The 116,583-nt window shown below is 32.1% G+C and overlaps 2 protein-coding genes across 9 annotated transcripts; both read left to right on the top strand.

Moving 5' to 3' along the window:
• The first annotated feature begins 6,478 nt into the window (after positions 1-6,478).
• On the top strand, positions 6,479-82,472 carry LOC145321755 (uncharacterized). 8 transcript variants are annotated; one of them, XM_080163332.1, is made up of 15 exons: positions 6,502-6,823; positions 49,773-49,970; positions 50,473-50,658; positions 55,782-56,206; positions 64,769-65,188; positions 65,560-65,794; positions 66,103-66,328; positions 71,254-71,338; positions 74,846-74,938; positions 76,244-76,535; positions 77,160-77,260; positions 79,836-81,576; positions 81,670-81,827; positions 81,969-82,309; positions 82,350-82,472. In XM_080163332.1, the coding sequence occupies exons 2-12, from the start codon at positions 49,775-49,777 to the stop codon at positions 80,052-80,054; spliced, it is 2,478 nt and encodes an 825-aa protein (XP_080019458.1). In that variant the 5' UTR covers positions 6,502-6,823; positions 49,773-49,774; the 3' UTR covers positions 80,055-81,576; positions 81,670-81,827; positions 81,969-82,309; positions 82,350-82,472. The 8 variants fall into 8 exon arrangements, with proteins under 8 accessions (XP_080019461.1, XP_080019459.1, XP_080019458.1 ...); XM_080163330.1 differs by having other exon boundaries at positions 79,836-81,107; positions 81,228-81,387; positions 81,670-82,472; XM_080163331.1 differs by having other exon boundaries at positions 81,969-82,472.
• LOC145321756 (trimethylamine monooxygenase-like) lies at positions 37,701-39,477 on the top strand. Its single transcript, XM_080163336.1, has one exon. The coding sequence runs from the start codon at positions 37,879-37,881 to the stop codon at positions 39,232-39,234; it is 1,356 nt and encodes a 451-aa protein (XP_080019462.1). The 5' UTR covers positions 37,701-37,878; the 3' UTR covers positions 39,235-39,477.
• Positions 82,473-116,583: the final 34,111 nt, after the last annotated feature.

Raw genomic sequence — 116,583 nt, 5'->3', positions numbered from 1 at the left:
TTATTCTTGGTTTAGTTATTTTGGTGGATATTAACCATTCATAACGATGTATTGAGAATGAAAGGATATAAAACAGAGAATAATACCGACTAACAGACTAATTGATAAAGTGACTACCAAAATCTATATGTTAATCAAGAATATTTTGTAGTATCCTCATCAAGATTCCATAACTTCTAGATTCCATGTAGTTCTAGAGTGTCTAGAACACGAGAATCCAAAGGGATTCACTAAACTTCTAGATTATAGGAGCAGAGCTATAAAATAAAGTGTCATAATGAACTATACAAAAAAATAAGGAATTATTCTTAAATTATGCAACTCAAGAAAGTTTCTTCCTTGTTTTTTGCTAAATATACTTATTGCAAAAGTTATCTTGCAACGAAAAGGAAATTAATTATGAACTCTTTTGATGGTTTTTTAAAAAGAAATTAACGAAAATATACTTTTTTCATATGAAATAAACAAAATAGAAGTTATCAAATCAAAAAGGGAAATTAATTATAAACTCTTTTGATGTTTTTTTGAAAAGAAATTAACAAAATTATACTTTTATCATATGAAACAAACAAAAATAGAAGTTATCAAAAAGTCTTTAATGAATAAGTATGAAAAAATATGTAATTAGAGCAAATTTAAAAAAAATATATATAAAAACCTAAATGAATGATCATAATATTATTGAATATGAAAAAGTGTTTAAAAATAGTAAATTGAAAGTCAATAGGCAATCGGCATTCATTAAAGTGTTTCAAATTGGCTTGTCTGTATAATTGTATAATTTCCAGAGATATGGGACAATGGACTGTTTATCACACTATTTCCGAATGTTTTATAATAATATTTTCTTATTCGTTGGCTTGAAAACTTTGGGGGTTTTAGTTGATTTTGATTGGTTGATTCATTAAGTGGAGTGATCAAACGTTTCAACCGCTAATTATACTGTACAGAAGAGTAATTTTTATGTATAATAATGGGGGATGTACATCAATATATCGGTAATTGTCTTATCCCTTTAGATCCCTGAAAATATTCATAATTTATCAAGGCTTGGCAGCTAGCAAGAAAGATTTAATTTACTGCTGTATGGGACAAAGCCCAAATTGTGTCAAAAATGATCCATGGGACGTAATAGAATGAGGGAGATGAGAGGAGAAGTGGGAAAGAAAATCCCAGAAAAAGAGATGGATAATCCCCCATTTTATTACGTCGCATGGATTATTTTTGACTTAATTTTAACACAATTTGGGCTTTGTCATCCAATTTACTGCTGTATGGTATGCTTAAGATTAATACTAAGATTGTTGTATTTTTTATTGTTTAAGTTCAGACAACCAACTGATTAATAAATACAATTAGTCAAAGTATTTCATATAATTATTTGATAGCTACGGCTGCCGAGCCCTTATAATCATATGCTTTATAAATTCTTGAATAATTGACCTAAAAACACATTGTGTGTACTGTTCAAATTCTTGATTTATGTCGACATACAAATAGCAACAATTTTTATCAATTATTTTATTACAGTTGATCCTAATTTTTATGAAATATTAATTTTGATTTTTATAAAATTAAAACCTTATTTTACAAAATTATTTTTTTAATTACTTTTTAATCTATATCAAAAATAGATCTATTTTACCGAGAAAATTAAGTTTTTTAATAATTTTATCTTCAATTTAGAAATTTTCCTATATTCCATAAAAAAAAAAATATTTTTAACTTTCTGAGCAATTACTAAAAAAATGCAAAAATTAAATTATGGAAAAATTGAGAGGACAGTAATCGACAAATTATTCTACTACCTTTATCTAATTGTGCCTGTAAAAATGACGTCATACGTCAATCAAAATGTCTCTTAGCCTGCCATTGGCAATTTAGTCTTTGTATTTGCCTATCATTAGTCATTTGTATTGTTTGACATCATTTTTATAGGCACTATAAACAATTTCTGAAATTTCACAAACTGGATAAAAGAAGATTAATTTATCATTCATTGTCCTATCCCTGTAATCTTTGTTATTAAAGTTGTTATGTATTGTATACTTGTATACATATGACATACATTTTTCTTCAGGGATAAAGGAAGAAGAAAACAAATAACTTTATATATATTCTGGGGTAATACTTAAATCCTTATACTAAAGTAACAGGATGTCTGTGTGTCTGTGTGTCTGTGTATCTGTGTATCTGTGTGTCTGTGTGTCTGTACCGAAGGATCTCGCTAACCGCTGAATCGATCGGGTTCTCCTTAACAGGGTAGCTTCTCATAGGTCCCGGGAAGGTATATAACAATTTTTTTGGGGGGTGGGACACCCCCAACCCCCCCAAAAAAGGAACCCCCCCCCCCAATTTTTTATTTTTTTTATTTTTTTAACTGAAATTAAAAATAGGTTCTCATAGGTCCCGGGAAGGTTTATAACAATTTTTTTTTTGGGGGGGGGGGGGGTGGGACACCCCCAACCCCCCCAAAATTTTTTTTACTTTTTCTTTGAAAATTTAAAATAAGAAATTGCCAATTGGGTTATTAAATTTGACTCTCTCCTCCTCAAGTGTCCCTAGAGGCCTCTAGGGGCGTAGCCGCTAGTATTATCTAAACCAATAAGATCTAAAGAGATAAGACAATGCCCGAAAAATGTATGTGCATTCACCATGATGATACACAAAGTTACTCCATCTGTTAATTACAATTAGTGGCTGAAACGTTTGGACAATCAACTTAATTAACCAACTAATCCATATTTAATAAAAGTCCCCAAAGTTGTTGAGCCGTCGAATAAGAAAACGTTGCTATAAAACTTTGGGAACTATTGTAATAAACAACAAATTGTCCCTTCTCCTTCTGTATAAAAATAGCAATTTACTACTTTTGGTTAAACTACGTTAATAGACGTTTCTGTATGGAGAAGGTTCAATTCTATATTACGATAGGTATATATATTTTTTATATTTAATTAATTAATTTTTTTATTTTTATCCTTGATTTATAATGACATTAAGACATATTTTATGGATTCCAGATGCGGTTTATGTGTAATGGAAAACAAAGATATGACACAATTTTATCTTTAATTATAAACATATTATCATACACAGGGAGGGAGGGGACATTGGGCTGTTTATTACACTAGTCCCCAAAGTTTTGTGATAACGTTTCCTTATTTGTTGTCTTAACTGCTATGGATTTTTGATTGGTTGGTTTATCTAGATGAGTGTTCAAACGTTTCAAACACTAATTTTTATATACTGAAGGGGTAATTTTGTGTGTCATCATTGGTCATTGGCATTGCCTTATCCCTTTAGATCCCTGCATTATACAACACATTCTATTTAAATGATTTTCAATATTTTAAATATATATTTTATAACTTAACATATAAGATAAGGCTCGGCAGTTTTCATACAATAGACCTTTTTAATTTCAAGAATTTCAAGCCGTAGTAATAAAACATAGCCTTTATATAATAAAATAAGCAGTTAAAATGCAGAAAATATGTGGCTGGCTAGCTGCTGTTAAGCTCTGATAATTATTAAGAAATTGGCAATTGAACACTTTGCTAATGTCTAAAATACAAAATCCCCCTCTCTTCCTAATCACTGAAGGCTAACCAAACCTGTATGATCTAACTTAACCCGAATCAGTAAATATATAGATAGGCTTTTAGAAAATTGGCAAAATCACTTGTGGAATATTTTTTTATTTACTCTGAAACAGTTTGTCTTAAGCGATTTTTTAGTTTATAAAACTTACCAATAAGTAAAATTCATAGCTAAACTTTTAAATGCATTTTATCAACACGCAAATTTAAATTTTACAGTTAATTTTGCACTTCGATAATTGTTTACAATTATTCATATTTATATACAATATACATATGATATTTACATGTGTTCAAAACTGATTTGACAAGTTCATCATGTTGTTTTCTAGGCATGTATGGGGGGATAGCATCTGAATAATAGTTATTTATCGAATCTTATTTTAGACAGCTTTCGGCGGATAAAAATATGAAAGATTATAAGATTAAAACCAGTTTTCTTTGCCCTAAGAGGCCGAAGACCAGGGCTAACAAAGCTGGCATTAATTAAAAAATTTTAATTCAATATTCGATTATATATATCCGGTTATAATCTAGCGGATATTAATTGGTTTCGAAGAAATACTAGAAATATTTTTACTGCTAAAAACTTTCATATTTTGAACAATTTTCTTTTACCCCTTTTTTTGAAAACACTAATTTATTCAAGTCCTAACTTCCAATAGTTTATAAATTATGTACCTTACCCATATTATTAAACTAGTCCTAGAGTAGCTGCGCTACTAAAGTTTTATATAGATTTTTTACTTAAACGTCAGACGTTGGTCTCCAAGTTTGCTCTACATAGAGAGCCTAACATTTTATATAGTAAAACAATATTCTGAAAGATACTAATTTTTTTTACAAAGCAATTAGAGAATTTTTACTTATGGTTTCGAAAAATTTTTTCGAAAAATTATTCAATTTTTAAAATTTCATATATTTTTTTACTTATGTGCAATATTATGAAATAACTCCAAAGCTTTCACTGCGAACTAATATTGTGATGTGTCCTAGTTTTATAGTAAATTTATTGGATCTTGGGCAAAAACGAAGTAGTGGGTTTCGTCGTATTTTCACAGTAGCTTTTATCCTATTTCTAGCCCCTTCTGGAGGCTCTAACCCTGCGGGACAATCATTAACATTAACCTTACATAATATAACTTATCAAAATCTACTCTGAAAATACGACGAAACCCGCTACCTCGATATCTTTAAATGATCCATAATCATAATTTTCATATATCGTCAATTTTAAAACGATATAAAAATCAAAAGAATCCCCAATATTTACCTTTTTAAAGATTTCAATTGATTTTGATTATTTAATTTCCGCCTTTTTATATGTATTAGTTTCTTGTTGGATAATGTTAAGAAAATTATTTATCGCATCGTATTATAGACATTTTTCAGTGGATATTAAAATAAAGAATTATAACATGAAACCCGGACAAACAAAACTGGAATTGATTTTTTTGATTTTTGTTTGAATATTTGTGGATCAAATTATCTGTAATACGATGCTATGCATGATTTTTCAGTGTGGCTGAGAACTGGTTCTAATCTAGCAGATATTAATCAGTTTCGAAGCCATACTGGAAATGTATATAATTTTATACTGCAGTTTCTTGAAATGTTCCATTTTTATATTTTTTTATTAATGTTTTATGTATTTAATTATATTATTGTGTGATTAGAATCTCAACTAAGTGCAATATTTATTTATTTATTATTTATGTAAATTTGTGATAATGATGGCCAACGAAATTATAATTTTTTGTAATATTATGTAATTTAAAATCTGATTTTATTTATTTGCTTCAAAACTTTTTTGTGGTCATCTTTTAATAATTGGAAATAAATTACATTTTAAATCATTAAATGTTTTATCTATTTAATTTTAATTATTCTTTTTATCTCATATTATGAGCACGATGAAACAAGGATGACAACATCCATAAGTGGCGAATCATGTACAAAAGTAAGATAAAAAGCAGATATTTAGTGTTCATAAACAATCACTTTATAAAATACCAGCGGCTAGGCCCCTAGAGGTCTCTAGTGGCACTTTTTTTATATTTGAAATATGTCTGTGTTGCGTTGACGTTTATGTTGCGTCGAACTCTCTTTGTAAAATCGAGAAACATAAAAACAATTTCGATTTTTGTGATTTCTCTTGGGAGGGTTGTGGTACCCTCCCCTAAAATAGTTATAAGCCTTCCCGGGACCTACCCTGTTAAGGAGAACCCGAAAGGTTCAGCGGTTAGCAAGATCCTTCGATACAAACACATAGACAAACAGACATCCTGTTACTATAGTACAAGGATATATTCCTTTCTGGTAGCATTACCGTCAGACCAACGGACCAAATGAATATGCTCGTTGATATAGGACACCTACACCAAAAATTTAGCCGTCTTTCTTAAAGAAAATCACTTTTCCCCAAAAAAGAATCGGATAGACATACAGACGGTCATTTCAAATTATAGAGTAACTTATCAACTAAAAAAAGTAATATGATTGATGTGACAAGGTGAAAAACTTCGTAAAACCATATAGAAAACATCTAGATGTAAGTATATATATACAGGCAATTTCTGTCCTTTTAAGGAACAAATTTGTTTTACACCGTAACCGAAAGTTAAATTTGGAAATTCTTATAATTCTTTTGTATGAAGCTCTTTGTATTGAAATTGTTATTTAAGCATACTCTTTGCATCTTTAATCTTAATTTCAATTATAGTAAATGTTGATAAATTATGATGATTTTTTATTTTATATTAGATAAGGTATAATTACAAAAAATATTTATAACAATTGATTTATTTATCAAAATATTATCAGCTTGGTGAATTTTTTTTTATTTCATGAAAAATGGTGTAGTTTTTGTACAGTTAAAACAATAACAAAAATCAGCTGACTTCTAAATAAAACAAATGGACTCATCATTTAGGGAAAAATAAAACAGAGGGATGAAGGTCATGCGCACCAATTGAAAATTTTGAACGAAAACGAGCAATTTTTATACAGTTTTATGTTAGGTGAACTGACTTCGCCTAGTTAGGGCAGAAATGTGACCGCCGAATCATTTTGTACACTTTGCTTAGCAAGGCTTTGATTTTAATGTTTTGTACAGAGAAGCCAGTGATATTTTAAGAAGGAATCCTTTTTTTATTTAAGTGATTGTAGTGTTGTGAATTATATGTATGTGACAGTGTTGAGTTATTTGTATTGCTTTTAAGGTATGTAATATATTTGTTTTAATCCTATTATGTAAAGTAGTAAGGTTTTGTTGCATCATGAAAACAAAGTATAGTGAGTTTCGTCTTATCTTCACACATTGGCTCCTATTTCTAAACCCTGAGAGGCCAATTTCCTAACCCTAACAAGACAATTATTAACATTAACCTAACCTAAAATAACCTATCAAAAGCTACTGTGAAAATACGACTATACCCGCTACTTCGTTTTCTTTCCATGATAAGTTGTTTTGTCTAAATCAAAAGATTTCGATACTACTGAACCGATAGAGTCTTCCATTTTAGAGAAGCTTTATTGGTTTTATGCAACTTTTAAGTATTTAAGTATTGGGATGGTTTTATGTTATTTTTCTGATCCTTTCCCCATCGAATACGAAGCCCCTAGAGGTAGTACCTGGTTTTATATATATAGCACTTTTACTTATAATGCATTCTTTTTTATTTGAATGATTGTTTGTTTTGGTTAATAAATATGAAACCAAATTCTTTTTTTTTCAACTCGACATAAGATGTGTTGTACTATAGGCAAACGTGAAATAAAAATGTTATGTTGTTCAAGTAAGTAGTGCAGCTTTTTTTCCCAAAGTTCATGAAGTACCTATATGTCTGTTTTCAAAGACATCTTTTGAAAGATATTATTCAAAAAGTAAATTTTAAATTAGAAATCTATGTAATAACCAAAAAATCAGCTAAATTATCACCTTTCTAATTTAGGCTGTTGAGGATTTTTTTATCCTTGTTGCAAATCTTTCAAATTTTAGTTGTCATGCAAAGTATCATTAAACTTTATATCAATGCAGGTGTTTTCTTTAATGAATTTCTCTGTTGATAAACTAGGATGTAAATATTCAATGTAAGAGTTTGAACAAATAATAATTGTTTTTATATAATAATTAATTATGTATTATTTTGTATTATACTAGCGGCTACGCCCCTAGAGGCCTCTATGGGCACTTGAAGAGGGGGGAAGTGAATTGGAGAAACCAATTTCTTGATTTAGATTTTTAAAAAAAATGTAAAAAAAAAAATTGGGGTGGGTAAACTTATTTTTTGGGGGGGAATGTTTGTCCCCTCCCCACTCATTTTTAATATGATAAAAAAATAAATTGAAAAAAAAATTCGGGGGGGGGGTGCGTATTTTTTCTAGGGGCGGTTTCACTTGAGAGTGTGGTGGTACCCTCCCCCAAAATAGTTATAAACTTTCCCGGGAAATATCAGAAGGTACCCTTCGTTACAAACAAACAGACATAGTTCTACTTTGTATTATAGATAATATTAAAATGTATATTAGCAGCTTCGCTCTTACCCTCGAAGAGCTAAAATGAGCGGCCCCCTTCCTCTTACATTAAACAGCTTAAAACCACGAAAAGACTAAGCTTCTCAGATAAGAAAGTACTAAAATGTTTAGGATATTTTGCTTTAGACAAAAAAAAACCTTTCTAATTCTATAACAGGATTAAAATTTTTTCAAGAAAAAACTAAAATTTTATTCAGCTTATTTATTTCTTCATTTTTTTTCTTTATTTAATTAAAACAAAGTTGAATAACTTTCTTATTACGAAAAAATAAAGTATAGCAGTATCCATGAGGCTCTAGTTTCTTTTTAGCCTAAATATGCCTCTTAATTTAGTTCAGAGAATTCCTTTTTTGCATTAATGCTTATTTTTAATAAGCATGGTGATTCCTGTATTAGTTAGGTACGATTTAGAAAGCTTAGCAACTCGAATCGTTATCAGAATATACGTACGTCCATTTAAAATTTTGTTGATTTTTTAAGTTATAAATATGATATCAATATCCTATTCATCTGATTTTTAAAATACTGATTTCTAATACAACAAGGTACAATGTTATAAGCGAAGCATCTCTAAAACAAAGTCCTAAAAATGTAAGTATATCCTTGAACTGTACTCGATATCTCGATATCTGACATGACATATAGTAATTAGTTTGACATACCATAGATATAAAATAGCCATGCTGTCAACTAGATATATTATTCAGAATATTTGCAAATCAAAATATTACGTTTATTTTTTAAATAATCAAAAAGGGGGGAGCGGATGTGCCACTTTTTGAAACCAAAACTAAAAGTCAACAAAGGAACTCAACTAAAAAAAGAGTTACAGGTCTGAGATTTTGCATGGCAGTTGCTTTATAGAGGTACAATTTGGAACTGTGAAAAAACGGCGGCACAACCGCCGAAAACCGCCGTTTCCCGCCGAATTTTTTTTTGCAATTTCTCGGCGGTTTTCGGTGGATGCGCCGCCGTTTTTTCACTGTTCCATATTGTAACCCTATAAAGCAACTGCCATGCAAAATCTCAGACCTGTAACTCTTTTTTTAGTTGAGTTCCTTTGACTTTTAGTTTTGGTTTCAAAAAGTGGCACATCCGCCTCCCCCCTTTAATTAACTCATCTATCCCTAGTAGTTTTAAAATCTGACAAGTAGTGACAAAACTTTGTCTAATCTGAGTTTTGACAGGTTTTCCTCAGGTTTTAATCTGCCCGCCCCTCATCAATCAACTCTGACATTTGATTACATTTCGTCAGATTGTAATCTGACGAAACCTGTGTTTTTGCGCAAAAAGGTACTAAAACTCAGATTACTCAGGATTTGCCGCCAAATTTTTAATCTGTCAGGGGGGATTTCAGATTATAATCTGACGAATCTGACTCAATGTGAGCAAAGTTCAGGTGATTAAGATCGTAATCTGTGATTAAATTGACCCTCAAAATTTGCCCAGTTAATCCCTTATCGGACATTTGATGACAAACAGTCATACTCTAACCTGACATTTGATGACAAACAGTCATACTCTAACCTGACTTTTGATGACAAACAGTCATACTCTAATCTGTCAATTGATGACAAACAGTCATACTCTAACCTGACTTTTGATGACAAACAATCATATTCTAATCTGGCATTTGATGACAAATGGTCATACTCCTAACTGACTTGTAGTGACAAACAGTCATACTCTTATCTGACATATGATGACAAACAGTCATACTCTAATCTGACATTTGCAGACAAACAGTCATACTCTAATCTGACATTTGCAGACAAACAGTCATACTCTAATCTGACATTTGATGACAAACAGTCATACTCTAATCTGACATTTGATGGCAAACAGTCATACTCTAATCTGACATTTGATGGCAAACAGTCATACTCTTATCTGACATTTGATGACAAACAGTCATACTATAATCTGACATTTGATGACAAACAGTCATACTCTAATCTGACTTTTATTGACAAAAAGTCATACTCTAATCTGACATTTGATGACAAACAGTCATACTGTAATCTGACATTTGATGACAAACAGTCATACTGTAATCTGACATTTGATGACAAACAGTCATACTCTAATCTGATATTTGATGACAAACAGTCATACTCTAATCTGACATTTGATGACAAACAGTCACACTCTAATCTGACATTTGATGACAAATTGTCATACTCCTATCTGACTTTTAGTGACAAACAGTCATACTCTAATCTGACATTTGATGACAAACAGTCATACTCTAATCTGACATTTGATGACAAACAGTCATACTCTTATCTGACATTTGATGACAAACAGTCATACTCTAATCTGACATTTGAAGACAAACAGTCATACTCTAATCTGACATTTGATGACAAACAGTCATACTCTAATCTGACATTTGATGACAAACAGTCATACTCTAATCTGACATTTGAAGACAAACAGTCATACTCTAATCTGACATTTGATGACAAACAGTCATACTCTAATCTGACATTTGATGACAAACAGTCATACTCTATACTGACTTTTAGTGACAAACATTCATACTCTAATCTGACATTTGATGACAAACAGTCATACTCTATACTGACTTTTAGTGACAAACAGTCATACTCTAAACTGACTTTTAGTGACAAACATTCATACTCTAAACTGACTTTGAGTGACAAACAGTCAGGTTAGAATATGACAGTTTGTCATAAAAATTCATACTCTAATCTGACTCATAATGATAAATAGTCATACTCTTTATAAAAATAATGATAGCAATAAATTCTACAAAATACAATATTAATTACACAATATATATAACAACTATAAAATTAAGTGATGGTACTCTTCAAAAAATTCGGTTGTTCTAGTTGTGCAAATGGGTCAACAGAAGTAACTATCATAAAAGATTTTTTTATGGGACAATCTTTTAATTAAGTTATTCTATTGAAAATTGTCAAAATTATCTCTTTCTTGGTTTCTCATTTCTTTGTTTGTGTGTTGACTGCATCAAAAATGTTTTAATGTAGTTTTATGATTTTCAAAACCACTTCAACATCAGACAAAAAAAAATTATCAACAACCTGACATTGAAGTGATTCTAAAATTTTGTGGTTAATTATTTTTTGGCAATAGAAAAACTAATTAGAAATAATTACATATCATCAAATAATATCTAAAGGTATAGTTGCATGATTGCATTTAAAAAGTATGATGGCTAGCATAAGTAACAAAAATACCATCTAACATGTATAATTTTGTATTAAAATGAATAACAATCAATTAGGCACCACCCAAATACTGTTTTTGTGAAAGCAGGACTGCCATTTATGTTGCATATATCCAAAAAATATGATTTTAAAGTCTTGATATTTTAAAAACTACATGGTAGAAAATTGAAATTATTTCAAATATATGTCCTATAAATGAACTATTAAACATAAAAAATAAGCAGTTCACAAAATTCAAGTTTAAATGCAATTAGTGCAACTACACCTTTGATGCAAAAAAATAAGGAAAAATTAAATACTATTATTTAGACATCTATGAATATTAGCTAACATTAACTAAACAATTTATTAAACTAAATAATAATAATATATCTGAAATTAGAAAACTAACCAACAAAGAAAATACACCATTTTTTTGTCTGTTTTTGTAAATGTAGAAAAGATTAAGATTTACATAGTGCTATATTTTGAAGTAGTTTCTATATCTTTTTAATGCTAATCCATATTTATTTATTAAAATTTTTAAAACTTTCAGTCTGTATGTAAATTTTTTATGTCCCTATGACTGTCTCATGTCTGCCTATATAAGTATGTCTTTATATCTGCCTGTCCATCATATCTGACCCTCTGGCTGTCTTATGTCCGCCTATGTATGTCTGTCTTTCTGTCAGTCTGTACATCTGTCTAAATATATGAATGTCACTGTCTGTCCTTCTGTCAATGGTCTGGTTGTCTATCAATCTGTCTTTCCCCTTTCTGTAAATCTGTTAGCTCATCTGGCTGCCAGTCTGTATCTCTGCCTGTTTGTCTGTCAATATGTCTATGTATATGTTTTTCTGTCCATATGTCTGTTTGTCTGTATATCTTTCTGTCCATCTATAACTGTCCTTCTGTCTTGTTTTTCTGTATTTATAACTTTTTTTAAATTGAAATTTATTTTATACTTTCAGTCTGTATGTTCACTTTTTCTGTCCCTTTTTCTGTCTCTACATCTGTCTGTTTGTTAATATGTCTGTCTATCTGACCATATGTATGTCAATATGTCTGTCTGTCTTACCAGCTATCTGACCATATGGATGTCAGTCACTCTGTTTGTCTTACCAGCTATCTGACCATATGCATGTCAGTCAGTCTGTTTGTCTTACCATCTGTCTGACCATATATGTAAGTCTGTCTATTTCTTCATATGTCTGACTGTCTATCTTAAAACCTGTCTGACTTAAAACCTGTCTGTCTATTTGATCCTTTTGTATGGCTGTCTGTCTATTTGTGGATCTATCTGTCCATTTGATTATCTGTCTGTCTGTTAAAAGTTCTCTGTCTATCTTTGTGTCTGTCTGTCTGTATTTCTGTAAGTCAGTCTGTCTGTCTGTTTGTAGATATGTCTGTCTGTTTGTCTTTCCGTCTGTCTATTTTTCCTGGTATCCATCTTTATTGGATTTATATTATTGTTTTCTGTATGAACTAAATTTTTGTTTTACTAGTAACCAGGATCAGACGATAGATGATAAAGGGAGAAATAGGTTGTGCTAAAAATCCGTAAAGGTGAGAGTTTTAAGGTTAAAAAATAGTAGTAGAAAACCGATAATATTTACTAAATATATGTATTTCTTATTGAAAAGAACTATAGACAATTTTTTTTAAGTTAACATAAATTTTTATCATTCTACTACTGTTTTTTTACTTAAAACTACTCACAATCTTTACAGATTTTTAGCACAACCTACTCTTCCCTTCATGTAAACACCTCAGTTACAACTGAACAATAACCCCTTTTATTGGTTAGTATTGTAGCAAATAGGTTTTGATACTGATACATTTTTACACTAGGATGTGTAGCGAGGATCTCAAAAACTGCCTAACAGATATGGTTCCACTTTGCAGTTAATAGTTTTAGGTCTAGGGAAGAATTTTAAATATTTGGGAGGAGAGAATCTCCCAACTTTAGATAAAAAAAGAGCCCCCTCCCCCCCCAAAAAAAGAAGAAGAATATTTAAGAGTCTCCTAGGGGCATTTTTACTAGTTCTAATGTTAAAGTAAAAGGATCTCTAACTATGTATCTTTCAGTCTGTTTGTTAAAGTGTAGATTCTCAGAGGTCCTGGAAGTGTTTATAACTAATTTGGGGGAGGGTACCAACACCATCCCAAGAGAAATGCTCATCTAAAACAAGGATGACAACATCCATAAAAGCGAAGCACTGAAACGGTAGGACAAACGGACATTAACACTTACATAGTGTCTAAAAAAGAGTCGAAGCAAAATTGTAAGTAAACTTGTTGAAAAACTTCTTGATACAGGATAATGTTTATTGAGTTTATGGACATACTTACATTTTTAGGATTTGATTATAGAGTTGCTTCGCTTAAAATATTGTTCTTTGTTGTCCCAGGAATCAATATACCAAAAATCAGATCAAACGGATAATTAGATCACATAAAAATTTGCTGTTAAAAAATTAGAAAAATCAACATGTTTAAAATGGACGTACGGACATTCTGGTAATGATTATAGAGTTGCTACGCTTTCTAAATCGTACCTAACTACTACAGGAATCATCATGCAAAGTTTGAAATCGATAGGACAATTCTAACATGCCTAAATTAACGAATAAAAGCTATCTATCTCGGACGGACGGACGGACGGACCGACCGACCCTAATTATAGAAAAGCTTCGCTTTTAAAAATAACTCCTCCCCCCCCCCTCAATTTTTTTAAAAAACTATAACTAAAAGTGCTAGGGTTGACTTCCCGCTGGCCTCTAGTGGCGTAGCTTCTAGTATATTGTTATTGCAGAAAGACAGAATAATTTAACTAGTATTGATCCAATACTGTATCCTTTGATTTTTCGAATTTTAATGTATTTTTTCAGGGATAAGAAAATGGCCGAAAAATTGATGCACATAAATCCCAAATGATGATACACAAAATTACTCCTTCTGTAGATTATAATTATTGGTTAAAACATTAGGACACTCGAACAATAAACCAACCAATTACTAATTAATAAAAGTCCCCTAAGTTGTTGTGCCAATGAATGAGAATAGTTATTTCTTTCATCGTATTATAAACGGCTTTCCGCGGATATAGAATGTACAATTATAAGATTAAAACCAGTTTTTTAGCCCTGAGGTGCCGAAGGCACGGGCTAAAAAAACTGGTTTTAATCTTATGATTGTACATTTTTATATTCGTAGAAAGCTGGATATAATACGATGCTAGACATAGTTTTTTCGTATGGATGAGAACCGGTTCCTATCCACCGGATTCGAATAAATACGAGAAAACGTAATTAAAAACCTTTGGGGACTAGTGTAATAAACAGTTAAATGTCCCCTCCTACCCTTGTATGCATATCATAAAGTTTTAACAGGAATTCAAGGGATAGGTCAATGAAAATACATTTATTCATTTTCCCAATGATTATAAACAAGATATACTACCGTAGAATGAATTTATTTGTTAAAAAGTTTTAAATGTACCAGTTTAGAAAAAAAACATCCAAATTTAAGTGTTTGAGCCATCGGTAGAATACTTTGGGTACCAGCATAATTTAAAGTCCAATGTCCCCTCCCTCCTTATTACAATAATACCAAAATTTTGTAGTACGCTTTCTTATTCATTCCCTCAACACTTTGAGTACTTTTATTAACTTATGATTAGTCAAATAATATACTAGCAGTTTCCAAACATTTCAACCCTTCTTTAGAATAAAATTATTGGTTGAAAAATTTAGACTCTGCTAGTTAAGAAAGAAAAAAATTCAAGTGTCTGAGTCAACAAAAAATAACTTTGGGTATCAGCATAATTTTTAGCCCAATGTCCCCTCCCTCCTTGTTACAACAATATCAAAATTTCATAGCACAATTTCTACTCGTTTCCTCAACAATTTTATTGAACTTTGATTAGTTAAGTAATATACTAGCAATGTCCAAACGTTTTAACCAATAATTATATAATTTAGAAGGGGTATATTAATGTATTATCCATTGTCCTATCCCTTAATACATATATTTACAGATGACCTTGATTAAAAAAGGTCACTTTTAATGTTTAGAAGTTTCTTGAAAATAGGTTGATTCTAAGCTGTGAGGGATTATTTATAGTATTCATTATATACAGTTTACTAAGGATATTTGTTTAGCTTCGCTTCTACAAGTAAGAGCATCCTTTAAAAATCAGCCCCTCCCCTTTTTTTAAAATTATGAAATCTTTTTATCATTTATGTATGAACATACATACCCCAATTCTATAGAAGCTTCGTTTTTAACGAGAAAACAAGGATGGTAACATACAAAAAGCGAAGCTTCAAAGTGACAGGACAAACGAACATTACCACTTGTAGAGATCTAGAATAAAATTGAATGTAGATCCATAGGATTATACTATGGACGGCTGAACCAACCCCAATTATACAAAAGCTTCGTTTTAAAACAAGGATGACAACATCCATAAAAGCGAAGCATTGAAACGGTAGGACAAACGGACACTATCACTTGTATAGTGTCAGAACTGAATAATCAGAATATAAATGTATAATAGTCTAAGAAAAATTGTAAGTAAATTTGTTGAAAAACTGATGGTACAGAATAATATTTATGGACATACTTAAATTTTTTGGACTTGATTATAGAGTTGCTTTGCCTTTAATATTGTACTTTGTTGTTCCAGAAATCAGTAGATCACATAAAATTTGTTGTTAAAAAAGTAAAAAAATCAACATGTTTAAAATGGACGTATGGACATTCTGGTAATGATTATAGAGTTGCTACGCTTTCTAAATCGTACATAACTACTACAGGAATCACCATGCAAAGTTTAAAATCGATAGGACAATTCTAACATGTCAAAAATAATGAAAAAAGCTATCCGTTACGGACGGACGGACGGTCCGATCATAGTTATAGAAAAGCTTCGCTTTTAAAAACAGTAATAATAGCCAGGGATCTAAAGGGATAAGACAATGGTAGATAAATTGATGTATATCACCAATGATGATACACAAAATTACCCCTTCTGTAGATTAGAATTACAATTAGATTACAATAAAAATCAATAAAAGTCGCCAAAGCTGTTAAGTTAAGGAATAAAAAAACGTTATTGTTAAACTTTGGGGACTTGCACAATGTCCCCTCCCTCACTAAATAGTAGAGTATTTTTGCATTGATAAAATTTTTATAAGGGAAGCTTTTCTATAATTCAGGTCCGTGCGTCCGAACTTCCATAACGGATAGCTCTTTAGGTTAGTTTAGTCATGATATAATTGTCCTACCGATTTAAACTTTTCTCCTTACGATTTAAATGATTAATGTCGTCGACTATATAGCTCTTAAAATGATACTCTTGGCTGACATATTATCCACAATCTATTTGCCAGGGATATTAGAGATTCAATTTAAATTCCCTTTCCACAAACTAATTATGTTTATCCAGGGATCATAGGGGATAAGACAATGGACGGTATATTATGATATTAGAGGGAAATTTTAGACTGTCAATTACACAAATACTTAAAGTTTTAAAATCACGTTTATCTATTCGTTGGATTAAAACTTTAGGTACTTTTATTTGATTTTGATTGGTTAGTTCTTTAAAAGCTTCAAATGTTTCAACTTAAAGTTAATCTTCAGAAATGGTAATTTTGTTTATCACTTAGTTGTGTTCGTCTTATCCCTTAAGATCCATGATAAAGTTACCCCTTCTGTAGTTTAAAATTATTGATAGAAAATGTTTTTCTTGTTAAATGCGTACTTTGCTCTTAGTTTGATTTGTTTTAATAAAAAATCTAAGTTGGGTAGGGATAGATTAATGAGAAGAAAAAAATAATATTTGCAGTAAATTGTTTGATATCAATAATACAAAGTAGCTTGATGTCTGTCTGTCCGTCTGAAGCTTAAGATCTCGGTAACCACAGAACCGATCGGATTCTACTCTTTAGGGTATATACCTATTGGTCCTCTGGTGGTTTTAAGTTATTTTCTAGGGGGGGTGGGACACCCCAAACCCCCCCAAAAAATGAAAGTCCCTAGAGGCTAGGGGCGAAGCCGCTAGTTTATATATATTTGAGGTATATGCATATTAAGAAACAAACTTATTTTCTTCTCTTTTAATTACTTTAAACTTTAAAATATACCAGCGCGCGGTTGCAAACCTAACATTTAGGAGCTAGGGAAGGGAAGAAAATAGTATAAAACCATCGCAGGACTAATATAAAGTTTTCCAAAAATAGAGAACTCGATGGGTTAAGTAGCTTTAGAAGTCTTAAGCTACAGATATAACAAGGATGACAACTTCCATAAAAGCAAAGCTCTGAAATGGAAGAACAAACGAACATTAACATTTGTAGATTGTCAGAACTAAATTAGCAGAATATTAATGCATCAGTACAAACAATATTGTAAGTAAATTTGTTGCAAAACTGCACAAATAGATGATACTGTTTAAGGACATACTTACATTTTTGGGACTTGTTTATAGAGATGCTTTGCTTATAACATTATACCTTGTTGAAATAGGAATCAGTTTTCAAAAAATAAGAAGAATCGAATAATTTTAACATACAAAAATTTGTTATCAAAAAAGTTAAAAATCGACATGTTTCAAATGGACGTAGGGACATTCTGGTATTGATTATAGAGATTGTACCTAACTAATACATGAATCATCATACAAAGTTTGGAATCGATAGGACAATTCTAACCTGTTTAAATTAACGAAAAGAGCTAACTTTCTGTGACGGACGTACGGACGTACCAACCCTAATTATAGAAAAGCTTCGCTTTTAAAAACATTACTTCTTTATATAATAGGTTACGTCCCCAGAAGGGTGAGGGTGTAGTCCCAAATAGGAATTATGAGAAGCTACACTTTAAAAAAAAATCATATCAGTGAAGTGGTTTAGGAGATCCTTCGTTACACAAAGACAGACACATAGACATCTTGTTACCTTTACATGACATAAACTTGTTAATAATAACATTCTTATTGAAAGTTTAACTTTTAGTTTTTAGAATGTTTGTCTCTGCAGAAATAATTATAATAAATGCATATTGTCAAATGGTCACAAATAATGTGAAAACCTAACCTAATATTAAAACAGCGAAAACAGTAAAAGTGTCTAACTTTGACGTCAGAAAAAATTAACAATTAACCAATGAGAGGCCGCTATATATTTTACCATTGTGATTACTGGCTTCTCATTGGTTAATTGTTAATTTTTTCTGACGTCATAGTTCCGACAATTTTACTGTTTGGTATAAGATCCAAGTAGTAATATATCCATTATGCTACGATAAATTGTTGCAGCCGAACCCTGCCTTTTTCTCCTCACATTGTTACTCCCATTTTTCTAAAACAGCTAATTATACCAAAACATGTTATTAAAACTTAACTTAATTTAACTTAGATTATGGTTATGAATATGGGAACTGACACATTTATTGCAGATAATCTAAACTAACCTTTATACTTTATTTTTTTTAGAGGGTTATAAATCAGGGATACGATTTTAAACAATTTTGCATTAAATGAATATGGTTATTTTAATTTGCCTAAAAATTTATCAGAGTAAAATGTTACAGTTGAACGGGTCTACCTTCAAACTAGAAAAGGTTTGCTTTAAATTTTAAGATTTGTGACTTTATCTAATTTACTTATTTATCTAATAGTTTATGCTTAAGGTAGGGGAAAGACAATGGCACATAAAATATTTTCCAGTATGGTTTCATAACCGATTAATATCCAGTGGATTAGAACCGGTTCTCAACCATACTTAAAAATCATGTATCATAGCGTATTATATCCAGTTTTCTATGAAAATAAAAATGTATAATCATAATATTAAAACCAGTTTTGTTAGCCGGCGTCTTTGGCATCTCAGAGCTAGTTTTAATCATATAATGCGTTCAAATGCATTGTAGAACCAGTTTTATATTTATTTCTTATAATACCAGGTTCTTAACAAGCCCCCCCCCCTCCCCCCAACCCCACTTCTCCATGGTTACGAATTTAATCTGGTAATACTCGTCCCATTTCCTCATAACTATACCCTTCTATATTACTAAATGTTTGGGTTGGTATCATATTATAATATAAATCACCGCAAATATAAGTATTAAATAAATAAAATTTCAACAAAGTAATACAATTCTAACCTTAGGATTCTTTCAAAAATTGCACTTAGATTTCGTTTTAGTTTGTTTGTTTATTATTATTTTTGATCTTTGGTGAAATGGTGATTATGATTTAGCATTAAAAACCACGACATTTTTATATTCAAAACTTATTCATTATATTGATCATACAATGTCGAGATTATTATTGCTAAAATATCTTTCATGTAACTGCAAAATAAATCAATTAACAACTTTGTTTTAACATATCTGTTAAAATTAACTTTTACTTTAAACAAAACACATATCACAATCTTCGAAGTTCACGCTTTGCAGGTCAAGCCAATACTAGCCGCTAGCGTCATATGCCTCCCTTTTTACATTCCAAATCCCTACCCCCATTTAAGATGAAAGGCAATACATACATCAGAGAGAAATTCAATTATTATCAGGGATCTAAAGGGATAAGACATTAATGTGATTTAGATAACTTAAAATCAAATATTTTTTATCTACTCTTTAATTTCAGGGATCTCAAGGGCTAAGACAATCGCCGATAAATTGATGTTCATCCCCAATGAAGATACACAAAATAACCCCGTCTTTAGATTACGATTAGAGGTTGAAACGTTTGGACACTCAACTAAATGAACCAACCAATCAAAATTTAATAAAAATCCCCAAGTAAGTTAAGTCAAAGAATAAGAAAACGTTATTATAAGACTTTGGGGGCCAGTGTAATAAACAGCCCAATGTCCACTCCCTCCCTGAAATATTTGAAATATCTACCCATCCCTCTGGCCGTTCATCGAGTCTTCATTTTAAAAGACTAAAAATGTTAAAAAAGATTTTATCCCCAATTAGAATAAAATTAGCATAATATTTGAATTGTAAACCTAGATATTTAATTACATCCAAGAAAGGTCACAAGGCAAATAAAATAAAGAGTAACTGCACTGTTGATCAACAATTTTTTTGGCTGGAAAAACATAGTTTGAAATTTATAGGACAATTCTAACATGCTTAAATTAATAATGAAGAGCTATTAATTACTGACCCGACGGTTTGAAAGTCATACTGGAATAGATATTTATCTCATCATATTATATATTGCCAAGGTCTTTTAATAATATGTGGCCTAGACGAGGTGAATTAAATGGTAACTTCGTTTTGAGAAACAATAATAATTTAACTATCCCCTTTTCTCGAATTAACTTAGTAGAGAGGCTTCCTATTTGTTCATTTCCAAAGATATGGAACAGTTTTGACGACCGTGATAATATAAAAAATGCCTTAAACCTAAATCAATTTAAGAGTAAGCTAAAAAAATGCCTTCTAGCAAAAATAGACATAACATGTTATAGACTTCTTTGCCGTTCTTGCCACCTAAGAATGTAAAACATTTATTCTGTCTGTTCTACAAGTCTTCACTGATTTACCCCTCATATTAATTATAAATGTTTTTAGTCAATATTACAAACACACATCATGTTACTTTCCCCTCCAATTCCCTTCCTTACAATTCCACATTATAATCCCCATCATATATAATGCGTAAGTTCTTATTTTAAATAATTAAGCTTCATGTTATCTAATATATTTTTTTATCATTTTTTTCTTATCTGCAAAGGCTACTTAATATTACCTCGAGAGAGATTAATTAGTCCTTTGACACGAATTTTGAATGTGAATACTATTATCTTTATTATTAAACTATAAGTAATCATGATCAATTTTATTGTTTGTTTGTGATTATACCATGTAATGTATATATATTTTTTTGTATGTGTCATAAAATAAATATTTCATTTCATTTCATTTCATAGACAGACATATTTGCCTGTAATTGTAAATTATTTCAATTTGATGCTATACATGACTTTTTCAGTATGGCATAGAACCGGTTCTTATCCAGCGGATATAAATCGGTTAAGAAGTCATACTGGAATAGTTATATAGTGCATCGTATTATAGACAGCTGTCCTCGGATATTAAAATAGAAAATTATAATATTAAAACCAGTTTTGTGGGCCCTAAAGGGCCTTAGGCCTGTGCTAAAAAACTGACATTATTCTTTATGATTTTTAATCTTGGGAAAATGTAATAAATGGCTACACATGACTTTTTCAGTATGGCTTAGAACTGGTTCTTATCCAGCGGATATAAATTGGTTTGGAAGCCATATCGTATAGTTATTTATCGCATCGTATTATAGACAGTTGTCCGCGGATATTAAAATGGAAAATTATAAGATTAAAACCAGTTTTGTGGGCCCTAAAGGGCCTTAGGCCTGTGCTAAAAAACTGACATTATTCTTTATGATTTTTAATCTTGGGAAAATGTAATAAATGGCTACACATGACTTTTTCAGTATGGCTTAGAACTGGTTCTTATCCAGCGGATATAAATTGGTTTGGAAGCCATATTGTATAGTTATTTATCGCATCGTATTATAGACAGTTGTCCGCGGATATTAAAATGGAAAATTAAAACCAGTTTTGTGGGCCTAAGGGGGCCTAAGGCTCATGCTATAAAAACAGAACATTAATTTTATGATTTTTAGTTCAATAATCATAAAAATTGTCTTTAATATGATGCTATATATGATTTTTAAGTATGGCTTAGAACCGGTTCCAATCCATCGGATATTAATCGGTTTGGAAACCATACTGGAATAGTTATTTATAGCATCGTATTATAGTTAAAAAGGGATCGTATTTTAGACAGCTTTCATTTAACCCTTAACGGTTGGGGGGGGGGGGGACGTTGAACGCCCCCCTCCCCTCCAGTTTTTTCTATCTCATTTTCTGTGTGTGAAAGATAAAGAGCCCAAACTGCGTGACTTTTTAAGTATGGGTATGACTCATAACTGAGATTTTGAAATTTTTTAATATCTCCATCCTGGCGGGAGCTGAAATTTGAATTTTATATTTCTAATATAAAATTTACATAAAGATAAACATTTTCTGTAAAAAAATGTTCTTCTAGCTTCAAAAATAAGAATGTACAGTCGTTTGAAATTTTTAAGTAAAAAAGGACCTAAAACAAAGGTTCTTAAATAAAAAAGTGAAGGTAGCGAAAATTGACTTTGACTTATTTAAGGTCGGAAATTCATTATCAATCAGGGGACTTGCACAAAATTTTTTTAGCCCTCTAGCTCTAATAGGAACTTAGATAATAATTTTTAAGATTTCTCATGAAAGCGAGTGTTCCTCATTTTCAGGCAATAAAATATTTTCTGTAATAAAATTTTTGGAATGCTAATTCTTAGGACAACAAAGTACAATGTTGTAAGAAATGCATTTCTATAACCAAGTTTTAAAATGGGACTTGTATACATATTAGGGTGGGTTGGTTTTGGATATTTTTTTTCTGAGGCCAAAGCGGAGATCTGCAAATAATTTGTATAAATATAATACACCTCTGGATGATTTAAAATTTATTTTAAGTCTTAAAACCGCTGACGACCAGACATTAAATTGTATAGCTATTTGTAAATGGGAGTCAACAATTTATTGAATCAGAACTATGGCTTCATGGTGCTCCCAGTAAAGGCATTGAGGAGTAGAATCAGGAACTTCTGACCGTTTCAAAAAATCTCGTTCCTAGCCTGAGAAAATCTAAAAAACCTCTACAAATTGGACAATTCTCAATAAACCTTGAAAATTTGTGGTTTTTTAGTGATTTCTAAGGCTAGGAACGAGATATTTTGAAACGGACAAATGTTCCTGATTCAGCTCCTCAAGGCCTTTCCAGGGAGCACCATGAAGCCATAGTTCCAATTCAAAAAAATTTTGAATGTTGTCTTTGCATATTAATAAGTAATGAAATTTATTTTTTATTGGTCGCATTCTAAAACTTAATTTTTTAAAATTCTTTTTCGGTCAGAAATTTTTTAACCCTTACAGATCGGGCCCCTATTCCCACCTTAATAGATCGTGGGGGGGGGGGGGTCATATTGACCCCCCCCTCTATCTCGGCTTCTGTTACAGATAAAGACGTAAAATTTTTTTCTGGTGGTTTATGTGTATTTTTAGAGAAAATTACTTTTTCTAGTCATAGCGATCAGGCCGCTCCTTAGCCGCTTTTTAGCGGCCAGCCGCTAAATTTTAAAACAGCTGTAGAGCGGCCAATTTTGCAGCTAGGATGACCAAATTTTAGGACGAACTTTTATTTTTCATAACAAAAAAATTACTTTTTCTGATCATCGCCAGAAAACGGCAAATAACGGAAACCGCCATTTTCGGCGGTTACGGCGGTAAAACGGCAGTTGGCGGCGCCAATTAATATTTTTATCTGTTAATTATTGCTCAAGGATTTACCAAAAAAATTTATAGGTCTCTAGCTGTAATAGAAGCCACGATATTCATGATATATGTCTGTATTAAAAGCCGGACAAAAATCTGTCATAAAGTCGGTCAGGGTGCGGTCAAACGGTCATAACACCACTTTTCTCATTCACCAAAAAAATTTTAGGTTTCTACCTTATATACAAAGTCATAATGTAGAAATTAAGATTTATTTAGAATTTTTTTTAACCCTTAACGGTCGGGGGGGGGGGCGTTGAACGCCCCCCCCTCCGGTTTTTTCTATCTCATTTTATGTGTGTGAAAGATAAAGAGCCCAAACTGCTTGACTTTTTAAGTTTGGGTATGACACATAACTGAGAGTTGGAATTTTTTGAATATCTCCATCCTAGCGGGCACAGGATGCCAGCAAACCTGGCAGGGTCATCCAGTTAAAGATCAAAAATATTTTTTTTGACTTAAACAAAGCATTTTATCTTACCAAAATACTAAAATATCCTCTAGTAGTACATCCTCACATTAAATACAGGTGTTCAAGACAATTTCAGGTTCCAGGTATGATCCTGCAGGTCCTGATCCTCCAGGTCTCCAGAAATCTTTAAAAGGCTCCTGTGGCCGCAATTTTTGACTTAGAGACTTCAAATTTTAAACTTAAGCTTTTCTTACATGTCTACATAATGTATTAAAATTTCATAAAGATCTGCCGCCGTTTTCCCGCCGACCGCCGACTGCGGTGGCTGGCAGCTGCCAAGTACATCTGCGGCCGCTGAAATTTATGTTTTGATATTTCAAACATAAAATTTACATAAAAATAAACATTTTCTGCAAAAGAATTTTCTTCTAGCTTCAAAAATAAAAAAATTACAGCCGTTTGAAATTTTTAAGTAAAAAAGGACCTAAAAACAAAGGTTGTTAAATAAAAGGGTGAAGGAAGCGAAAATTGACCTTGACTTACTTAAGGTCGAAAATTCATCATAACACAGGGGACTTGCACAAAATTTTTTAGCCCTCTAGCTCTAATAGGAACTGAGATAATAGGGGGGGGCGTTGAACGCCCCCTCCCCGACTGATTAAGGTGCGGCAAGGGGCCCGACTGTAAAGGGTTAAATTTTGGTGCTACCCAACCGACTTTGACCGGACACCACGACCGACACAGACCAGATATCCTAATAAAATCAACTCTTGCCGACGTATAATTACTAAACTTAAAAAGTCATGAAGTCACAACTTTCTATCTTACCTACAAAAAAAATGACATTGAAAAAATAGACCCCCCCCCCCCCCCCCCCGATCTGTAAATGTTAAGGTTAATTTTATCTGTTGCATATCCCCTCTTTGTCTAATTCCGATATGAACCCAACCTAATACATATATATTCTGATTATTCCATTCTGACACCGTTAATGTTCATTTGTCCTATTGTTATCAGATGGACAGACAGATGGACAGACAGACAGACGGACAGATAGATGGACAGACAGATGGACAGACAGACGGACAGACAACGAGACTGACAGACAGACAGACGGACAGACAGACGGACAGAGAGACAGACAGACGGACGGACAGACAGACAGACAGACGGACAGACAGATTGACAGGCAGATGGACAGACAGAGGAACAGACAGACGGACAGACAGACGGACAGACAGATGGACAGACAGACGGACAGACAGACAGACAGACAGACAGACAGACAGACGGACAGACAGACGGACAATGCTGACCATGAATATCAGACAGGCGGATAAACAATGTATAGACTAGATGTACATATTGTCATATGAATTATCACTGAAATTTCAGCTTTCTAGCAGCCGAGAAAATCACATTTACTCACTGATCAACTGGTGGATAAAATGTATTATAGAGTAGCTTCTCTATAAATTAATCAATGAGTACCTTCATTGCTATAAATGAAAGACAATAGCTAAATTAAAGACACATAGCTAAAAATCTTGATCAAACAAACTGACAAAATACCCTTTTAAGTAGCGAGGCTTCTGTATAATTTGTTCGTTTGCCTGTCCGTTATTAACCCATTAGTGACGAACCAGGTATTAAAACCTGGTTCCACCCGGTTCCAGAAAATGTTAAAAAAACGGTTTCCAGTCTTCAAATTGCATCATTCTCAGTATGAATCCACCCTCTACTACCCTGGTTTTAATTTCCCCCTGGAGCAGGCAGTTTTGCTTACTTCCGTTTGCCGGTATAGCTCAACAAAATTTGAAAACCACGAAAATTTTGGTGAATTCAAAATACCCCTTCTAACTTTTTTGTTTTTATAGTAAAGTCGCTGATTTTTTTCGTGAAATCTGATGTTTATTGACAAGTACATCTATTTGTGAATTCGTTTTATTCAAATTATTAATTTTTATATGATTTTTTTATCGTTTTTTTACGCCATATTATGACCCGGTTTGGCATGGCCATAAATGCCCAACAGTTTTAAAACCCTGCTCGGTTTTGGTTTTATTACCCGGTTTTAACTTTTCAACCATTAAATATTTTTTTATGATTTATTATTCTTGAGCCACCCTAATCAGTATACCCTAGTAATCTCTATACGTGTCCTCCAATATTTTTATGCTGGTTTTCTGATATGTATTACCCAATTTTTATATGTTCTTTTTTTGTAGTGTGTTTGTTTTAAAACTTCAAGAGACGGGTTTTTTTAAACTGAAAACGGCGGCACCTATAGCTGAAACATTAAATTGGATATAAATTGCTTCGTATATTACCTGTAGCTCTATAGATTACATGAGGTTGTGTAGTTTTCAATTACGGATCGTTTCAAAGTTCTAAAAAGTGTTCATCTCACTTTGGGCGTTCAAAAATTACATTTTTCATTTTTTTGTCGAAAAAACCGGGTGTTTACTTCAAAACCAGGTTTTAATGCCCGGGGAAACCGCCCAAAACGGGTCAAAATGCCTGTTGTGCATTTATGGCCTTGCCGAACCGGGTTTTTTGCAACTTTCCTGTGCACGCCACTAGAGCAAAATAAAAAAATACGTTTTCCGTTTTTACCATTATAAAGCTTCCCTGAGATTTTCAGCTCGATCGGCCCATAAAAGTGGCGCTCGGCACTAATGGGTTAAGTCATATGTAACAGTCACTATGGTTACAATGTGATTTTTCCGGCTAATATTTAAGATAGACCTGTGCCACTCTAGTCTAAACATTTCATTTCCATCTGTCTGTAACTCATGCTTTAAAAGTTAAAATTATTTTAAAGGTTTCTTTGATTTTGAAAAATAAGTTATAAAGTGTATGTTTAGTAGTTTAGATGTCATAACAAAAAAAAAGAAATAGAATATGTAATAGTTATTTGATGCATCATATTATAAACAACTTTCTGCTGATAAAAAAATGTACATGGTGTTTCAAGAGAAACATCTTTTTAAAAATATTAATTATGCATTGAAAATAAAAGAATTATATGAAATGCCTTATATATTTGGAAAACCTGTTCTGGGACATTTATGTATCAAATATTTAAAAATGATTTTTTCAACAATTTATTTTGTATGCATAATTAAGATTTAAAAAAAATGTTTCTCTTGAAACACCCTGTACAATTACAAGATTAAAACCAGTTTGCTACAACAATGTGTCTTATTCGGTAATTTCCTCAACTCTGACTCCATGTCAATAAATGTCATATATATTACTTTTGTTAACAATGTGTCAGATTAGGTATTTTTCTCAACTCTGACTCTATGTTACTAAATGTCATATATGACTTTTGGTAACAATGTGTCAGATTAGGTAATTTTCTCAACTCTGACTCTATTTCACTAAATGTCATATATGACTTTTAGCAACAATGTGTCAAATTAGATAATTTCCTCAACTCTGACTCCATGTCACTAAATTTTAACATTTAAAATTATTTCCTATTAAAAACATCATATAATTAAAGTAAAAATTTGTGTGTCGACCTCTAAAGTTCTTTTGATAACTGGGCTTTTAATCTATAAGATTTAGTTGAAGTAAAAAATGACGAATGATATGATTGTTATATGTCAATTATGGAAACTTTTTATGTATACCATAATAAATGTTTTAACAGCAAAGTTAGAATAATGTGTCAAATTAGATAATTTCCTCAACTCTGACTCCATGTCACTAAATTTTAAAATTTAAAATTATTTCCTATTAAAAACATCATATCATTAAAGTTAAAATTTGTGTGTTTGTTATGTAAGATATCTTAAAAAGATTTCTAACAGTAATTTGATTTTTGCCCAAACTCTACAAGTAATGTGCCTAACAAAGCTGCAGTCTTTTTTAATGTCTCTTGTATTATTACATATTACAAAAAATAAAAACTAGCAAATGCAATACACTTTGTGCTTTAGATGCCGCGGGTTCTAGCTAGACTAATGGATATGGAATATACATGAATATTATGCCAGGGAAGAAATTGTCATCAATGTAGGCTATTCATTACTGGTCAGTTCATTTATCAAGTAAAGAAGGGATGGGATAAAGGAGGTGGATGGATGGTATCATTGTTTTAGTCCGCTGGGCTGGGAGTTTCACTTTAATTGAGAATATAAAAATCTTGTTTCATTCAAGAAATTATAAATCCATTGCTAGACTAAAGACCATCTGGAAATTTTATTTTCGTTTAAAATGTGGCATCTGAGGAACAATGCCTCCAACTTAGGTAATTTCCCCAACTCTGACTCTATGTCACTAAATGTCATATATGAATTCTGATAACAATGTGTCAGATTAGGCAATTTCCTCAACTCTGACTCTATGTCACTAAATGTCATATATGAATTCTGGTAACAATGTGTCAGATTAGGTAATTTCCCCAACTCTGACTCTATGTCACTAAATGTCATATATGAATTCTGGTTACAATTTGTCAGATTAGGTATTTTCTCAAATCTGACTCTATGTCACTAAATGTCATATATGATTTTTGGTAACAATGTGTCAGATTAGATAATTTGCACAATTCTGACTCTATGACACTAAATGTCATATATGACATTTGGTAAAAATGTGTCAGATATGGTAATTGCCCTAACTCTGACTCTATGTCAATACATGTCATATATGACTTTTGGTAACAATGTGTCAGATTAGGTAGTTTTCTCAACTCTGACTCTATGTCACTAAATGTCATATATGAATTCTGGAAAAAATGTGTCAGATTGGTAACAATTTGTCAGATTAGATAATTTCCTCAACTCTGACTCTATGTCACTAAATGTCATATATGACGTTTGGTGATATTATGTCAGATTAGGTAATTTCCCCAACTCTGACTCTATCTCACTAAATGTCAAATATAACTTTTGGTAACAATGTGTCAGATTAGGTAATTTCCTCAACTCTGACTCTATGTCACTAAATGTCATATATGACTTTTGTTAAGAATGTGTCATATTAGGTAATTTCCCCAACTCTGACTCTATGTCACTAAATTTCATATATGAATTCTGGTAACAATGTGTCAGATTAGGCAATTTCCTCAACTCTGACTCTATGTCACTATATGTCATATATGAATTCTGATAACAATATGTCAGATTAGGCAATTTCCTCAACTCTGACTCTATGTCACTAAATGTCATATATGAATTCTGGTAACAATGTGTCAGATTAGGTAATTTCCTCAACTCTGACTCTATGTCACTAAATGTCATATATAAATTCTGGTTACAATTTGTCAGATTAGGTCATTTTCTCAAATCTGATTCTATGTCACTAAATGTCATATATGATTTTTGGTAACAATGTGTCAGATTAGATAATTTGCACAATTCTGACTCTATGACACTAAATGTCATATATGACATTTGGTAAAAATGTGTCAGATATGGTAATTGCCCTAACTCTGACTCTATGTCAATACATGTCATATATGACTTTTGGCAACAATGTGTCAGATTAGGTAATTTTCTCAACTCTGACTCTATTTCACTAAATGTCATATATGACTTTTGGTAACACTGTGTCAGATATGGTGATTGCCCCAACTCTGACTCTATGTCACTAAATGTCATATATGAATTCTGGTAACAATGTGTCAGATTAGGTAATTTCCCCAACTCTGACTCTATCTCACTAAATGTCATATATGACTTTTGGTAACAATGTGTCAGATATGGTAGTTGCCCCAACTCTGACTCTATGTCACTAAATGTCATATATGAATTCTGAAAACAATGTGTCAGATATTGTAATTGCCCCAACTCTGACTCTTTGTCACTAAATATCATATATGACCTTTGGTGATGTTGTGTCAGATTGGGTAATTTCCTCAACTCTGACTCTATGTCACTAAATGTCATATATGACTTTTAGTAACAATGTGTCAGATTAGGTAATTTCCTCAACTCTGACTCTATGTCACTAAATGTCATATATGACTTTTAGTAACATTGTGTCAGATTAGGTAATTTCCCCAACTCTGACTCTTTGTCACTAAATGTCATATATGACTATTGGTAACAATGTGTCAGATTAGGTAATTTCCCCAACTCTGACTCTATCTCACTAAATGTCATATATGACTTTTGGTAACAATGTGTCAGATATGGTAATTTCCCCAACTCTGACTCTATCTCACTAAATGTCATATATGACCTTTGGTAACAATGTGTCAGATATGGTAATTGCCCCAACTCTGACTCTTTGTAACTAAATGTCATATATGACTTTTGGTAACAATGTGTCAGATATGGTGATTGCCCCAACTCTGACTCTATGTCACTAAAAGTCATATATGAATTCTGGTAACAATGTGTCAGATTAGGTAATTTCCTCAACTCTGACTCTATGTCACTAAATGTCATATATGACTTTTAGTGATATTGTGTCAGATTAGGTAATTTCCCCAACTCTGACTCTATGTCACTAAATGTCATATATGACTTTTAGTGATATTGTGTCAGATTAGGTAATTTTCTCAACTCTGACTCTATTTCACTAAATGTCATATATGACTTTTGGCAATAATGTGTCAGATTAGGTAATTTCCCCAACTCTGACTCTATGTCACTAAATGTCATATATGACTTTTGGTGATATTGTGTCAGATTTGTTTGTATTGCCAAAAATGAGCAAATAACCTGACATAATGTCACTAAATTTCAGATTGAAATCTGAACTTTGGTCAAATTTTGTCATATCTGAACTTTGGTAACAAAGAGTCATATTGAGACAGATTTAAATCTGAAATCTAGTGACTGTGGATTTCTAATCTGACCGAAAAGGGGTAAAAACTACTAGGGTATTGTATTAAAAAGCAGGGAGGGAGGGAACATTGGGTTAAGTTTTGATTTGTTGGTTATTAAGTTGATTGTTCAGACGTTTCAACCACTAATTCTAATCTACAGAAAGGGTTGTTTTGTGCATCATCATTTGGGATGTACATAAATTTATTGGCCATTTTCTTATCCCTTTAGATCCCTGATTAAAAGGATATTATGTACAATGTTTATCATTAATGAATACAAAAATCATCTTATCTAATACCAAATCTTAATCCACCCTTTATTAACTTTATTCATGAAAATTTTCATTAAAAATTGTAATCATACTTTTCATCAGAGGCGTGCAGAAATGGTGTTTTTTTTGGCCTATGCATAACTAAGGGGGGTGTTTAGTATAAACATTTAACAAGTCTACACCCCCCTCCTGGATAAATAAAACAGCTAAAGGGGTTGTCAAGGTAAAATATTATCAACCCCCCTTAAATATAAGGAGGATTATTAAAAAATGGCGCATAAATTTATCTATTAATAGGCGCTTCACTCCCTGACAATAAAATATTATCCCTCTTGTTTACAAGTATCAAACACCCTTAAAATTTGAGTTTTTAGGAGTGTAAACATTCGTAAGGTGGCATATGAAAATAAGGATGACAACATCCATAAAAGCGAAGCTCTGAAATGGTATTACAGACAAACATTAACTATTATAGAGTTTCAAAACTGAATTTACAAAATGTAAATATAAAAGTTTTAACAAAATTATACGTATATTTGTTTCAAAACTTCATAAATACAGAATTCTGTTTAAGGACATTGTGACATTTTTAGGACTTGATTATAGAGTTGCTTTGCTTATAATATTGTACCTTATTGTATTATGAATCAGTACTCCAAAAATCAGATTAATCGGATGATTATATCTCATAAAAAATTGTTGTTAAAAGTTAAAAAATAAACATGTTTAAAATGGACGTGCGGACTTTCTGGTAACGATTATAGAGTTGCTACGCTTTTTAAATTGTACCTAACTACTACAGGAATCATCATGCAAAGTTTGAAATCGACAGGACAACTCTAACATGCCTAAATGACAAAAAGAGCTAACCGTTACGGACTAACGAACTGACCGACACTAATTATAGAAAAGCTTAGCTTCTAAAAACGGAAGAACAAATGTGTCTTGGATCATAACTAACAGACTGATTGACCTACATCAATTAGTTCCAGGGTAAAATATTAAAAACCTTAGATATTCCGGCGTTTCACATAAGAAGAACTTTGTTGATCAAACAAGGATGACAACATCCATAAAAGCAAAGCTCTGAAACCTACCTACCTACGAACATTAACACTTTTAGAGTGTCAGAATTTAATAACTAGAATATAAATGTATGAAAGTCGAAAAAAAAATTGTAAGTAATTTTGTTGAGAAACTGTTTAATTACAGGATAATAATCAAGGACGTACTTACATTTTTGGGAAATTATTTTAGAGATGCTTCGCTTATATCATTGTACTTTGTTGTCCTAGGAATCAGTATTCCAAAAACAGGCCAATCGGATTATTATATCACATAAATATTTGTTGTTAAAATAGTTAAAAATCAACATGTTTAAAATGGACGAACGGACTTTCTGGTAACGATTATAGAGTTGCTTTGCATTCTAAATCGTACCTACCTGTTAGAGGAATCATCATTTAAAGTTTGAAATCGATAGGACAAATCTAACATGTCTAATCTAAGGAAACCGTTCCGGAAGGACAGGCGGACCGATCCTAATTAAAGAAAAGCTATTATATTTTCATTAGCAAAGAGATTTTCATACACGGTTTTGTTTAACTATTCATGATTTAGGTAAAATAAAAAAAATCATAGATTTATCGGCGTTTTTTCATTATATTACTTTGTTGAGCAAAAAGGGGTGAGAAGATTTTCATTTGTTTATTAATTTAGGTCAGATTAGGTTATTTTCTAAAATTTGGTATTATACATATATACCTTCTGTATTTTTATGGTATCATAAAAATGAGTGGTGGAGTCATCGAAAGGCACTATAAGGAAAAGCGCCAATTCATCTATTTTTAGATTTTAATTTTGTAAATATTTTGCGAAATATTAATATTGACTAACTAACTATAAATGATAATTTTGTTACATTTAATGATATTCTTTGCATATTAAGTATGAATATTTATATTGTGAAATGAAATGTTGTCTTAGCATCTGTTCTATAGCTGAATTTTGCGTCTGTTGAACTGTTGAAATAAAAACCTTTTACCGTGGCTCAAAACGTAGCGGGAAGATGATAGTTTCGAATATCCGCTTAACACCGCATCATAACTAAAGAGGTTATATATGGTTCCTACTGCTACTATGTCAGGGGCGCGACATTAATGCATTTGTTTGAATTTTCTACCATGTAGTTTAAAAAAAATATCAAGACTTGAAAATCATATTCTTGTGATATATTCAATTCATATAGCTGGTTTATTTTCACAAAAGCAGCGTGACGACTAATTTAGTGAAGTCTAATTGTTTGTTATTTATTGCAATACAAAATCATATATGTTGGATGGTATACTTATAACTTAAGCTCGAAATCATTTTTCTGAAATGCACTTCATGCAACTATCCATTTAACCTAGCTTTGATATCTACATTTTATTTTAATTTTACAGTTAACGTCATTTAAACTGGGATTATAAAGTTATAATTCTAAGTAAATCTTCAAAAAATGAATTTTTTTTATTTTTAACATAAAATAAAAACGTAAATTTCTTGATTAGCCTAAAAAAGTGTGTCCTTATGGCTTCGCTTACAAAAAAAATCCGTATTTTCTTAGGCTTTGGAATTAGTTTAATTTATTTTTGATGAAGTCCAAAAAAAACTTTAAAATATCATATTTTTAATTAACCATAAAAAAAGTAACTTAAGTATTAAAAGAAGAAGAAAAACGTATTTATTTGGCTTCGCTTCTTAAAAAAATACTTACCTAAAATTATCTTTCTAAAAACAACCTATTTTCATTTTTCATTAATTCCAAGAGTAAATATAAAAACTTCTAGATGTCTTTAATATTTTCAAGTGTTATCGAATTTAGATAATACACAATTGTTTGCGCATTCATTTTTCAGTTTTAAAACTTTTCTAGTCATATCTTTAAAAATCTGCAATTTAGATAGACCTAATTATGCCATGAAAGTGGCAATTTAAAATCAGAAAGCTCTTCGATGGCTGAACAGATAAGCAAATTTAGAAGTTAATAATAGGCAAAGTTACTTCTTCATAATATCCTAAAATATCTATATTTATTTATAACTGTTTATTTGTTTTAAATACAAATGCACATACAAAACAAGGGTAAAAACATCCACAAAAGCGAAGGTCATTAACTTAAAACTATATTTTTTCAAAAATTAAAGTCCTAGCTATTATGCCTCCTTACCTTACCCTTTGTATATAGAGCTCCAGATGCTTGTGGTGCAGCCACTAGAAACTACTATTGTTTCTGCCACTTTGCCTTGGAGAGCTTCACTGTTTAGTAGCGAAGCTACTCTTATTTATTCACTTTGTATGTCCGTCCGTTTGTATGTCAATTTGTCCGAAATGCTATCGGGGATTATGATTTTCTTGGCTTCTATTCAAGATAGACAGATAACTTTATCTGTTTGTCAATCCGTGTTTTTTTTATGTGCTTTGCTTCTTTTGGATGTTGACATACATGTGCATGATTTATCTATTCTCCACACATGATAGACATGTGCAATTGTATTTTTATGCAACTAACACTTGTGAATGCTTGTTCCATTAATTAAAAGCGAAGCTTCTCTAAATAATGTTGTATATGTTCATATCAATTACACAGGGATAGTTTCATAGAGTGCATTTCAGAAAATTTTTTCAAGCATAAGTTACAAGTATACACAATATAACATATAACATTGTATTACAATAAATAACAAACAGTTAGACATTAATTATTATGCCAGCTATATAAATTGCATATATCACAAGATTACGATTGTCTAGTCTTGATATTTTTAACTACATGGTAGAAAATTATACTTCTTTCAAATATATGACCTATAAACCATTGAACAGGGAAAAAATGCAATTCACTAAATTTTAGTTTAAATGCATTTCGCTTTTATGGATATTTCTATATATTTTAAGATAAATAATAATCTAGAAATTTCTTAAATCTTGTGATTTTTTTATTGCTTAAGCCGGCTTATTTGGTTACACATGTTATTAATTAGGAAGTTTCAAAATTGGATTTATTTTATCTTATATCTTTTTCTCTTCTGTTTTGTTTCTACGACTTTTTAAATTATTTACATAGTTTTACTTATAAAAGGAAAGCAATATTCTAAACAAACAAGATTGTAGATTGTCAGAACTGAATTAGCAGAACATTATAAATAAATCTACCTAAAAAGTACAAAATAATGTTTTTTCCATATTCCTACTGGTTGTATCAGAAAATAGGAAAACTCAGTTTTTTCTGACTCACCCTGTACAAAAATTTGTTGTCAATCGACATGTTTAAAATGGACGTACTGACATTCTGGCATTGTTTATAGAGTTACTACGCTTTCTTAATTGTACCTAACTACTAGAGGAATCATCATGCAATGTGACGGACGTACGGACCGACCCTAATTATAGAAAAGCTTCGCTTTTAAAAAGGATATCCATAAGTCGCACAAAAATCATGTAAGGATGGTCAAAGGGATTCAAATAGCAGATGTTCAGTGGCGATGAATCAAGAATATACTAGAAGGTTATTGGTATTTGCATCTTTAGAAAAATTGGCAGTCTATCATAAATGGCAGTCTAGAAAATAACATTTCCCCCCCATTGTGTTACGGACGGACGGACAAATTAAATAAAAGAGAAACTTCCTTAGTAAAAATCTAAAACTATCTTTTTTGAATGGTTTTTTTTAAAGACTATTTGTACGTGATTTTTTTCACATTCCATTTGTATTTGACTGAACCATTTTATACATAATCGTACTTTCATTTTAGTGGTAGAAGTTTATCTTTTTGAGTAATTTTTAGCTTTGATATTAACATAATTGTAATGCTTTATTTAGAGTAATATTGTCCTTGATATACCAGTGGTAAACTTTTTTTCAAAAACTAAATTTTTTTTGTCATTTCATCAATGCATGTAGAAAAAGAGATGTACTTTTGTCAGGGAGGGAGAGGACATTGGGCTGTTTATCACACTAGTCCCCACAATTGTATAATATCATTTTCATATTTGTTGGCCGTACAATTTTTGGTATTTTAATTGAATTTTGTTCGGGTGGTATTAAATGGGGTGTCCAAACGTTTCAACCACTAATTATAATCTACAAAAGATAATTTTGTGTATCAAAACAATTTATCGGCTCTTGTCTCATCCCTTTAGTTCCCTGAGTTTGGAAAACAACATAAAACCCTGGTTCATGTTACATAAATGTGTTTTTATGCAACTAGAATTTTTATGACTAAGTTTTAAAATTCCTTCATTTAACTAGGTTGAATTTATCCATTAAAGAATAGTCAAATCATTGATTAATAAGAGTTTAATCTGTTTTCTGAAAATATCTCGAAAACAAAATCTACGCGATAAAGTAATTTTCGGGGAAGTCAGAGGCAGATTTTAGGCTATATTAGCAGTAGGGTCCAACCTAACCTATCCACCCCCTCCCCTAAAAAAAGAGGCTATAGGCGAAATCATTAATATTATATGAAATATTGGAATTTTTATTTTTAAAACATGTTAATCAATTACTACTTCATTTAGATTGTCAAAAAATTATGCATATTTTATGAAATGACGTTTTGTTTCTAACTAAGTAAAAGTTTTGCTCCTAAAAAAATAGCAGGTAAATTTAAGGTGTGCCTTGCCGGCTTTTTCCATACTATATATGTGAAAATTGTATCAGGAATAAACAGTTAGGTAACTTGGTTAAAAAAAAATATTTTCTTTTTACATAATTTTTCAATAATTGCATATGCAAATAGCACTAAATCTACACAGAACTGATAGAAAACTATTCAAAGTAATAGGCCAACTAAAATTAAGCAGATATCCTTTAGTTAAATTTAGAGACTTTTTTTAAGATTAGTTTTTTTATCATAAGAATTTGTACATTTATTTATTCATATTTAATCGAAGAAAAAAAATCTTTTACCTTCTAAAAGTAACAATTTTATATTTCTTTGTTGACAATATTTTTCCTATGTTTTATTTTGACTTATAATTTGGATGATTTTCACCGTTCTTTCTTTTTGACGATTTATTAGAGTTTTCTAAAGATTTTACAATTTAGAACTTATCTTTAAATCTCTGTATTCTTGAATCAAATCGAATTAAGGAAAAGTGAGAATTATAGGGGCTACTAAAGGGACGTGGGTAGGATACAAATTCGGATGGAGCTTAGGAGTGGTCAAGTATTTATAGATGGGGTGGGTAAAGAGGGGGACTATATAGGGGAGGGGGGGGTGGGGGCAATAAATAGTTGTACAACAAGTTGTCAAATAGAAAATATTTCCATGTACACTGAGACCCCCCTCTCACCACTTTCATTTTGATATCACCCCCCCCCCCCTCTTTCCATATGTCCGTCGAAATTTCATTTATAGGAACATAGTAAACATGCATGGGGGAGAAGAGGGGGGGGGGGGGTGGCAATGGAAGAATCGTCTAACTTGCTACAAGTTTTAGTTCATTTAACAAGCCTAAATCCCACGTCGCGGTGAAGTTAGTTTAATAGTTGCACACATACTTTGCAGCAGATACGTTCATCAGTTCATCACTGTGACAAGTGATAGCATATATTATTGATTCCAAAGACAATAAAGCATTAAACAATGGTTGGTAAAATTTGTGTTATCGGAGCTGGGCCGTCCGGTCTGTCCGTCCTATGCTGGTTTGCCAAGATGTCCCGGGAGGGCAAGCAGATACCAGAGATTGTGTGCTATGAGAAGCAGTCAGACTGGGGCGGACTCTGGAACTATACCTGGAGAACAGGATCTGATGAGCATGGCGAGCCCATCCACGGCAGCATGTACAGATATCTCTGGTCTAATGGTCCCAAGGAGTGTTTAGAGTTCCCACATTATACCTTTGAAGATCATTATGGTAAGGCCATCCCTTCTTTTCCACCTAGAGAAGTGCTGTTTGATTATCTGAAGGGCAGGTGGGGCAAGGAGGATATCAAGAAGTATGTCAAGTTCAGCACTGTTGTCAGGGATGTTGTTTACAACAAGGCCACCGACAACTTCACTGTATCAGTGAAGGATCTGGTTAAGGATGAGGTCCAAGACAGCCAGGATTTTGACTACGTCATTGTGGCCTCTGGCCATTATTCTGTCCCTAATGTGCCACACTTTGAGGGTATTGAGAAGTTTCCTGGGCGTGTAATGCACGCCCATGACTTCAGAGACGCCAATGAGTTCAAGGGCAAGAGGTTGCTGCTGATTGGAGCCAGCTACTCAGCTGAGGATATTGCCCTGCAGTGTCTCAAATACGGGGCAGAATCAATTATCTGCACCTGGCGGTCGAAGCCCATGGGCTTTACCTGGCCTAAGGAGATCAGCGAAAGGCCGCTGGTTCAGAAGTTTGAGGGTAAGACAGCCTTCTTTAAGGATGGCAGTCAAGCCGAGGTGGATGCTGTTATGATGTGCACAGGATACCTCCACTCCTATCCCTACCTCAGAGAGAGCCTGAGGCTGAAGAGCAAGAATGTTTTATATCCACCTGGCCTTTACAAGGGTATTGTTTGGCAGGAGGGCGGCAACAACAAGCTGCTGTACGCTGGCGTTCAGGATCAATACTACACTTACACCATGTTTGACGTTGTCGGTTTGTGGATAGCTAAGTACATCATGAATGACGGCATCAGCCTGCCGGATGCCGCCACCATGGATGCCGACTGGAAGGCCTGGGTGGCCAGGAACAAGACACTGAAAGACTGCATGGAGGAGATTGACTTCCAGACAGATTTTGTGCAGGATCTGGTGAAGGAGATCGGGCCGGCTGATTACCCATATGATCTTGATGTTAAGGAGATGTTTTACTCGTGGGAGCATGACAAGGACGTGGATGTTTTGTCCTACAGAGACAAGAGTTTTGCCTCCAAGTTTACTGGCACAAAATCTCCCATCCACCATACCACATTCATGAAGGCTTTGGATGATTCACTTCAAACCTTTATGGGAAATTAAAAAACATGCATTTATTAAAAAAATAGGTTTCTAGTATTTTTTAATGTTTAATTATTCTAAATTAAAATTTCCTTTTGATTTAATTCCAAATATTAGAATACATGCAATTTATTTCTATTTAATTTAAAATAAAATACATCTCATTTTCTGTATATTTGATATTTAGATTTTTTATAAAAATCTGTTAAAAATTATTTGTGCTGAAGTCAATGCAAAATTGTGGAATAAATTTTTATTTAATTATTTTCGTTTTTTGTTAGAATAGCTACTTTATAATTAACTTAAACCGTTTATGTATAAAATTATCTTTGTTTTTTTTTGTTCAAAGCAAAGCTTTTCTATAATTAGTGTATGTACGTCCATTCGTAACGTTTTGCTTTTATCGTTGATTAATTCAAACTTTGCATGATGATTCCTGTCACTGTTAAGAATTAGTCAGAAACCTTAGCAACTCAATAATTATTACAAGAAATTACTTGCTGGATTTTAACTCTTAAAAACATTTTTTGTTTGATATATTTACCCTATTCATACAATTTTTGAAATATTTATTCCTATGACAACTAGGTAAGTAAAATATTATAATCGAATCATCTTCAAAATCAAGTCCTTAAATTGTAATTATGTAAGCATTTGTTCGATTGATAAGCCGTTTAATTTTAGAGTTTCGCTTTCAGGATTGTATTCATCCTTGTTTTTAAAAAAATAATGTAACCAGAAATAAAAGAACCTAATGTGCTATTTTGCTTGGCTAAATACCTATGTATTATCATAATTGAGACCAATTGTAATTTGAAATCTCATGGTAATTTACAAAAAATATTTCTTTAAAACATTAACTTTATTTTATAGATTAATTTTTTACCTTGTAGCTTATGGTAGGTGCTGTCATAGAATAGTTAAAATTGTCCTTGTCTTGATATTAAAATTTGCAAAAAAAAATTTAAACTATAGATATGTTGGAACTTTAATAAAAAGTACATTTTATTGCATTTGAAACCATATTTAAAAATACTTAATTTCATGTCTAGAGAGAGAGTTTTGTCACATTTTAAAGCTTGAAAGAATTATCTTATTGTTGTGAAACCCTGTAAAAAATTACTACTTAACTATTATAATTTATAATTGTATCACAGCAATCATTAATTTATTGATGCGCTTCGATTTAATAGATGATTTCATTCTTGTCAAAAGCGAGCTTTTAAATAATTACGGTCGGTCCGCCCGTACGTCTGTAACGGTTAGCTTTTCTTTAATTTAGGCGTTTTAAAATTGTCCGAAGGATTTTAATCTTGGCATGATGTTACCTTTAACAGTTAGGTACGATTTAGGAAGTGTAGCAACTCTATAATCGTTACCAGAAAGTCGTTGCGTCCAATAATAACCTGTTGCTTTTTAACCTTTTTAAAAAAAATTTATGTTATATCTTATTCATCTGATTTTTGTAGTGCTGATTCCTAGGACAACAAAATACTATATTATAAACAAAGAATCTCTCATAATTAAGTCCTTAAAATGTTAGTATGTCCTTTAACAGTATCCTGTATTTCGACACTTTGCAACAAATTTACTTTCAATTTTGTTTAGACTCATACATTTATATTCTGCTATTTCAGTTCTGACTCTCTGCAAGTGTTAATGTTAGTTTATTCTACCGTTTCAGAGCTTCGCTTTTATGGATGTTGTCATTCTTGTTCCATTATAAAGATAATAATCAGAAGTTTGCTTAATGAATGTAAATTTTACATGAGATAAGCCTCAACTTTCCTATTTTCTCACGATATATGTATCCGAGGAGGAATATGTCAACTGAAAAAAAATTCTGTCTCGAACTTTTCTGCGTGTAACTTAAAAAACTGGTTATTATTGTATTTTAGTAGCTAAACTACTCTATAATCCCAAATGTCTGTCGTTCTGTCGGGTACGCTAAGGGCAAAAAATGATTTTCTTAGCGTTCAATATAATTTAAATGGTCGGTAATGCTGTAATAATCATTTGATTTACATAGCTGCTATTATAGTTAGATAGCGGCTGATTTTTACCTAAATAATGTGTTTCTACTCTTTAACTCGCTTGGACCTTAATGTCAGTAAGTCTTTAATGCTCTATGGATTATCAGATATTTAAAGGGAAATGCAGTTTTTTTTACTATTTAAGATAAAAGGCTAATTCATCATAGCCAGTTATCCATTCTTTGCAGAGCATAGGCCATACACAATGGTTCTCGGATTTTTAGATTTGGCCATTCTAGAGGCATAATTTTAAAGCTATTTAAGATAAAAGGCAAATTATTTGATGAAAATTTTGCTGACCAATGCATACTTTTGCTTTTCAGCTGTTGATCATAGATTGTTGCAATTTTTTAAAACTATTTTTACCCTTTTGCCTCATAATTTACAAGTTTTTTTACCCGTAATATAGAAGGGTGGACAAAAAGGTTCGGAAAATAGCCTAAAACCAACCCAAACATTTTTAAAGCTTTCCTAAAAATGCATAACCCATTAGGACCAGCAATTTTAGATATTTTTAACTTAAAACAAAAAAAACTTACTACTTTATATTGTAGGATTGCATCTATTTTTATACTCCTAAACTATTGATGCTAAAAACTACGCTCTTTCAAAGAGGAAGTAACTTCATGTTTTGTATTTTTTTATGTATTTTTATGCACAAAAACTAAAAATAACGGAAAGTTACCGAGCAGTGTTACTTGGAAAATTTCATGTAATAAAGCTGATTTTGATAAAAATATTTCTTTATCATTTTAAAACGGTTGTTGTAAAACAGTGACGCTTTTTTGCGTCGCATTATTAGATTTGTATATGATAACAATATAAGCTTGGGATATTTGTTAAAAGCGAAGATTTTCTAAAATTATTTTTGTAAATATTTTATGTGATCAATTGTAGCGCAGCAATAATAGATTTTAAACGATAATACGATTTATTAAGCATTACCAGAAAGTCGATTCATTTAAATATGTTGCTTTCTAACCTTTTAAAACTATTTTTATGTGATATAATTATCCCATTCATCTGATTTTTGAAATAATAATTCTTATTACAACAAGATACAATGTAATAAGCGAAGCAGCGTTAGGCCTACCGCTTCAGAGCTTCGCTTTTATGAACGATATCATCCTTTTTAAAGCTCATAAATGGTTTGAGGAAGTTAATCATATAAAAAACTCGAACAGACAGACTGACATATCTTTCTTACAGAGAAGCTGCGCAGCTGCTGACAATAGAATGTGTAATGCATCATTGTTTGTTTCAAAATAGGTCAATAATGATTTAATTACCGTTTCACATACATGTAAAGCAATAAATTAAGTTATTCAATTTAAATAATACTGTTAAAAAACAACTGGGGTCGACATCTGCGCCTTCAGACATGTTGGCTGCAGCTCATAGTAGCTGCTGCAGCTGCTGAATTTGAAATGTAAGGCCATGTGTTGTTTAGTGGCTGCAATTGCGGCTATATCAAAATTTGTGGCTGCGGCTGATGGTGGCGCTGTTAAGTGGCGCTTACTTTATGTTTTATAATTTAAATTTTTTTTAAACAACTGGAGTCGGCATCTGACCCATCAGCCACTCGGTTGCTGCGGCGGCTGTATTTGACTGCAACAGCTGCTAAATTAAAATTTGCGACTGCGGCTGATGGTGGCTGTTGTTAAGTGGTGCTTACTGTGGGGTTGGCTGCGGCTAAATTTAAATTTATAATTTCACTCCGCTTTCTCGAATAAGCGACTGAAGCTTTGTCAAAATTGCATGGATGATTTGGCTGCGAATCAATTTTCTAAATATCCAAGCTAATGAAGATTTTTGTACTTTATATCAAACAAAACATTTTACCAAAGAGGGTAATTACACAATTTTTCAGCATTCCAGCAAAACTTCAAATCGAATTTTTTCTATATCCTTACAAAAAGTCTTGTGTCTGTATTCAATTTTGTATTTATGAAATTTTTCTATACTTTTTCTTGGAGCAATGATGATCTTCTTAGGATCAGCCTGATCCTTTAAGCTCTCCTGTATTTCTTTAGGGTTGTTAAATCAAAATTGTCACCCTTTTAATTTCATGCTTTTGAGGGACAATCCAATACCTTATATAACCTGACCTAACCCAAATAAATGTGTCTGAAAAGAAGATGCTATTTTATTCTTTATCATATTTCTCTTTTATAAAAAAATCTTTGATCTATAAGTGACAAGAGTGAATAGAAATATAAAGAGAAAGCCTTTAAAAAATAAACTGAAGACTGTATATGTAGAATTATTAAATTCAAACTCACATAAGTATTTATTAGATTAAAAGTTATGCACCTCATCCCAAATTTATGATAAGAAACTAAGAATAGTAAATATTTGGAGTGTCCTTTCAATCTCCTTTCTTTTAGAAACTTTCATGTCTGCTTTTATGATTATAAACCAAAAGAAAACGATAAAAATAGATAATAATGTCGTCTTCAATTCCCAAATTGAAGACAACATTTAATTTCCTCAATTTCCAACCTTTTAGTCCTTCTTTTAGCATAACACCTCCCTTAGAGGCTAAATATAAATATCGTTGTGTCAAGCCTAAATTCCTACTAGTTTAAATGTCGTCTTTTTAGCATACTTTGTTTTATTTTTTAAGGAGTAAATGTTAAGCCTCGATTTGATTTTATTTGACATTCCTAAACATATTTTGCTCTTGTTAATGCCGTTATATCATTTTATTCTCTACGATATTAAGTACTTAGTAAGGTTTGTTTGTCTGAATTTCGTGAAATAAAAAAAACTCAATGGCTTTCTTTATGCTAGAAAAGCATCGTAAATAGGTCCCAGAATATTTTAAGGCTCAACACTACTGCGATTACGGGATCCTAGTTACCAAGGGTGTAGCCGATAGTATAAAAAGTATGACTGATAAATTTTAAAATGTTAAACTTTTAGTTTTGTAAAATTTGATCAAATAATATCTTGAATGTCGTCTTACATATAGAAACTTTCAGAATTTACTAGATTATTCTTTATTTCTTGAGTTATTTCAAGAAGTTTAGGGAACTTAATACTATTGAATTTATCTTGATTACGAAAATTGGCATGATTTTACAAGCCTCGCTTATCTTCCAGGGGGGAGTGGAAAATTATCCATCCTATTTATTGGAGTAGTAAATATTTGGGGGAAATCTGTTGCTGATTATTTTAACTGCTAAAACCAAATAATTTTTGGCCATTTTTCAGTGGCTTTTGTTAATTTAATCTATAAGTATATTTTAGTTCATAGTTTTAAAAAAAGCTTAATTAAACTTATCCCCTTATTTAAAATTGTAGGTTTTTTTTGTCTGAAGCAAATGATCTCAATAACTACTGAACTGATTTCTCTTTTTTTAATTATAAAGCTTCACATAGACCTTTTGACAGTTTTAGACTATTCAATTTTTAGATTTAAGTCTGAGAATGGTTTTAAACAATCTCGACCCTTTTTTATTACTAGATTTTTGAGAGCTTGGCTCAAAATTAGTTTAAACAGTATTTACAATACAAACAATACTTTGAAATCTATGTTGCTAAGTTTAAATTAAATTCTAGACAGAATTATGCAACTTTTAGCACTAGCAGGGAGAGAAGGGACATAGTCCCCAAAATATTATAACAACGTTTTCTTATTTGTTATTTTAACATATTTAGGGACTTTCATTGAATTTTAATTGGTTTGTTCATTAATTTGAGTGTCAAATAGTTTCAACAACTAACTGTAATCTACACAAGGAGTATTTTGTGTATTCATTGGGTTTATACATAAATTTATTAGCCATTGTCTTATCCCTTTAGATCACTGAAGTTTTAGGCTTGTGAGTCAAGACTTAATGTGAAGCAATATACAAGATTTGCAAAGCCAAAGCCTTTCTACATTTAGTATCTTGGTCCATACGTCTGACCAATCCATCCATGAGGGTCTTTTCGTTGTCCTTGCGATTTAAAATTTGGCAAAATGATTCCTGTAACAGTTATGTACAATTTTGAAATCGTAGAAACTCCAATAATTACCAGAAAGTCTGTATTTTTATTTTAAACATGATTTCTTATTTTTGACTATATTTTATATTTCATAATAATCTTATTCACTTGTATTTGATTCCTAGGTTTATTAGGTATAATGTTATAGGCAAAGCATCTCTATATTTTCGTTTAAAAAGTAAATATGTCAATATTAAGTATCCAGTAAATCACTGACTTTTAAAGGATGCCTGCAAGAAATACACCGCTCTAGCGGCTGAAGGACTGCCACAAATAGACCAAATACCCAAATATGAAGCCTACCGCTTCAATAACAAAAAAGTTAAATGCATTTTAAATGACAATTTAGGTAAAAGAAACTTTTTTAAGTTTTCCACACGTCATAATAAAAACTTAGAATAGATATTTCTCGCATCGTATTATAAACAGCTTTCCTCGGATATAGAATGCACGGGCTAAAAAAACTAGTTTTAATCATATGATTGTACATTTTTATATTCGTAGAAAGCTGGATATAATACGATGCTACACATAGTTTTTTCGTATGGATGAGAACAGGTTCCTATCCACCGGATTCGAATGAATACGAGAAATTAAATTACGTCGCCGTGAAACAAAATTAAAAGCTTTCAGCAGTTGAAGCGGTCTATTTCTTGAACAGGCCAAGCGCATTTTTACACACATAGAACTTCCAGAAAAAAATATGCAATCAAAAGATTTGGGAATGTGCCTTATTAACAACAAACAGTTATAATTTCTTATTATCATCATTTTGCATAGATATTTTGATTTTAGTCTTCTATGTATATTTTTATTCCTGTATATTTTCTTAAAAGTACACGATGTGCCTTGCAATAATTGGTGTACTTATGCTTCTGCAAACAGCAGCAGGGAGGGAGGGGACATTTGGCAATTTTTAAACTAGTCACAAAAGTCTTATAGTAACCTTTTCTTATTTGTTGACTTAACAACTTCGGGTACTTGGATTTGATTGGTTGGTACGTTAAGTTGTGTGTTCAAACATTGCAACCACTAATTGTTATCTAAAGAAGTTGAGGATTCGACGACTGCAAACCCTATAAAAACGCTGGTAATTTGTATAAGGTGTATATTTATAGTTAGATTATAACTATATTAAGTAAGTCTCAATTGGCGTCTTTTATAGAAAAATAGCTATAAACCTGCCAAGGAACTATAAAAAAAACTCTATGAACAACAAAATTAAACAAATGTCAAAAACTTTTAACTCAGCTTTTTTTTTTGAGAAAGTGTACATTTAAGAGAGAATTTTAATTATATGTTATTGTTTTAAATACTAGTGAGTTTAAGGAGTATGGAGGGGGGGGGGGGGGGTAAGCTCCTTGATAAGCATAATCCTGTAATAGGCGTGGGTTCCTTATTGTTCGGACAAATGGGCGGAGTTTGAGACAAAAGACCCTTTATACCTTTAATTGCGTCTCAATAACTAATGTGATTAAATCTAGATCTTTACCATCTTATTTTAGACCTTAATTCGATCTTCTTGCCATTTTTTAGATTTATTAACATGTAAGAATTTAAGTAAAATAATCACGAAACCTCATCATTTTGATTTTTCTATTTAGTTATTTTTTATCAGTGGAGCATGGAAGGCAAGGGGGGGGGTAGGCCAGGGGAGGGTATTACCACCCTTCTATTATTAAAATTCAGGCGAGCATGCCTTCCCATATACCACCTCTAGACTCACAGCCCCCTGATAAATAGCTAGGCTCTTTTTTTCCCATGAATTATGTTATGATTTCTACTTAGACTGACTTACTTTTTTGTCAAATTTTATGAAACCTGATTTTTATCACTTTCAACTTAAAAATACGACAGTACATTGAAAAGAAGGACGAAAACATCCATAAGGAGCGTAGCACTGGAATAGATTATTTTTTTATATTATGGACGACAGACAAATTAAAGTAGGTTTTCAACATAAATTGCTGAATAATAAAAATAATCAAGTACCTATGTTTAAATGTTTCCAATTGTATGCTTAATTGTCACAGAAATGTGCATGGCAAATGTCTTTAATAGCAGCTAAATAATTCATATGCATATTGAAGACTTTTAAAGATCAACCGACATCAAAATATTTTGTCATTCAATTGTTTATCTTAAGAAATCAGTCGTTCACTGGCAAACGGGCATGGCGAGTTGCAGAATAGCTTTGCTTTAAAAAGTTAATATGTCTGACCGCATGGGAGAACATGTGATTTTATAACATTCCCCTTTTAGTATTGAAGCTTCGTTATAACTATACTAATATTTTGTAAGGTCTTTAGCATTTTTTTTTTGGGGGGGGGGGTAGGGGGAATCGACTACACCCCATTTTAATTTATGTTTTAAAAGAAAAATTAAATTTTTTTAGGAGGGGGAGTGGTTTTTTTTTCTTATGGTACCCTCCCCCACAATAATTATAAACCTTCATCTGACCTATGAAAAGCTAACCTGCAAAGGAGAATCATATCGGTTCAGCGGTTAGCAAGATCCTTCGGTACAAACAGACAGACAAACAAACATCCTGTTACTTTATTATAACTATATTGTCTGTACAACCCAAAAGGTAATAGGATTATTTTGGGTGCTATTTGCGATAGTCATAGAAGACTATTTTTTTGTGAAAATTCTTTAGGGTTTATTATCATTATAGGGTTGGCTTTGAAAAAAGACAAGTTTTATTGCTATAAATTTACAGACTTTATTGATATCTACAAACCGCTTCCCTTTAAAAACACTTGTTATTCTTGTTTTTCTACCCTTTTTGTCACTCTATGTCAGTCGTGGGAAAAACGCCTTTTTTACACTAGGCCTTTAAAAATTTAATGTCTCTCTGGGTTGACCGGAGAGATTTTGGTGTGGCGCTCCGGTTGGGGGGTGGGGGTGTTAAGAAAAATAGAAAAAGGAGGATTTAGGAAATTGAGGAGGTTTATGGGGCAGGGGAACGGGGTGACTTTAAGTGCGCATTATATAAGAGAATTGAGAAGGGGAAGGAGATTTAGGAGATTTGTCTGTATCACGAGTTCGAAACATGGGCGCTTTACCCATAAGGAGTGTCATCACAGCCGCTAAATATCTCAAATTATCAGAATGACATATTTTAACTACAGCCTAAACTGTTTCTTAGCTATTGATCCGGTCTTTTCGCCAAATATCCCATATTATTAATTTGTTATTGTGTTTAATTTTGTGCGATTTTATAAATCTTTGAAGTTAATACCAAGCGCGTAAGTGATGTCCCGCCATCATAGAGACATAGAAATTATGTTTGTTTGTCCACTATCTCATTTTACATCTTCTATCTCACTTTTTTCTCTTTCTCTCTCTCTCTCTCTTTCTCTCTCTCTTTCTCTCTCTCTCTCTCTCTTTCTCTCTCTCTCTATCTTTCTCTCTCTCTCTTTCTCTCTCTATCTTTCCCTCTCTCTCAATTTAATCTGTCCTGATTTCTTCCTCTATCTCTTTCATCTCTCTTTCTCTCTCTCATTCTTTAAGTTTGTCTTTTAATATAAATTTTTACATTTCTCTTATATTCTCTATTCGCATTTTATCTATCTATCTTTCTTTCTCTCTCTCTCTCTCATATTTTCTTAAGTCTAGAACAGACATTCCCCACCTCCTTTAATTCCATTTGTCACGTAAACGTGACCCTTCCCCCATTACAATTCCCTAATACACTTCCCCTTCCCCCCTCTTACAAGCGCCTCTATCCTCTAAAATCTGTCAATTGATATTTTGAGTTTAATTCTCATTTCAGTAAACTGGGAGCGCATCAGACAGACGCGTCAGGCGCACCTATACCAAAACAAAAAAACTTGAAATACCCCACATTTTATATTGTGAAAAACTAACTTACAATCAATAATAAGAGGCTGAAAACAAAATAGTTATACAAAAAAGTGATATGATAGCTGTTATATGTTGTTTTTGATTTAGTTTTAAAGGTGAGATAAATAGTAGTTTAAAAATTTTGTTTTGAATTTTGATATTTTACATATGTTATGAAAATAATATTTAACATAACTTTTATAACCTAACGTTTTATCCGTTATGAATAATATAATAGAAGCTTGGATTTTGAATTAGAACCCATAAAGTAGTTGGGTGTGTGGGAACCCCTAAGTCTAGTAAGATATATTAAACGGTAGTACAGTATTATTGATCAAAAGTAGGTTTTTAGCTGTCTTAAAGTTTTTCTTCTCATAAAGGCTAAACAATTTACGTTCTACAAGCGAGGATTTACCACTAGCCTCTAGGGTCTTCGTCCCTAGAGGTAATGGTAAGTCTCCACAAAACAAAAGGGGGGGGGGGGGTATAGGTGTTCCCTCAAGAAAATTTACCGCAGTACCAGTAGCTTTAATCCCTTAAGAGTAGAGCCCAAATGGTTCAGTGGTAAGCTTCAGACTGACAGACAGACAGACATCGTTCTATTTTGTATCATTCTATAATATGAAGATGAATTACAATCTTATATTTTTCATGGTAATTTCAATGCAACATTTTTCTGTATAGAAATGAGTTTGACCCTACAGCCTGTGAGTTCTAATTTTTTTCTGCTCGGGATGGGTGAACCTGGCGAGGTTGAGGCCGCAATTATGTCCGCCAGAGTACGCACCAGCCTCGAGTCAGCTGCAGCTGCCAGAAACCGCAGCTTGGAGAGTATCAACAGAAATGCCATCAAGGAAGAGCTTACCAACCAATGGCTGGAAGGTAAAATTTAAAAAGTGTCTTTTTCATGGATGGAGGGGGATTTGGGGCTATTTGATAGACTAGTCCTCAAGGAACTTTCTTATTCGTTTGCTTACCAACTTTGAGGACTTTAGTGAATTTTGATTAGTTAGTTTATTAAATTTACTGTTCAAACGCTCCAACCGCTAATCTTACGCTGCAGAAGGGGTAATTTTGTACATTGGGGATGTACATCATTTTATTGGCCATTGTCTTATCGATTTAGATCCCTGATATGAATATATTTCATTCAACTTTTATACCATTATAATTGATCCTTTTTGAGACAACTTGTATTGGTTTTTGTGTGAAAAATCTTAAGTTTTTATTGTCACCAACGGGTAAATACTGCTTATTTTAACACTATTTTTTTTAAATCGACAGCAACTTTGAATTTACCTCAGTTAAAATATTCGTTTTTAGAGTATTTGCACATCAAAATTTAAAAATTAATTTACTTTTTTTGATGATCAATTCATTACAGACTGCAAGAACCGTCAGAAAATTCCATTTGTGAAGAGACTGCACGCCGACACCGCCAAACTGGGGACCACCTTCCCTCCCCGCGGCGGGCTATATCCTGTTATGAACGGCGGCGAGATCAAACCGTTCGGCCGCCGCAGCACGTTTCACTCAGAGCCAGATCTTTCGCCACAGGCAGCTTATTCAGGTAAGAGTAAAGTCATGCCTTTGGCTGGTAAATCATTTAAAAAGCAATGTACACTTTCCTGCCTAAATAGAAATTCAATAATTTAAAATATTTCCTTAATTTAAAGTTCATATTTTTAAAGCCTTGAAATATTTTAAATAAATTATTTAGGTAAAAATGCAGCTTTCATAAAGTATATACCTATTGCAATTTTTAAGGTGTCATTGATCTTAAATAGCTGTTTAAAGAAATTAAAGTATGTTTTTAAGTTTCAGTCAATTAATTTCAATATATACCTAGAGGGAGATAAAGGACAATTTTGTTTGTTAATTAAATCCTCGCAACCCTACATTTTTATCACCCCTTGCTTATTATCTTATTTAAACCTGCTTGTATGGTATGAATTTCATTTTACATATGACCTATCTATCTACTTATATTACTTATAAGAAATAATACATATTTGTATATGTATACAGAAATTATGAATTAACCAACTGCAGTACACTTTAGATGCAGGTGAATTATTATGCACTAGTCGCTGTTTCATTCAAAATATAAGGGTCCATTTTTTATTAAAACTTTTTTTTGCTAATCATTTAGATATCAAACAAATTTTTTAGACAGCAAATAATTTTTTATGTCACCAAATGGAATTTAATTACTACCTTACACCCCCCCCCCCCAAATTTTCATGAATTGCAAGGGTTGGGGAATTTAGTTATTATGGAGAGGGGGGGGAGGGGTTGTGGTAAGGGTTGGTTAATTTGACAAGGGGAAAATTCCTAAAATTTTCTCTGGTTTACAATAATTGGTAAATAGCCTTGATTTATGGGATTTAGGGAAAGGTTAATGGCAGTTACATTTATACAATATATTCTAAATATTCAGGAATCTAAAGGGATAAGACAATGGCCGATATTCTAATATACATCCTTATAATGATGCACAAAATTACCCTTTCTGTAGAATAAAATTAGTAGTTGTAACGTTTGGACACTCAACTAAATGGAACTACTAATAAAAATTCATTCAACTCCCCAAATTTATTAAACCAACGAATAAGAAAACATTGTAATACAACTTTGGGGACTAGTGTTATAAATAGCCCAATGTTCCTTTTCTCCCTGGTTCTAGACTGTAGATCGAAAATATTAGATTGAGGATAAAACTAACTTTTGTTTGGCCTATATATCTATCCTTTTATGCGGCTGAAGCCTAAAGCTATGACAATAGCATATATCTGCATGAATTAACCTAATCTTCATTGGACTAAGATCATAAAATTGCTGAATTTTAGATTAGATTTTGTCCTTAAAACTTTTGAGCTTTAAACAAACAAACAACAAGTATTAGATTGCCCAAATATTCGTTATCTAAGATCTCGGAAACGTATATTCAAACATACTGGTACCCAAAGTTTTATAAAAACGCCCAATCCTTTGTTGACATAATAACTTTGGGTACTCTTGTAAGATTTTGATTGGTTGGTTCCAAAATAATAATGTCCACATTTTGTTATTCAATAATTTAAATCAACTGAAGGGATGATTTAGTCTATTATCATTGGTAATCTACATCAATGTATCTCCCATTGTTTTATCCCTTTCTAGTTTGCTTCTTAGTGTCCTAGATACTTAAAAATTTCAGAAAAAAGTGGTTTTATGAAATTTTCTCAAAAAAGCTAAAAAGGCCTTCTAGGCATAATTGGTGAACTTACAAAGAAGCATTTTAATAAAATTTAAAAGACTTTTTTTCTCCAAAGGTGGATAATTGTTATAATATGCATGTAGTTGCTTAGCCCCTAACCTCTAGAGAGGGGAAGAGCAGATAAGGAAAATAGCCTAAAACTATTCAAAGATATTTATAAAGCTGAAAAGTGGAACCAATTTGGACCAATATTTTTAGAGATCATTAGCTTCAGACAAAAAACCTTACTACTTTATGTTAAAGAAATATTTAGTTTGTAATTTTGATTTTATGAATTTTATTGTCTTAAGAAAAAGAACTGGATTGTAAGGACATAAAACCAGTCTTTTCATGCTTCGTAATTCAAACTCAAATCCCACATCAATTTTAGGAGCTAAGGCATTCTTTAACCAACCTAAATATCATTAAAAGGAAGAAAAAAATACATGCAGTTATAAGTCATCTTATTAATCGTGTACAAAGAAATGTGCAATTTTGTGTCTTAAATTTGAATTATAAGTTTGTTTTTAACGGTTCTCGCAGCTCAAAACACGGGTCTTCTGTAGAAATGCGCAATAGGCCTAGCAAGGCCTTTGTGCATCAAATTCCGCTCATGTATCACATTGACAAATCAACCAGGGATGTAGGGTATATTGGGATGTTTATTACACTAGTCCACAAAGTTTTATAATAACGTTTTCGGGTATAGTCCTTTCCACGACATCCCTCCATAAGGAGCGATTCTTCGTATTTTTCACAGTAGCTTTTCTCCTATTTCTAGCCCCTGCGGGGGGCTCTAACCCAGCGGGGCCAATTACCTAACCCTGTGGGGCAATCACCTAACACAATATAACCTAACCTAACCTAAAATAACCTATAAAAAGCCATTTTAAAAATACGAAGAATCGCTCCTTATGGAGGAATGTCGTGGAAAGGACTATACCCACGTTTTCTTATTTGTTGGCTTAACAACTTTGGGGACTATAGTGAATTTTGATTGGTTTGGTTTTGATTCAAACGTTTCAAACACTAATTTTAATCTACAGAATGGGGAATTTTATGTATCTTCATTGGGGATGTATATCAATTTATCGGCCTTTGTCTTTTCTCTTTAATCCCTGATCATTATTAAAACAGCCCGAACTTTTCAATTTCTCCATGATTAAATTTTGTCGTTTTGGCGAATATGATAATGGCGGATGTGATAATATGCAGAAGTCAGCCAAGTACTTTAACACTCGCTGGCCTAATTTAAGTTAAGAAAACAGACAAAATTCTTCGTAAAGTTCAGAAATAAATGATAGTTAAATTAGCTTAAATAGGGCTCCTAAGCCTTGCAATCCTAAAGTATAAAGTAGTTATTATTTTATGAAAATAAAATGTCTTGGGGTGGTTTTATGCTAACCCGCGCTCCTAGATGCTAGGAGCAAAGCAACTAGTCAAAAATATTTCTTAACGTCCTGTCTATGAATTTTTTTATTATGAGATAATCCATATAATCTGAATTTTACAGATAAAACATTTTATTTCAAAAACTTAAAAATTTAACGATCTCTATTTTACAAGATAATTTTCATGAAAATGGGTTGAATATGACAAAAATTTGATCTGGTGTAAAATCTTGATTTCGAAGATTTATATGTTTTTTCAATTTCTGACGTTCGACACAAAAATTTTAGATTCATGCAGGTTTTTTTGTTGCTTAGTGGTGACTAAATTAAATAATGTCTTACATATTGTCTGCCAGTTTAACTATTTATATCCTCTTATTTCATGTATTTGGTTCATTCACTACATAATGTAACATTTTAACTGAATTTTATATTTTATGCTATTATTTATAATACAAAGTAGAATGATGTCTGTCTTTCTGCCCGTCCGTCTGTCCGTCCGTCTGTCTGTCCGTCTGTCTGTCCGTCTGTCTGTCCGTCTGTCTGTCCCTTAAAATCTCGGTAACCACTGAACCGATTGGATTCTACTCTTCAGGGAATATATCTACTGGTCCTGTGGTGGTTTTAGGCTATTTTCTTGGGTGATGGGACACCCAACCCCCCTAAAAAACAAAAAAATACCCCCAATTTTTAAAGATTTTTTTTGCCATATGTTTTGCGAATTCGCCATTTCTTCGCGAAAATTGGCGACCCATTCGCATTTTTACAGCTGGGTAGGTAATAGAAGATGTAATGATTCCCCCGATAGGCACGTACATAATTTTTTTAATTTACCTCTTGGGGCAAAGCTCCTAGAGGCTAGGGGCGAAGCCGTTAGTTTTGATTACAAGAAATTAATTTCAGGTTTATTTTAAAGATCCTTTTAAAAAAAATGATTTTATCTGATATTTTGTCATAAATTCACAATTCATATTATTCTTTGGTGTTGCTGAGATTGTTTCTAAATATGATTTAAAGGGCACTCCAAATGATTTTTGTTTTATGTTTGTTTGAAAAGCATTACCACCAGTAGTTACCTTTTAAAAACTAGTTTAAACATAAATCATGTTGAAATAAATCATGGTCTAATAAAAATAACTCTATATGCTTTTTGTTCTAATTTTCCGGTGGATAAGAACCGGTTCTCAGCCACACTGAAAAATCATGTATCGCATCGTAGTACATCCAGTTTTCTACGAATGTAAAAATGTACAATTACAATATTATAACCAGTTTTGTTAGCCCGTGCTATCGGCTTCTCGGGTCTAATAAAACTTGTTTTAATCTTATAATTATACATTCTTATATCCACGGAAAGCTGTTAATAATACAATGCGATACATAACATAACAAAAATGTATTAAATGAGTATACCTTTAATTTAGTGTTACTAAGGATGCAAAAATGACACAGTAAACTTATATAAGCGTCTCCTAGTTTTAGGCATGATCTAAAATGGGCGAACATATAGTATCTGCCTTGCATTAAAACAATTATAATGCACACACAAACAAACTTTTTAGTTAAGAGTATTACAAGGAAAAAAATTCACAGTAAGTGTCTCAAAGGCATGTTTTTATTCAAGTTGAAAAATGTTGTTTAAATGTGCAAAAATTGAATTATTTTTAAAAGAAATCATCTATATTTTTAACTATCGTTTAAAGACGTATACAAAATGCAAAGTAGCTAAACTGGATAAAAACTCTTAATTGAACTTAACCTTTATATTTAGAAGCACAGCTAATCTAAATTATGCAGGGAGGGAGGGGGCATTGGGCTGTTTATTACACTAGACCCCATAGTTTTATTATAACGTTGGCTTAAAACTTTGGGGGCTTTTATTGAATTGTGATTGGTTGGTACTTTAAGTTGAGTGTCCAAACGTTTCATTCACTAGTTGTTATCTACAGAAGGAGGAATTTTGTGTATCATCAATCATTGGGGATGTACATAAATTTATCGGCCATTGTCTTATCCCTTTAGATCCCTGTAATAATAGCATTATTTTAAAACATTTTCTTTTAGATGATGATGAATCTGTGTCCATGAACGGTGAGGAGGATGAGGACCACCTCTTTGAATTTGACATGTCACCAGAGCGGGATCTGGAGGACCTGGAAGAGGCTGCAGCCCCCTCAAAGGACCACCGTAGCAGGCTAATGCCAACATCGTCCTCCAACAGCTTAAACAGCAACAGCAGTAATAGCCTAACGGCTGTGGCGGCTACCGCTGGCAGCGCTAATAACCTCGGCTGTGAACTGCGCGTGCGCACCTATTCAGACAGCTCTAACGGCTCGTGCTCACATAGGAAGCCGTTGATAGCTGCTAACGGCGCGGGTAGCGGCCAGGAAAGCGAGAGTGAGGATAACGGTGCCAGGTACAGGGCTGGGTTCTCATCCATTTTCGGCAGCACCAGCTCAGGTCTTGGCAGTGAAAAAAGAACGTCACAAGTAAGTAAACCTTTTCCAGTATGGCTTTGAAACCGATTAGTATCCGCTGGATTAGAACAGGTTCTTAACCATAATGAAAAATTATGTATAGGGTCGTATTATAGACAATTTCAACAAATATATCCTAATTTCTTTTGAAGATTGCAAAAAATATGTTTTCCTGCTGTGGCGCCTATTCTAATTTTTTCCCAGTATTTTTCTTTGAAAAAAAATACATTTTTTAACTTTAAAGCAAGGGGAATTTGCGTAGTTTATTTTATTAGAATAATTTTCCTGTTATGCAATAGAAAAATATTGTAATTGAAAAAGCTTTAAATACCCTTTTTACTAGAGCAACCGTTAATACAAAAGGCAGTAAGGGAGGGGACATTTGGCTGTTTATTACACTAGTCCCCAAAATTTTAAAGTATCCTTTCATATTGGTTGGCTCAACAACTTTGGGGACTTTTATTGAATTCTTATTAGTTGATTCATTAAGTTCAGTGTCCAAACGTTTCAACCAAAAATTGTAATCTAGAGAAGGGGTGAATTTATGTATCATAATTGAGGATGTACATCAATATATCATCAATATATCCCTGTATAAAAGGCCTGCATGTTTATGGACTCTAAACTAGTAAACAACCCCTGATTGTTCCCTTGAACCATTTTATATTGAAATATCACATCATAATAGATACCTAATAAAACCATGTAATCTACTGTGATTTCTATGGATTAATGGCTCTAGAAAGTATTCCTTATCTTCATGGACATCTTGGTAGATTTTCTATTTCCTTTCCACCCCCTGAACACCCTTAATGCCAAACAAAGCAGCTAAATAATCTATTGGTAATTGGTCATTTAGTTGCCTAACTGAAAATTGAAAGTTTTAGGAATGCCTTAGCTTAGTGAAAGCAACATTATAAGATTCTTTAGACAAATACCTTATATAAAGTCATTCCTATAGTTATAGTCCAAAACTATATACTATAAAAAAAATTGCAGTAAAAGAAGAACTCTTTATCTACCCTATATTGTAAAAAGGTGTGGACTTAATTCCGCACAAATTTTACATTATCAAATCATTACAACTGCATTTTATTACAACAGAACAAAATAACTCCATTTTACTCTGATCATTAATAGCCCATTCTTATCAACTTGACTTTGTGTCTATATTTCGAATATGAAACTGTATTTGATTGCAATCAGAGATAGAGGCGACAATGGGCCCTAAAGTTTTAGATTTAAACTTGATTTTGTGATTTTATTTCGAATAATGAAACACTATGTATATGTGTTATTATGGGGAAATAATGACACCCCATGCTTAAATACATTTTACTTCATACAAATACACAAATAAGGCCTAATGATAGTTTACGTTAGGGATACAGCCATAGGTCAATGGAAAATAGATTGATACAATATCAGCCTAGAGATATTTGAAAACAAACGATTTATCTTATATGTTTTCTGAGAAAAAAAAGATTGATTTGGAGTAATGTATGCCCCTAAATCTAGGGGATGGCTATTCTTGAGATAAGCATTAACTTCCGCATTTAAAGTATTATCGTTCATGGAGGGAGGAGACAATGGACTATTTATTACACTTGTCCCCAAGGTTTTCCATTCTTTGGCTCAACAACTTTTGGGGCCTTTTACTGAATTTTGATTGGTTGTTTCAATTCGTGGAGTGTTTAAACGTTTCAACCACAAATTTAAACTGTATAATGGGTAATTTTGTGTGTCATCATTGGGTATGTACATCAATTTATCGGCTATTGTCTTATCCCTTTATATTCCTGTTTACATACTCATTTCATTTATGACCTATTTTTTTGGCGAATTTTAGAGACTATTTATATGCGAAGGTGAATTCTCACCACTGTTGAAACATGCCTACATATGAAAGTGCCATAAAATCGTTGTAGGATACCATTTACAATAGTTTTATATGTATATAACATTTGGAAAGTTGACAAAGTTCAGTTTTAAAACATAATCTTTAGAGTTTTAGTAAAAACTTGTTTGATTTTCTAAAGTATTTCTTTAGAAATTATTTTAGGAAAAAAATACTACTGAAACTAGAATATTCAAGATTTTCATTTTCAAAAATCTTGTTCTGGGGGCATTTTTTGAATTCATTATTACACGAAAATGCAATTTATATTAACAGTGGAATGAACTAAAAATTTTGATATTCAAAATGCAAGGTCGGTTTTTTTCCTGAAAACCAATTCTTTTCTCGGTTTAAATCGCTTCAAAACATTGACAATATTTTTGATCTTTGCTATTTCAAAGATCAAAGAAAAAGCCTTTGTTTATAGATATGCCCAAAGCATTACATTGAATATTTAGAACTTGTAGAAAAATGGTAGGCAATCAATTGATTTATAAATAAAGCTACTGGGGTTTTCAGTATTAGGTTACATATTAAAGATTTTAGTCAAACCACCGGTCATTATCATGAGCTTAGTAAAAAAAACAGTATTATTTCTTGTACTATATTCTATGTGTATATATCAGGGATCTATAGGGATAAGACAGTATACGATAACTTAATGTATATCTCCAATGAGGATACACAAAATTACCCCTTCTATAATTATAATTATTGGTTGAAACGTTTGGACATTCAACTTAATGAAACAACCAATCTAAATTCAATAAAAGTCCCCAAATTTGTCGAGTCAACGAATAAGAAAATGTTATTAAAAAAACTTTGGGGACTAGTGTAATAAACAGCCCAATGTTCCCTCCCTACCTGGTATACATACTTCTGATACTTGAATTAGATAAGGCTGGTGTATGGACTAAAAACAAGATCACTTTACCAGGGCGTGATTTTCTTACTTAATCTGTATGTAACTTTACCATCCTACGTTTTATGGTTGTGTCATAAATTTTTTATCTTATTATATAGCAATATTAGTAGGGCAGAAGGGGACATTGGGCTGTTTATTACACTAATCCCCAAAGTCTTATAATAACCTTTTCTTTACAACTTTGGAGATTTTTACCTAATTTTGATCGGTTGGTTTGTTAAGTTGAGTGTTCAAACGTTTCAATCACTAATCTTAATCTACAGAAGGGGTAAATTTGTTTGTCTTAATTGGGGATGTATATCAATTTATCGGCCATTGTCTTATCCCTTTAGATCCCTGCATAAAATGTGAACAGTTTTGTGAGGGGCAATGCATTTTTATGGTTTTTGTATTATTGTCACTAGAATAATCTAGAAAATTCGAGAAATATAAAAATATTATTACATACCTATGTTATTGCAATGATTGTTTAGGTACAAGACCCAATAGCTTTTCTAGCTTTTGATATTAATAGAAAGTTGATTTTAAACTACATTGTACTATGTGGCCTAAAACCTCACGTTTTTAAGAGCGAAGCTCTTCTGTAATTCATAATTTTATGTCCTAAACGTTGAGGGGATTTTCTTTGGTGTTTAAAATGTCTTCTCCATAACAAACTAGGTCCGTGGGTTTGTATTTGATACCTTGAGGGGCATTTAAAGTGGAGAAAATGTGATTTATTCAGCTGGTATATGAGATAGTGTCTTGAACCTCTGATGATTCAATTTGTCCTTTTGTCTTTTTGACGGACTTAGCTTATTGTTTCATAAATGCTTGTCCTTACATTCTCCGCTAGTTATGGTTATTTTATCCTTGCTTTATTTGATGATTCAAGTTGTATTTAACCAAGATAGAACATACTAGATAAAAGAGTTACTGGCCTGTTTCAAATCCTTTGGTTTCCATAGCAACTTGAGATATTGTGCATATAATTCCGAAAAATTTTATTCCAGTGTTTTCGATCATAGACGGCAATAGCAATTAAGTATGTAAAGTCCGGAATCTAAAAGGATAAGACAATGGCCGATAAATTGATGTACATTGTACATCACCAATGATGATAACCAAAATTAATCCTTCTGTATTAAAAATTAGCAGTTAAAAATTTTGAACACTCAACTTAATGAATCAAACAATCGAAATAAAAAAAAAGTCCCCAAAGTTGTTAAGCCAACGAATATGAAAATGTTATCATAAAACTTTGGGGACTAGTGTAATAAACAACCAATTGTCCCCTCTCTCCCTGGATGGAGGTAGTTTTTAATGTTGTAATGACTAATTGTAATGGTTCTGGTGCTAAAATATATTTGTGGAAGTGAACTCACACCACTAGATGTTACTATGTGAGGCTGAGACACGTTAAGCAGTTAACACATTTCAAATGCATTAGTGAATTTAAACTCAACAACAAATCATTTTAACTCCTGACTTTGTACTATTATTTGGCTTTAGTTTTGCTTAGCCATATAGCATTTGAAAAGGTATAATATAATCATAAAACAAAAATTATGCCTTTAGACTAGACCATACAGACAGACCTCACTAACAGAGTACAAATAATGATAAAAATAATCTTATCAGTAATCTAATTGTCATTTAAAATCTAAGATATAAATAGCTCTAGTTTAAAATATCCTTTTTTGCCAAATCCTACAACTTTTTCTAAAGTAAAATTTATTGCCCTCATAATCAGGCCATTTGAACCAGTTATAAATACGGCTTTTTTGTTTAGATATACATTTAAATAATGTGTGTTAATTAAGATAAAAACAAGTACAAGTATGTGCATAGATAGTTTGCATAGACAGCAGACCTATTTGAATAATAGACGTAGATAATGCTTAGTGAAAATAATGTGTAGTCATTTCGTATTAATTTGATATTAGGATTTACAAGATTGTATTATCATAACATGATAATTATACCAAATATTGATTGTGTTTAATTTTTTTCAACATTCGGTACAGTGAAGATTCTTCACTGAAGAGCTGCAGGGTTAAGACACTGGATGTGTAGGACAGCCCGCAGGGGTTAGGCGTAAAGAAAAAAATGCCCACAAACAAGTATATCACAGTCATTTTACACAACTTTCTTTGGTGTAATGAAGTCCTTACTCTACACACAGAGAAACATTTTTTGTCTGTCTTTTTATTAAATTGCAATTTTGTACAAATAAAACTTTAACATTGTTGGTTGAAAAATGCACAATGTTGTATAAATGTATTTGTTTTGAAAAGACGTAAGAAATGCAGGAAGGTAGGGGACATTGGGGCTGTTTTTTATACTAGTCCCCAAAGTTTGATAATTACATTTTTATATTCATTGTCGTAACAACTTTGGGGGCGTATACTGATTTTTGATTGGTTGGTTTATTAAGTTAAATGTCAAATTGTTTCAACCACTAATTGTAATCTACAGAAGAGGTAAGTTATGTGTATAATCATTGGGGATGTACATTAATTTATTGGCCATTGTCTTATCCCTTTAGATCCCTGCAAGAATTGACAATATGCTTACCTAAATCTTTCAAAGCACTATGCAAGGAATTTGAAATGTTTTTAAATGGATTGCATTGTTCTTTAACGTTAGCCAGTGCAATTATATTTCATCTAATTGCAAATATCGTCAATGATTTTAGTTTATTTTGGGGATTTTGTAAATATTTTAAGCATTGAAATGAATGCAATAAATTCTAATGCTAACAATAAATTGATGTACAATGTACATCCCCAATGATACAAAAAAATGTCTGCAAATGAAAATTAGTGGTTGAAACGTTTGAACGCAACCAATCAAAATTCAATAGTTTTTAAGTCAACGAATAAGAAAACATTATTATAAAACTTTGGGGACTAGTGCAATAAACAACACATTGTCTCCTCTAGCCCTGGACTTCATTAGTTGATAAAGATAGCATTTAGGGGTAAATTTATTTTTTGTTTTCTTTAACCCTATCACATATATCGGAAATGTGCTAAATGTACATAACATAGGAGAGGATTAGGGGGGGGGGCCGGGGGGGTAGGGGTTGTGATCTATTAGGGTTAATGACCTGTTGGTAGGGAGAAGGGGGTGAGGGAAGTTTAGGATCTATTATCAGATTTCAATACACGTGTACATGATAGGAACCTAGTTCCTTTAATTTAGTCAAATATAATATTATTAACATCAGCACAGCTGTTGTATAGGCGCGTTTATCTGTCTTTGAAAGATCCCTCAATTAAAAGAAGTTTTCCTTCGCAGATTTTGATTTTATTTACTGAATAATATTTTCTACTCTTCTTTCCATTATAATGTTATACTTATAAAATAAAGCAGCTGAAAGTTATCACAATAAAGCATAATCTGTACATTTTGAAATAAGTTAAGGGGGGAGGGGTATAAACGCATGAGAAGGATTAAATATATCGATTCTTAAATTATCAGGGGAGCGGGGATTGACCAATCGCTTTTAATAAATTTGCAATTCTTTTCACCTTAATAATTTCACAAGGTATTAAAACAAATAACATTTAGGTGAATGATCATTTATTGTTCAGTGTCTTTTCCCTAATTCCCTGTAAATTTTACAAATATCAAAAATTATTTAGCATACATAGCATGAGATATTTATAGATATTCTACTAATGTTTCCCAAATAATGGTAATATTATGGAAGGGGTGGTGGGTATCCCTATTAAAGTTAACTAAAATATTTCTATTTCAAAGTAAAGATTTTCCAGGAAAGAAAAAATACATATTCAGTTAATTTGCTAAAAAAATAATTTGATAATGATGAATGGACACCATGGCTGTCACACAATGGTGTTAATTTAACCCTATAAAATTTATGATAGGGGAGTACAAAAAATAATGGTGGGGGGGGGGGGGTTAAGGGTTATGGTAAACTTAGCAATAAATTTGAACAGTTTAGGGCGGAGTAAATTAGGCATAGTACCCCCCCCCCCCTCCAATAAAAATCAACCATAAGAGAAGTCAACCTCAATAGGGGTTAGGATTAAATTTATAGTTTAAGATATATTTTATTCTAAAAAATATATTTTTAATATCTTTTAAAATGATAGTATTTTAACAGAAAATATTGTACATATTTTTCTGTAAGGCTTCATAATTGATAAATATCCGCTGGATTAGAGCCAGTTCTAAGCCATACTTAAAAATCATGTATAGCACCGTAATACATACATTTTTCATGAATTTAAAAATAAAATATTATAAATCTAAAACTGGTTCTTTACTAATAATCTTAGTCTGAATATCCGCGCAAAGCTGTCTATAATACGTTGCGATAACTATTCTGTACATGATGCACAAACTTCCCTATTACTATTATAGGCTTTTGGCCTAAATGATTAATTATTAACCCTATCCTAGCCGTGATATCTGTCTTGATACGGCATTGGGGGTGGGGGGGGGGGGCGTTAGGAGGGTTAAAATAAACAATTAAGGGTGGGGGGAGTTAGTTATTTATCTTTCATCTGATAAGAGGACTATTTCAATATTTAAATTTAGAAAATGTTTCATTTTTGCTGTTCTGAATTTACTAAAAATAAAAACTTTTATTGCTGCGCTGCTAATCAACATAAATGTTTTTATTGCCTTTAATTCTGAAGAAAAATATTAAAGTTTCTATGTAGCGCAACAATAAAATCTAACATTTTTTATCATTAAAATTGAAAATTTATATTGAAATTTCACTTCATTCTTGATTGATTTAATCAACTTTCTTGGACCGACAGACATTCTTACAATTACAATACTTTAAAAGTAGCTTCGCTAGTAAAAATAAAGGCTAACACGGTTTGAATTCATGATTTGATATACAAATACACGTGACCTATAGAGTTAAGGGGTGAGAAAGGCAGGCTTAGAAAGGGTTAACAATAGAAAGACTGTTCAGTCTAATTTTAATCAAATATTTCTATATTTAATATTTAGCCAAAGAGAGAGGGAACATGGGGCTTTTTATTACACTAGTCCCCAAAGTTTTATAATAACGTTTTCTTTTTCGTTAGACAGCAAATTTGATTGGTTGGTTAATTTCAACCACTAATTATAATCTACAGAAGCGGTAATTTTGTGTTTCATCATTTGGGATTTACATCAATTTATCGGCCATTGTCCTTAACTTTTTTTAAAGACACTTATTAGGCGCAATTATTAAAAATGTGGATGGTTAACCCTAGAAGAAAGTTACTTTCTTTTTATGATAAATATCTGAATCTCGAGGGTTAATAACGTTATCAGGGGGGGGGGGGAGGGCGATGGGGGAGGCTCTCTCTCTCTAGATAATTCTCTATAACTCTAGCACAATAATGTTACCATTAGAATTAGTATACAATGGAATATGCTAATAGGAACTCCACATGTTATTTAGTATAATATAATACACCAATCATTAATGTTCTCTAATAATATTATATTTATGTTATAATATAAAAGTGAAATGTTACTTACAGCTAAATTACCGCCTGTTAAATTTAAAATTCAGGTATGACAACAAAAACACGTTATGTTTATAATGTCAAACGTTTAGGACTATTGTCATGTCATTATTATAATAGCGTTTATTAGTGTTTTGAGATATGATTATGACTTATTTGTCGCCTACGTCCAATGTAATTAAAAACCCTGTGATCAATATAAACAATTTTAAAATTGTTTTCAGGGTTGACAGATAAAACATATTAATTTTATGATGAATTTTTTTTAGGAAACCCTGATCTTTGGGGAAGAAGTGGAGAATAAGAGCTTTGAGCCGTCTGAATGGCGAGACTATATGACAGAGAGGCTGTCCTGTAGTGAGGGAACCTTAACCCCGCTCAGCTCAAGCGCGCCAGATCTCTCCAGTGCTGCCAGCAGTGGCAGCAACAGCAGTAGTGTCGCTGAGGGCGGCGGTGGTGGTATTGGAACGCCGATTTTAGCGGCGAGTCCGTGTCCGCCTCTGGCTGGCGGTGGTCTTGAATCTCCCTTGATATCACCCGACAGCTTGTTGGAGGGACAACATTTAGAGGAGAGTTATCTGGCGGCTGCAGAAGAAGCAGCTGCCGCTGCAGCCGCTACAGGACCTTGTCCAGAATGTGATAGAAATTCTTTAGAATTGGCAAGTCTCAGTTTATGTGATAAATACAAGGTAGAACATTTTTTATGTTTTTAAGTCTGAGATCAGTTAACTGATATTTTATCTCTAGTTATAAATAAAACAGTAGGAAGGAAGGGGTCATTGGGCTGTTAATTACACTGGTCCCCAAAGTTATATGATAGCGTTTTCTTATTCGTTGTCTCCACAACTTTATTGGGATTTTAATGAATTTTGATAAGTTGGTTCATTAAGTTAAGTTTTCATACGTTTCAACTATTAATTGTAATTTACAGAAGGGGTAGTTTTTTTGTATCATCATTGGGGATATAAATCAATTTATTAGCAATTGTCTTATCCCTTTAGATCCCTGTGAAACCATAGTTTGCATGTCTTGAGATTAAATCCAAATTTATTTTTATTAGAATGAAAACCAAGAAGAACAATTGGACACAAATTTCAACAGCAACAAAACAAAAACAAGTATATCCAAGAGTAGTGCAGCTGCCAGCAGCGAATCTGATTCTCACCTCACCATTATCTGTACGTCGCCAGCTAACAGTGACGGCATCAGTTCTCCAGATACTTCCAAGAAAATTTGTGAAAAGGATTTATCAATTTTGTTGAATCAATTAGATGAAGACAACCATATATATCCAGGTAAGTTACTTCTTAGCAGCGCAGCTACTATATACCTAGAGTAAGTCTGTCTTTACGTCCAACGAAATCTTGATAAATCCCATGTTTATTGACGGATTTTAAGGCTTAAATTGCTCAAAATTTATGAAACTATCAAATTAAGTTTCAATACTTGGATAAAAAAAGTTAATATTATATTGTTATGTCTGTTTAAGTTATTTTTGTATACTGGCAGTAAATGTTATTTAAAAAAAAGGGGGGGGGGATTAAGTTTTAGATTTGACAGATTGAAAAGTTGGTGGTTAAGTTTTAATCAAATCCATTTATAGGTCTTCACCATGTAAATTCTGCTGGAAGTCAGTTAAGTCAAGATGAACTGGGCGAAGATATCACACCTTTCCGCAAAAACTCCGCCCCCGCCAAGCTTCACAGCACTACCAGCGAACAGAAAGATCCGCCAACCGAAACTGAAACAACGCCAAGGTTGAAAAAGTGCTCCTCTTTGAGGACAGGACGGACGCCACCTGGGACACCTGGATCTAGAAAAATAGTCAGGTACAGTTTTTTGCTGTTGAACCTAAATGCATGAAAAGTAACTTTTCCGGCTTCTCTTTGAATGATACAATCTTTAAAAAAAATGTGCATAAAATTAACAATTTTGTAAGTTCAACAAACATTTATTACATGAAACTGATAAAATCTTTGATGTTTTTTTTAATCATGTTATTTTTAAGTAAGGATAACTTACAAAATTACATCACAAGATACATTGAAAACAGAAAATAGTGCTTCATAGTTTCATAATCACATAGTTAGAGACGGAGTGAGGAAAAATGTTTATTAATTAACAAAAAGTCAAAATTTCTTATCTACTAAAACAACTTACAAAAAGTTGGTATTCAAGTAAAGAAGTAGAACCTTTAAAGAAGGTGTATATTCACTTCCACATATGTATCACATTATTAGATTACGAAATCCTATATGTATTTTTTTAACAACCAGGGTGGTATGGAACATTGGGCTGATTATTACACTAGTCACCAAAGTTTCATAATAACGGTTTCTTATTGGTAGGCTTAACATCTTTAGAGACTTTAATGAATTTTTTTGGTTGGTTAATTTAGTTGAGTGGTCAAACTTTGCAACCATTAATTTAATTCTACTGAAGTGATAGTTTTGTGTATCGTCATTGGGGATGTACATTAATTTATCGGCCATTGTCTTATCCATTTAGAACCCTGATAGATTATCCTAACCCCTTATACTTAAATTATTTTACACGATTTCTAGCTAATTTGCTATTGTGTCTTCTTGCGAATATGAAACAGAATATGTGGAAGTGAATCCACACTTGGAAATAAAAGTAGTTTTATAAGTCTGGCTCATTATGTATGTGTACTCTCTATTTATGTATGTTAATTGAATAATAGGAATTAGAATATGAACAAAAAATTAGTTGAATCTTTATTAGAACAGATACTCTTTTTTTTATATTTAGGACAAAATAAAGTTCAAAAATAGCACCTTTCTTTTTATTCGTTTGAAATTAAATTAAACTTACTAAAGCAATAGTTATTCAGTGATTTTTTATCAATATTTGTGCATTTCTGTGTGTGTATGTGTGTGTTTGTCATTGTTTCCTCAAAGACATGAAACGGAGGGATGGAGATTTAATCTCTAAACCAGATATATCCCCCCCCCCCCCCACCATTCTTATGTTTATAGGTTTTCAAATACATATGCAAAGCTACTCTTTAGCTATGCGTGGATTGAGGGGACTCTGGGCTGTTTATTACACTAGTTCCCAAAGTTTTATAATGGCGTTTTCTAATACGTTGGCTCCACAACTTTAGGGATTTTTATTGAATATGATTGGTTGGTTCAATAATTTGAGTGTCCACTGTCCATTCGTTTCAACCACTGATTTTAATCTGCAGAACGGATAATTTTGCGTATCATAATTATAAAAGTATATCAATTTATTGGCAATTGTTTTCACTTATGAAGAAAAACAAAAAAATAAGAAATGAAAGTGCATAAAAGGCTCATATTCAATAATTTTTCTTCTTTAATTTTTATTTAACGAAGCATTTTTTATTGCTATGTGTAAACTTATTCTTGTTTTAAATCATTAACAAGAAATGGGACAATCTTTTAAAGGTATTCTATCATTTCTGCCACTTGTATTACATTAATAAAGCAGTATAGCTGCAAATTATTATCACATCACAAAATGACACTTCCCCCTTGTTTCAATGTCTATCTGAAACTCCCCAATTTATTTATATGCTCTTGTGAAAATTAAAAGCTAAGGATGTATTAATAGACGGAGGTGATGAAACATCTTTTCAAACTCAAAACTAAATTTTATAGACAGGCCTAAACTCTAAATTCATGCCTGTTTTTTTGCTCCCCCACCCCTAGTTCGTTTTTCTTCTCTGCCCCCATCCCCCCTCGGAATTCCCTGACTCTAAAACTGTACAAAAAATGTTATTTATAGACGTAGGACATTTTTTATGATCAGGTCATAACTTGTTTTTTCTTCTTTGTGTATTTTGAATATCAACATAATTTTTAAGAGAACTTTATTTTAATTTAAGTTTACAAGTTGAAAAAGCTATTTCATATTTTAGATGATTATTGTTTAATTACAAAAAGATCGATAGGACAGTTTAACGGTCAGTTATGCCAATGGATAACAGACGGAAAAACCTTAACTATACTAGTTGCGAAACTATTTATTGCTTGCTTTTATGGTATTTATTGTCAAGATTAATGAAGCAACAATAAAAGATTTTACTTTTCATGTTCCCTACATTTCTTCATATTCTACCGTTATATCAACCCATAATAAAACAAAAACTATTTTTAATTATATAATAATCTTAGAATTAGATTAAATTGAAACTTATTTTTCTTTTATATATAGAATAATAATCAGGAATCTAAAGGGATAGGACAACGCCCAATATTCCTAATTATAGTACACAAAATTACACATTCTGTGATTACAATTAGTGGTTGAAACGTTTGAGCAACCAACTTAATGAATCAACCAATCTTAAGTCATCCAAAGTTCCCAAAGTTCTTAAGCCAACGAATAAGAAAAAGCTATCATAAAACTTTGGGGACTATTTTAATAAAAAGCCCAATATCACCACCCTCCCTGAAATTAATAGCCTCTATGTTAACAAAATCTCCTGTTGAGATATTAAATTATCCTAATGTAAAGTTGAAATCATTAAGAATTGTAAAGCCATTTACAAAATTTTTATGCCTTGTAGATTTCTGTATTTAAATTTATACAACCACAACATGAAGCTATTATGTTATATTACACCTGCAGTTGCGCCCCTAGTCTCTAGTTGAGGGCACAGGAGTTTTGAAAAATAGTCTAAAACCACTCCGACAAAGCTTTCCTGCAATTTACAAGCAATTTGGACTAATATTTCCCAAGATCTTTAGCTTCAGACAAAAAACTTTCTACTTTATAGAACACTAGCGGCTACGCCCCCTAGAAGCCTCTAGGGGCACTTAAGGGTACAAAAAATAGTTTAAAACCTTCCCAGGACCTATGAGAAGCTTCACTGTAAAGGAGAACAATATCGGTTCATCGGTTAGCGAGATCCTTCGGGACAGACAAAAAACGTTTACTACTTTATATAATAGGATAACAATTAGAAAATTATGTTATTCGACATTTTTGGAGGCACATGTAGGAAATTGTAGTTTGAATTCGCATATAATTTTTTTCTAATTACTCTTGAGGCCTATATTGAGGAACATGTTTTATTTTGTTTCTAAGCTAAACTAGAATCTTAAGTTGTTAGAAAAATAGCTTAAGTTTAATATGAGCTTAAGTTTAAGTGTAGGAGTTTATGCATTTATCACGTTCCTTAAAGATAAGTTTTTCCTACTATGTTTGTAGCTTTTGAATGAAGAATGTAATTATGTATTTATTAGCTTATCCTATGTATTTCAAATTTTTACATTTTTATCCCCCTATCTACTGCCTAGCTTATTGTATTTTTTCTTCTATGACCATTTGAAGTCTTGTTTATTAATTCTTAACACAAAAGGACATACAAGTTAAGATTTACTGCATTTTGTATTTACTTAAATATATGCACACAGGGATCTTAAGGGATAAGACAATGGCCATTAATTTGATTCCAATATTGATTCACTAAATGACAATTAGTTGTTGGAACATTTGGACACTCAACTTACCTTATGAACCTTCCGATCATAAGTCACCAAAGTTGATAAGCAAACGAAAAAGTAAACGTTATTATAAAACTTTGGGGACTAGTGAAATAAACAGCCCAATGCTCCCTCAAACCCTGATATGCATGACAAATAAAAAAAATTGAAGAGGGGCTGTAAACAAATTAATTTAGCGGGGGGTGGGGGGGGGGGGAGAGGTGTTGCAAGCAGTTTCAAAGAAATGCTTATCATTCTAAAACAAGCAAACAACCCTCCCACCCTCTGTAATATATTTTATTTACCCCCCCCCCCCTTCAAGTAATTTATTTTATTTGCTAACTTATAAAACTAGTTTTATCAAGTTTTAGCTCAACAACTTTTTTATCTTTTGTACATATATGTTTTACCTATGCCTCAAAAGTTTCTAAGAGACATTTTTAGGAAGTCTTGCATACACTTTTATACCCCACTTCGACACTAGCCTTAAAAACACTTAAAGATCAGAACTAGAGGTTAGCGAGATCTAAAGGGACGGACAAGGGAGGGGGAGACATTAGAGAACAGAGCCCAAGGTTTTTTGATAACGTTTTCTTATTCGGTGGCTTAACAACTTTAGGACCCTTAAGAATTTTGATTGGTTGGATGGTTGGTCGAGTGTACAAACGTTTCAACCAACAATTGTAATCTACAGTAGGAGTAATTTTGTGAATTATGATTAGGGATATTCATAAATTTATGCGCCATTGTCTTATCCCTTTAGATCCGTTGTATATAATACATTTATATACATGCATTTAAGACCTACTAAGCCAAACAATAATAAGTTCTAAACTAGGCCATTTCTTCTATATGTTTGTTTTGAAGGCCCATTTTCAAATATAAACATGCATATGTTACATGTGTGTTCCTGTGCATTGTATGCAGTGGCGTGCACGGGGATTCGTCAGGGGTATAAAGGCTAATGGTGGTGAATGAAGCGGGGGGAGGGGGGGGGGGGTTGTCTTACAAATTTTATTTTTAGAGGTGTGATAATTACACCCCCTTTTGCAAAAATATGAATATATGTGTATTATGACTTATAAAATGATATTTCCAAAATGTTGAAAACAGAATTGATTTTTATCTCTATGGAAACATACCTAATTAATATTTTTTACGCAGATATAAAATGTCCTATTTTGGCTTTAAAAATAGCTAAATTGAAGTCATAAATAACAGTATAAAATAAGATAAATACATCAAAAAAGTGTAAATAACAGGAACCTTTTTTTTAGGTTTGCTGATATATTTGGTCTGGACCTATCTGAGGTGAAAACATTTGTTGACGAGATTCCCAAAGTTCCAAGAAGTGCTTTTAAGGTAGGAAACCTGTGAAAATTTTAATACTTCTAATTATATAGAATTACTTTTTAAAAGCGAAGCTTTTCTATAATTAGGGTCGGTCCGTACGTCCATCCGAGATAGTTAGCTTTTATTCGTTAATTTAGGCATGTTAGAATTGTCCTATCTATTTCAAACTTTGCATGGTGATTCCTGTAGTAGTTAGGTACGATTTAGAAAGCGTAGCAACTCTATAATCTTTACCAGAATGTCCGTACGTCCATTTTAGACATGTTGATTTTTTACTTTTTTAATAACATTTTTTTATGTGATAAAAACATCCGATTGATCAGATTTTTTGATTACTGATTCCTATTACAATAAGGTACAATATTAAAAGCGAAGCATCCCTATAATCAAGTATTAAAAATGTCAGTACGTCCTTAAACAGAATTCTGTATTTAAGAAGTTTTGCAAAAAATTTACGTATAATTTTGTCAAACCTTATATTTTCATACTTTGTATATTCAGTTCTGACACTCAACAAAAGTTAATGTTCGTCTGTCATATCGTTTCAGAGCTTCGCTTTTATGGATGTTGTCATCCTTGTTTTTCATTTAAACCCCGAACCACTTCATTATGCAATCTACATTTTCCTGGATATTTTGTCTACGGTAGACCATAAGTGTACAGCTTTACAGTACATTGTTTCTATTTGTTAAAACAACACGTATGATAAAAGAAAAAGATTTTTTTTAAAAGTAAAATGCTTATATTTCAATCAAAATCTATATTTCTTAATTTTTTACCGATCCACTTCATTATGCAAATCAAAAGAAAATCAATGAGAAAACGTTTGTTTTGCCCTTTTCTCCACCATTAAAAATTAATTCTGATAAAATAACAATTTTTTAAGGGATTTATGCATTAATTATAATGAAAAACAGTTTAAGGTAGATTTTATTGATTTTTCTAAATAAGAAATAATTGAAAAAAAGAAATTCTATCCCTATCACTTTAGAGGACAGCTGCCGACCCCCAGTCTTATGGATGAAGCTAAATACATGTAAAAAATAAAAATTAGCCTAAAAAAGTATACAAAAATGTTTTTTGATGTGTTAAAATAATCCATTTTAAAATCTTGATTTTGAGGATGATGGCCTTTAAGATGCTCTTACTGGTGGTGATGGTGAGCTAAATGTTATCAAAGTGCATGCCCTTGAAGAAAACTTATATATTGAACTATGGTCCAATTTTTGTAGTCATAGCAGCCTCCAGGCAAGCAATATTAAAAAAGAAAAAAATTGCAATTTTAATTACTAAAATTCATAAAGTAAATAATGTAGTTTTTAGATAATGGTTATATTTAATGTCAATAGGCTCTACTGGAGGCTGCTATGACTACAAAAAATGGTACATAGGTTAATAGACAAGTTGTTGTAATGGTCATGTACTTAGATAACATTTAGCTCACCTTCACCACCAGTAAGAGCATCTTAAAGGCCATCATCCTCAAAATCAAGATTTTAAAATGGATTTTTTTAACACATCAAAAAATATTTTTTTATACTTTTCAGGGTAATTTTTATCTTTAACATGTCACTAGTAAAATGTAGGTTTTTTAGCCAAAAAGATGAATACTCAGGAAATTCGACCTGTTATCATTTATTTATACCTAAATAGAGAGCCCCATGTCTTTATTTAAATCATAAGTGCATAGCCTAATTTTTTTCATATTTTTATATTTTATACCTAATAAAACCCTCTATTTTCCAAAAATCTAACATCATTTCAACAAGTTTTATTCATTTATTTTATATGAAGTTCTTTTAAATCCACAATAATATTTGTTTTGTATAACAATACATTTAATAAACTAAGATGGCATTCAAAATTTAAAAAAAATTTCAAAGTATATGAAGATTTCAACTAAATAATAGCAATTCAGATCCTCATACTGGAATAGGTCACTAGGACAAACAAACATTAACACTTACAGAATAATCATAATATATTTAAATGTCTAAAAGTTGAAACAAAATTTAGTAAATTTGTTGAAAATCTTGACGTAAGGACATTCTGGTAACAACATTACAGTTGCTACGGTTTCTAAGTTATACCTACCAAAGCTAACCTACTACAGGAATCACCATGGAAAGTTTGAAATCGATAAGACAATTCTAAAATGTCTAAATTAACGGGAAAAAGCTCTGGACGGACCGACCCTAATTATAGAAAAGTTTCACTTTTAATAAACACATCACTTTAATTTTATAATTCATAATTACAAATATGTTTTACAATAATTACAAAGACAGGTTGGTTCCTTCAGATTTATAAAATCTAAGCCTTCCTTTGCACCAGATTTTACAAGCTTAATTTTCACTATATCTTTGCAATTCTTGTCTTCTTCCACAAGCTACACAAATAATTTTTCGAGCTTTTAAATGATCTATTGCAAAATATGGTAGTTTGATATTAATGAATCAATCGCACTAAGTATGAATTTTATTACTAATAAGCTTCCCGGATTTTTCATTTTTTGACTCGTGGATTTTTTTGTTATAAATTACTTATGTTAAAAACATGAATTTATACCTTTTTCCAAGAAAAAAATATACTCAAGTTCGAATGCAGTTTATTTTTTAGGCTATGCACTTATGATTTAAACAAAGACGTGGGGCCCTCTATATAGGTATAAATAATTGATATCAGGTCGAATTTCCAGAGTATTCTTCTTTTTGACCAAAAAACCTATATTTTACTAGTGATGTATTTAGCTTCATCCATAAGACTGGGGGTCAGCAGCTATCCTCTAAAGTGATAGGGATCGAATTTATTTTTTTCAATTATTTCTTATTTAGAAAAATAAATAAAATCTACCTTAAACTGTTTTTCATTATAATTAATGCATAAATCCCTTAAAAAATTGTTATTTTATCAGAATTAATTTTTAAAGGTGGAGAAAAGGGCAAAACAAACGTTTTCTCATTGATTTTCTTTTGATTTGCATAATGAAGTGGATCGGTAAAAAATAAAAAAATATAGATTTTGATTGAAATATAAGCATTTTACTTTAAAAAAAAATCTTTTTCTTTTATCATACGTGTTGCTTTAACAAATAGAAACAATGTACTGTAAAGCTGTACTTTTATGGACTACCGTAGACAAAATATCCAGGAAAATGTAGATTGCATAATGAAGTGGTTCGGGGTTTAGTTAAATTCAAAATTTATGAAAATAATAATTGGCCGTGGATGCAAATGTTGAAAAATAATTTTAGAATAGCTTTTTTAAATTTTATTTTAATATTCGTGAAAAACTGACTTTAACACGATGCTATACATGATTTTTCAGTGTGGCTGAGAACCGTTTCTAATCCAGCGGATTTTAATCGGTTGTAAAGCCATACTGGAAATAAATAAACTACAAAATTTTGTCATCTACTTCTTATATTTGCAAAGTTACATATTGATCAGATGATTATTTAAGATCCTATTCATAGATATTTTATTATTTCTAAAATTAATAACTTTTTCTTTTTAGGATCTTGACATAGACATGAGTGACTTCGATGTGGGATCTCCAAAAGTTCAGCCTCCTGTATTTAAATTCAAATCTCAAGCAACCCCACACAAAGTAAGTTTTTCATTTTGTTAACATCTGTTTTTTTTTTAGCGTAGCTACTATAAGACAAGGTTGGGTTAGTTCGACCATCAATCAAATAACTGTGTCTTATCAGAGAGAGAGGGGACAATTGACTGTTTAATACACTGGTCCCCAAAGTTTTACAAAAATGTTTTCTTCTTAGTTGGCTAAACAACTTTTGAGACTCTCACTAATATTTGATTAGTTTGTTCATTAAGTTGAGCGTTCAAACGTTTCAACCATTAATATAGATCAGTGGAGATATACATAATTTTATCGGCAATTTTATCCCTTTAGATTAATGGTCTTATTTGTCTTTTGCAATATATTGAAGTTGCTAAACAGAAAATTCTGACAATCATACCCCCTTTGAATATTTCATCCTTTGTATAGACTTGACAAAAGAATATTAAGATTTTATATCTTAAAATTCTTGAATTGTAAGAAAATTTTATAGGTCGTTTATAAAGTGCAATGTTTATACTATGTGAATATGCATCTACAACTAGAATAACAACATCCACAATACAGTCGGTCATAATTATCGAGTGATAACCTTATAACTGCAAATCGAAATATTTCAGAGATCTAAAGGGATAAGACAATTGCCGATAAATTGATGTACATCCCCAATGATGATAGGTTGATTAATTATTTTGTAAAATTCAATGAAAGTCCGAAAAGTTGTTAAGCCAATAAAACATCGGTCGTAATCTGTTATTAAATTTCTCAAAAAGAAGGTTTTTAAAATCCTTTATTAACCGGACACTAATAATAGAAAAGCCTCGCTTTTCAACAGATAACACAAATGATAAACTGTTTGCCATTAATTTAGCAGCTTGCAAAATCTACTTGCGTAGGACCAGGCCCCCAGTTCTGAGATCTTTATTTACAAAAGTTACAGTTAATATTTATTTGCGTATTTTATGAAATCAAAGTGATAGTTACATTGATGAGATAGAACAAGTTTTTCATTGGCAGTTAATTTTTTTTAGGAGCGAAGCCACTTTATAATTCACTATGTCTGTTCGTCCGCCAGTCTGCAAGTCCGTAACGCTTTGGGGGAAACGTTATTTTCTCGGCTTCTATCCAATATAGTTAGCTTATTATTTTAAGCTTAATGTTTATTTTTTATGACAATGCTCTATAGTTCTTTTATGCATAATTTTGAGCTTCGATACTTATGGATGTTGTTATCCTATTATTTAATTGATAAGTAACACAAATAGTAAAATGGATTGTTAACGAGAAAATCAATAAATATTTCTCATAAATTAATTAAAACATTATTTTCAGCCGTCCAACAACGTATCTGAAAGCTGTCTAGTCCCCATGTTCACCCAGCCCGGCTGCTCCCCCTCCTTCTACGAGCAGGTCCGCGTCAACAAGGTCAGCCTCGAGAATGCCTACATGGAGGCCCCGTTCGTCATCGGCGGCGTCGTCCGGGTCCTGAACCTGGATTTCAACAAGACTGTGCGAGTGAGGTGGACTGTGAATGACTGGCACAGCCACGAGGATGTCCTTGGTACTTATGTGGAGGGGTCCAGTGACGTGGTCACCGATAAATTTTCATTCAAAATTCAAGTTGGTAAGTTGTTCCTTTTTAATACTGAATTCAAAATAGATTTAATGGGTATAGTCCCTTTCGTGGCAACGCACCCGAAAGGGCGATTCTTCGTATTTTTTACAGTAGCTTTTCTCCTATTTCTAGCCCCTGCAGGGGGCTCTAACCCTGCGGGGCCAATGGCCTAACTTTTTGGGGCAATCACATAACCCAATATAACCTAACCTAACCTAAAATAACCTATAAAAGCCATTTTAAAAATACGACGAATCGCACCTTAAGGGACGTTACCACGAAAGGGACTATTCCCGATTTAATTACTACATGTAACTTTCTTCTTTATTATGAACGGATTATGAAATTATCAATTTGTCAATTGGAATGGAGACTCTATTACATGAATCTTACACCAGATTTTTTCTGTTCTCTAATAAAGTGAAACTTGCAGCGGACTTCTCCCCTCCTATTGGATGAACGAATTGACGAATTCCATGTAGCAACATATATTGACGACAATTTTCCCTTGTCATAATATTCACATACAATCTACATCCATTTCAATTAGCAGAATTCAAGGAAAATGTCATATTATTGACAATTCTTGAAGAATATGACTTAATAAATACATCATAAAATATTTCTGTTTAGGTTGTTTACCTGTTGGGTCTCGTGTACAGTTTTGTGTACAGTACTGCTCCCCGTGTGGGGAGTTCTGGGACAATAATAATGGCAGCAACTACGTATTCCAGGTAGAAAAGATGTTTTCGTCTTTTAGTGATATATCCTAGGGATCTAAAGGAATAAGACAATGGTCGATAAATTGATGTACATCCCCAATGGTTTAACACAATATCACCCCTTCTGTAAATTACAATTAGTGTTTGAAGCGTTTGGACACCCAACTTAAGAACCTACCAATCAAAAATCAATAAACGTCCCCGATGTTGTCAAGCTAAAAATAAGAAACTTATCATAAAACTAGTGTAATAAACAGCCGATTGTCCCCTCTCTCATTGGATATGTCCTTACATTTTGTGTCTTGACTTTCAAAGCTTTGGTTTGATTCAGTTTAATCAATAGAGATTAATTTGAAAGCCATTTAACTTACTACTTTATATAATAGGATACATGCATTTATATAATTTATCTAGAATTTACCTGTATTTTGTTTCACAAGATTTCTTGTGCTCTAAAAACGGAGAAAATCTATTGTGTAGGTTTTTCATTTCTTTTCAGCATAAAGAAACAATTTTGAGCAGCATCTTTTGTCATAAGTTTAGGCATTAAATTTCATAAATGAGATGGACTTTAAAAAGTTATTATGAATGAAAGAGACTGAAAATTGACGCAATTTGCGCCGCCCTTTCAGTTATGCTCCGCTTAAGAAATGGCATTTCCCACCAAATTTCTATATAGGTCTCCAAAAATCCCCCCACTTAACTCCTTGTAAGTAGGTGTAAATAAATTAACCAAATCAAACATTTGTTTAGTTCTTGGATCATTAAAAAAGAGGGAAGGGGGGGGGGGGGAATAAGAGCGTTTAAAAGGATATTGTCAAAAAATCACATGATTAAATTCTACCCTAAAAAGCTACTGCAAGGAAAGTTCCATTCGCGTCACTAGAAACTAGAAAGTATTTCTTTAAATTTAACTGCATAGTTACGTTCCAGTTAATAGTACGAAAAAAATGTCTTTTTTATTTAAAGTTTTCCTAAATTGTTTAAGATAATATTTCTATCTAAGACGTTACTCGACCTTATATTTAGAAGTCCTCAAAAGGACTGCTTTATTTCTTGCAACTAGGAAGCTCTAATTTACTGTTTTTTGGTGGTTAACGATATCTTTTACATCCAGATTTTTGGCGGCATACTGGCAAGGCGGCTAGCAAGCCCTGCTAAAATGTAATCTAGTTTTTTCTTAATCTAAATAAAGACCACCTAGATATTTGAATGCAAGACATAATTTTACATTTAGCCTTTTTTCCCCTCCAGATTCTTGTTTTTAAATTCTAGGCCAGAGTCCGATCCTTAAATTGTCTTAATTTATCCTAAAAAACACAGGAGATCCCTAAACACAAAGGATCTAAAAACTTAAATGCATTATTTTTTATGTTTTAAATTTTTTATGATAACCATAGATATGAAATTTCACAATATTACATTTTTAAGAATCAGACTTAAGACGCAAAATGATTTTTAGACAAATGTAACCTTAACCCTTTTTAAAATCAATTGTAGTATTGCAAAATTAAATGCATGAATTTATCGGCCTTTGGGCATCTCTTTAAATAACATTTTCCGCCTAAAAAAAGTTTTATTTTACAATTTTCTGGTCTTAGTTGACATATATTTGGATCTAGAATGTCATTTTAATGTCAACTTATTAGTGAATAGTATTAAATAAAATGGTCTTAGCTGTCCTCGACTATCCTATGTCGATATCATTACAAGATAAATTATGAACATAATTCATTTTTTTCTGACAGACGTGAATGACCTTAAGAACTTTATAGAACTGGATTTTTGAGACAAGATTTTCTGAACATTTATTCTCACTTTTTTTTAAAAGTCAATATCCTATTTGCTTACGTTGGCTATACAATTAGAAATATTAGTATATAAACCCAGAGAGAGAGAGACACTAGTCCTCAAAGTCCTATAATAACATTCTAATTCGTTGGCTTTTCAACTTTGGAGACTTGATTTGATTGGTTGGTTTATTGAATTGAGTGTTTAAACGTTTCAGCCATAAGTTTTAATCTAAAGAAGGGGTAATTTTGTGTGTTAATATTGGGGATGTTGATCGGCCCTTGTCTTATAATTTTAGATCCCTGATCAAAACTGCTGAATGTTATTGTCTTTTTCATTGAGAGGGGGGAGGGCAGGGGGTTCAAATAACATTCAAGTAAATTATTTATAAAAATCTGATTTGTACTTGTAAATGTACAAAGACACAAAGAAAGTGGGTTATTATTATATAATGCTTCACTTACCATCTGATTTTCTCCACTATGCATTACACAACAATATACCAGTTTTTACCACTTTTGTTTCAACTTTTAAATGGAGATTATAAAATTGTGCATAAAAAATATGGATCATGAAAAGAAGTAGGGGATTCGTCGTTTTTTCACAGTAGCTTTTATTTGTTTATTTTAGTTTAGGTAAATGTTAATAATTTCCCCGCAGGGTTAGAGCTAAAAATAGGAGTAAAGCTAATGTAAAAATGCGATGAAACTCGTTTCTTCGTTTTCTTTCCATGATCCAAAAATATATCTAAAATATGTATGATGCTTGTAATATAATGATTTTTTTTATGTTTCAGGTATTTTTAAACACCAATTCGCCAGGGGGTAGCGGCGGTGTGATACGCAGCGTATCGCCGCCGGGCGGCAGGCACAGAAACGCCTCCGCCCCAGTTATAAGCAGCAGCCGACCAATCCCCGCCTCCACCTACCGCAGCCCCGCTATGGGCGGATATAATCATATATACACACAATCACCTTCGGTCCATGGAGACGATCCCTGGATGAGATTTATGTAGATAGCTAATTTTTTAGCTATCTTTATTAAAAAAAGACATCAAATTAAAATCCAGAAGAAAAAAATGATTTAATATTAACAAACAATATGGCCTATTTTTCTAATATATGGCCTTTTTCATGTGAAATTATTTCTTGCATATTGCAATGCTTAAAACCACTATATTTATTGATCAATCAATCAATAACCAACTCGTCATAACACTCAGTGAAATATTAATATGTAATCAAGACCCAATTTATGTTATTTATGACACAGAGAAGTGAAAACTAAATTTTTACAATATTGACATACTGATATGTTTAGAGAGAAAAATAGATAGATAATAGAGGAGATGATGAAATGAGAGAAATACTGTATTTTGACTGCTTAGGCATTTATAATTATTATTATTCTTATAAATGCTGTAAAATGAAACTTAAAGGTGCTTAAATACGTGTATCCATTAGATTTATAATAGTTTATCATTAATCAAAATTACTTCTACTAAAATTCTAGACATTTTTTTGTGTAAACGTTATTTTGTGAAAAAATCGAATTTGATTTTAATATTATGAAAATCTATTTAAAAGAATCAATTTTTGATACTTTAAATGAAATTTATTTTAAATCTTTGTAAATATAGTCCGTCCTTTTAATACAATTATTAGTAGGCTTAGAATATACAATTAATACAATATTTTACCATATCAAAATTTTAATTTGTTCAGGGAGAAGTGGCACATGTAGAACACATATTTTGCCTCCGACTGTATTCTTTATTAAGACAAAGTATGTTTAATATCTAGATCTAATTTTAAAAATTAAATATAGTAGATAATTGTTTGTTAAGTCTGGGGCTTAATAGTTTTTTTTTATGGGTCAGCTAATGTAATTCTCTATTTTACTGTAGTAGTCAATGTAAGATTTTATTATTGACTTAAGTAAAACTTCTGAAATGAATTGTCTCTAAAATAGTAATGGAATTAAATGTTTTAGTAAACTAAATTCATTTTCCATATACTACAATAACGAATTAGTTAAAAACGCAGTCCTATATGAGCTTTCTGATATAGTAAAACATTTTAAACTTTCTTAAATTAAATCAAAATTAACTTTGCATTTTATGTTTTATAATAAAAATTTCAACAACAAAAAAATTAATTTTAAAGTTTTAAAATGCTTTACTGTCAAGTATTTATATAATTTTGTATCAGAACTTGATATTTTTTTCTATTTATCTTCTAAATATTTAAATTTATATCAAGACATTGTGGTGGGATTCTATAGACGATGGGTATACCTATGATTAAAGTTAGCCTACATTATAGATAGGTAGCTTTAACTAGATAAAGGTACATCAACTTATTTTATGTGATTTCAGCTAATATATTTTACATTTGTAATGTTTTATATTATTTTCCAGTATGGCTTCAAAACCGATTAATATCCGCTGGATTAGAAACGGTTCTCAGCCATACTGAAAAATCATGTATAGCAACGCATTATAAAGAATTTTCCACGAATATTAAATTAAAAATCATGTAATTAATACCAGTTTTGTTAGTCAGGGCCATTGGCCCCTTGGGGCTAACAAAATTGGTTTTAATCTTATAATTTTTATTTAATATCCTCAGAAAGCTGTCTATAATACAATGAGATAAATAATTATTCTTAGTAGAAAGACCAATTGTCATGTTAACGTTATGCACCTTAGATTATTAGAAGTGTATTTTATTCATCTATTTATTTGTTATCATTGCACACTGTGCTTTTGGGAGGAAGAAAGTTTAAGGTTGTTTTTACACTTAAGAAACCAGTTCTAAAGCATTTGCAAGTTCTTAAAAATATTTTCTAAACTTGAAAGTGATTTGTTTTGTTGTAGAACTGTAGTTTTCTTTTTGAGCTGTAACATTCTTAAACTTTCTTTATTCAGAAGCACAGTGTGTGAATTATTGATAAGAATTAAAAATGATTATTTTTGTGATATATTTTATTGTTCCGACATACTAAATTTTAGTTATTAATAATTAGAAAAGTAAAAAAATCAGTTATAAGTTATATAGCATGGAGCTTATGTAAATTTTAAAAAAAGACATTAAATTAAGAAGTGAGCTGTATTATTAAGTGCCATCAAATTCAATAAGTTTTAATATATTTATTTTTTGATAATTTCATTTTTGACTTGAATTGGAACTAATTTAAACTTCTTATATTGTTTTCAAAAAATCAATTCATAATTTTTCAATTTTAACATACAATAAGAAGTAAACTTAGGTGTAGTCCCTTTAGTGACATCGCCAAAACACCCCTTAAGAGGCGATTTTTACGAAATGGACTATACCATAGGTTATATAGTGAATTATTTATAATATTAATTTGATAAACATCTTGTTAATAATTATTGATCTAAATAAATGATAATTCCTTCTGCTAAAAATGTTTTTTTTCTGCGGACGATTGCAGGGATAGAAAAATGGAATATAATTTTCTCTTATACATTCGGTTAACTAACAGCCAAAAATTGTTGAATTAAGATAAAGTTTATGTGTGTTGTTCTTTAATTCTTTAATAAACTATATGCTTTTTTGCATTTTAGTGAACATTTTTGATAATTTAATATCAATGCTTTACTACACTGAGGATTGTTTTAGAACAATTTTGAATGAGACTTAATAATCGGTATAACTGGACTACATACAATCATTCTATCATATAGAGTATAGGGGCGTCTTAGCTCAGTGGTAACGCACTGAGTTACGGTGATGAGAGTTCGAGTCCCCATGTGGCAACTCGAATTCTCAGTTGAACATATTCACACAACTTCCCCTGGTTGTGTAAGAAGGGAGATTATCAAGTGGTTTGGATACTTAATAGTCAAGTACATAATATCTGTACAACCCTTATCCCAAGCTCCTCTGCGGAGAGCGTCATTCATTACGGTGACTTAATTTGGGACACCTGCCATACTCTGCGAGGGTGAGGTAATAAAGAGTAGCTCCCTTGAGACAGCGGGTCAAGGCATAATGTACTTGAGTGTGGAGCTTGATAGCCCCAGTGGCTATACATAAGTGTCTCGTTCTTCTCCATGACTACTTAGGTCCAAACACTAAGAAACTATGGTACACCGACAAACGTCCTAATGCGACAAACCTCCTAAACGACAAACATCCTTAACGACAAACGTCCTAATGTGACATCTCTTAAGTAAAACGTCCTAATTTTTTTTCAAAAATTAAATCATCCAAATTTAATTTAAAAATGTTCTAAAATAAAAGGAAATAGTATATATATTTTTTTAATTTTGAAAATTAAAGGTTTATTTTTGTAATGGACGGTTGTATTGGATTCAAAAACAATCCGTTTGTGATACCCTACACAGACTTTGGGAAAACTGTTGGACAGATTTGTAAAATTTAGCCTATTGTTAAAGTTATTCGATTTTAAAAATATTTTTTCCTGTGTTTTATCACCATTTTGAATTTGAAATTGTTAAATATTTTTATAATTAGAGGATTTTGTCCTTAAATTTGGAAGATTTTTTTATTTCATAATTTTTGAAAATTTTTAGGACGTTTTACTAAACAGAAGTCGCATTAGGACGTTTGTCCCTTCAGGACGTTTGTTGTTTAGGAGGTTTGTCGCATTAGGATGTTTGTCGCGGTAGGACGTTTGTCGGTGTACCAAAACTATGGCTACACACACACATCATATAGAATAGTAAGGTTTATTGTATCTGAAGCTTGAGATTTCGATATTGAGTTCTCCATTTTAGGGAAGCTTCACATAAGTAATAATATAGGTTACATAGTGGCGCAGCCGATAGATATAAAAAAATATTAGCCTTTCGGTGAAAAAGGTTTTATCAATGTATAAAAAAAATTGCAGTTTGACTTCAACAAAGCTTTTGACAACGTAAAATCATTTTCAGTAGGACTTCGAAACTGATTAATACCACTAGAATAGAACTAATTCTCAGCCATACTGCAAGATCATTTATAGAATCGTATTAAAGACAATTTTTTCGTAGAAACTAATTCAAAAAGTATAAAAATAGCACAAGCTTAGTTTTGGGTTTTGGGCCTCTTGGGGCTACCAAAACTGTAGCTATTCTACTACTATTACCAATGATTTAAAAATCCTAGATTCTCTACAACCAAAAATTTTGCATAGAGTGGGCGAAAAAGTAAAAAAAAAATGATAACACCTGTTTTTTAGTGCGTGTACATTTGTAATTCTATCACAGTGATTAATTCTAATTTGATTACCTTTCAAAATATTGACGATGATACCCTTTAAATGCATTTCTTTTAAAATAATGAAGTTCTATGTAAAATATCAATGGATATATTATTTATAGGATCTTGCACCAGAATAACGTGAAACTCGCAGCGGGATAAAATAACGGCTTTACCCCACGTACTGGATGATCAAACTGAACAATAAACGAGCTCCATGTTAGCAACCTAGATTGACGACAACTTTTCCCCTGTCAAATTTTCCACGTATATTCTACATCAACTGAAATAGTTGAATCAAAATTAAATTTTTCTCTTGTAAGATATTTTTTACATGGTCAAGTTTTAAACTATTTTCGACAGAGGGAAGATAAATTTAAAATACGAAAAAAAAGTTTGATAGTGAAAAAATATAAAATTTTATTGTTAGAATTTAATATTTATGAAAAAGGGGTTTTTAATCAATGAATTAATAGTCCTCCAAAAACTCCCTTTCAAAGTATGGAGATTATTTTACAAAATCTATAATTTTTAGAAAAAAAACTATTGGCAATCAGGGAACTAAAGGGATAAGATAATGGCCTAAAAATCAATGTCCATCCCCAATGATGATACACAAAATTACCCCTTCTGTAGATTACAATTAGTGGTTGAAACATTTGGACACTTAACTTATTGAACCAACCAAACAAAATTCAATAAAAGTCTCCAAAGTTGTTGAGACAACGAATAAGAAAACTTAAACCATTAAATTTTGGGGACTAGTGTAATAAACAGTCCAATGTCCCTCCCCTCCCTGATTGGCAATAATATAAGATTAGAAAGGCGCAAATCATCCCAATTTAGGAATGTACTATCACTTTCAAGCACAATAAAAAACAGTGTGTTATAAACGCCATAATCAGTATAGTGCGCAGAGCATTATATCTAATGATTTCAAAAAAAATATAAAAACCCAAATTATCTTAATATCATACTCAATAAATTAATTAACTTTGACTTACAATTTTATATTTGAAAGTGGTTCATAATAATAAATAGATAGGTAAAATCTAAATATTCAGCTCTTTTTTTTAAGAATAACACCTGGGCAATGTTCTTTTAATGTTTTGTTATAACATCAATAATAATTAGGCATAAATCATTGCACAACCCAAATCTTTCTATTGTTGTCATTTTGAGTAAATTTACACGGGCTAACTTCATGATATTGTCAAAGATTTCAGATAGCTAAGCACTATGGCTTAAAATAGTATAAAAACAGGGAGGGGGGGGACAATGGAATGTTTATTACACTAGTTCCCAACGTTTTACAATAATGTTTTCTTATTCGTTGGCTGAACAACTTTGGGGTCTTTTATTGAATTTTATTAGATGGCTTCATTAAGTTGATTGTCCAAACGTTTCAACTACTAAATGTAATCTACAAAAGAAGTAATTTTGTGTATCATTATTGGTATTTTACATTTATTTATTGGCCATTGTCTAATCCCATTAGAACACTGATAAAAAAACCTTGTTGGTGTAAGTTTTAGATGATTAAACTGTTATATGATTTTTAGTAGATACTGATTTCTAATTTACATTTTAGCAAGGTTAAACTGTCATAAAATTGACTGATAGATAATGGTTTCTAGTTGTACTGCTAAGATTTTGTCCCAATGAAATCATTGTTCATTTAAGTTTGTTAGTTTGGCTTGATTAGAAGGTGTTATATAATTGAATTGAACCTAAACAAGTTTAAGTGTCGCAGCTTTTTTCTAATTTTTGTTGTTGGTAATTTTGACATTTGAACTAAGCGTAGACATTAAAATATCACTTTTCTTTCAATGAGTTGTTTTTTATAATAAGTTAGATACTAGTTTATGTTTAATACATTTAAACATAGTAAATATATGAAAATTTATTTCAAACCTTTGATAGTTTATTTTGTATCCTACTTTTGATTTATTTTATTCTTGAGTCATATTTTACATTCAATTACGTTTGTAACTTTGGATTGAAATCATTCTTGTGGTGGAAAGTTTGTCCAAGCCAAGAAAATTTGAAATTATATAATATTTCAGCATTGCATTTTTGTAGTTCTTGATAAAAATAGACGAAGAAACTTCTTTTAGATAACTTGCCCGAAAGCATTTTTCATCAATTTTCACATTTATTTCATAATTTTATGTTAGTAGGTTGGTAATATATGCACCAAAAAAACAATGATAAAATAATTCTATAATTCTAATCATTGCTTTATTTCCCTTAAATGATTCTTTGTATATATGCAATGAAGTTTTCTGCATGTGAATATCTTTTTACAGCATGCTAATTCAACACTTTCATAGATGATATGCAGATTATATGTAATTTTAATTGATCTAAATCCAGCTAATGCATAAACTGAATTTATTCTTCTTGGGATGCTGGTTTTATCTTGGTTTTGGGGTTTGTAATAATGACCTCTTTATTAAATAATCATATTAAAATTGATGCTTGTTAGTTATTCCCTATCAATGAAAGCTGAAGTCACACAATATTTCGCTTATTAAAAGTAACCTGATGCTCTCTTACTTAAATCTATAGTACAAAATATTAGAAGGTACAAACTTGAACAAAACGTATTTCATCATAAATTTTAAAAGAAAGCTGGAAAGTTATAGTGATGAATTTTCGAAGTAAATCAGCTCTCATAAAATTCTTAAAATTTTTATTACTAGCGTCTACGCTCCCTAGAGGCCTAGAAGGAGAACCATGTAATTTTGGTAATCCGCTATTTCATTCATTAACTTAAAAACTTTTGTTGCTAGCGATTGGTTGGCTTTAAACTAGCTGGATCCAAACTTTCAACAAAATAATTTGATATATAGAAGAGGAGATTTTGTTTATCATAAGTGAAAGTTACACAAATTTATATTCCATTGAATTATACCTACGACTCCTAAAAGAAACCAAGCACTTTAACACCAAAGGTATTAGGTAATCTAACACCTAACAGACAAATCTTGACTTTAAATTTGTCTGGAAGTCCAGACTCTGCATTAAGATATATAAGTTGAAAGGAATTTTAATATCAGAGAGAGATTTGAAATCTGCATCAAATTTTAAGGATTTTTTTTATAAAATTCGTTTTTTTGTATAATTATTTATCTAAAAGCGGAAATACAATTTAAGTTCATAAATTTTAACCAATAGGATAGGTGGATTGGAAACTACCTGCGCTCTAATTGGTTGAATGATGTGCGACAGTTAAGCTTCTCCTATCAGAGCGAAGATAATTTTCAATCCACCAATCACAAATGTCAAAATTGATTAACTTAAATTGTATTTCCGCTTTTAGATAAAGAATTATACAAAAAACGAATTTTGTAAAAAAAAATCCTTAAAATTTGATGCAGATTTAAAATCTCCCTCTAACATTAAAATTTTTTCCAACTTATATATCTTACTGTGCATGGTGTCGATTTAAAAGTGACATTTCCCACACTCTATAACAAGTACTTTATAATGCCAGATATAGCCTCAGTAGGCACATTTTTATTTTATTTTTATGTCTCTAGTTTTCATTTCGAAAAATAGGTTATCAAATAAAAGGGGTAGTTTCACGAAAGGCATTTGAACTTAATTTAGTGGTTAATTGGTTAAACTACATTTATATGGCATATATTTGAAAGAATTTCAATTTTCTACCACATTGTTTTTCAAGTCTTGATATTTTCAAAACTACGTGGTAGAAAATTTAAATTCTTTCGAATATATGCAATATGAATATAGTTTAACCCATTAACTAGCAAAAAATATGCGGTTCACTAAATTAAATTCAAATGCATTTCGTGAAACTACCCCTTTGGTTTTGTTTTTATTCATAGTATTTTATTTTTAGATCTAATTCAACAAAACAGTAAATTGTTGCTGCGCTATTAATATTATTTGGGCAAGAAGAGTCTGATATAAAGCAGTTATTGTTCACGCAACATATGCCTGATTTTAGGAGGCCTGGCTTATAGTGTTCATTAGCAGGGAGGAAGGCGACATTGGGCTGTTTATTACACTAGTCCTCAAAGTTTTATTCTAATGTTTTCTTATTTCTGTTGGCTTAACAACTTTGGGGACTTATATTGAATTTTAATTATTTGGCCCATTATATTTGAGTGTCCAAAAATTTCAACAACGAATTGTATTCTACAAAAAAGGTAATTTGTGTATCATCATTGGGTATGTATGTACATCAATTTATCCCTTTGTATCCCTGGTTCAATAGTATGTTTATGGGGAATAGGGATTTTAGTTACTAGAGGGTCCATAGTTCCCGATAGTAAGTTTTATGCGTAATAGGGATTTTAGTTACTAGAGGGTCCATAGTTCCCAATAGTAAGTTTTATGCGTAATAGGGATTTTAGTTACTAGAGGGTCCATAGTGCTTAATATGTCTTAGTATGTATTATTGGGAATAGAGATTATCCTTATAATACAGTAACTGTTTGTCTGTCTGTACCAAAGGATCTTGCTTACTTCTGAACCGGTATATATGTTTCTTTACAAAGTAGCTTCCCAGAAGTCCTAGGAAGGTTTATAGCTTTTTTGGGGGGAGGGTACAACTACTCTCCCAATAGATATAGCCCCTAGAAAAAAATCCCCCCCCCCCAAAAAAAAAAAATTAAATTTAAGAGTGAGTTTTGGGTTCAAGTCCCCCCTTTTCAAGTGCCAATAGAGGCCTCTAGGGGGGTAGCCACTAGTTGTATTATAGAGGGATATAAATCCTATAAAACTTTTGTAATACAACAATATCAATATTATGAAAAACCATACAAAAGTAATTTTCCATGAGAGTCTTTAGCTCCAATATTAACCCTTAACGGTTGGGAAGGGGGGGATGTTGATTGCGCCCCCCCCCCTCTGGTTTTTCTTATCTCCTTTTCTGTGTGTGACTTTAAGTATTGGTATGACACATAACTGAGAGTTGGAATTTTTTAATATCTCCATCCTGGCGGGCACAGGATGCCAGAAAACCTGGCAGGGTCATCCAGGTAAAGAGCAAAAATATTTTTTTGACTTAAAAAAAGCATTTTATCTTACCAAAATACTAAAATATCCTCTAGTAGTACATCCTCATATTAAATACAGGTGTTTAAGTCAATTTTAGGTTCCAGGTATGATCCTGCAGGTCCTGATCCACCAGGTCTCCAGAAATCTTTAAAAGGCTCCTGTGGCTGCAATTTTTGACTTAGAGACGTCAAATTTTAAACTTAAGCTTTTCTCACATATCTACATGGCATATTAAAATGTCATAAAGATCCGCTGCCGTTTTTCTGCCGACCGCCGACTGCGGCAGCTGGCAGTTGTCTAGTACAGCTGCAGCCACTGAAATTTCTTCTAGCTCCAAACATAAGAAAATTACAGCTGTTTGAAATGTTTACCTAAGTAAAAAAGGACCTAAAAATAAAGATTGTTAAATAAAAGGGTGAAAGAAGCAAAAATTGACTTTGACTTACTTAACCCATTAGTGACAAACCAGCTTTTAATGCCCGGTTCCAGAAAATGCCGAAAAAAAACGGTTCTCAGTTTCAGGATTGCATCATTCTCAGTATGATTCCCCCCTCTACTACCCTGGTTTTCATTTCCCCCTGGAGCAGGCAGTTTTGCTTACTTCCGTTTGCCGGTATAGCTCAACAAAATTTGAAAATCAAGAAAAACGAGGTGATTTTAAAATACCCCTCCTAACTTTTTTGTTTATGAAGTAAAGTTAGTGATTTTTTTTGTGAAATTTAAAGTTTATTGGCAACTACATTCATTTGTGAATTCGTTTTATTCAAATTATCATTTTTTATATGATTTTTTTATCGTTTTTTTACGTTCTATATTGGCCCGGCTCGGCCTAAGTAAAGATACCCGCCATTTTTATTGCCCAGCTCGGCGCGAGTAAAGATACCCGTCCACATATAATATCAAAATTTTAAAACTTCTAGGAAACGGGCTTTTTTAACTGAAAAGGGTGGCACCTATAGCCAAAACACTAAATGTGATATAAATCGTTTTGTATCTTACTTGTAGCTCTATCAATTACATGAGGTTATGTAGTTTTCAATTGCAGATGGTATCGTAGTATTAGCTACTCTACAACTCACTTTGGACGTTCAAAAATTACATTTTTAATTTTTTGGGCCAAATAACCGGGTATTTAGGACAAAACTGGGCTTGAATGATGGGGGAAAGCACCAAAAAACGCCAAAAACGGTTACCTATGCCGAACGGTTTCTTTACTCGCGCCAAACCGGGTTTTATTGCAACTTTCCTGTGCACGCCACTAGAACAAAACAAAAAAATTGGAATTCCATTTTTACCATAACAAAGCTTCCCTGAAATTTTCAGCTCGATCGGTCTATAAAAGTGGCACTCGGCACTAATGGGTTAAGGTCGGAAATTCATTATCAATCAGGGGACTTGCATAAAAAATGATTAGCCATCTAGCTCTAATAGAAACTGAGAAAATTAGGTTTATCATTGAACGCCCCCCCCCCCTCCCCAACCGATTAAGGTGCGGCAAGGGCCCGACAGTTAAGGGTTAAATTATAAGCTTTTAAACATACATAGATTAATACAATAATACCTGATTAGTTGGTACAATCTAGCACTGTCTAAACTTATCAACAAATAATTTCAAGGGGGTAATTTTATTTATCAAAATTAGGATTGTACATAAATAATCATCAATTGTTTATCAGTTCTGATCTCTACTTTTGACCAGGGATCTAAAGGGATAAGACAATGGCCGATAAATTGATGTACATTCCCTATGATGACACTCAAATTACCTATTCTGTAGACTTAAACTTAGTAGTTGAAACCTTTAAACACTCAACTCAATAAACCAACCATTCAAAATTCACTAAAAGTTACCAAAGTTGTTAAGCCAACGAATAAGAAAATGTTATTATAAAACTTTGGGGACTAGTGTAATAAACAGTCCATTGTTCCCTCTCTCTAACTCTGGCCCTCTATCTAACTCTAATCTCCCTATGCTATATCATGCAGGTACAGAATGATAGCGCCTAAATAAAAACCGGAATCACACCACGCCACTCTGCTCAACAACAATTTAAGAAATCTGATAACACACAGTAGAATTTACGGAAAAATATAAAATGACATGTGCAAAAATTTGATTAGCGCTAGGGTTAGGAATTAGAGAGGGAGGGGACATTAGGATGTTTTTATTACCTTAGTCCGCAAAGTTTTGTGATAATGTTTTCTTATTCGTAGTCTTAACAACTTTGGTGGCTTTTATTGAACTTTGATTGGTTAGTTCATTAAGTTAAGTTGAGTGTCCTAACATTTCAACCACTAATTGTAATCTACAGAAGGGGTAATCTTGTGTATAATCACTGGGGGATGTACATCAATTAATAGGCCAATGTCTTATCAATTTGATCACCTAGGTGCACCTGTTTATAAATAGGTACTCCTTCATATGTAATAGTTATTTCTCGTATCGTATTATAAACGGCTTTCCGCGGATATAGAATGTACAATTATAAGATTAAAACTAGTTTTTTTAGCCCCGAGGTGCCGAAGGCACCGGTTAAAAAAACTGGTTTTAATCTTATGATTGTACATTTCTATATTCGTAGAAAACTGGATATAATACGATGCTAGACATAGTTTTTTCGTGTGGATGAGAACCGGTTCCTATCCACCGGATTCGAATGAATACGAGAAAATTAATTCCATTTTTTATTGCTTTATACATACATCTGTTGGTCTGTTAGTCAAATATTTAAACGTGATTTTCTCAGTTGTTATTTATGTTAGACATCTAAAATATGTTTTTTATGTCAATCTGTCTCGCCGCCCACACATAACATGTGAAGAACTGGTCCCCAAAGTTTAATAGCCAAATTTTCCTATCATTGCCTTCAAAAGTTTGGGGACTTAAATCTTGATATCAGAATTCAACTCACCCTTCTAGTCATACTCTTTCAGCTAAAAATGTTTTACACATAGGGAAAGTTTTAGTAAAATCTCCGCGTACAAATCTGTCCATGCACCTTATAGACTCTAGAGAGCATTGAAATTCTAAATATTTATCTAGATAAATTGCAAAATCAAAATATATGTCAATCTTATACATTAAGATCTTCAATTGCAACCTTATTTTGCTCTAAAAATCTACAGGATGTTAAGAAGATATAATATTATAGTAAGGTAATTCCTATTGGGAAGGAAGATAAAGTTAACCCTTCAAAGAAAGCCTAAACATGGCAGTACTGTCTTTATAAAATAAACCCTTAAAGAATATACATGTACTTACAGACAAACTACAAACATTCTTTTTTTCCAAAGGGTTATTTTTTATTTCTTGGATACCTTATCCCTCGAAACGTGGTTACCAAGCGAACAGAATTTCTAAATGTTAGTTAAATTTTACCCAGAAAGGAAGGGGGCTTCATCATCTATAATACAAAGTAGAACGATGTCTGTCTGTCCGTCTGTCCGTCTGTCTGTCCGTCTGAAGCTTAAGATCTCGGTAACCACTGAACCGAATGGGCTCTACTCTTCAGGGAATATACCTACTGGTCCTGTGGTGGTTTTAAGATATTTTCTTGAGGGGTGGGACACCCCTAACCCCCCCAAAAACAAAAAAATCCCCCCCTTAGGGGAGACTTCAACGTCAAATAAGGTGGTATCGTACATAAAAAATTAAATTTAACAAACAAAAACATTTAAAGTGCCACTAGAGGCCTCTAGGGGCGTAGCCGCTAGTATTAATTAATTTACAACCCCTTTAATCCCCCAAACTTTATCCGCCATGAAAGGCAGGATTTTTCGGTTACAGTTTGGGTATTGTGTTAATTTATCATCATTGTCTTACCCCTAGTTCCCTGGATTTTACTACAACGTGCGCTAAGTTCTAAGCCTAAATAAGCATGGTGAAAAATGAGATAAAATTTTGGGCAATATAAACGCATGTTTGGCAGGGATATAGGTATAGACCAATGGATATTAAAATAATATTATCCCAAATAGTTGTATCTAAAATTCTACTCTTGGCTTTTTACAGAAAGGGGTATATATTATTTTAATCGCCTACTCCCCCTCCATGATTTTTTAAGTAATAACTGTTTGTTTGCGAAGCTTTCCCTTAACTTGATAAATCTTACTGAACGTTATCACTTAGCAAATGCGTGATAGAATAGGTCTATTTGCTAAAAACCTTATTGTAAAACACATTATTGTAATTGTTATGATAGATCGACTATATTTCATTATCATTTGCTATCGAAGCTTTTCTATGTTATCGATGGTCCGTCTGTAAAAAAATTGTTCGGTAATTATACTCTATAACTCATCTAACCCGTCAGTCCGTCTGTCTATAATGCAATTTGGAAATAGTTGTTTTATTAATTAAAAAGGCACTTCATAAATGTGTTATTTTTTTTATGGCTCTTCTATATTATTTGTTATTCTGTGCTTCGCTGCTTATGAAATTGATATTGTTATTTTTGTCATTCTTAGTAAATAATATTTTGATTATTTTGTTGATTGACACATTTAATCATTAAAACAAAGTTTATGTCAATTTAATTGGGTTAAAAAATATTATCTGTGAATTTAGGGTTTAATTTAGTGGCGAGCATAGTGGTTTGCCAAGAGGTTGGGCTTTATCTCTCCGTCCCAAACCCTAATTAAGGGGTGTGTACTGGGGGTACGAGTTATAGGGTGTGTAAATTTGTTCATAATCCCCCCCCCCCCACCCACCCTTTTTGTATGCCTCTAGTTTAATCCTTTAGTTTTCTCAAGACCAATAAAATGAAAATGATCCTATACATTATTTATTTCTGTATCTGCGGACAATTGTTTATCAAACCGTAAAAATATACATAAGCTCTCGTTCACGTTAGTGATCCATGATTCAACCATTATATTGGTTTTATGTTCAAATGAAAAATGAAAATGAAAAGTACATCGCATAATAAACTGTTGCCATGCTATACAAAATTCAAAGTCATGGCAAGTTGCTATGAAATTTCATCTTTTCTAAATTATAGGTTTGCACTTTAAAATGGATTAGCGGTTGCGCCCCTAGCATCTAAAGGCTCTATATTTGTAGTTCTTAAATCTTTATAAAATATCCTAAAACTATTCAGAGACCTATGTAAAGCTTTCTTTGAAGGGAGAACTTAACCAGTGGTTATTAAAATTAGAATAGTTATTTCTTGCATCGTATTATAAACAGCTTTCCGCGGATATAGAAAAAACAATTATAAGATTAAAACCAGTTTTCTTGCCCCGAGGTGCCAAAGACACTGGCTAAAAAAACTGGTTTTAATCTTATGATTGTATATTTTTATATTCGTAGAAAGCTGGATATAATACGATGCTAGACGTAGTTTTTTCGTGTGGATAAGAACTTGTTCCTATCCACTGGATTCGAATGAATACAAGAAAAAAAATAAAAATTCATTTCACCCATTAGATATTAAAGTATTATGTGGACATGTATTAATAGAACAACAAAATATAAACATTTTTGACTGGTCATTTATGACTTTTCCTAAGGCTAACTTTAATATTGTTTTTTTAAAAAGCTAGAACTGATGAGGATTCCTGAAACAAAGTGTCAGTGTACACTGTACACTACAATGTTCGTTTGCTCAACTGTTAAACTAAGTTAAGATTAGCTTACAAGAAAAGTTTTAGTATTGTTAACCTTCAGACTCCGTAAAACAACTTTCTGTGTTTACGTGTAAGTCAAAAGTGGATCTTTAAAATATGAATTAGTTTTTTAATGTTTTTGGACTAAGAATACAAAATAGAGAAAATACAGTGTGTTTTTTATGAGAACTTTTTTGAAAGCAATTTTACCCCACTCATAGTTATCAGAATTTAATGATTAATGGCTTACTTTCTTCGTTTTTTAAGACCATTAATTTTAACAATAAAAAAAATTAAACCATAAAAATATGTTAATGTAACCTTTATTTACCTAATTTTGCAACAAATTTATGAACAATTTTGTTTCGACTTCTTATTAAGTTCTGACACTCTAAAAAAAAATTATTGTTCGTTTGTCCTTCCTTCGTTTTTTTTATGGATGTTGTCTTCCTTGTTTTTTTGTGTTGGTAAATGGATGTAGAATAAATGATCCATTTGTCGGTACCATATTCAAATAATAAGGTTGTTATTAAAAATAATTTTTAAGATGTCAGCTTTGACCACTTTTTGAATAGCTAGAAATACTTTTCTGAAAAACAAGGATGACAACATCCATAAAAGCGAAGCTCTGAAACGATATGACAGACGAACATTAACTTTTGTTGAGTGTCAGAACTGAATATACAAAATATGAAATTAAAATATTTGACAAAATTATACGTAAATTTGTTGCAAAACTTCTTAAATACAGAATTCTGTTTAAGGACATACTGACATTTTTAATACTTGATTATAGAGATGCTTCGCTCATAATATTGTACCTTATTGTAATATGAATCAGTAATCAAAAAATCAGATCGATCGGATGATTTTATCACATAAAAAATTTTTATCAAAAAAGTACAAAAATGAACATGTTTAAAATGGACGTACGGACATTCTGGTAACGATTATAGAGTTGCTTTCTAAGTCGTACCTAACTACTACAGGAATCGCCATGCAAAGTTTGAAATCGATAGGACAATTCTAACATGCCTAAATTAACGAATAAAAGCTAACTATCTCGGACGGACGGACGTACGGACCGACCCTAATTATAGAAAAGCTTCGCTTTTAAAAACTTTGGAATCTTATTTGGTAGAGTTTTATTTAGAACTACATAAATAGGACTGGTGAAAATTCTCAAGTCAGTGTTTGGGTTTCAAAGCTGTAGCATTTTTTTCCGCTGGAGCTGAAGCATTAGCGAAGATGCTAATATATAACAGCAATTTTACTTTTTCATCGATATGGAGCCAGCGTAGTCGGAATGGACACCCTAAAAAAACTTTTACTTTTAAGAAGCTTTATCAATTTCTTATTTTATTTGTACTCAAAGTATACAAATTTAAAATTTCATTAATTTAAAAAATACTTTTCTTCATAGTGATTTAATTTTTACGTTGACCATTTTATTTGATAAAAATAAACAACTGTAAAATAGAACCAAGAAATTGATCATTTGTCTTTTTTTAACTTGAAGATATAAAAAATATAAATTTTATGCAATAAGAAAAAAAAATCACTCACTAAACTGGTGATTTCTTTCCTGAAACACTGATTTATTTGTTATAGCTTTTGATGACAGATTCATGAGAGATTAACAAGGATGACAACATCCATGAGTAGGAAATTTTCAATAATATAGAAAAATTTACAATTAATATAAGTTAGACAAATGAAAAGACAAAGTAAGAGAAAGGGTATGTCCGAAATGATGTAATTAATATAAATTAAGACATTTATCTTTGATAGCAGCTATGTAAATTATAAATCTACCTTATAATATCCATCTAAACTTGATGAAAATACATAGAGTATAGAAGCTAAAAAATTTACATTTTTCTCTAGGTTTAGTTTGCCCCAAACTTTGATAGCAGCACATAAAAATTGATTTTTACCAAAGAAGTACATATACATTATACCAACTAATTAGAAAGGATGGACAAAGTGAGTTATGGAGTACTTTCATTATAAGAAATATGTTTTATATTGCATGTTTACAGTTTTTAAAAGCGAAGCTTTTCTACAATTAGGGCCGGTCATTCCGTCCGACCGAACGTCAGTCCGAGACGGATAACTTTTTTCGTTAATTTAGGCATGTTAGAATTATCCTATCGATTTCAAACTTTACATAGTGATTCCTGTAGTAGTTAGGTATGACTTAAAAGCGTAGCAACTCTATAATAATTACCAGAATGTTCGTACGTCCATTTTGAACATGTTGATTTTTCTACTTTTTTAACAACAAATTTTTATGTGATTTAATTATCCGTTTGATCTGATTTTTGGTATATTGATTCCTGGGACAACAAAGTACAATAATATAAGCGAAGAAAACTCTATAATCAAGTCCTAAAAATGTAAGTATGTCCCATAGGCGTCCAAGGGGGGGGGGGTAATGGGCCATTTGGCACCCCCAAAATTTTGTGAACAATACCCCCCAAAAAAAAAATTACCCCTACCTTGGGGGTGCCGTAGGCACCCCCAACGATTTTGGGGTGAGTATTTACCCCCCCCAAACCATTTTGGGGGGGGGGTAATTACCCCCCCCAAAATAAATGTTCTTTAAAAAAAAAATTTTTTGGGGGGGGTATTTACCCCCCCCAAAATAAATGTTCTTTAAAAAAAAGATTTTGGGGGGGGGGTATTTACCCCCCCAAATTGAATGTTCTTAAAAAAAAAATTTTACTGTCCAACCAGTTAAAACAGTTCTTAACCATGATAACAAAAAATTTAATAGTTTGATCATGTTTTATTTGCTTGGGCCTTTATAAGGGCTAAAACCATCCCGGGGATCTATGATGTAATTGTAAAGCACTGAAGATTCCATAAAATAGATACCTAACTAAATTAAATATTTCATTAAATAATGAAAAAGAATTTCTATAGGCGATTTCTTTTGGGAGGATGTCAGGGTGTCTCAAAACTAGTTATAAAACTTACCAGGACCTATAAGACGCTTCACTTTAAAGTAAAATCATATTGGTTCATTGGTTAGTGAGTTAATTATTGTATTTTTATGTTCTAAAGAATGAGATACTACTATATATTTTAATAGTAGTGGCGCCCTTAGCATCTAAGAACTCGTGTTTTCTAAAGGGTAAAAAGGGAGGAGAAAAATAGCCTAAAACCACTCAAAGGATTGACCTATAATAGTGTGGAACCATCATGGGATCTATGTGAAGCTTTCCTAAAAAGGAGAACTCAGTATTAAAAGTAATGAAATCTGAAGCTATAGTCAACTTACTACTTTATGTTATAAGATAGTACTTATTAACTTAATAGATTAGGTAGGTGCTTTTTTTACATAATTAAATTACCCCCCCAAAAAAATTTTACCCCCGGGGTAAATCAGTTTGGGGGGGTAATTACCCCCCCCAACAGATTTGGGGGGAGTATTTACCCCCCCCCCCCCCCAACAGACTTTAGGGGGGGTAATTACCCCCCCCAATCAAATTTTACCCCCGGGGTAAAAATTTTGGGGGGGGTAAAAAAAAATTTCGGCGCGCTTCGCGCGACATTTTACCCCCCCAAACACGAATTACCCCCCCCCTAAAATTGTTTACCCCCCCCAAAAAAAAAAGCTTGGACGCCCCTGGTATGTCCATAAACATTATCCTGTATCAAGCAGTTTTTTAACAAATTTACTTACAATTTTGCTTCTGACACTATACAAGTATTTATGTCCGTTTGTCTTACCGTTTCAGTGCTTCGCTTTTATGGATGTTGTCATCCTTGTTTTATTATAAATATTTACATACAATATACATCACATAAATAAAATGTTGTTCCTAGAAAAAAAGGATTCTTTACTTCTTAATCTTGAAAAATCCTATTAATTTATGCTTAAATAAGGATGATAACATCCATAAAAGCAAAGCTTTGAAACGGACAAACGAACATTAACACTTAAAGAATGTCAGAACTTAAAAAGCAAATATAAATGTTTAAGTCTAAACAAAATTATAAGTTAATTTGTTGCAAAACTTCTTAAATACACGATACTGTTTTAGGAAATACTTGATTTATAGGACTTCATTATAGAGATGCGTCGCTTATAACATTGTTCTTTGTTGTCCTAGGAATCAGTATTCCTAAAATCAGATCAATCGGACAAATATGTCAAAAAGGTTAAAAATCAACATGTTTTAAATGGACGTACGAACTTTCCGGTAACAATTTTTAATGCTACGCTTTTTACATCGTGCCTTACTGTTAAAGGAATCAACATGAAAGTTTGTAATCGATGGGACAATTCTAATTTTTCTATATTATTATTCATAAAAAAATGTTAACCGTTACGGACGTAAAATTCACCAAAGTAGCCGGAAGTATGTCTGTTGGTGTATCCAGCAAGACCTTCAAACTAATTGGTCCGATGTGCCTACAAAAGCTAGGTAGAATATACATAAAAATTTACAGGTTTTAAGCTATTTAGTAAGAAATAGGTTTGGTCAATCATATCAAAATTAATCGCTTTAAAAAATAAGACACTTTACCCATATATAACTAATGATAAAAGAATGGATTTATTATCATTAGATCTTACATCATATTATCATGTACTCTAATAAGAGAAACTTGTAGCTGGCTAAAATAAGGATCACTCCCATCCAGCTCCATTACTCCAACCTCCCTCCCTCTTTTGAAGAACGAACTGACCAATAAGTGATGTCCATGTTAGCAACCTAAATTGACTACAATGTTTCCCTTGTCAAAATATCCACGTTTATTCTATAAAATTTATTTTGCTAATTAAGATAAATATAGAGTAGTTATGCTACTAAAAAGCAAGGTTAGAAACAAAAGTAATGAATGATAATTTAACTGCTGAATCTAAGCAAGGTCCTGAAGCCAGGGAGGGAGGGGACATTGTGCTGTTTATTACACTAGTCCCCATAGATTTATAACAACATTTTCGGATTTGTTAACTTAACAACTTTGGAGGATTTTAGCGAATTTAACCACTATTGGTAATCTACAGAATGGGTAATTTGTGTATCATCATTGGGCTTCTACATCACTTTATCAGACATTGTCTTATCCCTTTAGATCCCTGTCCAAAAATATAAACACGACTAAAGAGCATGAAATACGTTCGCAAATATACTTTTTATACACATATGGACATTTTGCAATTTTACGAGACACTTGCATTTAATCAACTTTGCAATAGCAAACAAACAGACTAACCAACACAAACAAACATATACTACATATGTATTCGTTTTTATGTCAAACGGTCATTGCTTCATGCTATTGCTATGCAAAATTGTTATAGACTTGTAGATTTTTTCTATTGTTGGTAGGTGAAAAATTTATCGTTTTAACAAATGAAATGTTTTTGATAAAAGTCAGAAAAACCTCTAAAGTATCCATTTATTACATATAATTAATACTAATATTCTACCTCTGGAAACATATGAAATGACAGGTAACAGGAAAATAGCCAAAAATCACGCTCAGAATTTTACCTGGTTAGTACAACCACTTTGAACCAGCCATTTCCAAGATCTTTAGCTTAAAAAAAACTTCTTTACTTTATAGGATACTATTAAAAATATTTTTTGTATCAAATGCATTGTTTATGTCTAAGTGTTATAAATGCCTAATTTGACCGCTCTTTATTGCTGTTCTATATTTTCGTACAAAATATACAGGGATAAGACAATGGCCGATAAATTGATGTACGATTACATCCCCAATACACACGTATACAACTTCTGTAGATTGATATTATTGGTTGAAATGATTGAACACTCAACTGAATAAATCAAAATAAAAGTCCCAAAGTTGTTAGATAAACAAATGAAAAAAAATGTTATCATAAAACTTTGGGGACTAGTGTAATAAACAGCCCATTGTAACGCTCCCTCTCTCTGCAAAATAGATCACATTTGATTTATTACTTTCAAATATTCTAATTATTTCTACAATCTACTTCTTTTCTGTTTTCAGACTAATAACTAATAACTAATAACTAAGAGACATTGTTTATTTTTTTACATTTACTTCCTACGTGATCCTAAAAACAATTTCATTTTAACTGTGCTTCTGAAAAGTTGTGCGTGACTTCTATTATAAGACACTGCTACCCAAAAGTTCTTTTCAGATTTATAATAGTGTCCCATAGATTTTAATCTTCATAAAGCGAGTATCATTTATTTTTATATGTTATATAACAATCTGTAAAAGATACACCTAGAATCATAAGTGTTCGGAAGTGGGAATTTGAGTAGGAAGCTCTTTATAGTGCCTTTAAAAAAAGACATCATACAATACAAGTGACCAATTGTAGGGCCAGTATAGATTTGAGTAGACCAATGGTAGGCCAGTACGACGTCATTTTTCAAAGGCACTATAAAAAGCTTCAATAGTTTTTCCCCAATTTTTACCCCTTCAAGACTCAACACAAACCCTCAAAACCCTGTGCACGCTAATTCATAAAAGTTTACGTTGGTGTTTGGGTGATGCTAGGACCAAGTAAATATATATTACCCCCAGGAAGATTTCAATTAAGGAGGAGATTTAAATTACATTGTACTAGCCTAATAAAAACAAATATCTAAAGCAATCTTTCCCATGCAAGTTTGCAAAACTCTTTTTAATAGTAGTGTTATAGGCAAGGAGCTAGGGGATATTGGGCTGTTTAGTATAATAACGTTTTCTTATTCTTGTGCTAAACAACTTTGGGGGAATTTCATTGAATTTTGTTTGGTTGTATCATTAAGTTAAGTCTCCAAACATTTCAATCATACCTTGTAATCTACAGAAGGGGTACTTTTGTGCATTATAATTGCGAATCCCTGGGTGAAACCCTGCGCATGCCACTGGTTGTCACTGGGAACGAGTAAATATGTGTAGTGATCTTTCCTAAATTTGAAAAACCTTTTTTGAAAGAAGTGTATATGTGTCCCTTTGTTACGCGTGACTTTGTAACGCATGTGTTTCTAGAGCCATGTGCTTTTTACACAACTCTAGAATAGAAAACCCCTCTCAGGTTGTTTACACTGTAAACATCCGCAGGGATAAAGGATAGGGTAAAAAGAGGCTTTTTAGAAAAAGCTAAAAAGTAGCATCAAAACAAGGCATTACAAAAATACCAAAAAATATATTTCTAAAATTTAGTTTGTTAACTCTTGTTTTTGAGTTAAAGTAAGGCTACTGAACGATGAACAATAGTAAGATTTTATGTTTTGTTCATTTATTTTGAGAAAGCCCAATCTGTCCCGATTTTGTATCACTTTTGAAAAGTGCGATTCCTGTGACGTCATATAAAAAGGAAAGGGGGGAAGAAAATCTCTTCCCTTTTCTCCCATCTCTTTTGAAGAGATTTTTCCCCCCTTCCCTTTTTCTTTCCCGAAACGTATATGACGTAACTGGAATCGCACTATTCAAAGTGATACAAAATCGGGACAGATTGGGTTTTCTCATTTATGTTGATTGGTTCTAATACTATTTAATATTAATAAAAAATATACAATGACTATAAGAAACGAAGCAACAATATTTTAGATACAAAATTAACAGTGCGCTAAAATACCGTAGTTTAGAGAAAGAAGAAATATCTTATTGTGAGAAACTACCCAAACTTCGTAGATTCTATTTTTATACTGGTAACCATAAAATATTTTTTTTGGTGGATTAATGATCTACCCATATTGCAGGGTGTCTGCAATTCAAATTAATGGATATAAATGAAATTCAAAAGTAAATTAAAATGTACATTGTGCTAGTATTAAGAATTGGTCATCGTTTGTACGGACTTTTTTGTACAGCGCATTAGGTAACACATCGCACCATCACATTTTTTCAGAGCGTAGCTGCTCTATTTTTTACTTAAACAGACCGTCTGTATGTTGATCCGTTACACCAGCTCAGCAATCCTATCTTAGTCCTTAATAATCTTGAAAAAAGGATTGCAATATTTGTGTCAGGTTTAGACTTACAGCTGATTTTGAAACTGTAAAAAGTTGATTTACATGAGGCTTACATGAGCGCGGCTACCGAGGCCTAATAAATAATGATCGGCCCTATATATATTTTTTATTCCTGCGTTTTTTTTTGGATCTTGTAAGCCTTGTTTAAAATTCGATTAAGTCAGCCTATAAAATTGACCCACATATATGTAGATTCCTTAAACTTACAAGTTAATTTTAATTAATTGGGTTTTCTATGTTATAAAAAAGGTAGATAATACTAGTTTCTCGTATTCATTCGAATCTGGTGGATAGGAACCGGTTTTCATCCATACGAAAAAACTATGTCTAGCATCGTATTATATCCAGCTTTTTACGAATATAAAAATGTACAATCATAAGATTAAAACTAGTTTTTTAGCCCCGGTGTGCCGTGGAAAGCCGTTTATACAATGCGAGAAATAACTATTACAGATTTAAGGAATAAAACCTAATTAGAATTAGTCTTAAACCACCCTTTGACTATTACTAAACTTCTCTGAGATCCTACTGTATTACATATTGACAGACAAACATCCTGTTACTTTAAAAACCTAATTCTTTAACAGAAGTATTAGTAATTAAAGAGTATCTGCACTTTAAAAATCATGTTAATACTAAGTGGTTAAAACAGTGATCTTAAACTTGTTTCAAAACAAAATGTATAAAGGAGAAAATTATCCTTATGCTGAAGTAGCTGCAAGTTTTACAGAGGGATAAATATACGTAAAAATATTTAATATAACCAATGCAGATTGATAGTGGTGATTGAATGATATTGTAATGTTGTTGACTGATCTTCAAAAACTGGTTTGGATTCAAAAAATTTAAATTGTGCCGATAAATTTGCTGAAGCTTTTTATAGTGCCTATTATAAATATGCCGTCATGCAATACAAATGACCAATGATAGTCCAATATAATTACTAATTACCAATAGCTTGCCAGAATATATTCTAATTAACTAATGGTAGACCAGTATGACGTCATTTTTATAGGCATTATAAAAATGTTTCAGATTTGCTGCTGTAATGAGAATAAATATGACGGTAGACTGGCAGCTGCGAACTTCTACATTTCAGACGGCAGATAAGGGGCCGGCTGCTGCTGAAAATTATAAAATGAGGCACAGTTGCTGATATATGTGTTTGTGTCCTGCTAATAGTTGATAGGCGCCAGGGTGGCGCACACGTTGCTAGCCGTGTGAGATGGTGGCACTACAACATATCTAATCTAATTCTGTATAGTGTACTAATGGCTTTCCTCAATAGGTAATTGATGTGATTCCAACAATTTTATTTTTGCTTTAAAAAATAGATTTTTTAGGAGGAACAGCTGTTTTGGATTTCTTAGCGGACATATATGTATACATATAGAAATAAACAAACCTGTTACTTCAGTGTATAGGATATATACTCTTCAATTTAAGTGATCGTGCTTGTTTTTTTGTTGTTCCTTTTCACAGTTACTTTGTAGTTTGAGTCCATATTCTTGTGTCTGTAAGTTTGTCTTTCTTTTGGATCAAACTTTCGTAATCTTTTTCTTCTTATTTCTTTTATTCTTGTTTTTTATATATGCAATGACATTACTACCAGAGCTCGGCAGCCGCGCGTTAGCCGCCTCTACTAATACGGAAATCAAATTGATGACAATTTTAAAATAAGCTGGAATAAAACGAACATGAAAATCCCTCTTTTAAAAATTTTCCAAACAAGTTGAAATTTGGGGCTTAGTCGCGGCTGATGCGCAGCTGCAGAGCCCTAATTACTAATAACAATGAGAATTGCTACAAGAATTCTTTGTGTAGAATGAAACCCAATGATAAAGAAGTCATATTGTATATTAAATATTTCGTTTTTGATTTAAAAAAAAAACAGCACTTAATATAAGAGGATACTATTTTGTATTTTTGTATCGCACCTGACGACACACAACAATCTTAAAATACACATGTACATAGATTTTAAAAAGCGGGGGATTTCTAAGTTTTGGGTTTGAACGTATATCCTTATACAAAAGTAACAGGATGTCTGTCTGTTTGTGTGTGTCTGTGTGTTTGTACCGAAGGATCTCGCTAACCGCTGAACCGATCGGGTTCTCCTAAACAGGGTAGCTTCTCATAGGTCCCGGGAAGGTTTATAACTATTTTGGGGGAGGGTACCACCACCCTCCCAAGAGAAATCACAATAAAATCAAAAAAAAAATTGAAAAATTTCCGACTCATAGTGTCGCTAGCGTAGTGGCGCTGCGTAGAGACATGAATTTAACAGCTGATCGTAACTTAGACAAATTATTTCTCAAATTAGAAATTTAAAATAAAAAAAAACATTTAAATGCCACTAGAGGCCTCTAGGGGCGTAGCCGCTAGTATTGTATAATGTACAACTCTGACTGCAGTCACGTACATGGAGGCGCTGGTAAAGGGGTAATCCCCCCCCCCCTCTCGCCAAACCTTTAGAGAAAGTGTCAAATCCTTGTTTTTTTTTTAATTTAATTTTAAAAAGGGGTTATTTGTTGACCCTTTCAAAAAATATATTTGTTAGGCTTCGCTGACATATATATTAGTCTACCTTGTATGTTCAAAGATAAAAATATAATCTTGATTTGGTGAAAAGAGGTTATGAATCACATGATTTCCTGGTTTATTTTTTTAAAGATGTGTAGCATCTTTATAATTCAATATGTCTGTCCGTCAAGGCGTAATGAATGCGGGAAATGTGATTTTCTCTGCGGCTATTTAAGATAGTAGGCTCGAACTTCTTGTCAACATTCCCATCATTAAGGAGCATAATTAACCATAAAACATCTATGGTGGTAAGACTACTTTTTATCAGGTTTTTGGCTATTTTTATATTTTCCATGAATACGGGGAAACAAAACATTGACTACTTTTAGCAGGTTTTTGGCTATTTTTATATTTTTCCATAAATTGGGGAAAATAAAACCTTGATTTGTCGAGAAGAGGTTATGAATCACATGATTTCCTGGTTTACATTGTGAAAGATGTGTAGCATCTTTATAATTCTCTATGTCTGTCCGTCCGTCACAGTTAGTCCGTAATGAATGGGGGAAATGTGATTTTCTTTGCGGCTATTTAAGATAGAAGGCTGAAACTTCTTATCAGCATTCCCATTATTAAGGAGCATAACTAACCATAAAACATCGACGGTGGTAAGACTACTTTTTATCAGGTTTTTGGCTATTTTTATATTTTTTTTCATGAGTTGGGGGAAACAAAAATTATGATTTGGTGAGAAAAGGTTAGGCTTCACATGATTTCCTGGTTTACTTTTTTAAAAGATATGTAGCATCTTTGTAATTCTCTATGTCTGTCCGTCCGTCAGTTAGTCCGTAATCAATGGGGGAAATGTGATTATCTTTGTGGCTATTAAAGACAAAAGGCTGAAACTTCTTGTCAACATTCCAATCGGATTAATGGAGCATAAATAACCATAAAACATCTACGGTGGTAAGACTACTTTTTAGCAGGTTTTGGGCTATTTTTATATTTTTCCATGAGTTGGGGGAAACAAAAATCTTGATTTGGTGAGAAGAGGTTAGGTTTCACATTGTTTCCTGGTTAGGTTTTTTTAGAAGCATAGCATCTATATAATTATCATCTTCCCTTACTGACTGACTGCAGGGATCTGAAAGGATAAGACATTGGCCGATAAACTGATTTAAATCCCAAAATTGGTGATACACAAAATTACTTCATTATAATCACTTCTGTAGATTATAATGAGTGGTTTAAACGTTTGAAGATTCAACTCAATAAGTCAACCAATCAAAATTTATCAAAAGTCCCCAAAGTAGTTAAGCTAGCGAATAAAAAAGCTTTTATAAAACATTTGGAACTAATGTATTAAACAGCTCAATGTCCCCTCCCTCCCTAGATTGACTGACTGACTCATTCTATCATAAATATTGTATGTATAATGCATTGAAGGATATGAGACATACTAGAGTGTCATTAGAGTCAAAGGTATTACAGTATATCTATAATACAAAGTAGAATGATGTCTGTCTGTCCGTCCGTCTGTCACTTAAGATCTTGGTAACCACTGAACCGATCAAATTCTACTCTATATGGAATATACCTTCTGGTCCTGTGGTGGTTTTAGGCTATTTTCTTGGAAGATGGGACACCCCAAACCCCCAAAAAAACAAAAAATCCTGCCCAATTTTTTTTTGTTTTTTTAAAGAATTTTAAATAATTTTGCAAATTCGACATTTATTCGCATTTTTTTCAGCTTGGTATGTAATAGAAGATGTTATTATACCTCTTGGGGCAAAGTCCCTAGAGGCTAACGGCGAAGCCACAAGTGTTAAATAACACTTTTATATTTTCTTGACCAATATTTTTGTATTTGTTATTTCTCTTTTGATAAATTTACTCTTTGTTTTTTTAAAAAAGATTTTAGATTTTGGTTCTTCAAAGGAGGGAGAGGACAGCAAAGATAAAATCATTTATATCTTTCTTACCATAATTCACTCTATATATATAAGCATCTATGACCGTTTTCAGTCTTGCTTAGTTGCGATAATACTCAACAGCTCACTTTGTCCGTTTGTTTGTCTGTCTGTCGATCGTTCAATAAGTATCTATTGATTCTCTACAGGTTGAACGTGTTTTCTCAGCTTTTATTACGGATAGACGTCCAAACATTTTCTGCTGTCCGGCTGATATTTGTTTTGACGATTACTATGACCCTTGAGCATCTACTCTAATACTTACTTGGTCCGTGTAAGTCCGTATTTAATTTTTTTCGCTTCTCTACTAATGGATGTTGTTAATTAATTTAGGGAAAGGGAGGAAATACTAGATTTTAATTACCTTCTTTTCCTTTAAATATATTTTTTGAGTGTTTGCTTTACTACAATTGAAGAATCTCGCCTATCAATTTGATTTAATTTAATATAATTGAAATGGATCATTGTAATATTTCATTGTTCAGTTGTAAATAACTCATTGTGAAAATTATTTATGGTTGTGGTTTTGGGGGTGTAATAATTTTTTTTAAAGATTTATTTGGGAAATATTTACAATTTTTTTCTATAAAATTTAATACAATTGACTGATAAAAATAAAAATGAGATATTAGTAAATATCTTTTATGGAAAAACAAGTCATAGGGAAATTTTAGATTGTTTGGATAATCTTCTTTGTGTACTTAGTTAATACGTGAAAATTTTCATGCAGGATATAGCTGCTAAAAGAGGTAACAAGAAACAAGGAAAAAAATTACATATTTTCTTACTTATCGGCGTCTTGCTGCTTCAGCAAATACGGCAAAAACGATACACTCCAACCACTTTACCCCATCCCCTCTCCTCATACTGGATGGAAAACTGACCAATAAATGAGTTCCATATTAGCAAACTAACTTGACGACAAATTTCCCCCTGTCTATATATATTTACGTATTATATATATATATATATATATATATACTAGTGGTTTCGCCCCTAGCCTCTAGGGTCTTCGCCCCAAGAGGTATTGAGAAATGGGAAATCAAATCGTTTTAAACCTCTTTGCCCAAAAAAGGGATGAAAAATAACCCTGTATTCTGTGTGTTTCATGTAATCTTCACAGAAAATTTATTTTTAAAAATTAAATTTAATACCTATATTTGTGACAACCTTTATTACAAAGTACTTAATATTTTTAACCTGTTTTTTTGTTAAACTTATATTAATTTTAACAAGTATGAAGCTTGTTGATTTCTTAAGAATTTTTGCAAATATGATTATTATTTTATAGAATTAAGAAGGCTCGAATAAAGCGAAAAATATATTTTCTACAAAGAAGTGTGTTCTTGTTGTGTAGTTAGCTCTAGCCGCATGTTTTTTGAAAACTATATTTACGACAATCTTCAAAAATAATTTTGGTGTTTTTTTTAAAGGAGGAAGGGGGGGAGTTGAGATTGATAAAAAAAAATTTGAGTTTGGGGTTGCTATGAAAAGGATATTCTTTAAAAGAAAAAACTTTAAATTTGTAAAAAAAAATCTCCCCCCATACTGGTTTTTGTTTACAAAAAACAAAAAGAAAAATAAATTTCTTTGAGATTTTTTTGATTTTTTGGGGGGTGGGGGTGTCTCACCCTCCCCCCCCCCCTAGAAAATAGCCTAAAACCACCGCAAGACCTGTAGGTATATTCTCTGAAGAGTGGAGCCCAATCAGTTTAGTAATTACTTTTTGCTTACAAAAAAATAGCTTAAAACCACCACAGGACCAGTATATTCTCTGAAGTTCGGTTCAGCGGTTACCGAGATCTTAAGCTTCAGACGGACAGACATCAAGCTACTTTGTATTATAGATTGTATAAAAAAGGTTTTGTATATTTTTTTTTTATTTAACTTTTAGTTATTTTTAACAAGAAATAAATAAATTAATGTAAAAGTTTCAACATAATTTTTAAAGCTGTTAAAAAAACTTGTTAATCATTAATCCAATATTATTCCAATAAATTACCACCTCAAAAATATGATAAAATTCAATAAATTTGTATGGGTCCTAATTTGTTTTGTTAAGCTGTATTGGAAAATTGACAATAATAGTAGATGTAGAATATACGTGGATATTATGACTGTGAGGAAAATTGTCGTCAATCTAGGTTGCTATTTTCCATGTTATTTATTAGTAAATTCCTTCATCCAGTAGGATTGGAGGGAAGGGGAAAATTATATAAAGGGATGGAAAGGGGTGAATCGTTATTTTAGCCTGCTGCATGTTTCATTTTATTAGTTAACATAAAAATCTTGTGTAAGATCCAAGTAATAATAGATCCATTGCAATAATTTTCTTGAACTTAGCTGTTAGTTTGGTTTAGTTGTGTGGCCAAAATGATTTGGGTAACACAACTAAGGTTAGGATTTCAAATCCTAGCTTTAGCATTCTTTGTGTATCAAATGCAGCAGTCAATTCTCAAATACATCCATAGTCCTATTTCTATCTTTGGAATCCACAGGAAGCTATTTATAATGCCTACATAAAAAAATGAAATTATTTCTATAATACAAAGTAGAACAAAGTCTGTCTGTCTGTCCCTTAAGATCTCGGTAACCACTTAACCAATTGGATTCTAATCTTCAGGGAATATACCTACTGGTCCTGTGGTGGTTTTAGGCTATTTTCCAAAAATAAAAAATCCCCCCCAATTTTTTTATCTGCGTAGGTACCTATTTTCCCCCATTTTTTTTCCTTATGGGGAAGTTAGTTCACATAAAACTACTGGCGGCATCAACAGAAGTACTTAATTTTTTTTAATTACCTCATGGGGCAAAGCCCCTAGAGGTTAGGGGCGAAGCCGCTAGTAATATATAACTGACCAATGATCCAGCGTACATTGTAATTGATCTATAGCAAAAAGATTACTGGCCTATCATTGATCATTTGTATTGTATAACGTAATTTTTAATAGGCACTAAAAGCTGATTTATTCACAGTGATAACCCGCACCCTGGGCCTGTCTTGCTTGTCTGTCAACGAGACCAGTTTGACTACACCAAAAGTCACAGGTTTGGAATCTGATAACTTAATCATATTTTTTTGATAGAAATCTTATTAAAATTTTTGTTTTGCAATAACAGTGTGTGCCTTGTATGCCCTAATTAAACCTTCCTCTCAATTATGATTTTTATTTAACGTTTAAAGAATTTTTCTCTTTTTGTCTTACTTATACGGCCTGTATGAAAACAATGTGTAATTACGCATTAATGCATACTACCTACATTTTACGAACTGCCATTTGGAAAGAAAGTTTTCATATAAATAACCATATCAATAAAATTTGATTGTATATATATATGTTTATAATTTTCATTTAACCCTTTACAGTCGGGCCCCTTGCCGCACCTTAATCAGTGGGGGGGGGGGGCGTTCAACGCCCCCCCTTATTATCTCAGTTCCTATTAGAGCTAGAGGGCTAATTTTTGTGCAAGTCCCCTGTTTGATAATGAATTTCCGACCTTTTATAAGTCTAAGTAAATTTTCGCTTCCTTCACCCTTTTATTTAACAACCTTTGTTTTCAGGTCTTTTTTTACTTAAAAATTTCAAACGGCTGTAATTTTCTTATTTTTGAAGCTAGAAGAAAATTTTTTTTCCAGAAAATGTTTATTTTTATGTAAATTTTACATTAGAAATATCAAAATATGAATTTCAGCGGCCGCAGCTGTACTTGGCAGCTGCAAGCCGCCAAAGTCGGCGGTCGGCGGGAAAACGGCGGCGGATCTTCATGAAATTTTAATACGTTATGTAGACATGTAAGAAAAGCTTAAGTTTAAAATTTGAAGTCTCTAAGTCAAAAATTGCGGCCACAGGAGCCTTTTAAAGATTTCTGGAGACCTGGAGGATCAGGACCTGCAGGATCATACCTGGAACCTGAAAGTGACTTGAACACTTGAACACCTGTATTTCATATAAGGATGTACTACTAGAGGATTTTTTAGTATTTTGGTATGATAAAATGCTTTGTTTTAGTCAAAAATATTTTTGCTCTTTACCTGGATGACCCTGCCAGGTTTGCTGGCATCCTGTGCCCGCCAGGATGGAGATATTCAAAAAATTTCAACTCTCAGTTATGTGTCATACCCATACTTAAAAAGTCAAGCAGTTTGGGCTCTTTATCTTTCACACACAGAAAATGAGATAGAAAAAACCGGATGGGGGGGCGTTCAACGCCCCCCCCCCCCCCCGACCGTTAAGGGTTAATCGTTTTATTATTGTTGATCTTTTATATATGTATATCCAAAAATGATAACCTAATCCAATCAGGTTTGGATACGATTCAATGGTTCAACTTTGGTCAGGAGCTATGGAACATGAAGATAAGAAATATTCATGGAAAGGAAAGTATGAGAACCGAAGCTTTGCTGATATGACAAGAGAATTCTACAACTACAATTACTCCCAACTGAATATAAAAAACGGTAAAGTAGGTGGCAACTTCTTTAGCTTGAATCTTGGCATGTGCACGCAGCTGACAAATGTTCAAGATAGAACAATTGCAAGAATAACTAGCACTTCAAATTTTACTCTACTGGCAGTGGATCCATTTACACTAAACGACATAAGAATCAACTTTGATACCAGTAAGGCTGTGGCAGTTGGACACTCATATAATGACTTGTATGACTGGGCTGATGTCATAGTGGAGCATAGTGTTACGGATAATTCAATTCTGGATGGTAAAGAATGTAAAGATTATCAGAGAATTAATTCATCCTACGGACAATGTGTTATTGAAACTGCAAAGGTAATTTAAGTTTTATAACTTAATACTTAATACTAAGGTTTCAAGATTTTTTGTAGAATTGTTTGTTAGAATAGCTACCCCTGGTTAACAAGTTTTACCTATTTTTACACTTTAATATTAATGTCTCGCATCTGACATAGGAGCAGTAAGTACAAATTTAAACATTAACGTCTATAGTTGATTCGTATTATGGCTGAGACTTGAACCTAACATCTACCCAATAACAAAGGGATGCGCTACGTGTTATGCTAAATTCGCTGGTTGTGTAACTATTAAAGTAAAAGAATAGAGGGTCACGAACTATATGTAACTCTACCCACGGGGTGGGTACACTGTGCCGACTTTCCATATAACATTGAGTCTTTGAATATCAGCCAATCGCGTCGGAAATACATATAAACACTGCCGAGTCGTTAAAAAAAGCAGAAAGCAATTTGCTAGCAGACAAAAAAGGTCCTAACCACTGAAACCAGGTAGTTATACATCTATACTTATATATTTATTGTAAAACCATAAAAATAGGAAAAAATGTTGATGCACTATGGATGTTTACCTCCCTGGCTGAAGACAACTGAAAACCTTACTTGTGAAACAGACATACAGGAAGCTCTTTATGATGCCTATACAAAATGACATCATACAAAACATATTATCAATGATATGCCAATGTAGCAGCTTATAGTGCCAAATAAAAAATTACGTCATACAATACAAATAACCAATGATAGGTCAGTATACATTTGCATTGGCCAATCGTAAAATGTTTACAGACCTATCATTGGTCATTTGTATTCTATGACGTCTTTTTTTAGTCCTTGTAAGCTGATTCTAGACCAATACTAAATTACCAATTTTAGGACAGTAAACATTTTAATTGCCTAACAGTAGGCCAGTATGACGTCATTTTTATAGGCACTATAAAAAGCTTCGCCATACAGATCAAGGACAACAAGCTCATCAATGGAACTAAACTGACAAACCTCTTTTATGGACTCCAATCTCTTGAAATGTTTAACTTTTTGCCCGAAAACTGTTCGAAACCGTGTACTTCAATGGATATCAAAGTTAGGATTGCCCAATCTGGATCTAATATGGCGTCAAGAGCATTAATAGAGATTTGGAAGTCAGATCAGGTATATGTACTGAAAGCGAAGCTACTCTATAAGTGAATTTGTCTGTCAGTTTGTAATACTAGTTTTCTCGGTTTTTCAAAATTATATACCCATTGGCAAAAATTTGTAAAAAAAAGAAAGGTTTAGTGATTAAAAAAATAATCCACTGAAATTTAAAAATCATATTCACACTTTTCTTGTTAGGAAATCAATGATTTTTGAGGGGGTATATTTCTAGGGATATTTGTATAACTAAAACTTATCAATTAAACAAAGAAATTGTAACACAGTGTAGGAACAATCTGACCATAATATAATCTAGTTTTCTTTATTTTAGGTCAAGTATTACAAAGCTATATATGTTTCTGATCTGTTCAGTCTTATAGTTGACCTAGGAAGCGCAACAGGAATTGGGTTTCATCATTTTTATATTATAATTAGTCAGATTTAAAACAAGGATAACAAACTCCGTTAGTAGCAAAGTATAGGAAATTAGGTAAAAACACTAGAGGGAGAAAGGGTTTAATAACTGTATCTCCCCATCGCACTGTCCTTGAAGCTGACTTTCAGTTGGGTCATTGAAAATCAACCAATGGTGTGGTGTGTTTTTACACAGCCAAGTAGCGGAAAACTAGGTAGCAGCCGAATAATGTCATTGAAAAAGGAAAGGGAGGTAGCTATCTACATATATATATACATCTATACTAAAGATCTGTTTTTGGAACACAAAACAATAAGATAAATTCATTATGTAGCCTATAATAAATCTTTCATAGCTGTTAAGTAAATGTAATCATCTAACAAACGGACGTACAGCCTGACAGTTGTATTTATAGAGTAGATTTTCAATGCGCAATGTGTGTTCTATAACACAGTGTCGAATTTTTAAAACATGGTTACATCTTAAAATTATCCAATAGGATAGTCATTCAACAAAAACTTTTTCAATTAAATTGAAGTTTCAAAAAATTTAATAATTAACAATGATAACCCTGCCTTGAAAGGATTATGGCTGGGACTATCAGTACTGGGTATGTTTGATGGTTTGGTTCATGTCATCAGCATCGTTGCTGCTACTGTAAATAAATATGGTGGCTAGCTGCACAGACGTCCAAGGATGGGAGTGTTTACTTCAAAACCACTCAATTTACCCCTTAAAAATTTTGAAAAAAATATATTAGATTACCCCCCTAAAACCTTTGAAACTACTTACTCATTTACCCCACCTTAAAATTTAAGAAAAGATACTTTAGATTACCCCTCTTAAACCTTTGAAGCCTCTCATTTTACCCCCAGAAAATACATTAGATTACCCCCAATCAAACCTTAGAAACCCCTCATTTATCCCCATTAAAATTTAAAAGAATACATTAGATTACCCCCCTCAAACCTTTGTAACTACTCAATTACCACCCATAAGATTTTTTTAAAAATACTTTAGATTACCCTCCTTAAATCTGTAAAGACTCTTTTCTTACCCCCATCAAAGTTTTAAAAAATACATAGGAAAAACTCCCACAAACCTTTGAAACCTCTCATTTACTCCTTGCAAATATTTTTTAAAATGCACTAAGTTGCCCCCCTCAAACCTTTGAAAATACTCAATTACCCCCATAAAATTTTTTTTTAAAATACTTTAGATTACCCCCCTTAAACTTTTAAAGACTATCTTCTTACCCCCCATCAAAATTTTAAAGAATATATTAGATTTTCTACAATCCATTATTTCTTTAACATAACTTTTAGTATATCTTTATCAAATTTTTAGAAGTGAATAAATGTTAAAATTTTTCAAAACTTTGGTTCAATAGATTTTGAAATAACAAAATATATAATTTAATTAGAAAGTCGTTATGTTGATGATATGTCAGCCATAACAAATTAACAACAATTATTACTTCTTCTTTAAAAACTAAAATTGAAAATGGGCGGGTCATCTCCGCAGACTCCCCCCCCCCCCCCCACCTCGAATTTATGATGTACATCTATACATATTCTAAAATATTAACACTAAAAAGAGATAAAGAATATAAAATGTAAAAGCAAGTGGAAAGAAATAAATAAGGATGACAACATCCATAAAAGCGAAGCTCTAAAACGGTAGGACAGACCAACACTAACACTTGTATAGTGTCAAAACTGAATAAGCAGAATATGAATTTATAAAAGTCGAAATAAAATTATAAGTTGTTAAAAACGTTGAAAATAAACATGTTTAAAATGGACATACTGACATTCTGGTAATGATTATAGAGTTGCTACGCTTTCTATATCATACCTAACTACTACAGGAATCACCATGCAAAGTTTGAAATCGCTATTGCCCAATTCTAACATGCCTATATTAACTAAAAAGCTATCCGTTCCAGACGTACGGTTGGACGGACCGACAATCTATAATACAAAGTAGCTAGATGTCTGTCCGTCCGTCCGTCTGTCTGTCCGTCCGTCTGAAGCTTAAGATCTCGGTAACCACTGAACCGATCGGATTCTACTCTTCAGGGTATATTCCTATTGGTCCTGTGGTGGTTTTAAGCTATTTTCTTGCGGGGTGGGATACCCTTAACCCCCCAGAAAACAAACCCCCCCCCCCTTTTTTTTCTTTCTTTTTTTTCTTTTTTCTTCTTTTTTTCTCTTTTTCTTCTTTTTTTTCTCTTTTTTTTCTTTTTTTTTCTTTTTTTCTTCTTTTTTTTTTGTTTTTTTTTGCTGAAGATTTTCTTGGTCCTTTATGTTTTGTATAAGATTTCGATTTCCTTGGTCCTTTATGTTTTGTAGAAGATTTCCTTGGTCCTTTAACGAATTTCGCCTTAATTTTTTTTATCACCTCTTGGGGCAAAGCCCCTAGAGGCTAGGGGCAAAGCCGCTAGTAATTATATAAAATAAACCGTTTAAACTCCATTTCCTTATACTCAACTATAATTACTGCAGGATTTTTATTATTAGGACATTATCTTAGCCAGAATTCATTTATTTTCAAATTCAGGTGTTCCTTGTCACCAAGTCAAAAGGTTAGAACGTGACAGAAAATTTAATTGGTTGATAAATACTTGGCTGGTTATATAAATACAAGATGCTTATATAAGCGTATGCCATGGAATTCTCAGGGGGAGGGAGGGAACATTGAGCTGTTTATTTCACTAGTCCCTAAAGTTTTATAACGTTTTCTTATTCGTTGGCTTAGCAACTTTGGGGACTTGTAATGAATTTTGATTGGTTGGTTCATTAATTTAAGTGTCAACATATTTTAACCACTCTTTGTATCAACAGAAGGGCTGATTTTATGTATGATCATTGGGAAAGTACATCAAT

Source organism: Acartia tonsa, chromosome 6 (genome assembly GCF_053477335.1).
Source record: "Acartia tonsa isolate MP-2025a chromosome 6, ASM5347733v1, whole genome shotgun sequence".
Taxonomy (NCBI): Eukaryota; Metazoa; Arthropoda; class Copepoda; order Calanoida; family Acartiidae; genus Acartia; species Acartia tonsa.
Note: the sequence above shows the minus strand (reverse complement) of the source record. Positions and strands in the feature narration are given on the sequence as shown.

Bases quoted from the DNA above. Each gene is read 5' to 3' on its own strand.
- LOC145321756 (XM_080163336.1), top strand. From the start codon at position 37,879: ATGGTTGGTAAAATTTGTGTTATCGGAGCTGGGCCGTCCGGTCTGTCC.
- LOC145321755 (XM_080163335.1), top strand. From the start codon at position 49,775: ATGAGTTTGACCCTACAGCCTGTGAGTTCTAATTTTTTTCTGCTCGGG. The intron at 56,207-64,768 runs GTAAGTAAACCT...AATTTTTTTTAG, and splicing joins GTGAAAAAAGAACGTCACAA to GAAACCCTGATCTTTGGGGA. The intron at 71,339-74,845 runs GTAGGAAACCTG...TTTTCTTTTTAG, and splicing joins TTCCAAGAAGTGCTTTTAAG to GATCTTGACATAGACATGAG.